We start from the raw sequence: 144,179 nt of genomic DNA on the forward strand, positions 1-144,179 counted from the left end.
CCATGGTCCCTGGTTTTAAATACTCCCCCACTATGGGAGACTCTTTCTTAACATTCACCCTGACAGTCCCCCGCAGAATCTTGTATATTTCATTAAGATCACTTCTCCTTCGTCTGACCTCCAATTTACTAAACAATTTAACATTAGATTTCTGGTGTTGTTTCATTTACCAGTAAATTAATGTCATACAGCATGGAAACATGCCCTGGCCCATTGAGTTCACGTCAACATCAACCACCCATTTACAATAATCCTATGTTAATAACATTTTGTTATTCTCCTCACATTCTCATCAACTTACCCCAGATTCCAACACGTACACATTAGGAGCAATTTACAGTGACCAATTAGCCTACCAACCCCCATGTCTTGGGATATGGGAAGAAAATGAAGCACCCCGAGGAAACTCACGCAGTCACAGGGAGAACGTGCAAACTCCACGCAGGACTGAACCTGGGTCTCTGGCGCTGTGAGGCAATGACTCTACAAGCTGTGCCACCATGACTCCATTTTTGTTTGGAATCCGTAAACAATTTAATTAAAGATGAATTGATAACTTCCCCTCCCAAAAACAGATAACATGAAAAACAACACAATGTAGCACAAATATTACAGAAATTTATTGCCAGTGAACAGTTCCATGATATGAAATCCAGGCTTTTCCACCCCCAGAGTTTAAAGACTGTTGGGTGAACTGATTGTGATGATATTTACTTCACTGGTGGTTATGTAGAGATTGAATCATTTTTGCTGCATGCCTCAATATCCAACAGCAGTTTTAGCAGCGGTGTTGCATTGTATGGAAACAGATTCCTTCCCTGCAATCGGCCAATGGCTTTCCTCAAATCAATCAAACAGCCCATGGATTTCTTGACCATGCCCTCCAAGGATGATTCCAATTCTGGATTATTTTCACAACGGTATGAATTTACACCTTTGATGCTCCCGATTGCTTCTGGTTTGTGTTGCGTTGTCTTGTCAGTCATTCCTGTGTTACTCATCTCAAAATCTCCCTCACTGCCTCCCAGGCTGGCAATATTGGGTTCCCCTTCATCACTGTCTGAGTTCTCGGAGGTGTCGTAATCCACTAGGCTTTGAGGCAGCCCGAGTAGCTGGGTCCTTCTACTGCTCATCACAAGGTCAGAGTTGCGGGTGGGCCTAGGCTTCTCTTTGGGTGGGGGAGGCTGTGGTATTTCAGGGCTTACAATTGCTTTTTTTGAATCTTCACTGAGAGTTTGATTGTCTCGCTCGACATCATCAGTGAAATGATGGTTGTTGCAAGCTTCATTAACTGGAGGTGGACGAAATGATTCGGCAGCAGCATCGAACTGAGCACAAATGCGACAGAAGGACTGCCAGTCCTTTCGAAGAAGCCTCAAATATTTCACCAAGTACTCCAGGAAGCAAGTTTCAGAGGAAATCAGGAAGTCCAGCAAGACCCGATGATCAAATGCTAAATTCTGTAAAAGCAGCAGGAAAATGCAATGGGGATTGAACCACTGTTCACAAGCTTCTTGAGAGGTTACTGCCTTTTCCTTAGGATGGCTGTCCAAAAATCTGGAGAGAGAAAAGCAAAGAGGATATAAAATCCTCCAAATAAAGCAATGTGGATTTCAAACTTACCAATCATATTTCAAAGTCCAAAGTTCATAATATGATAAAAGTCAGTGATTGGAATCCTGGTTTGGATAAAATAGCTCATAATACAGGTCCGAAGGGCCCCAGATCCCAGTTCCTGAATAGCTGATGAGAGGGGGTGGTGTTGCATTAATATAACCACCCGCATTAACTTAGAAATAAAAACAGAAAGCTGGAGATGCTCAGCAGGTCAGGCTGGCTGGTGGAAATTGCGAAGGATGACCTGTTGAATGTGGCCAGAGGGACGGAAGACAATGGCCAGGGGAACTCTGCCCTGTCCAGGAGGAGAGGGGGTGAGTGCAGAGGTACAGCATACTGATTAGATGCAGTCAACAGCTCTGGCAATACTGGGAGAGAGGGCAAGCAATGGTTCAGGAAGAGATCTCAAAGCATCTGTGTGGAAAGTCTTATCACTGGAACAAATATGAAGGAGACAGAGGACCTAAATACAGACATTTTAATTAATTAAATACAACACGGTTAGGTAGTGGTGTGCTGCAACTAGAGCATGTTGGAACCTGTGAAGCCTGGTGATCCCATTCAACAATTGTAGCAAGTGTCGGCATTTCAAGACAGTCAGCTCTGGGTCATGAAGCTGGAATCCAAAGTGCAGTTACAATGGAGTGCAAGGAAGACAGCCAGCCAGTCATTTTGATCCAAGAGTCAGTCACATTCCATTAAGTTAGATATTGGTAGAGGTCTAGTCAATGCTCAGGGACAGGAAGGTGCAGCTGTGAATTGGGCAGCTAAGGAGATCCCAGGTGAGTGCTAGCAGACGTTCATCCTTTGGTCTTGTCCAACAGGCACAAGGGTCTTGCTGACTGTGAAATGTAAGGGAAGGATCAAAAGGTTGGGATTCAATCAACCAACAACATAAACAGAAGTAGGAATGAAAGTTCAATGGACAGAATTTAAAAAAAATGCAAATTAAGGAGATCTGAAATAGAAACAGAAAATGCTGAGCTTTTCAATTTGGACCCTAGTTCAAACTCTCTAGAGTTTTTATTCCAGGGAGAGAGTTTGAACTAGGGTCTAAATTGAAACACACAGCTAATAATCTCTGCATTATCACCTGCACCGCTTGCAAATGAGCAAAGGGACAAACAGATTAGAACATTAAATGTGGATGGGAATGGTGAAGGGAGATATGGGATCTTGATTCATGAGCACTAATGTCAATTCTAGAGAGAGGGAGCTGTTCCATTACAAATGGATCCACTTAAACTGGGCTGCAAGGCCTGACAATTCATGTTGCTAGTGTTAAACTAGTGAAGAGGTGGTGAGAGGATTCAACAAAATACAAGTTCAAAAGCTGGAAGAGAAATTCCAAAATTTTGGTGCCAAGCAGTGATTTGGTAAAAGTAAAAATAGGTACGAAAGGGACAGAGTTTAACAAGCAATGTAAAAGCTGAAGCCACTGTATTTGAAGATGCAAAGTATTTGCAACAACATTTCTACAGAAAAAGTTCAGAATCATTTTGTATGAAGCCAAGAAAAGAAGAGCAGTAAAATACTGGGGAGTGGTTGTACTGTTGGGCGTGGTATAAATCAGCAAGTTGCACGTGCACATTTTAAGAGTCTAGGAAAACCAAGTTAGCAGTAATGGTGTGATGGATAAGTTCAGCAAATGCATTAAATACTTTTCCAGTTTAGTGTGCCAAGGAATCAATCAGGGAACACACTATTCTAGGTCTAATATTGTGCATTAAGGCAGGGTTAATTAATAACCGTGAATGAAATAAGCCTCTAGGGAACAATGACGAGAATTTCATTTTGAATATGTGGGTGATCTAATTGTCCAAAACTAGGGCGTTAAGGTCCAAACGCTGGTGGTGGGGAAATCACACATGGCTTACTGCTGCTCCTTTTCCTTAGGTTTTCAAATCAGTAGGAGAGAACTGTACAGATTGAGGAGCAAACTGGCTAACACAAGTTGGGCATCTGCATTAAGATACATAATGCAGACAGTGGTAAACAGTTACAAAAATAACATCTTTTGCAATATGATTGTCACTGACAAGGCCATCAATTTTTGCCCTTCCTAAGATGTCATTGGGAAGTTGGCTGTGAGCCATCTTCTTGATATTGAATGGAGAGTTCAAAGATTTAGATCAGGAAAAAATGAAAACCTGATGCTACATTTCCAGATCAGGATAATGTATGACTTGGAAGGGAACATGTGGATGGTGATGTTCCCATGAGCCTGTTGCCTTTGTCCTTCTTGGTGGTAGCCACAGGTTTGGGAAGTGCTGTCACAACAGCCTAGGGAAGTAGGAGCATTGCATTTGGTGGATAACACACCGAGAGCAGGGAATGAAAGTTTAAGGTGGTGGATGAGGTGCCAGTTAAATGGGATGCTTTGTCCTGGGTAGAGTTCTGATGGTCTCAGACATGATCTCAAGGGTCTCAGTTTCCGTTTCTCTTTCCACAGATACAACCTGACCTGTTGGGTATTTGGAGCATTTTCTGTTTTCTTGAATGATGTTGCACCTCATGTACCTGGACCAGTAGAGGGTATTCCATCACATTCCTGGTTTGTGCCTTGTGGATGCTGGAAAGGCTGTGGAATAGGATGGAGTGAAACTCTCACCACAGGACAGCCAGCATGTGACATACTCATGCAGCTCAGTATTTATGTGGCTGGTTCAGTTGAGCTGCTGGTCAATGGTAACTCCAAGGATATTGATGGTTGGGGGAGGATGGGGGCTGGAAATGCTCATGCCATAAAAAATTAAGGGCAGCTAGTTAGACACCTTCTTATTGCAGATGGTCATGTCTAGCATTTCGCGGCATCATGTTACTTGCAAATATCGGCCCAGAGCTGAATGTTGTCTAGGTCTTGCTGCATGCAGATGTGATCTGCTTCATACTCTGAGGAGCTACAAAGGGGATTGAACATTTTACTGGCTATCCCCACTTCTGACTTGTGATGGAAGGAAGGTCACTAATGAAGCAGTTGAAGATGGCTGGGTCTTGGACACTGCCCTGGGGATCTTCTGCAGACATGTCCTGGGGCTGCAATGAATAATATTTCACATTTTGATTTTCATCAAGGGGTAGCACAATGGTGCAGCGTTAATGCTGTTGGTTCACAGCATCAGAGATCTGGGCTAAATCCTGACCTTAAGTACTGGGTGGAGTATGTACGTGACCCCACATCCCAAGGGCATGCCGGTGGGAGCGTTAATTACCTATTTTAAATTGCCCGTATTTTAGGTAGGTGAAAGCTGAATTGGTGGTGGGGGAGGAGGGGGGAATTTGATGGGAGGCAAGAAGAAAATTGGATTAGTGTGGCTTCGATGTAGATGGGTGCTTGATGATTAGTGAAGACACAGTGGGCCAAAGAGCCTGTTTTGATGCTGAATGACTCCATAAATTCATAATAAGAAAAGTGATCTAACTGTGGCCGACAAGAAGTCGTAGATAATAGATTAAAGTAACAAGGATGAAATGTAGTCCAAAGAATTTGAAAGCCTGAGCATTGAGGTGATTTTAGAATTCAGCAAATCTTGATGTAGTAACCAATAAAAAAGAAAACAGAATCTGCGATGATTATGAATGGATAAACAGATTGTAACAACCTCTTAAAAGTATAAATGAAGATATTGGCAAATGAAGACAGACAGGTGAAATAGGTGAGATTCATGAAATGGAAGATACATTAAATGAATGCATTATATCTGTTTTCACAGTAGAGAACATGGACATGGTGGAGAGTCATCAATGAGAATGAAGAACTTAAGGAAATTAGAATTAGTAAGGAAATAGTCATGGAAAGATCAATGGAATAAAGAAGGCCAATAAATTCCATGGATATGTTGAACTACGTTTGAGGGTATTAAGAGAGTTGGTCCTGAAAACGGTGAATATATTGCTGTTGACCTTCTGGAGTTAACCGCAGCACATTAGAAGGCAGCAAATCTAATTCTTCTGTCTAAGTAAAGGGGCGGTGGAAACAGTAACCCAAAGGCCTGCTGGCATGATATTGATGTTAACAAAATGCTGGTCACTATTTTTAGGATGCAGTAACAGAACATTAGAAACATATAAATAGGATTGGGCATCAATGGATAAGACCTTACCAGGAAATAATAGCAGCCGCCCACTGAATTGCCAGAATAGCCTCCTCCTCTCCTGAGAAGGGTCTAGAAGTTCAGGACTCCAATACAAATGCGGAAGCCCTGAATTTGCCAGCTGAGCTTTGCCAGCAATTTCATGAATGTCCTCTGACTTAACTCCTGGAGTTTAGTGCTGGACCATGAACTTGCTGAATGCCTGCCCAGCTAGACTGGGGAACCTGCCCACCATTATGCAAGGAACAATGAACATTAATTTGAACAAGATGGAATGGTCATGATGAAGTTACAACACTCGCTACCCTGTCATCTTGGAGGCCTTCACCTCTTTGGATCAGGACGTTACTTCCAACCAAGTCAACAACACGGGATCTGCAAAAGACAGATGCTTTTTCTATACATTGGCATCAAGTGATAGGAGCAAGTCCTGGCCCAACACAAAAATGGAAATTATGCTATCAGCTTTTTATGAGGTTGTCTGTCAGTTCTGACAATGGTAAACCATTGAGGTCTGTATAGATTTTAATGCATATTTGATAAGGAGCCACACCAGAGGTTATTCTGCTATATTTGGGGTCATGGGATTGTGGATAATAAAACAGCATAGATTTAAGGTTGGTTGAACATTTGTGGATACCTTCAATAGACAAAAATTTAAAACCACATGTAACTATCCAAATATAAAAATAGTATTAAAATTTTAAATTATTCAGTATTTAAGAACCACTAAAAATATACACACACATTTAAAATGTCAAATGCAAATGAATTAAATCAAATAATAAGAAAAAAATAAGTCATTTTGCCAATGAGCAGGGTTTAAAAGTCATATCTGCTCTGATGTTCAGATTTTGCATACAGGTGCCTCCAAGATGAATTTTTCCTTAACGGTGGATTCTCTTCTGCCATAGTTGACACGGATGTCAACCTCTTGCACCTCTGCTCTCACCACCTCTCCTCGTAGATAGAGCAAGGACAGAGTTCTCCTGGTCCTTACCTTTCATCCCAACAGCCTCTGCTGTCAACAGATTATCCTTTGCGACTTCCACCACCAGATGCATTGTCCCCTCCCCTCCACTTCCAGCACTCCGAAGGGACCATTTCCTTTGTGACTCACTGGTCCACTCTTTCATCTCCTCCTACTACCCCCTTTTTCACACCACTTTCCTATGCAATGGCAGGAAATACAACTGCTCTTTTACCTCATCCCTTCCCACCATCCACGGACACAAACACTCCTTCCACATGAAGCACCGATTCACTTGTACTTCTTCCAATCTAGTGAATGGCACTGGTGCTTACCATGTGTTCTCCTCGGCACTGGAGAAACCGATTGCAGAATGAGTGACCACTTTACAGAGCACCTCTATTCAGCCTGTAGGGGTGATCCTTAGCTTCTAGTTGACTGTCACTTTAATTCTCCTGTCCACTCCCAATTGTAACAATGTGTCTGTGGCATCCTGCACTGTTCAAATGAGGCCCAACATAAACTTGGGGAACAACACCTTAACATGTTGCAGCCTTCAGGATTTGGTCTTGAATTCAGCAAGTTCAGATAACTTGCTTTTTCTATTTGCCTGTCTAAACTGACCAGTTCTATTATCGGGTTATCCATCTGTAACATTAACTCAGTTTTTCTCTCTTCACAAACATTGCCTCATCTGCTAGATACTGCCATCTGCATTTGATTTCAGCAACATTGCTGAACTACATTTCACAACTTTAACACGTTACTTTTATTTCTTTTCCCTCTCTCTATGTGACCCCATTAATCCATCAGCCATAGTGCTCAACAGCAGAATCACATCTGCAGCTCTGATGTCATCTCAGGGATATTCCCTTTGTACTATTTATCCCTCCTCAAAGTCAAAGTCGAGTTTATTGTCATATGCACAAGTACGCGTGTGCACAGGTGCAATGAAAAATTTACTTACGGCAGCATCACAGGCACATAGCATCATATCAGCAGCATTCACAAGAAAAACATAAATTAAACATAAATAAAACACAAAACACAATTAAAAACCAAAGTCCATTTTAGTGCAAAGTGATCAAAATGGTCGTTGTGTTGCTAAACTCAAACGATTAGGGTTGTGCCAGTTGGTTTGACAACCAAATGGTTCTCCACTGTCTCTCTAAAACTAATTTGTTTTCCCATTTTGAAAATCAAAGACTCCAGATGTTAGAAGTTTGAAACAAGAACAGAAAATGCTGGAAACACATCTGTGGAAAAACAATCAGAGTTAATGTTTCAGCTTGAAGTCCCTTCATCAGAACCAGGAAAGGCAGAAGACTAGTTGTTTTTATGTTGTGAAGAGAGTGACTGGTTCCCAAATGCTGGGAAGGCGAGAGGTAAAACAGACATTGCATGTCCTGTGGTTGCATGGGGAAGTGCTGTAAGAAGGGGATTTGTTGGTGAGGATGGAACAGCACATGAGGGAGTCACAAAGGGAACACTACATTCAAAATGCTGAAAAGGGAGGAGTGGGAAAGATGCTTTTCCCCCATCAGACACCACCTCTGTTCCCCTCCCAGTATTTTGAAAGGACTATTCCCTTCGTTCTTCCAGTCTGCTCTGCCGTACCCCACCAACGATTCCCCTCCTTATTGCACTTTCCCTTGCAACCTCTTCCCTTCCCTACCATCCAGGTTTTCTCTCTTTCCCACTTCTAACGAAGGGACTTTGACTTGAAACATTAACTGTTTCTCTTTCCACAGATGCTGTCTGACCTGCCTTTCTGAGTTTTTATTTCCGATTTCTTGCAACTGCAGTTTTTTTGATTTCCAATTTTTTCAGCAAGAGGTGTGCTGCAAAGACCAGTACTTGAACCTCATCTGCAATGGATATAGATTATATATTGCTAAAAGACAGAGTGTTTTGTCCAGGTTTTGTGACCAGACAAAAACCGCAATCAGTGAGGATAGGCAGCAATACCTCCGGCATGATTATTCTCAACACTGGTGTCCCACAAGGCTGCGTCCTCAGCCCCCTACTCTACTCCCTATACACTCATGACTGTGTGGCCAGATTCTGCTCTAACTCCATCTACAAGTTTGCAGATGATGCCACCATTGTAGGCTGTATCTCAAACAGCGATGAGTCAGAGTACAGGAAGGAGATAGAGAGCTTGGTGGAATGGTGTCATGACAACAACCTTTCCCTCAATGTCAACAAAAGAATTGGTCATTGACTTCAGGAAAGGGGGCGGTGTACATGCACCTGTCTACATCAACGGTGCTGAGGTTGAGAGGGTTGAGAACTTCAAGTTCCTGGGAGTGAATAGCACCAACACCCTGTCCTGGTCAAGTCACGTAGATGCCACGGCCAAGAAAGCTCACCAGTGCCTCTACTTCCTCAGGAGGCTAAAGAAATTCTGTTTGTCCCCTTTGACACTCACCAACTTTTATCGATGCACCATAGAAAGCATCCTATCTGGATGTATCACAGTTTGGTATGGCAACTGCTCTGCCCGGGACCGCAAGAAACTGCAGAGAGTTGTGGGCACAGCCCAGCACGTCACGGGCACCAGCCTCCCCTCCTTGGACTCTGTCTTTACCTCTCGCTATCTTGGTGAAGCAGCCAGCATAATCAAAGATGCCACCCACCCGGGTCATTCTCTCTCCTCTCCTCTTCCATCAGGTAGAAGATACAGGAGCTTGAGGGCACGTACCACCAGAGTTAAGGACAGCTTCTACTCCACTGTGATAAGACTATTGAACGGTTCCCTTATACGATGAGATGGAATATGACCCCACGATCTACCTTGTTGTGACCTTGCACCTTATTGTACTGTACTTTCTCTGTAGCTGTGACACTTTACTTTGTACTGTTATTGTTTTTACCTGTACTACCTCAATGCACTCTGTACTAACCCAATGTAACTGCACTGTGTAATGAATTCACCTGTACGATCAGTACGAAAGACAAGTTTTTCACTGTACCTCGGAACAAATGACAATAATAAACCAATACCAATAGGTGCAAAAACAAGCTGTGACTAGAGAAGAACTTAAAGAGTCTGCTCAGGGATAGCACGTTGTGAGTGGGTAAGAATGTGGCAGATAGAATATAACATGGGGAAATGTGAAGTTATTCACTGAGGCAGAAAAATAGAAAAACAACTATGTGATGTGAAACTGGACAATGTTAGCATTGCAAAGGGCCCCGAGTGCCCATGTGTGAAACTCGGAAAAGTGGATGGTGGTCTTATTAAAGCATACAAAACCTGGATGTGGACGGAGGTGGTGAATGCTGGAAGTATATTTTTTCTGGTTGAGGAGTCCAGAATTAGGAATCACATCCTTCGAATAAAAGGTCACGTCATTTAGGATTCAGATGAGAGAAACTTATTTTCTTAAAAAGCGGCTAATCTTTGGCATTCTCTCCTCCAGAGGCCGAAAGAGGCAGAAGATGCAAATAGCACCCAAAATGAAATTTCTTCATTGAGCCTGTGTTGATTTAACTGTCTAGTCTCTGAAACAATGCACAGAAATCTCTCTAGACAGACACTAAACAAAAGGAAACAATTCTAACGAGGAACCGGCACTAAAATGCAGCGGTTCTTCCTAGTAATGCTATAATTTATCCAAGTTTCTCTGCAGAAATTCCAATATCCAGTGTTGGCACAGGCTGAAGCCCACAGTGGCATCTTCAGCTATGCCATCAGTGCTGCCCCATAGAGATCAAACAGTGTAATTCAAATTTTTGCAGACTTCCCAGCTTTCAGGCATTTGATTTGATTTAGTCCTAGTACTGTCAATGCATTAGGTTGTTAAATATATGTGCATTTTATTTAGTGACATGATGTTTAAATTTTAAATAATTTTAAAACTCTTTAATAGTTTCTGGATGTTTTGAATGTCTGAACATCAAAGGCATCCACAAATATTCAATTTCAGCGATAACTTTCAAACTGGTAAATATCAGAAAGAGTCACGGCTTCAGTTAATGCCTCTCTGTATGTGCAGCCTGACACACTGGGAGAGGCCCCAGACTGCACTTGGTTACTGAAAACACCATCCAGGATTCCATTGGATTAAGCAGCATAATCCGAGGGTGCCTGTGATCTCAGAGCATAAGGAGATCTGGCTCAATACATTTTATAACTTTTTACATCAAGACTTTACCAATGAGGGAAATATTAAACCGATAAATGTGATGCAAACTCAAAAGTTAACACAAACTACAAAGGAGATACCAACCCATTGGAGTGTGTATAGATGGTTAGCAATGCATTGGCAACCTCTACTAGATCATCATCCTGCTCCAAGAAGATGAAGGAAATCCACGCACATGGATGAGACAGCTGCTGGAACTGTGCAGAGCTCTGGAGATGCCTCCTCAGAAACAGCATCAGTTGAGACACACAAGACTGGAGTTCATTCTTCAGGCAGCCTGGAAACATCAATGTACAGTTAGGACCATTCAAAGTTTGCTACATACATTACAGGAACCTTTAAAGTAAGTGCAGTACTTACTAGGCGATGAGTATAAATTACAGGATGAAGGTTGCGGCACGGTAGCGTAGCGGTTAGCGCGACGCTATTACAGCGCCAGCAATCGGGGTTCGATTCCCGTCACTGTCTGTAAGGAGTTTGTACGTTCTCCCGTGTCTGCATGGGTTTCCTCCGGGCGCTCCGGTTTCCTCCCACATTGCAAAGATGTACGGGTAGGTTAATTTGGGTTTGAAATGGGCAGCGTGGACTTGTTGGGCCAGAAGGGACTGTTACCACGCTGTAAATAAAATTTAATTTTAAAAAAAATTTTAAAAAGGTGGTCAGAAGTTCAAACAATCCTGAGGTGTATGAGATCTGATTTCAACACTTTTTATGCCTTGTACAGAAATATTATACACAAGTTGTAGTTACAACATACAAAGTTCACAAGGTTGATTCCTGGGATAAAGGTTTTATTTTATGAAGAAGCCTGAACAGGGTGGGATTATACTCATTGGAGTTTAGGACAATGAGAGGTGATCTTATTGAAATATAAAAGATTGTGAGGGGCAATGACAAAGTAGATATGAAGTGCATAGTTTCAGAATAAGGGGTTAACCATTTATAACTGAGATGACTTTGAGAGTCTGTACCTTAGAGACCTTTGAAGGCTGGGTCACTGAATATTGCCATGGCCAAAACAGACAGATTTTTGGACCTTCAGGAAATTAAGGAGAATCAGGTACCAAAGTAGAGGTCTATATCAGAACAGCTGTGATTTTATTGAATGGTGCAGCAGGTTTGAGGGGCCACATAGCCTACTCCTGCTCCTGTTTCTCATGTTCTTATAGAGATATCACCTGTTGCTCATGTTATGGACTAGGTTACTATTGGTGAATGTCCCTTTACTATAGAGCATAGTGTGTGTGTGTGTGTGTGTGTGTGTGTGTGTGTGTGTGTGTGTGTGTGTGTGTGTGTGTGTGTGTGTGTGTGTGTGGTGGTTACGACAACAGAAGATAAAGGATGTAATGACATTTTTGAAGGAGTCAGTCAGAGAGGGAGGGGAGAGGGAGGGGAGAGGGAGGGGAGAGGGAGGGGAGAGGGAGGGGAGAGGGAGGGGAGAGGGAGGGGAGAGGGAGGGGAGAGGGAGGGGAGAGGGAGGGGAGAGAGATACACCAGCCTGCTAGTCTCTATCGATGGATGAAAAACAGTAATTGTGTCTGTCACTACAATCCACGTATGGATTTTTGGAGTAATCCAGTGGAGTTCACTTTGTTGTTGACCTGTAGAAGGAAACAGGTATTTGTGTGGACGGCCACGTTTCAAGAGCCTTTCAGGGTGAGGCAGATGTGGTGGAGTAGTCACTGCTGAGTAGACACTGAGGTGTTGTATGGGTTCCATCGTGGAACATTTGGATTTTGTAATTACTCTCTATTTTCTCTCTACATTTTGTCTTCAGCGAATGGTGGTTTTGAAGAAGCCTTTGCTCACGTTTCACCTTATGGCTTGCTGAACTGAACTTTGAAAACTATTCCTGGACTTGGAGTTTGGGAGTTTGCCACACACACACTATGAGTTTAGTTTTTGGGGTTAATGTTTAAGATCTAACATTTTTACTTCTAACATTCTAACACTTTTCCTTTTATTTTTCTTATTATCATAAGTAGTTATTAATAAAGTAGTTTTAAACACTGATACATGACTCAGTGCGTTTCTTTTGTTGCTGGTTTGTAACACTCAGTAGTTAATCATTTGGCCTCTCTGGTTATTCTGCAACTTTCCATGGAATGTGGTTCCTTACCTTTCCTTCCAAAATAACTTCCCATAAACTTCCTTCATCCATGTTTGCCTTCCTTCATTGTTTGCTAATTCCATTCCCAATGCTTACATCAGATAAACTAAGAGAGAACAGTTGACCCTGCACTGGAGTACAGTATTTCCAAACTCATCAATCTAATCACAAACTCTTTCTTAAAATCTAATCAACTCCTTGCTCATTGTACTCAATCTCCTGCTGTGTCTATTAAAGTCACTTTCCTTTTTTTATTATTCCTTGGCTGAAAATATTATCCTCCTTCCACCTTTATGGGTTTGATCAAAATCAAGACTGAATGCATCATTTCTGGGCACGAACTCACCTAAAAATTTCTAAACCTCTTCAAATCTTCATTCTATCTCTGACCTCCCACAAATCTTCAGTGTTTTAAACCAAATTTAAATCAACTGATTTTTACTTCTGATTTATCTCATGGTTATTTCTACACTTTGTAAAGTCTGCAGTGTTTAATAAACTGAGCTGGCACAACAATATAGAAAAAAAAATACATTCTAGCCCAATGATGTTTTCAGTTCAGTAACTTAAGGATCACTATATTTTGAGGAGTTCCACAGACATAAAAATAGAAACTTTAATTAGATAGAATGATAATAAAAATTGAGTGAAGTTATATTTTTGAGGCAACAACAGTTCTTCACAAAAATTACTTGAGCTATTTAGACATTGGAACAGATGACCAAGAGCTTGGCTAAAAAGGACTACTGCATCATTAGCCCAATGGAAACTCAAGCAATTTTAAGTACCATGGGATGTGTTAGTTTGAGAGGTTCATGAAGGAAATTTCCAAAATTTAGGACAGAAGCAACTAAAAGTTAAAAGCATGTCTGTCAACTGTAGAGTGATTAAAACTGGAGAGGAGTAAAGGGCTAGAATTGGAGGAGCATGGAAATCATGGAGGATTGAAGTGCTGCTGCAGGAGGTTAGAGAGACAGGGAGGGGTGAGGCCACAGAAAGACTTGAAAACAATGACGATTTTAAAATACAGGTATTGCCACCAGAGTAGCCAGTTCAATAAGACAGATTTTAGGATGTTATTTTAAGCTATTAATTTTGATTTATTACAAAATATGTTTGCTGAGTGGCACTGCCAAGTCCAGGTTGATCAAATATAATTTCCCCCCACTGCAACTTTTTCAAGTAATCTTGAAGCCTTCGTATTATCTCTGAGTTACAATAATCCATTTTTCATTTATTCTGTGGCAATGCCCGATATCAACACTCAGTAGATAATATGAACAGTCCTTTCAGCTTAAAGTTTCCAAGTAATTTAAAGAATAAAAGGTTATTTATTACCTTTATCTTTCACTGCACCCATTGTATTCTTCAGATTAATTTCCATGGCTTTGATCAAAATAAGACTTACAGCCCTCAGCATCACCATGTCTGGACCAGGAATAGAACTTGCTATGTCAAGTATCTCACTGCCTCCAAAGAAACATGGCCTGGGACTCACAGGAATCCGTCTTAACCATCCAGACATCACAGCTTGCACCAACGTGTAAGCTACTCCCAGTAAGTCATTATGTATGTGCCTATCTTGCTGAGACACTGCATGGCAGGGACTGCTGGCATCATCAATTGCATGGCCAAGAATACATTTTTTGAGCAGCAAAATCAGCCTTTTCTTTATGAAATATTGAGCAGAGGAAGTGACAAAATCCAGTATTAGTGGGACGTGCAGGTATAACGTCCTTAAGCAAGACAGGTTTAGTTCCAGCTGGTTTCTAATCGCAACAAAAACTTCAAGAACTTGTACAACTGCAAGCTGGTTGTTTGTGGCAATGCTCTCAATATTGGGTCCTGTAAAATCTTCATCTGTTTGGCCGGCACCAGAGCACGAGGAAAAGGTGAAGAAATACAAGTTATGGAATGTCGAGTCCACCGGGATGAGGAATTTCTGTAAGGTACCTGAGAAAATGGAAACATTTCAGAGATTAGAGTGAACACCATACATCGTCACTGAGTACAGTCACCATGCACACGCAAGCAGTGGGAGTGAAGAGAGACATTGATATTATGATATAAATACGCACGTGGAAGTTGAATCATCCATGGAGAAGGGAATGGAACAACACCAAGGGAGATCGGGGTGGTGATTAAAGGGGATTTGAGTTTCTGACTTGTTACACAGACTTCTGGGAGCTCCAGGGTAAAAAGTTACTTCTCTGGGCTGCCAGTTTCTGTTTGGTTGCTGTTTCTTTGCAATACATACCCACAGTAAAGTAATAAAACTACTTGCACATACGGATCTTATTTTGCTAGAAGAATAACTTTAAGTTACAAAAAAAATGGAACTGCTGCAGTAAATTTAAAAACTAGTTGTTCTGGTCTTCAAGTCTGCATCTGACTTTAATCTTTCCACAATCTCTCTATTCTAACATTTTTATTACTTTGACAGTAGGCTTTTATTCATCTATTTTCTCTTCCAGAATCATAAGCCAGTACTTTTGCTGTCTTTGTTTTTGCTCCACAATACACAACCTCTGGATTGTTTTGTAACCACACTCTCTATGTGGTTGGTCCAGTTTAATTTCAGATTGACAGTAACCCCAGGATTTAGTTAAGGTAATGCCAAAGGGCCTGTTTTCTGTGCTGTAGAACTCTATGACACTAAAAACTGGAAGGTGGAAGATGGGCCAAAATTGTCTCAATTGAAATGTTGAGGGTTAAACAAGGAGATGCAAAATATTTATCCAATCATGTTGTGAGGGTAAAGGGAGCTTGAAAGAAAGTAACCTTCCCTCCTCAGTTGATAGGTGGAGTGGGGAGTAATGCAGTCAGCTGTAATTCCCTCTGACAAACACAGATTTTGATCTCATGGTGAGGGACTCACAGTCTGCAGGAGTACCCTCAGGTTCTCCTGATGGGCATAGACTTGAATACCAGCTGGTTACTGGGGAGGGGAGAGAGTTGGTGATTATCTCCTTCTAATGGGAGATAAGGGAAGCCGTAAATGGGTAAAATGCCGATCAGATTGGACGTGATAGGTTTCTTGGGAATTAATTATATTGATAGTAATAGATACTTAATGACTGGTCTTTAATTTTAGGACACATGGAGAAATTTTTAATATCACTGAGGGCATCATTTATTGCATTGATGGATTTATGTTCAAAAATAATTACTTTGACTTTGGTAGTACTGTATATCTATAGCGAGAATAATTTGTTCATTGTGACCCAGTGATTATGTACAGGCTGATCCATTATTCCTAAATGTTGAACCAGTACTGATCTCAAAAAAAATCAGTGAGGCAATTACTTTTATCATTATTACGCCAATCACACTGTTACCTACTGGCTTTACAAGCATTGAAGATACACCACCATCAAAAACCTTTCTATTGACAGAGCCTGACTAAGAAGTTTGCAATGCAATTTAACATGAATGTTGTGACCCAGCAAGCATTTTCTTAAACAAATAATAATGGATTCAATTTTTCAATTGTTAGTTTTGGTTCAGTTAATTTTGTTTACAATAAAGCTTCAGTAAGATGCTTTATCTTCTGTTATGCTTTGGTATCCTATGTAACAACTAAATTAAAATATCAATTTTGGGAGGGGCAGGGGAGGGCATGATTTGATACATCTATGCTTCGAGTCTACAAGTTACACAGTGAAACTATTCTTTGATTTGAAATCTGCTTGCCTTGATTATGAAGGAATTATACATGCAAGACCCCTGCCACTTAGTAGACATGGTGATAAAGGCCAGCAATTCAGCTTCTTTTCAGAAGGTAATGGACTTTGTCATTCATTCTGGTGCTTTATTCAAACATACACAGGAACTGCAGCAGGACTATTTTGCAATTCACCAGGAAATGGGTTTAGCATTGAAAATTATCCCAACAGTTACTATGCCTCATTGATTTTCTTTTATCAAGGCTGTGAGCTGCTTGGTTAAATACTGATTGGTTCACAAAATTTCTGCTAGGCAACAGAATTTCTGGAGTGATATCCCTCACAATGAACTTTGGCAAAAACTTTATTTTCATTCATTTAATCATGCATACCTTACATTTTGTGCCCCCATTTTCTCTCATATTTTATCCTATTTTGCTTTATCCATCCTAATACAACTGATAAGGGTGTCATAAAGAAATAGGAGGTCAATGTCAGACTATAGGTCAATGGTCTATAGTCAGACTTCCAATGGTGTATTCAGCATTCCAAAAGCTAAATGTAAATTCTGTACAATCCCCACTTATTGTGGCATACAGCTTTATTGGTGGAAATAAACTTTTTCCATGTGGACCTTCAGGGGTGGTGTTTGATTTATACTGGTCTGAAAAATTAGATATATTTGATGAAACATGTCAGATATGTGATGAAACTCTATCCACCAGCCTGGATATGTATAGTTCCAACTACACTTAGGCTCAACAGCAGAGGACACAGGTCTTCTTGGTGGTACCATATCCACTAGCTAAACATTCATTCCCTCTACCACTGTCACACAGTGCCTGCAGCGGGTGCTATCTAAAAAATGCACTGCAGTTACTCACCCAAGTAACTGCAACAGTACCTCCCAAACTTGTGAACTCTACCACCAAGAAAAATACAAGCAGTAAGTGTATGAGAAGGTTAATTCCTCAGCCCAGCAGGTTTCCCTACAAGACAAATACTATCCTAATTTGGAAACACGTCACTGTTCCCTCATCACTGCTGGGTCCTGGAACTCCCTCAGTAACAGCACTGTGGGAGAATCCTCACCAGAAGGACTACTGTGGTTCTTTGTGACTCACTATCACCTTCTCAAGGACATTTGTGGACGCTAATGACAGCAAAAAAAAATTATCATTAAAAACTGTGAACAATTAAATATAAAATATACATGATTTACTAGAAGTTAACTTTGGGTATTGCCACAAGGATTTACTAACCTGTCTTGTCCTGAGATTTTCCCTTTAAAATTTCTTTAACTATTTCTGTAATTGTTTGGACCCAATGAGCTGATTGTCGACTTCCAGGCTCTTTTGACAGAGTATCCAGGCAGCTGTTCATCCAACTATCAATGGATAGCTTCTAAAAACATTAAAAAATGAATCCTGTTGTTAATAGTTACCAGCTAAATATTAGCTGTTTAGGGAAAGAGTGTTGAATTATCAGGATGAAGTTGTTTGTACTTATCAACAAAATGTCTTTGTAGTGGATATTAGATGTTAATGTATATCCTCAGAAGGAGATAGAGAAGGAGAAGTGAAAAAAGGGAAGAGTCAGAGATGGATCACGTGAACATGAAAGCAAAGTGGAAATTAGCAGCAAAGCTGATGAAACTTTTGAGTTATGGACGAGAGCAGGAAGCAGCACAATATAGTTTATAGGAAAAAGAATGGAAAGGACCTGACTAAGAATGAAACAAGGTCGGTTCCATGTATCCCAGAAAGATAAAACACAAACCAGACCCACTGAGCATAGCTCCATTAGAAGTTTTGGCAACAATTGCTTGATCCCTGAACCTTAATCAAGGCAGGCTCTTAAAACTGGAGGTATGAAAGATGAAATGCACCAATAAACACCTACAATAATCTGCACCAGAATCCTTTTCAGAAAAGCCTACCATGCCCTCCATGATTGTTCCTTCAAAGCCATTTAACCGATCACTCAAAAACACACAGTATACGTTCACTGATTGCATAAAACACCATCTCGCGGCTCCCCATAAAGTAATGGGAACAAGACATCTACCCTGACAACCATTAGGGCAACATTCTAAGCAAATAATATGACTCAACAATTTAGTTATAACTTACAAGTTTTTCACTTGGAAAGAAAAAGGTTTATCGAAATCTGCCAAACCAACCCCCACCCTTCCTCTGCCCCAATTATTCCCTTATCTTGTGTAAACCTGATTTATTCTTCTGAGGGATGGCATAAATCAGCTCTTAGAAAGTCACAATTTAATTAAGGTCAGTCAGCCAATCATGAGGAGATAAAGTGTGTTGATGAAGCTAGAACATTTGACATGGTAAACATGGATTTTATTGAGGATTTTGATGAAGTTTTACAAGACAGACAGATTAAAAAAGCTCGAGTAACAATACCTCATCTTCCATCTGGGCACATTGTAGCTTTCTGGTCTCAGTTTTGAATTTTACAATGAGGACACAGAAGACAAAAGTTAGCAAGTGAGAGGATGGACAAAGCAACATAGATAAAGGAATATAGGAGTTGTGAACTGCAGAGCAAGAAGACGTGCAGGTCAGGAGATACAAGAGACTCCAGATGCTGGAATCTGAAGCAAAAAACCAGCTGTGGGAGGAACTCAGCAGGTCAAGCAGCATTGAATCTGACAACTATGATTTTGGCTCAGATTGTTTCTTTTCCTTTTTTTCCTTTTTTCTCTCTGGGACTAGAGGACATGTCCAGACTGACCTGACTGTCCTGATGCAGGGTTTCCACCTGAAACGTTGACAATTTCATTCCTCCCACAGATGCTGCTCGACCTGCTGAGTTCTTCCAGCACATTGTTTGTTGCTCCAGATTCCAGCATCTGGAGTCTCTGGTGTCTCCCGATCTGCACGTCTTCTTGCTCTGCACTTCACAACTCCTATATTCCTTTGTCTATGTTGTTTTGTCTATCCTCTCACTTGCTAACTCTTCTAACTTTCTAAGAGGATTGAAAACAGTCAGATGCACCCCAACACATACATATTCTGGTAAAAAGCTAAAATGCTTACCAAATATGTGGGATAGTTTGCTCAAGGTTTGGGAGATGGCTTTTGGACTTCTGACAGGAATGCCAGTAATGAGGGTCAGTATCACAACTAAGGGGTAGGTTGACAGCAACTGGCAAGGGGAGGGCAGTGGGTAGTGGTGAAGATTTGAGAGTAATTCGGGAATGATAATGTCAATAGTTCAAAAGGCTAATGAGTCTGCCATGGACTAGATGGGGCATAAACGTTGGACCTGTAAAGATTAGACCATTCAAGGCAGGATGATTCAGTCTCCTTGAAAATATTCGAGGGCCTAAGATCTACCCACCAAGGTGTCCTGGACCTGGGGTTATCAGTGGGAATCACCTACTCTGTGATGATATCATGGGCCGAGGAGATAGACTGTAGGAGGGGCAAGAGTGGTCACAAGGTGGCCACAGTACCATTAAATCGCAAGGAACTTGCTTTGTGTGCCACTGACCAGGACCCCCAGCAAGGGTCTACCACACCAGGCAAAGAAGACTTGAGGAGATAATGTGTAACAGCTGTGGCCTTGGAGGCAGTGTGGTATCGTGGGAAGAAGGCATGAGGGAACAGTGGCAGAATCTAAACTTCCCATCCATCTCTGTTCACATCCAGAATGTCAATGTGGTTGATAGCAAGGACAAAAAGTCCTGGTGACAGGAATGTATCAATGAACTGGTTAGGTGGGAAATGGAATTCAGTCTGGTGAAGAGTAACGTAGTGCATTTGAGGAAGGCATACAAGGCAGGGGAATAGATGGTTAATGGGGGATAATGAGAGATGTGGAAGAGAGGAATCTTGTCGCACATATCTGGAGATTCCTGGAGTTATCAGAGCAGGTCAATAGATTGGTTAAGAAGCCATTAAACCTACTTGGCTGAGGTATGGAATAAAAGAGCAAGGACGTTATGCTAATACTGTATAAAACATTAGTTAGACTGTAGCTAGAGTATCAAGTATATTTCTGATCACTGCAAATAGAAAAGTTGTGACAGCACCAGAGATGGTGCAAAAGAGATTTATAAAGATGGGGTTAGAAACTTTTGTTTATGAGGAGAAACCTCCTAGTCTATAGGTGTTTTCTTTGGAACAGAAGAGACCATGATTTAATTAAGTATTTAATGAAAGGTCTAGACAGAGTAAACAGCAATGACCTATTTCCCTTAGCTGAGTGACTAGAGAGCAAGATCTAAATTAATTGGAAGATGAGGACAAATTCTGTCAATAAGTGGTAGGGGTCTTGAATATTCTGCCTGAAAGGTTGAAGCAGAAACCCTGACTACATTTAAGAAATTTCTGGATGAGCATTTGATAAGCTGTAACTGCAGGGCTATGGACCAAGAGACAGGGTGTACATAGCCAACAGAGGCATGATGGGTTGAATGGCTTCTTTCTGTGCCATAAGTTTCTATGATTTAATGATTCTAAACATTTCTAACAAGAAAGTGTCACCTTACAGTATTCAGTTCTTGATATCTTTACCACAACAACCTGAAAATTAAATTTAAAGGACTCTACTTACAAAGAGAAAACTAAGTGTATCAAAGCTATGTTCATTTCATCTAGAGCACTATTACACAATTCTACCCAAGGCAACACATCAACCATGTCTCATGGTAAAATACTGCTGTCATTATAAACTCTGTTTATACTCACCGTGAGTATGATCTGAACCAGAATCAAAGATGCAACACATTTCATTGCCATATGTGACAACAAGTTATCCTGGCAGCCAAACAAGAGAGCCTAGGGAAAGAATACATCATGTATCACTCAGAATATTCAAAGAATGCAACAATTAATAAAAATCATTATGTAAATACTGTAGAATAATTCAGACCATTTCTACAATATTTTGGTGTGTTTTGATTATGCACTTAATTAATTTTCTATTGAATATTCAATCTCCAAGGGATAACTTTTCCCTTTCAATTTTCTCTAGTCTCCCTGATCCTCATCTGGACCCAATCTTCCTGCCAGGATTTAGAATGATAGTGGTAAATAAAATTAAAAAAAAAGGTTTTTAAATAGAGAAGTTGCCTCAGGCATATGATGGTGAAGAGAGGGGGACAGGAAGACAATGGTGTATCACCATGCAATGCCTTAGGTTGCAGATTAAAGTGTGAATGATGATGACTACCTTGAGATTTTGGCACAATGTTAAATCTGCTTGAGGTCCATTATTCACAATGAACAACAAGTGACCATGGAGGCTATCTCTAACTTCAACTTTCATTTCATGAGGAAAGAAAGCTGCTGGAGTCATCCCACAAGCTATCCATTTTCCATGTAGCATTCCATTAAGGAGTCAACTAAAGACCTATATCACTGTGTACATGGTGCATACACCTACAATATCACATTGTTTTTGGGCATAAGTACAGAACTGTTATTTCATTTCATTTGCCTGAATTCCAGACAGACTGGCGTTTCATTGTCTGCACATTTAAACAATGGCATACTTGGTTACAGTAACGAAGATGAAAATCAAAAATTTGTTCTGATATTCTGACAAAGGGTCTTCAACCTGAAACATTAGCTCTGTTTCTCTTTGCAGAGATGCAGCCTGTACTTCCTGAGTATTTCCAGCACCTTTTGTTTTCATTTTAGAGTAGTAAAGATTTTCCTTTAATAAGTTCTCTGGTATTAGTATGGACACACTGTGTGTTTTTGGTCCCACAGAGCTTTCTGTGTACAGTGATTTTTTCTATAATGATTTATTGAAAGATTTGGAGAGTTAACATGTTAAAACAGAATATGCTGAAAGCCACTTAAAAGAGAGAGAAGTATGAAAAAAGCAATAAGTTGACACAGAAGTTGTACAGAGTCCACACAAGCACATTACGTGCACAAGAAAACAAAAATGAATTGGATTCACAAAAAAAAGACAATAACTTATAAGAATTCTATTAAAAAAAACACATAGGAAGACAAACCACAAGATGAACCAAAGGGTCTACATCAGGGGTTAGTCTTGCCTTTTGGTTAGCAGCCCTCAAACCCTCTCCAAGGAAGACCTCATCTGGTGGGGATGTAAAGGAAAATGATTTTGGAATGAACCTTGGCTATACCCTTAAAATCACTGAGCAATAAAGACTAATTGGATTCTGGATTTTGGAAAATGTTATATTACAACTCAAAATGAATTGCACATTAAAGGTGTGGCAGTTTTGTAAACTGCCATAAAGTATGAAGCATGTTACCTCAAATATAAACAGAAAGGCATTAAGAAGAATCGTCAGGATGATTCCAGTTCATGCAATAAGTAATGGAAAAGTGCTTAAAGTCCTACTTTTCAATTCCAATGTACATTTGCAGGTTGTGTGATACCATGCTTAGAATGAGAGGAGTCAGTATAGAATTTATGAATCTTAAGCTAGTTAAAAATCAATGAAGTAGGAAAGTGATTATCAGCTCTCGGAACTGTGGTACTTGGATGGTGCAGAGTACAGTTGTTAACTCCCATTACTTCGAGTGACTTTCTCGTTATGGACAACTAGGTGGTGTTTTCTCAAAGAGCATTTTTAGTGGATGGTGGAGGAGAGGAAGGAAAGAGGGGATGAGGAATGTCACAGAGGGGACAAGAACACCATGGTTACAGGTGAGAAAAAATGAGGAAGAGGAAATAGTACAGGAGAAGAACAAAGAGGGAGAAAGGGTGAGAAGTGGGAAAGTTAGAGTAGAAAATGTAGAGTGAAGGGCTAGTGGCTGAAAAAAAAATTAAGGAATTACAGGACAGCAGAAAGGGTAAAGACAACCCTGGCATCCTCTTCAAGGAATAAAACTAGGCAGTACCAACTTTGGGGCTGTGTCAGTTTTTATACATTAAAGAGAATAAAATAAACTTCTCATATTGCTTTCAGGATTCCCAGTATACACTGCAGAAAATTAAGTGTTTCTGGCCTTTGTTGTTGTGTTGCATTATAACAGCTACAAACAACGTTATAATCATCCGAGATGATTTATTGAGAAATAAATGGTGTCCAGGACACTGGAAGACTTCTCTGTTCTTCACTGAAGTAATGTTATAGGATCTTTGATATCCACTCAAGAAAGCAGCTAATGGTTTAATGTCTTTAAAGTCTCATTTAAAAGACATAACATCTGACAGTGCAGATTTGAATTGATACATGAAAACTATCACATTTTTGTTGAAAGTAAATCTTGTTTCAATTACCAAATTCGATTTTTTAAAGAAAAAAAATGAGGTAATGGAGAAGGTTGATGAGGGGAATATAGAAGATGCTGCTTACATAGATTTTCAGAAGGTGCTTGATAAAGTCCCACTAAAACGTTAACAAAATTGAGGCTTGTGGAATTAATCATGGTGGGAATTGAGCTTTTAACTCTGAATGAAGGGCACTACCATTGAAACACAGCTGAGTCAAGGGATTACATGGGGCTTCTTTGCAAGTGTGTGAGAGTGCAAGTGTGTGTGAGAGTGAGAGTGTGTGTGAGAGAGTGGGACGTTTGTGAGGAGCTTATCCTGAGATGGAGACAGAGTGATCCAGAAAGGAAATGAAGTCTGTGGCTGTGTGGGAGACAGTGGGCAGACGTTTGATGGTGGACCATGGTCCAGAAGGAAGTATAAAGATGTGTCTGAGAGCTGACATTCAGCCTCTGAGATATAGGTCAGTTCGCCAGAGCACAACAGTGCCACCCTTGTCAGCAGGTTCGATGACAATGTCAGGATTGGTTCCTAGTGGGTGCAGTGCTGCAGATTCAGAAGGGAGTAGGCTAGAGTGAATTAGGGGCATGGAAGAATCAAGATGGTCAACTGACCACATCATATCTATTTACCACACTTCTGTTCTCACCCAAAATTGGATGACTGCTTTGCGGAACACCTGCATTCAGTCCACAGGAGTGACCCCGAGCTTTTGGTTACCTGCCACTTCAATTCACTATCCCACTCTGACCTCCTGCACTGTACAATAAGGCCCAATGTAATCTTGAGGAACAATACCTTATCTTTCATCTGGACTCATTATCAAACTCTCCAACTTTAGGCAACTAACTCTATTTGTACCAGAACTGGATATTTTTGTCTGACGTCACCTTGACACAGTTTTTCTCTATCAGCCTCAAGGTAAAGAACAAATACATTGAGTTCCAGTGGGTAAAATTCAGATAGCAGTGAGAAATTCACAGAGATGGAAAAATGATCTTGATGAAAAAAATAGGATCTTCGTGGAGTTGTGTGGTGGTGGGGGGAGGGTGCAATTGGGGGAAGACCTGTTTCTAAGCTGTAAAGAAAAAGCTATCAATATCTGGTTCTGATCAACACTCACCAATTTGGGTATATTTTCCGTATCTTCTAATAGTGGGAGATGAGAGATGTGGTGAGGATCTGGTTCCACATGTACATACTCAATAAGGACTGCAGATTGGGAGATTAATGGATTCATGGCCAAAATATGCATATGCTACATATCGTACTTTACATTTAGGGGTTCCAGATCTGAAGTATACCCCAATCTAAAGCCATTAGACCCACAAAACACTCAGAAACAATACATAGAAAACTGAAGTCAATATTTCAGATCATAAATTGTTCAAGCAATCATAAGATAATACTTGTACTTAAAAGTACTGTGTTCAGCTCTAGTTTCCATTCTACATGGAGGAAGTGCAAGGTTACAAGCAGAATCGAGATGATGCAGCTATCAGCAAAGAGTGAACAGCCTGCCATTCATTTCTGAAGGAAAAGTATCAAGGCGTGATTTACTATAAACCTTTAAGATCAAGGTGTTTTTTTAAGGTAGATGCAGAGATGTTGGGGAATTCAAAATTAGCAGCATTGAATATAAGAAAAGAACCTGTGAATCCAGTAATGAATTCAGGATAAACTAGACATTTTATTCAGAAGGGTTAGAACATCAAACAAGATGTGTTGAAGATTGAAAGAGCATTTATGGAGAAACCAAATAGTCACATGATAAAAGAGGATAATGCAAAGTGGTGTGTGGGACATAAACTGGTTGGACCAAAATCCTTGTCTTTGTCCTGTAAAGAAGAAGTGATCAATATTAAGCACCAGCCAACACTCACCAATTTAGGTATAATTTCCACATCTTCCAATAGTATCATTATAGTCTTCAAATATGTTTCTCTGACATCTTGTCTTGGTATCTCTGAATACAGCTTAGAATTCATCAGCTGAACCATATTCATTTGAAGTAACAAGATTTCATTCTGACCACTATTTGTTGATAAATGTTTATCTAGTTGCGTTTCATGACAGTCTATAGGCAATGAGCTTCCATGGAAATGATATACACGGTTACTATTCTTGGTTTCTAGAGAAAAGGTTGAATCTTTCTCAAACACATCAGGAGAAAGGAACACTGCTAGCTCATCGCTGCTTTTACTGGGCTTCACTCCAGCCAACAACTCACTGTAGATCTGACGAAGGCTTTCAAAGCATTTTTCCATCATACTGTGTCATTGGAGGTCTATCCACCAAATAGGATTCAAGCTGGAACTTGGAAGAGAGAAAATAAAGGTTATGTAACACCAAAATGGACAAGAGCGTTGATGTTGGTTGAGGTTAATTGCTTGGACTTGTTATTTCTGATCTACATTTGATAGCCTAGACATTGAAATAACATGTAAGTTTGTTATCAGCTGACAAATAGGAAGACAGTGGCAAACAAAATTCTTGCATAAAAAAGTCATTTTGAAATTCAGATTACTTATGTATTATTATCAGAAAAGTGGCAAACAAAATTTAACATTGTCAAATGCGTTACAAGTTATTCAAAGCACAAATGAGAAGAATTCAGTGTATAGAATTTAGTTGCCATAGGAAGATTTAGAATGGAATCGTAGAATGACAGTGGATTCAATTTTCAGTGTCTGTGCAATGTGGTGGGAGCGAGAACGTCAACACAGATAAAAAGCAAATTATATGGTACAAGTCTTCAGAGGCTATGATGAGGCACTAGTCAGACCATAACAACGTGATCAATTCTGGTCACTGAAAGCAGAGAAACAGATATGTACTTATAGAACAAGCGGTGTGGACCATCAAGACTGATTCCAACTGTAAAACAGAGGTAATAGGAGGAAAAGTATCAAAAACCACAATTTGGAAACCAGGCAATTGAAGAACCCACTGATATACATAAATATTAAATAGTATAAAGATAAATTTGCTCAAATTAAATTAAAAGGAGCTGAAGCAAAGGAGAGAAATTATTAAAAATTAAATACAAGACCGATGTTAAGGAACTTTACTTGAAGAGTTATAACTGTTTGGATAATTTGCCAGAGAATGTTTTAGATCTAAAGCGATACTGGTGAGGGAGGATCACAGAATCACACAGCACAGAGACAGATCCTTTCAGCCCACCATGCTGACCGTAATGCTTATCTATGCTAATCAAGGTCGCCAGCCTATCTACCAGTGCTGCCACTATCAGCAACCTATGGATTTGCACTCCAATTTCCCTCTGTACACCAAAACTCCTAAGGTCCTTGCCCTTTAATCTATATGTCTTATCAGAATTTGACTTTTCCAAAGTGCATTACCTCACACTTATCTGGATAAAATTTAATCTGCCACTGCTCTGCCGAACCTTCCACTGGATCTACGTCCCTCTGAGTCCTTCTTTAGACAACCTTCTTCGCTATCTACCACTCCACCAATTTCCATGTCATCTGTAAAGTTACTCATGAGACCACCTACATTCTCATCCAAGTCAATTATACATCATAGACTTTATGAGCAAGTGTGTGGAGGACTGTGTACCAAAGAGGACAATACGGGTGTTCCCAAACAAGAAACCATGGATGAACTGGGAGATCCACTCCCTACTGAAGGAGAGGACTGATGCACACAAATCTGGTGATCCTGATCTGTACAAGATATCGAGGTATGACCTACGGAAAGCTATCAGGGATGCCAAGAGGCAATACTGACACAAAATAGAGTCCCTGACCAGCCGTCAGTTATGGCAGGGCTTACGTGCCATAACAGGCTAGAAGACGAAGTCGGGCTGCATAGTTAACAACAGCACATCCCTTCCTGATGAACTTAACACATTCTATGCACGTTTTGAACACAAGGGAAGTGGATTGTCACCATCCACCCTGACAGCCTCCAATGCAGCTGAACCTGTGATCACAGTGGAGGACGTAATATCAGTCTTCCAGAGAGTGAACACGAGGAAAGCACCTGGCCCAGATGGTGCCCCTGGCTGTGTGCACAGATCTTCTGCTGATCATCTGGCAGAAGTATTTGCAGACATATTTAACCTCTCCCTGCTTCAATCTCAGGTTCCCACCTGTTTTAAGAAGACCACTATCATCCCAGTACTGAAGAAAAGCAAGGTAACATGCCTCAATGACTACCGACCAGTGGCTCTGACATCCACCATCATGAAGTGCTTTGAGAGGTTGGTCACGGCATGCATCAACTCCAGCCTCCCAGACAACCTCGACCCATTGCAATCCGCCTATCGCCGAAACAGGTCTACAGCGGATGCCATCTCCCTGGCCCTACACTCAGCTCTGGAGCATCTGGACAGTAAAGACACCTACGTTAGACTATTGTTTATTGACTACAGCTCTGCCTTCAATACAATAATCCCAGGCAAGCTTGTCACCAAACTCCAAGACCTAGGACTCAACACCTCCCTCTGTAAGTGGATCCTTGACTTTCTAACCAACAGACCTCAATCAGTGAGGATAGGCAGCAATATCTCCGGCACGATTATTCTCAACATTGGTGCCCTACAAGGCTGCGTCCTTAGCCCTCTACTCTACTCCCTATACACTCATGACTGTGTGGCCAGATTCTGCTCTAACTCCATCTACAAGTTTGCAGATGATACCACCGTTGTAGGCTGTATCTCAAACAGCGATGAGTCGGAGTACAGGAAGGAGATAGAGAGCTTGGTGGAATGGTGTCATGACAACAACCTTTCCCTCAATGTCAACGAAACAAAAGAGCTGGTCATTGACTTCAGGAAAGGGGGCGGTGTACATGCACCTGTCTACATCAATGGTGCTGAGGTCGAGAGGGTTGACAGCTTCAAGTTCCTGGGAGTGAACATCACCAACAACCTGTCCTGGTCAAGTTACGTAGATGCCACGGCTAAGAAAGTTTACCAGCACCTCTACTTCCTCAGGAGGCTAAAGAAGTTTGGTTTGTCCCCTTTGACTCTCACCAACTTTTACCAATGCACCATAAAAAGCATCTTATCTGGATGTATCACAGCTTGGTACGGCACTGCTCTGCCCAGGACTGCAAGAAACCGCACAGAGTTGTGGACACAGCCCAGCACATCACAGACACCAGCTTCCCCTCCTTGGACTCTGTCTTTACCTCTCGTTGTCTTGGTGTAGCAGCCAGCATAATCAAAGACCCCACCTACCCGGGACATTCTCTCTTCTCTCCTCTTCCATCGGGTGGAAGATACAGGAGCCTGAGGGCACGTACCACCAGGCTTAAGGACAGCTTCTACCCCACTGTGATAAGACTATTGAACGGTTCCCTTATACAATGAGATGGACTCTGACCTCACGATCTACCTTGTTGTGAACTTGCACCTTATTGCACTGCACTTTCTCTGTAGCTGTGACACCTTACTCTGTACTGTTATTATTTTTTACCTGTACTACATCAATGCACTCTGTACTAACTCAATGTAACTGCACTGTGTAATGAATTGAGCTGTATGATAGGTTTGCAAGACAAGTTTTTCACTGTACCTCGGTACAAGTGACAATAATAAACCAATACATATTACAAACAACAAAGGTCCCAGCACTGATCCCTGCGATTCACCACTCTTGCAGACTACCAGTCAGAAAAACACCCATCCACCACAAGTCTCTGCCTCCTATCACCAAGTCAATTTTGGATATAGTTTACAAACATGCCTCAGTTCCCTTGTGCCTTAACCTTTCTGGAATCCATGTAAACCACGTTTACTGTACTACCGTCATCAATTTTCTTAGTTACCTTCTCAAAAACTCAATCATATTTGAGAGAGATGATTTCCTCTGTACAAAATCACCTTGACTTCTCCTAATCAGTCCCTGCTTAACCAAGTGAACATAATTCCTGTTTCTCACAATCTTCTCCAACATCTTCCCCACCATTGACGTAAGGCTCAACAGCCTATAGTTTCCAGGCTTATCCCTATTGGTCTTTTTTTAAATAAGGGGACAACATTAGCTATCCTTCAATCTTCTGGTACCTCACCTGTGGCAAACAAAGATTCAAAAATCTCCATCAGAGCCCCAGAAATCTCCTCCCTTGCTTCCCTTAGTATCCCAGGATAGATCCCGACAAGCCTTGGGAACTTATTGATCCTGAAGTGTGGCAATATTTCGATCACTTCCTCCTTCCTGATACAGACATGCTCCAGAATATCAGTGTACCCCTTCTTTAACTCTCCAGTCTCCACACCCTTCTCCCTGGTGAATACTGGTAAGAAATATTTATTCAAGACTTTGCTCATATCCCCTGGCTCCACAAGTAGATTAGCCCTTTGGTCCCTGAGCAGACCCACTCTTTCCTTAACCATCCTCTTGCTTCTAATATAGAAGTTTTAGGATTCTCTTTAATCCTACTTGCCAAAGTCATTTCATGGTCCCTTTTCCCCACCTAATTTCTTTTTTTAAGTTCTCTCCCATATCCCCTATAAACCCCAGAGGACTCGTTTGATACCAATTTCCTATACCTGACATACCCTTCCTTCTTTTCCCTTATCAAACCTTCAATATCCTTTGTTAACCAAGATTCCCTAAACTTACCCATCTTTGCTTCTTACCTTTACATGCTGACTCTGAACTCTTACCACCTTGCTTTTAAATGCCTCCCACTTATTGGATGTTGTTTTCCCCTCAACAGCTGCTCCCAATTTACTCTTACCATGTCCTGTCTTACACTATTAAAATTTACCTTCCCCCAGTTTAGGGTCCTAACTCGAGGACCAACCTTATCATTTTCCATGACTACCTTAAAGCTTACCAACTATTGTCATTGTTCCCAAAGGGTTTCTGCACAGTCATTTCTAATTAGTTTCCCACCTTCAATCCCTAAGATAAGGTCTAATACATTCTTGTAGGACTCGCTACATAATTCTTCAAAATGTCCTCTTGGATGCATTTAACAAATTCCAGGATGCTGGTGGGCTGAAGAGCGGGCTTCAGCAGTCGTCTGTGCATTCAGATATAAAATATCAATGCAAGGTAAACACAGTTAATGATACATAGATGAGAGCTTGTAATGGGTAACAGCACACAGAGCCAGTGTCAAGATGACTCCCTGTTTTTCACTATCCCCCAATTATTCCTCACAATCCTGCCCCACGCTTGATAACCCCTAGATTACACATCAGCACATCAATGCTGCTCCTCAGGATAACAATCCTGAACACCAGACACTACCACATAACACTGCGCCCGGTCTGTGTGGGTGCACAGCTCAGCATTTCAGATGAACGTGGCACCATGAGGGGGAAAGGAAGCTGCTGTTGGAGAAGGTCCAGAGGATGGAGTGGGGAGGGAGAATATAAGGAATTGAAACAGTGGACCATTCAGCCCCTTGTGCTTGTTCCACATCAAGTAACATCATGGTTGATCTTTCTTGCCCTAAATTTACGTTGCTTGATTCCTTTAATATCCAAAGATCTATCAATCTCTGTCTTGAAGGTACTGTGTGACTGAGCCTCCAGAGCCCTCCAAAGATCCACCATCTTCTGGGTAAGAAAAGGAATTCCCATTATGTCAATCCTGAATAGCTGACCACTTATTTTGGGACCGTGATCCTGGTTCTGGACAACACTAATAAGGGAAATATCACCCCTGCATCTATTATGTCAAGCCTCATATGAATTCTGAACATTTCAAGAGATCACCTATAATTCTTTCAAAGTCGAGAGAGCACAGGACCAGTCTGTTAGATCTGATCATGTCAGGAATCGATCTGGTGAAGTTTTGTTCTACTCCTTTCACCGTAAGGATATACTTTCTCAGGTAGGGAATCCAGACCTGCACACATTATTCCAGATGCAATCTCACCAGGGATGCTACATAATTTCAGGCAGACATCTTTAGTGTTATACTCAAATTCCTAACACTTCTTGTACCTGCCTGATAACCCTCAGTGCTTCATGTACAAGGACACCAAGGTCCCTCTCAACATCGACATCTTTCAATCCCTCATTATTTAAAAAAAGGTCCATTTATTTTTTTCTACCAATTTTTGACCTCCCATTTTTCCACATTACATTCCACCTGCACACAAGAAAATAGAAGCAGGAGTAGGCCATCAGGCCCTTCAAGATTGCCCCACTATTGAATATGATCAAGGCTGATTTATTCTGGCCTCAGCTCCTCTTCTGTGCCATTTCTCCATACTCCTCTACTCCTCGATCTATCAAATATTTATCCATCTCCACTTTAAATACTTCTCATGATCCAGCTTCCATCACCCGCCGGAGCAGAGAATTCTAGAGATTCACCACCGTCTGCAAGAAGAAATTTCTCTCCATCCGGGACATGCCCTCTTCTCATTAATACCATCGGGGAGGTGGTACAGGAACCTGAAGACCTACACTCAACAATTCAGAAACAGCTTCTTCCCCTCTGCCATCAGATTTCTGAATGGTCCATGAACACTACTTCATTATTCCTTTTCTTTTGCACTATTTATTGTTGTAATTTATAGTAATTCTTACGTCTTTGCACTGTACTGCTGCTGCAAAGCAACAAATTTCACTGTCATGTGTCAGTGATAATAAATCTGATCCTGTGTATCGACCCCTTATCTATCGCATTGTTCAAGACTCTCCCACTAGTGAAAACATGCCAACATCTACCCTGTCAAGCCCCCTTAGAATCTTATATGTTTGAATAAGGTCACCCCTAATTCTTCTAAACTCCAAGGAATATAGACCTAAAATCTTTAGTGTCCCTTGGTAGGCCTCCAATGTTACCATATCTTTTTTTAGGTAAGACCAAAATTAATGCGGTATTCCGTGATACCTTTGCCTATTCATAGAGCTTATATCTCCGCTGAAGCTTCTCTGCGTACTTTTCAGAACTCATACTGCCACACAGCTTACTATCCAAAGCAAACTTGGACATATTACACTTGGTTATATTAGACAATATATTAATAATAGATTGTTTACAGCTGAGGCCTCGGCACCGATCTCTGTGGCACTGCACAATTCACAGCCTCCCAACCAAAGATTTCTTCCTATCTCCTCATTTCATGTCAGAATGTTATCTACAAATGTGTGCTCTAATTTTAGAGTCATACAAGATGGAAACAGGCCATTCAGCCCACCACTTCCATGCCAACCTGTCAGCACCCCCATGTACTAATCCCATCTTCCAAAACTTAGTGTGTAACCTTCTGTGCCAAGACAATTTAAATGCTTGCTTAGACACTTCATAAATGCTGTCAATGACTACATTTCTATCACTTTCTCTGACAGTGCATTCCAGGTATGTATTACTGTCTGGCTGAAATCAATCCCCCCACAGATTCCCTCTAAATCTCTTACCCCTTCCCCTAAATCTATGCCCTGCAGTTTTATTCACTTTTGATAAGGGGAGAAGTTTGCTGCAATAATTTTATTCAATAATCTTGTATGTGAAGCCAGATTGCGTAGGCACGGGGGAAAGGGAGGAGCCAGGGTCTGAGAATGGGGAGAAAGTGACACAAGATGGACAGGTGGGGAAAACAGGGATGGAAGAGAAGAGCCAATGATGCAGAAAGAGCAAAGAAATGTGGTTGAAGTGGCAGAGAAAGCCAAAGAAATATCCAAGTGGCAGTGGAATCCAGAAGCAATGGAAACACAGGATTGGTTGTTGAGCTTTGTGCACTGGTGTATAAATATTCAATAGGAAACCCATTGTCTAGGCCACTAAATCTTCAGTTCCATCCCCGGGTAAAAGTTCTATTGTGTTGTGCATGAGGTGAGACCTTAGGCCAACACTACGCTTATCCTCATAGAGTCACGTTGCCTCCTGTTGAACACTCTTCAGTCACTCCAATGTCCTGCAGGTCACAACTCTCAATATGAAGAGAGTTCCTCATGCTCATCTATTGCCCCTACCCCCTCCACTCTTCTCACCCCTTTCCCTACCTATGTCATCTTCTTTTTCCTTCCTTCTATCTTCCTTTTCTTCCCCATCGCCCACATTTATCCCCAACACACCACAACTTATCTTCTTTCTACTTCTCCCTCTCTAAAGAAATGCTGAAACCCTCTGCTCCAACCTCCCTTCATCCCTCTCCCCTCCCCATCATCCGTCCCCTCAATCCCCTCCCCATCATCCCTCCCCTCAACCCCCTCCACCCTCATCCCTCTCCACCCTCATCCCTCCCCTCAACCCCCTCCACCCTCATCCCTCCCCTCAACCCCCTCCCCCTCATCCCTCTCCCCTCAACCCCCTCCCTCCATCCCTCCCCCTTCCCCCTCATCCCTCCCTCCCCCCCTCATCCCTCCCCTTCATCCCTCCCTCCCTCCCCTCATCCCCTCCCCTCATCCCCTCCCCCTCCCTCGTCATCCCTCCCTCCCCCCTCATCCCTCCCACTGATCCCTCCCCCTCCCCTCTTATGCCTTCCTCCCCACTTCCCCCCTCCCCCTTCCTCCCCTCCCCCCTCCCTCCCCTCCCCCTCCCCCTTCCTCCCCCCTCCCTCCCCTCCCCCTTCCTCCCCCCTCCCTCCCCTCCCCCTTCCTCCCCTCCTCTCCCCTCCCCCTTCCTCCCCTCCCTCCCCTCCTCTCCCCTCCCCCTTCCTCCCCTCCCTCCCCTTCCTCCCCTCCCCCTTCCTCCCCTTCCTCCCCTTCCTCCCCTCCCCCTTCCTCCCCCCCCTCCCCCCCCTCCCCTCCCCTTCCTCCCTCCCCTCCCTCCTCCCTCCCTCCTCCCTCCCTCCTCCCCCCCCTCCCTCCCCCCCTCCCCTCCCTCCCCTCCCCCCTCCCCCCCTCCCCCCCTCCCCTCCCCCCCTCCCCCCCCTCCCTCCCTCCCTCCCCCCCCTCCCCTCCCCCTTCCTCCCCTCCCCTCCCCCTTCCTCCCCCCCCTCCCTCCCTCCCTCCCCCCCCTCCCCTCCCCCTTCCTCCCCTCCCCTCCCCCTTCCTCCCCTCCCTCCCTCCCCCTTCCTCCCCTCCCTCCCTCCCCTCCCCTCCCTCCCTCCCCTCCCCCTTCCTCCCCTCCCCTCCCCCTTCCTCCCCTCCCCCTTCCTCCCCTCCCCCTTCCTCCCCTCCCCCCCTCCCCCTTCCTCCCCTCCCCCCCTCCCCCTTCCCCCCTTCCCCCCCTCCCCCCCTTCCTCCCCTCCCCCCCTCCCCCTTCCCCCCTTCCCCCCCTCCCCCTTCCCCCCTTCCCCCTTCCCCCCTTCCCCCCTTCCCCCTTCCCCCCTTCCCCCCCTCCCCCCTTCCCCCCCTCCCCCTTCCCCCCTTCCCCCCCTCCCCCTTCCCCCCTTCCCCCTTCCCCCCTTCCCCCTTCCCCCCTTCCCCCTTCCCCCCTTTCCCCTTCCCCCTTCCCCCCTTTCCCCTTCCCCCTTCCCCCTTCCCCCCTTCCCCCCTTCCCCCTAAACCCCTCCCCCATCCTTCCCCCTCATCCCTCCCCCCATCCTTCCCCCCTCATCATCATCCTCCCCCTCCCCCTCCCCCTCCCCCTCCCCCTCCCTCTCCCCCTCCCCCTCCCTCTCCCCCTCCCTCTCCCCCTCCCTCTCCCCTCGAGCACGCGCACACTCACCCCGCAGCGCCAACGCCGCTGCCGCTGCTCTCCGTCACTGCGCAGGCGCGGGGCCGGGCGTCCCAGGCGGGGCCGGGCAGCCGGGGGGGAGGAGCTGCGCATGCGCGCACGTTGCGGCGCGGCTGCCGGTCCCGGGCCTGAAATGGCTCCGCAGCAACAAGTTCCCCAGGAAATTGCGTACAGCCCACTGGTCGCGTTCGGGGCCTGCTCCGTCCCCGGTCACACCGATCCGAGCAGGTAGGGCGCCTTGTGCGGCGAGACTCTCTTGTCAAGCGGTAGGGGTTGGTCAGCGAGGCCTGGGGGGGCGGTGGGAGTGGTGGCCGGCCGACCCCGGCGCCGAGGAGGCTCGGCGAGGATGCCTGGAGATGGTGCAATGTGGGGCAAGAGGGAGGCCGGCTGAGACTGGAGGAATGTAAGTGTGGGCGGTGGCGGGGGGTCCCAGCTGATCCGCCGCATCATGGTGAAGGCAGGGCGAGCCACACCTGGGGCGGCCCCGGACCTGGCCCTGGCCCTGTCCCCGTTCTCGGCCCTTCTCTAGGGGGCTACTGAGAGCTGCAGCTCCAACCATTGCTGCCAGACCCAGGCAGCCCACCCTCCACTTACTTGTTTCACTTGACAACTGAAGTTTTTTTTTAAATAAGCACCACGTTCCGCATTGGGGGTAAGGTTATCCTGTACCAGCTTGAACACAAATGTACCCAGCAGCTGCTAAATCTGATACAAGTAGTGGTCCCCACAGCAGGTCTGGGGTTTGAGCTGATGTTAACTTACCATTTCTCTCTTTGTAGATGCTGATCTATGCTTTTCTAGCATTTTCTGTTAACATTTTTAATAGCTTTGTTTGTGCATTCATTTCACTTGGACAAGTTAGTCTGCAGATTTTCAGCCAGAAGCTACTAAGTTAAAGCATTGTAATTAATAGTTGTTCTGATGCATTTTCTTACATTTATTTCAATGCCAGAATTGCATTGTGTGCAAAAACCCTGATTCTCCGTTGCTGCTTTACTCACTTTCATTGACCATCCTTAAATTTCTATGACCATGTACACACTATATTGTTATTTCTCTACTATCTTTGCTCTATTTTACCAGGATTTAACATTTATTAAGAACAAAGGGACAAGAATTGTCCATTCAGGCTCTTAAACAAAAAAAAACTGCAGATGCTGGAACCTTGGAATCAGGACTAAATGCTGGAAGTACACAGCAGATCAAACAGCATCTGTGGAGAGAGAAGCTGATTTAAATGTTTCAAATTGATTAAATGTTTCATTGGGTTATGATGAATGGTCAGACTTTTTCCTCCATAAGCCTGCTCTGTTATTCCATTGGATCATAACTAGTCTGCACCTCATTTCCATTTTCTTTTTAATTGCTATTAATCCACATGGAGGATAGTATGCTAGTACAGTGGTTAAATTACTGAATTAGCAGCCAGAGTTCTGAATTGTTGATCTTGAGTTGTAAGTTTGAATTCCACCTTGGCAGCTGGGAATTTAATTTTGAATAATCAGGTAAAGCAGTACATTTTTTTTTTAAAAAAAAGCTAGTATTAGAAACTATGGCCGGTGGAGTACACGGATCAATCTTGGATCTATACTGTAATGTGCATTAATGATTTAGATGTGAATGTAGGATGGCTAGTAAGTTTGAAAATTGGTGTATTGTTGATAGACAGGTGGTTCTGGTAAAATGGGAAGAGCCATGACATATGGAAGTTAATCCTGTTAAGTGGTGCGTCAGGCTAGGAATACACAGTGAATGGTATGGTTTTGGGATATTGAGCACATGAACCTCTGTACAAGTCCAAGGATCCCTGAAGGTGGCAGCACAGGTGGATAAGGTGGTGAAGAAGGCACATGGAATACTTGCCTTCATAGAATATAAGGGCAGGGAGGTTATGGTGCAACTTTATAAAACATTGGTTAGGTCACTGCAGGAGTACTGTGTGTAGTACTAATTGCTGCTGTGTGGGAAAGATGTAATTGCGCTTAAGCATGCACGTGAAGTTCGCAACAATGTTGCCTGTTATAGAGCTTTTCAGTTATTAGGACAGACAGGTTAGGCTGGGTTTGTTTTCCTTGGAGCAGAGGAAGTTGAATAGTGTCCTGATACAAGAATACAAAATTGAGGGGCCTAAATAGGGTAAGTAGTAAGAAACTTTTCCTCATAACAATGGTGTTTAAAATCAGAGTGCATAAGTTTAAGGTAAGGTGCCAGGGGTTTAGAGAGTTTTCTTCACTCGGAAAGTGGTTGAAATCTGGGATGTACTACCTGCATGGGTGGTGAAGGCAGAGACCCTCAACATGTAATATCTAGATAAGCTCTTGAATTGCCAAGGCATGGAAGGCTATGGACCAAGTGCTGGTGCATGGGATTAGTATAGATGGGTGCTTGATGGTTGGCACAGATATGGTGGGCAGAAGGGCCTGCTTAAATTTTTTATTTACAGTGTGGTAACAGGCCATTCTGGCCCAACGAGTCCACGCCGCCCATTTTAAACCCAAATTGACCTACCTGTACGTCTTTTAGAATGTGGGAGGAAACCGGAGCACCCGGAGGAAACCCACACAGACACGGGAGAACGTACAAACTCCTTACAGACAGCAACGGGAATTGAAACCCGATCGCTGGCGCTGTAATAGCGTTGCGCTAACCGCTATGCTACCGTGTCGCCCCTGCCCTGTGTGACTCTGTTGGGCCTATATATGACTCAATTTCTGCCAATGTAGTTGACTTAACTGCCTCCTCAGTTCCAGGGCAGTTTGAGATGGACAATGAATGCCAGCAAATCTATTGATGTGCATAAATAGTGAACAAATCAAAAAAAAGTTCTCAAGCTGTCCTTGCTTAACACAAATATATTGACCTTCAGCTTTGAAGCTGCAAATATCCAGAAAGCCACACTCTATTGAGAGGAAAAATTTCATATTTCCATTACCATATGAAAGTGTGATTTCTGATATTTCCTGTTAATTGGCCTAGCTTTAATTTGAAGACTATATCTCTTCATTCTGGATTATCCATCAGTGCAACTAATTTACTTGTCCTTTCAAATTCATCTAACATCTTAAACACCTCGGTCAGATCATCCCTTAACCTTTTATTCTAGAAAGAATACAAACCAAATGAATACAGCTATTTCTCATACACGCCGTCCCCAGGTTACAAACACCTGATTTATGGCCATCCCCACATATGACTGAGCTCCCATAATATTAAATTCAAAAGTAAATTCCCTGCTCTATCCATTTTTAGGAATTCTTTCTCTTTTGTGTTTTTGATGTCATTCATTACAATAATGTGGAGGTATAGTTACCAAGTAATGTTTGAGTGACTTGTTTTTGTATATTTTCTGATTCATGAACAAAATTGACTTGATGTCTGCGAAAACAACCCATACATAGGGACAGCATGTGTTTTAATACTTGGTCCCAGTGTTCATTTGCATTGCATTCATTTCAAGGTGTGAGCTTATTTTTAAATGCCTTTTTCTTTTTGATTTTTGTAATTGTTTGTTTTTTTAAGCAATTACATATTTGACCAGATAGTTTACATAACTGAAATTGCTAGAATATCAACAATAGCAGAACAGTAGGAAAAAATGGAATCATAGGTTGTTTATGTGGCTCTTTAGAGAAAAATCTTTGTTTCAGTTGCCAGTTCTTACCCTAAAACTTTTTCTTTCTGAAGTATTCTCATCATTTTAAGTTGTTAGTAAATATGGAAGGAAATGGATTAATTAAGGCATGCCAACTTGGATTTAAGGGCAGATTGTTGCCCAGTTTGATAGAATTGTTTGAGGTGGTAAAGAGTTGAAGGTAATGCATTTGATGTATACGTGGACTTCCAGAAAGGTGCTGCTTAATAGGCTTGTTAGGAAAGTTGAAGCATGTGGCATAAAAGGGATATTGATAGCATGATGTGAAATGATCTATGTAACAGACAGCAGAATGGTTGCTTTTTCTGGTTCAGAGGAAGGTGAATGGTGACATTTCCAGCCATCAGTGTTATGGCCATCTTTTAAGTTGTAAGAATGACTTGTGGAGGGCACCAGCTACAATTTCTAAATTTGCAGGTATTACAACTCAGCAGAGCTCAGAATCTGGAGGAAACAACAAACTACTGGAGGAACTCTGGGCCAAGGAGTCCTTGTGTAGGATCTTAACCCAAAATGTTAACCATTCCTCTGCCTCTGCAGATACTGCTTAACCCACCGAGTTCTCCACTGGTTTGTTTTTTCCTCCAGATTCCAGCATCTGTGGTCTTGTCTTCAGTAGCAATCATGTGAACTGATGAAAAAATGCAGCAGGATGTAGTGGAATAGCCAATTAAATTTAATGTGAGATGATACTTTTTGGTAGGAAGAGGAGAAGCAATATAGGATAGATGATACTGTTCTAAAATGGGTGCTAGAGCAGAGGGACCTGGGAGTATGTGTGCATAAATCAATAAAAGTGGCAGGGCTGGTTGAAAAAGCAGTTCAAATCCAGAATTTTGTGTATGCCTTTTTTATCAAGTGAGGCATAGAGTATAGAAACAGGAAAACCCTGCTGAACTTTTATAAAATGCTGGTCTGGCCTTGTACTCTGTTCACTTCATTAAAGGAAGCATGTGAAAGCATTAGGGAGGGTCTAGAAAAGATCTGCACAAGTGGTTCCTGGGATGAGGGACTACTGTTATGAGGATAGCTTAGAGCCTGGGACTGTTTTCTTTAGAGAAGGAAACGATGAGGAGAAATTTGATAAAAGCGCATCAAATGATGAAGGGTCTGTGCTGACTGGATAGAGGCAGGAAAATCCTTTAATGTAGCCTGTGGTTGGAATATGGAATGTACTGCTTGCAGATGTGGTGAAGACAAGTTCCATTGTAGTCTTCAAGAGGGAGTAGAGTAAATATATGGTGATGAAAAATTTGCAAGGCTCTGGAGCAGTGTCTGGAGAGTGGAATCAGCAAGTTACTCTGGTTGGGAACTGGCACACAATGGGCTGAATGGCCTCCTGTGCTGTAACCATTCTATGATTCTATACTTAGATTACCTTTTTAGATCATAACTTTTTAAATGAAGTTATCTCAATTCTGTTTTTTCAAAAACCTTCATGCTTTTAATTCCTTAACTGAGGAGAACAATCCTGACTTCCCGATGGTTCGGGTTGAAACCCTGCATGGAGTCTTGATGCAGGGTTTTGACACGAAACATTGACATTTCTTTTCTGCCCACAGATGCTGCTTGACCCACAGTTCTTCCAACAGATTTGTTGCTCTAGATTCCAGCATCTGCAGTCTCTTGTGTCTCAATCCTGACTTCTCTACTCTTTGAACAGAACTGAATTCTGGTGTCCATGGCACCAATAAGTTTTTCATGCACCCTTTCATGCCCGTGATATGAAGAAGATTTACCATGACTTCTTTGTTTTGTACTTTTCACCTCTTTATAAAGCCTAGTATCCCATATGGCTTTGTAAACAGCTTTGTCAACTTTGCCTACTGCTTTCAATGATATGTACACACAAAGCCTCAGGTCTATCTCTTCCTATACTTCCAAATTATTTAACTTATTCCTTAGTTTTTATTCTAATTGCTTGCACAATACAGTACTTTGCATTTCCCTGAAATCTATATATTTCGCCCTTGTCTTGAAGATTATTACTGTGCTCCTCAATGTTTACTTCACTCCAGAGTTCTGTCATCTGCAAAACTAGCCTGTATACACAAATCTCGACTGCCATTTTGGAGAAAAGAGCAGTGGTCACAATGCTGACATCTGGCGAACACTATCTGATATTGGCATCCAGTTGTGAAAAGAACAATTAACCACGTTTTTGGAATCTGTATACACAACATACCTTGCTGCATTTGTCAATCCTCTCCCATTCCCTGAAGTTTTATAAAAATAAACTCTGGGTGAAATTAGATTTTCTCTTTATAGATTTCAATGCCTAGAAATTCAATTATATGACACCTTTTTCATGTTATGCATCAAGATATTGGTTTATTTGTTTTCTAGAGGGAAATGAGTGTAATAATCTTGGGGTTTGAATCACTCTGGAAATTTGCCAGACTTTCAGGAGTGAATTGCTCCTGCACACGGATGTGGAAATTATTTTAGAACTTTTCAGGCTTTGTTTCAATGCATTGTTTCAGGAAATTTCCAGTGCAGTTCTAGACTGGGATGCATAGCAGGTAATTGAATTATTTACTATAAACAAAACGCTGGAGGAACTCCATGGGTCAGGCAGCATTTGTGGAGGCTAAGGGTATGTGTCACTGTTTTGGGTCAAGAGTCTGCATCAGGACGGGTCTCCTTTAAATGACTGACCAGTCCTGATGCAGGGTCTCGACCCGAAACATCAACATGCACCTTTTGCCTCTACAGGTGCTGCTTGACCTGCTGAGTGCTTCCAGGGTTTTTTTTTTGCTCCTGATTCCAGCATCTGCAATCTTTTGTCTTCAATTGAATTACTTGCCTTCATCTTTCTGGCTGCCCTCCCCTGACCCCAATAGGACAACTGCTAGGGGCTGAGGCACAACTGAAGTTTTCAGCAGTACGCTAGTGACCAAAATGGTTGTCAGCACTCCACTGCTGCTCTCATCTAGTCCTCCCTTTAGTAGGAATTTAAAATTAACTTTCAATTGAATTATTAGAATTTCAAATCTTGGCATGGGTTTTGAAATGTCTTTACAAAATTAGCACTTTAATATATTTTGAACCAATTTTATTAATCTCTGGGTAATTACCTGTAACAATTCTTTTCAGCCTCTTTCATTCTTAAGATGATTTCACATGTCCACTCGTTATTGCTTCCTACCCACTGGAAATATTTTTCCTTAATGTTATAATTTTGGGTCATAATTTTGTGCACCTTTATTGTATTTTCATTCTTTAATTTACTCCAAATCTAAAAATAATGGTATTGTGCAAAGTCTCAGCAGATCTCATCTGGATCCTCTCGTTGATAATTCAAATGTATGTGGGTGGGTAGGGGAGGGAGGACTGCTAGGAACTGTGGGAGATATTCCACTCCCCATTTTGTAGGTGGCTGCTCTTCCTGATTAAATTCACCTGGTTTTCCTTTGGCAGGAGGAAAATGGCATTTATTGAGGTACCACAACTTGTTTCCTCCCATAATTCGCACTGTTTTTGCTGCAGCCCTCATGCCCTGCCTACAACAATGCCCTGCCTGTCGTGGGAAAGTATCGGTAACCTTTCCTCTGAAGAAAACTCCCCAGTAGGATGTACATTTTTAAAATTATTAAGAAAGCTAATTTATGCTCATTTGGTACCTTGGTCATAATGCGCTAGAAAATGTTATGTCTTCATCTTGAGTAACTTATGAGGAAGCGGTAAATATTTTCTTATGAAGGATGAATAAGGGCCATGCTGAGTCTATTCTAGAACCTTCATAACTAATACCACTCAGTGCTATTTCCCAAAATTCATGTCTCTTTTGCTGTATTAAGTGGTTTCCTTTTATCTCTGTCCTAACTGTTCCATGTACTCCTGCATGAAGCTTTTCCCAGTTTCTCTCCTTGCTCTCTTGACAAATGTATCTACTTAGTTTTTGCTTTCAAATATTTCTGTAATTAGTATCTTGTTTTGTTTTCTGCAGTGTAATTATCCAATTTTAGATTGAATGCAAGTGTCTGACATTATAATAATCTATACCACTTTGGTCAGAAAAATTCTTCTTGTCCCTTAAAGGTAGGTAAACTTAAAAATCAGGTGCCGTTTGACAACATGTCACCGGGTTATTGTTGTTTTCAGCCAGGACAAAGTGGGGTGTGAGGATTGTTCTCAGGATCTTGAAGCAAAATTGGTATTGTTATCCTAATTGCTGGGTGGTCCTCCTGCTGGGAAGCACTTCACACAAAAGCAAAGTTATTGCAGGGACTGAAAACCAGAATTAAAAAGAAAATGTGCTGGAAATATTCGGGTCAAACAGCATTTTCTGTTTTTATTCTCACTGCATGCCAGGTGAGGGTATGCTTTGAGCTTGGGTATATTGCACGACTGTATAGCATGTGACACCTTGCTGTTTAGACTCCCATGATCTAGTGTTCAATAAGATAAATTAGGAAGAATCAGTGCAATTACCTTTGATTTAAAAATAGGCACTAAAAAATGTCATCAAGCAATAAAACCTTCATTAATTATAACTCCCTGCAGCCATACTTGATACACTCCCACTACAAACTGTCCATATATGTCATAGAAAAGGAAAAAAGTAAAATGTTTTTCTTTGCAGAAAAAATGGAGTTCCATTCCAATCAATCTTTATAGAGTCATTTCCTTGACAATGGAACTTCAGTTTTTAAGTTGATTTCTTGAATATACATCTGTATTTTGTCTGTTTTTCTAACTGGACATTATAATCACAGTTCCAACTCCCTGTCCATCCACCCCTCAATGTGCTTATACTTTTCCCACCACTGATTCTTATCTTGCATCTCTTCATGCCAAGTAACCACAGACCTAGCCCCTCTGGACACATTTACATTAGTGTGCATTGATCACTTGGTTTTGAGATCTTGTCAAATTCTAGATAACATAGCAGTGGCTATTGATTTACAAAAATAATAGTTTCTGGCAACAGCCAGCAGTGCAGGACTAAAACTCATCCCATCCAGATTTTTCATTTTGTCATAGCTCGCTGGTTTTTGCCAGACAGCCCATTTCAACACTATTGAAATGTAATGCAATAATCTGTCAGAACACTATCAAATACTTTTTCTGAAATCCAAGAAAACAAATGTTTAAGCCTATTTTGCTAGGTCTGTAACCATCAAATCCAACAAATTTGTTAACTGTGACCTGTGTGTCTCAAAACAGTGTAACTATCTGCAGTGCCTCAAGATTTATAATAATGTTTGCCATGTAGTGCCAGTTTTTAAAAAAATTAGAACATGGTATATAGGTCTGTAATTTGACATTTTGGCTTTGGTCTCTTGTAGTGTTTATGGTTTTCCAATGATCCATTCTGTGACTCTCATTCACTGAGTTCTGGAAAATTTGTGTTGTCCAGACCTAATACTGGTGGTTCTCATTTGGTCTGGTTGGAGGATATGCCTTTAGCTGACATTGTGCTCAGGAGTTACTATGTTCCAAACACAATCTTTTTGGAGTCAAAACTTTATTGGAGGTAGTGAGCCAGAATGTACTAAAATTCAATTTTAAAGTCTAATTTTTAAGTTTATACTCTTTTTTTTTCATTGGCTTGAGAATTTTAGTACGTTTGCTAAAGGATTTAAAAGTCAGAATTTTGAGTTGACAATAGAGGAATAAAACAGCATTCCCTCTTCCTCTCCACTCCCCAAAAAAAACTAGTGATTAGAGCTTGTAATTATATTGTAATAGGGTCATTTAAAAAAACAAGGGCATTTGAGAGATTTGCTGTTTATTTAAGGTGGGTATTTATGTGGGGGAATAGATGGCTGGATTTCTCTTTGTAAAACGTGTTGCAACAGATATTAAAGTTTGTAGATTGAAACGGAAATGCAATTTAAAATTGGTTTTTGGATTGAGTCCAATACTGGCAAGGCTGTATATTTTGCTCCTCCTGTGGTCTCCTTGAGTTGGTGTTGCCTGGCCTTCTCTTTGAACTACTACATTTATTTTTATCTTATTATCCCTCAGTGGTGTAGGTAGAGAATTCCAGGATATTAAGTTATTGACCTTAAACCTCTTCCAGCCCCACAACTGACTGGGTCTCCATAGTTTTCAAATTCTGCTCTGATGTGCATTACCATTTTCTGTTGTTCCACTGGACAGCTTCACATACAATTGCATAGCTTTAGGTTCCAGAAGATCCTTCCCACAGTTCTATGCCTTTTTTTTCCCTTCCTTTAGGTGATCTTTAATCCTGTCTCTTTTAGTATTCTAATGTTTTTTGTTATTGATCCTGTGAACTATCTTATGATATTTTTTACATTAAAAGGTGGTATACGTAATTTCAAGTTTGTGCTGTGTCTGCAGCCATACAGTTGACTGGATGTTAATTCATTGTGCTCCTGACTTGTGCTGTGTAGGTGATGGACAGTTTTTGAGTGGTCATAATGTGAGGTAGTATTTCCAGTATACTCAGTTTGCCCTGCTATGTAGCTACAGTGTTGATTTGATTCCTTTAGTTTAGCTGTGTAATGGTGATTCCAGAAGTTGTGTTACTCTGAATCATGCATTTGAAGACCAGGGCAGTGACTTAGTTGCAGGGAGCTAAAAATGTCTGATATTTAACAGGGATTACAAGTATGCAAAAAGGCTAATCCAAAACATTAGAAGTGCATTTTATGTTGTGTGTTATGTAGATCCTACTGGGCTCACCACCAGTCTTGGGCAGTGACTTCCAAAGATTTAATTCCTTCTGTGTGAAGAACTCTCTTCTCATCCCATATCTATTTTGTCAATCCCCATAAGAATTTTGTATGTTTGAATGAGATTGTCTCATTTCTCTAAACTTTGGTGTCTGCAGGCCTCAGCTGCTTAATTTCTCCTTGTACCACAAACCTGCCCTCCCAGCTATCAATCTGGCAAACCTTTGCATTCCTCTCTGGTACTGTATACAATTGGAGCAAGACCTTTCTTCTGATGTCAATTCCTCCTCCAATAAAGGCCAATGTACTACTTGGCTTCCTAAACCTGTTTATTACCTTTCAGTGATTTGTTAGTAATTCCTTAGTTAGGATAATGTTGTTTCAAAGGCTTCATATATTGTGAAACTGTCAGATGACTGATGAGGAATGAGAGCTATCCACTTCACACCTGGCCCTTCTCTGCATTTGGGGTTGGACAAACAAGCATGATGATTTTGCATTGTTTGTATCTACATCGTTGTGGAAGACACCAATGAGTTGCTGATCTGTTTCAATGTGTAGACCATTTGGAGGCACACTTCAGTGCAGAGATGAGCTCTAGCTTCGGTAACTTGCTGCATCTGCCATGGCTATATGCATGTATGTCCCTTGTTTGGGGCTGTGCAACAACTAGAATAGAAAGAGGCAATATTAATAGGCTATCATTTATATTGTGAGGGACAGTCAAATGGCCCTTGGTGTTATGGATCAACCAAACAAGAGTGAGGAGCGAGACGTGGTCCCAGCATGTTGAAATATTTCAGTGTCTGGGTTAGACTGAGAAGTAGTAAGTAACATTTGTGGGTCACATGCCAGGCAAAGACCATCTTTATTAAGTTGCAAGATGTGGATGTCACTGGCAAACCACACAAACGACGTGATAATGAAAGTATGTCGAATGCTCTGTACTTTACGACAAAGGTCTCATCTGATGCTGCAAAGTCTTTCTACCATCTCCAAGGCACATGTTAAGAGTGTATTAGAATATTTTTCAGTTGTAACTACAGTACTTAAGCTTGACATATCCAGGACAAGCAGCCCACTTGATTGGTACCTTGGATGCCAGCATGAACATTGCTGAGTTGTGGGTGCACTGTACCATCTACAAAACACACAGCAAAACTTGCTAATATTTCTGCAGCACCTGGTAGCAATTAAAGCACCACAGCCTACAAATTCACCTCTGTTTCTCGCATCATCCTGAGCTGAAAATGTATTTGTACTTCTCTCTGAAAACTCTGAAGCTTCTGCTCAACTGAACTACAGGAGTATCTTCATCCAGGCAATGCAGTAGCCTTCTCCAAAGCAGTTGATCATTAATTACTGACCTGCCATCAATATCCACATCCAATGAAAGAATAAAAATAAAGGAACACGCATGCCTCCATCCACCAGTTTCCGTCATCTCTCTCCTGTTAGTTTTCCCTCTGCTGATCATTCTGGCATCTACTTAACCATAATTGAAGATGGAACCCAGTACCAAAAACTTCAGTTGTTAGTTCATCATTCTTTGTTGTGCCTGGCTTCTTGCTTTTGCCTTTGTTTCTGTTTCTTTACAGTGCTTCCCCTTTGGCTGTAGCCAAACTGGATGGAAGGATACTCGCTTGCTGTGCAGAAAGCAGCAGATGGCTTTGAAGGATGATCTTGAGGTGGCCTGACCTCAAACCACATGGTATCATAATGAGCAACGACACATTAGAGTAACTAGCAATAGTAACAGCATTGCTGTCACTTGTTCTACTGCATCTTCCTTGGATGTTGCTCTAGCAACCCTAATAATTTGAAGATTAATCTGCTGGAATACCACGATAGCCTGTTTTGAAGACTGGTCTTTTGAATAGCAGTGAACTGAGCTTGCAAGACAGAGGTCTGTGCTGCAGCTTCAGTGATCTGATGTTGGCTGGATTATGTTTGTGTGCAGTGGAAGTTGAGACATTTGTTGTGCAATGGTTGCAGTACAGTTGGCCACCACTTCCATGCCGGAAAGAAGTTCCAGGCACTCAGTAAATCCACATAGAAAGATAGACCTTGACTTCTACCTTGCACTTTGACTTCTCACCCAAGCTTGCGGGCAGACCTGACAATACCCTGGCATCTGGTGGGAGGGCTGCCCCTTCCTGGATGCTTACCCATCATATCTGGTGACTCACCACTTGGAGCTCCCTCGTCCAAACTATCTTCAACACAACATGAAATGACTGGATTTGAGATGGTTACAGGCACAGAGCAAATGGCCACCTGTTCCATTCATTTTCTTATGATGGAATGAATATATGTGGTTTACCAGGTTATCATCTAATTGATATTGGTGTAATTGGGTTTGATATTTAACCAAAAATGCAGTACTGCACAGTGAAATCTTGTGGCTATACAGTGGGAAGAGAAAAAACTCATTGCCAGTAATCATAAAACACGAAATGGGGCCATTCAGCCTATTATAGCTGTGTTGGCAATAATAACCATTTAAACTAATCTCACTTCTCGGTTTTTGTTCCACATTTCTGTAGTTTAGGGCAAATTAAGTCTTTATCCAGGTGCTTTCAGGTGTTGTGCCTCAATCACTCTTCTCGGGGTATGTGTTCCAAACCTCCACTTTTTGGGTGAAAACATTTTTCTTTCACTTCCTGTAGTTTTCTAATGAACTTAAACCAATGTCTCCTTGTTATTGAACATGAAAGAATGAGCCCTCAATTTTTATACCAAAATTAAGGCTCCCCTACCTCATTTGTACCAAAGCAAACAACATCAGTTTAGCCAGTATCTGTTCAGTTGCTAAAAATTTGCAGTCCTGGTGATACCCTTGAATCTCCTTGGCACCTTCTCTGATGAAATAACAATTTCTGTAATGAAGTGTGACCTAATTAACATCCCAGCATAAACTCCCTTGTATATTCTGTGTCTTAATCAATAAAGGCAAATTGCCTATATGCCTTAACTAGTGTCTGCCTGCCCTACTACTTTTGGTGATCTGCTGAGGTGCACCTTTTTCCTCTTCTCAGTTTCCAGCCACTTATTTTGGATGCCTTTGCCTTGTTTGACCTCTCCTAATGCATTACCTTGCTGTTCTCTAGATTGAATTTATTTCCTACTCTTGTAGACACTTAACCAGTCCATTAGTACAACCAAGGAGATAGCAGACTGCAGATGCTGGAATGTGGAGCAAAATACAAACCTCTGGAAGAACTCATTGGGTCGATCAGCATCTGTGAAGGCAAAGGGATAGTAGACGGTTCGGGTCGAGACTCTGCATCAGGATTGAGAGTGCAGAGGGGAGATGACCAGTATAAAGGGGTGAGGCAGGGGCTGGCAGGCGATAGGTGGAACCAGGTGAGGAGGGAGATCTGCCCATGTGTGACTTCATCAAACGTTATACCAAAATCTGTGTAGTTCATATCAAATGTACTGTCTTTTTGATCCATCTTGCTACTCAAATTCAAAGTCTGACAAATCTTCTCCCTAACAAATCTTCCTTTGACCGTTTGATTAAACTGTGCCTTTCCAAGTAGTTTGTAGTGTCCCTCTTTCAATAAGTTTCTTCCCACCAATTTAGGGCTGGAATGGCCTGTATTTATTCAATATGATGCTTTCATTTTTTTAAAATAATGCTGCACTATCTGTTTCTCTCACTCTCTCTCACACCTGTACACAGAGGATTGAAATATGAGTGTTAAAATCTGCTATTTCTTCCCTTCTGGAATGCATTACCAGTCTGGGATACATTTTATCCAGGGCTAGCAATTTTATCCACTCCAATACATCATCTCTATCATCAGAACTCCAATGTCTGTGGCATTCCCTCTTGTCAAAGCAGAAAGTTATCTATTTGGAAATGGATCTTCCAGACTTGGATTGTTTGGCTCTTTTCCATTTTGTTTTTATGAAACATTGTTTTTCATTAAAAAAAATTAGGTTTTATCTGAAGATGTTCTTTTGTGCATCCCTGTTGGTTTGCTGATTTCCTGTTTAATTTAACCCTACAGTTTTTGCAGAATTAAACTTCTGTTTTCTTTTAGTATTTTTAAGCTTTTTGTTTCTTTTGGTTGAAATAACTTTTCTTCAGTCCAATTTTGCTAAATCATATCTCAACCTAATAGAATTACCCTTATAGCAAATGAAACATTTTATTTTTGTTCTATCTTGGTCCTTTTCCAAAACTATACAATATCAATCTAAATTTTGATCTCTGCCTCCAAAGTGGTTACCCATTCCTACTCTTTCGATTTGCCCGAGGCTACCCCTTCCCTGAAACCAAACACTGTGTTGACACCTCTCTTCCTGGTCTTGTATTGAATGAATTTTAAGTACTCCTACTGTCCCAATGAATGCTGTGTTGTCAAAATCCCCTAATTTTACTGCCCTATTGTGTTGGGACTTCTCAAAAAATTTGCCTACACATTTGCTGTTTATCTCGCTTTGCTTGTGTGGTGCCCTGCAGTACAACCCAGCAGTGTAATTGCTCCATTTTATTTGTTTCTCAGTTTTTGCATTGACCTTTTTGGCTTTTTGCCTCTCCTCACCACGGTTAGCATTTTGTTTAATTGATATTGTAACTCTCTTAGATCCCCCATCACTGCTGGAAACCATGTAACCAGAAATATTTAGCCATCACTTCCTGCCTTTAAGCCATGTTTCAGTATAGCTGTGATATAATACTTGGTGCGATATTTGTTTGTTGTATCCTGAAATTATATTCTTCTGTTGGTGCTCCTCAGTTTCTATATTTTATCTTCATTCTGTTAAACTGATCTGGAGTTGTAAATGTGGTGGCTAGTCTTGAAATGAGGTTTTTGTTGGACTGCCTGCAATTAGTTTTCTTTTTGAGAAGGGTATATGGGCACTGACTATCTTATGAAGTTTAAAATCCTCACTGTTTACATTTGCAAAGATTGGGGATGTATTAATTTGGTATCATTTTTTTGGATGGAGAAATTTGGTTTCTCTTTGAAGATTTTTATAGCACTCCAGAAGGTCTTTTTCTCCCCACATCTTGAGAATACCTGATTTGAATAAAATCCATTGCCCTGAAGCTGATTATTTAGAGAATTCTGGCATTGTTCTCTTTGTTGATGTACTTATCACCATTTTAGTTCAGTTGTAAATTATAGAGGATTTAATATTTGAAGGTTGTCATTACAATGAACTAATTTGTAAATTCTTGTTGAAGCTTGATGAAGGTTTACAACATTGACCTCATGCATCTATTGTGACAACGTGACTCACTAGCATGTTCCATCATCACTGTAGAAGAAATCCAGAACTGCAGCAAGAACTGCAAATCCAAAATGCTGTTGCAGCTGGCGATGTTCATACTGTGCGCAAGATGTTGGAGCAAGGCTATTCTCCTAATGGTCGAGATGCTAATGGATGGACACTACTCCATTTCTCTGCAGCTAGAGGCAAGGAAAGATGTGTTCGAGTGTTTTTAGAGCACGGAGGTAAGTGAAAAGGCAGCACATTAAGTCAAATTATTAATTTATTTGGAATTATCTTTTGGCAAAAATTGTGATTTTTGTTCTGAGGCAGTCCAATCATTTACATTAGGGGAAGTGTTGTGGGTTATGGAAGTAAGAGGATTTGAATTCTCTAAATACAGGGATTCCTCATTTTATGGATGTTCTATCAATGAATTATTGTTGTACCACCACTGACTCTTTGCAGAATTTGGATTCAATTTGTCCATTTTTTTTATATAACAATAGTGCACCATCCTCCACTGTACCAAAATACTCAATGCATTTCACCCAGCCTTTCTGATTTTGCAATTTTTTTAACAAATAACTTTCCAAGAATGTAGCCCTTGTAAGTTGGGCAATAACTACAGGATTTAGTACTAAGCTACAATTGTATCATTAGCCCATCTGGTGTTCCGTACACACCTCAAGCAAACAATTTGTTTTGGTGCCAATGCAAACATCTCTAGTCATGTCCAATTTTTTCCAGCTCTCTACAGTCTGCAGTTGATATGGTAGCAGAATACCTGCTTTAGTATGACACTATTTGAATTATGCACCTACAAGGATTTAGGATGGGGTGGGATAGTATGGCTGTTGAATTGCTGAACTAGCAACCAGAGTTCTAGTCACATGTTCAAATTCCATCACTGCAGCTGTGGAATTTAAATTCAAGTAACTATAAAGATGCATTTAAAAATAAGCTAGTCTCAGTAATAGTAAACAAAAAAATTACCAGAGTATTGTAAAACTATATCTGGTTCACTCACAAGACAGAAATATGCTGTCCTTGTCCAATATGTCTGTGTGATTCCAGACCTGCTGTTCAGTTCAGGGGCATTTAGGGATCGACACGTTTTGGTTTTGCCAGTGACGCTCATATCCTATTGAATGAATAAAATGTTGAGATGCAGTTTACAAAATGAGTGGATGAGAAACCCTGAAGGCTTTTTCCTCCCAGTTAAACTTCTCTGTATTTGGAATGGGAAGTAAATTTACTTTATCCTTCAAACATGTTTAGAAGTTGGGTCTCATGGTTGGTTTTGAGAAGCCATATGCTTAGTGTGGAAAGTAGATTTGGTTGTTATACAGACAGGCATAATCCTGCAAAATTCCTGTTGACTTCCTCCACTAAAATGACAATTCTCTAATGCCATTGTGTATCAGATTAGAACAAGAATTTATTAGATGCTTAGTTTTAATCTGTTTGTTATCATTCTTTGGATGGAGAAATTGTCTTTTCAGTTTAAGATCTGCTAATCCATGTATTCCTTAGGTTATTATTTTGCAAAGTAAGATGTCTTGATTGTGGAGACACCAAGAGACTGCAGATGCTGGAATCTGCAGTAGCACACAAAGCACTGGAGGAACTCAGCAGGTCAGGCAGCATCTGTGGAGTGAAATGGACAGTCAACATTTCAGGTCAAGGCCCTTCATCTGGACTGAAAGAAGGGATATAGGCAGTATAAAAAGGAGGGAAGGGGTGGACCAAAAATGTCAGGTGATAAGTGGATCCAGGTGAAGGGGGTGATAGGCAGATGAGGGAGAGTGGGAATGATGTTAGAAGCTGGGAGGTGGTGGGTGGAAGTGACAATGGGCTGAAGACGATGGAATCTGATAGGAGGGGATGGTGGAGCATGGAATAAAAAGAGGGAGGTGGGGAGGGGAACCAGTGGGAGGAGTGTGTGGGTGATGGGCAAATGGGGAGGGAGAAGAAAGGGATGGGGTGATGGGGCCAGGTAGATCAGGATGAGAGAAGTGAAATGGGAAAAGTGACATGGGAAGTGGTTACCAGAAGTTTGAGAACTGGATATTCATGCTGCCAGGTTGGAGACTCCCCAGGTGGAATATAGGGTGCTGTTCCACTAATTTGCATTTAGATTTGACAGTGGAGGAGGCCGAGGACAGGATATCTCCCTCCCTCCCCAGGCCCTCTACCCCGTAACTGCAAAATATGTAACGCTTGCTCCTACACCACCACTTTCACCACCATCCAGAGCCCCAAACAGATCTTCCAGGTGAAGTAGTCATGCACATGCAAATCCCGCAGTGTTGTTTCATTGCATCTGGTGCTCCTGTTTCGGCCTCCTCTATATTGGTGAGAACGGATGCAGATTTGGTGACTGCATTGCCAAACACCTTCACTGTGTCTGCCATGACAGCCAAGATCTCCTGGTAGCCAGCCATTTTAATTCCACTTCCCATTCCCACACCAACATATGTCCTTGGCCTCTTCCACTGGCAAGTTGAGGCTAAATGCAAATTAGTGGAACGGTGCCTTGTATTCTGCTTGGGCAGTCTCCAACCTGATGGTACGAATGTCGAATTCTCAAACTTCTGGTAACCGCTCCCCTTCTGTCCCTTTTCCCTTTTTCTCTCATCCTGATCCACCCGGCCCCCATCACCCCTATCCCTTTCCCCCTCCCCCACCCTCTCCATCTGCCCATCACCCACACACTCCTCCCACCGGTTCCCCTCCCCACCTCCCTCCCTTTATTCCATGCCCCACCTTCCCTTCCATCAGATTCCATCATTTTCAGCCCTATGTCATTTCCACCCATCACCTCCCAGCTTCTGACATCATTCCCACTCTCCTCCCTCCCTCATCTGCCTATCACCCCCCCCTCACCTGGATCTCCCTATCACCTGCCAGCTCTTACTCCATCCCTTCTCTCCACCTTTTTATACTGGCTGTCTCCCCTCTTTCCGTCCAGATGAAGGGTCCTGACCTGAAATATCGACTGTCCATTCCCTCCATAGATGCTGCCTGACCTGCTGAGTTCCTCCAGTGCTTTGTGTGTTGGTCTTGATTGTGGGTTTGTTCAGAAATGGATTGGCAGCTAGTATGTTTACATGTTTTGGTTGCACTTGCTGCTCTTTCCAGGAGATGTGATTAAAAGCTCTTGCTGATACACTGTCATTAAATATGACAAGCAGGCAAAGAGATCAAAGGCAAATTTGATACTTAAACACTGAGGTGGCCCCTGCTTTCTCACCACAGGTAGGGCATGCTGGCACACAGCTCTTGTAACTCAGTCCTCACTAGAAACAGACCAACATTGCTGTGATGAGAAAACCACCACTTGTTTTCAAGTGTGCTGCTTGTTTTCATACCTTGGTAAAGTGTCCTTAACGTCTGTTAGCTAACCATCTGCATTGCTCATAAGTCATTCCCTTATATTGTGATTATACTTGTATCTTCCTGCGCATCCTGTGCATGTGGTTTTGAGTTCTGGTGAATCAAGTATTTCCAGCAATACTTAGACTATGGTGTTAGAATGGCTCAGCATTACATCTACAATCCCTCTGCTCAAACCAGTTACTTCAACCCTTTAACTGTTTGACCATATTTTGGCAATGAAATAGTAGGTTTAATAGCTCCTCTCAATCTCTTTTTTGTAGAAAGTCTCCCTTGAGCTAATTCTGCTTCCTTGATCCTTTTTCAGAGATTCTCACTTTTGCCCAATATGCATTTGTTAGTATTGCTTCTAATTGTCATTTTGCTGCCTTGCCACCACTTGCAATTGAACTTTTGCAACGCAATCAATGCTCCATTCCAACACTTTCTTTCTTAGTGTCATCTGTGATTATTAACCTTGGTGGATGCTGGACTCCATTTTGCAGGAAATTTATTTAAGCACTGGATAAGTTGGAGGAGATCTACAGCGATATCATAATTCAGAGGTTGTGTTTATTGAGAAAGATTAAATAGGAGGGGAACTGTCTCAAAATGAGAGGACTGAGTCCAAAGCTGATGGAGGTCTCAATTTATCACTGGGGTTCCAAAGGGTGGTTGTGGAAACACCATTATCACTTGTAACCAACTTCATCTGCTGTTTGCCAAAATGTTCCAAATTTTTAATTTAAGGGGGTTGAATGTGGAGCATGAATAGACAATAGCAATCAACACTTCCAGGAATTGGGCAATAGATATTGCCCTGCCAGTAGTGCCAAAATTATGTAAATTAATTTTTAAAAAAATTTAAAAAAGAATTATGCAGAGTTGAGAAGGTGGGACTGCCACAATTCAGTGGTTAAAGCACATAGCATTGATATACTTGGGACCAATGAAATGTACGATGGAGAAAAGAGTTAAGGATTTATTGGGATGGGTAGGAATCAACGTACTAGAATGGCAATTGTACACTGCCATTGTACCTTGTACAATGTACTAGAATTTGTCATCTGCAAACTTGGAATTGTGTCCTGATTTTTTTTCATTGTACATTTCTACCCAATCTGAAAAACAACTTCTCAGTACTGTTCTGTTACTTTGCAATTTTCTATCCATGCTGCAATAGCCTTCAATCTTGAGGGCAAGGCTATTATGGAGCACATCATCAAATGCCTTTTTATAAGTCTATAAATACTATATTGACAGCACTTCCCTCATTGCGCATCCCCATTATTAATTAAAAAAAACTGACAAGATTTGCCTTTGGAGACAGTCATGATGGATTTGTTTTATCAATCCACACTTGTCTAAGTGATTGCTAATTTCTGCCTATTTATTACTATGATTTCATTCACACTGAAGTTAAGCTTACCAATCTTCCAGTCCTCTGGCACCATACCTGTTTTATGTTTAGGTTATGTCTATGCCCACTACAATTTCCTCCATTACTTTCCTCAGCAACCTAGGATGCATTTCTTTTGATTCTGGTGACTTATCTACTTTAAATGCAGCTGGCCTTTCAAGTACCTTTTCAGCCATGCCCTGTACCTGCATGAATAGATTTCCATTTTGTGCGGCTGGTCAATCCTATCTCTCATATTACAAACTTTTTTTATATTTGTATGCTCACAAAATATTTTTGGATTCCTTTTTTATATTATTGTAGAGGTACTTCAAGAAGTTTCATCATACTCTTCAGTGCTTGAAGAATTTTCCTAAATACACATACATTGTGTATATCCGAGCCTTATTAGACCTTGAGTATTGTCAGCTTGCACTAGTCAGTATTAAATTCCATCTGCCATTGCTCCACCCACCTTGCCAACTTGTATTTCGTACTGTAGCCCAAGACTATCCTCACTATCAACACCACTGCCAATTTTCTGCAAGCTTACTAATACCTCCTGCATTCACATCCAGATCATTGTGCATAACGAGCAGTAGGTGTCAGAGTGGTACACCACTGGTCAGACTTCCAGTCACAAAAGCAACACTCCATTACCCTCTGCCTCTAGTTACCAAGCCAATTTTTGATCCAATTTGCCAACTTGACATGGATCCATTAGCCTCTAACCCTTCTGAGTTGCTGTCCTTGACAAAGCCCTTACGGAAGTCTACATAGAAACATCAACCACACTGCCGTTGTCAAAACTTTGTCTCTTCAAAAAAAATTCAAATTGGTCAGACAGGATATTTCCCCCAACAACCTATGCTGATTATCTTTGATTAATCCCCACATTTCCAAGTATAGGTTAATCTTGCTCCTTTGAATTTATTTTCAATAACTTCTCTACCACTGAAGTTAGACTCCAGACCTGGCTTATCCCTGCTGCCTTTTTTTTTTGAATAAATATTTGTTCTCGTTGCTGGTAAAGATTTATAATTCTCTGTCAGAGCTCCAGTAATCTCTTCCTTTGTCTCTAGAGCAGGCTGGGATACATCTCATCAGGAAGACCACCATGAAATAGGAGCAGGAGTAAATCACTTGACCCCTCAAACCCACTCTACCATTCAATAAGATCATGACGCATCTGATGGCTAACAAAACTTCATTCCTCTCTAGTTGTAGTATCCCTTAACACCCTTGCTTATCAATAGTATGCAGCCCTTTGAAGATGAGTGTTCAGAAGACTTGTGACCCTCTGAGGGAGGAAAGCTTAGCTCATCTGACTTAAATGGGCAAGTCTTTGTCTTAGTTCAGTGGCACCTAGTTCTAGGTTGCCCCAGAAGAGGATGTGTGCACCTGTCAAGAGCCCTCAAGATTGTGTATGATTCACTAAGTATGTACCCTGGAAAGGTCCACTATGTATGCTTTTATCTTAATAAATTATATTAACAAATTAAATCTTAAATTATTTCAGAAACTTGTGATGTATTTTTAAGTGTTTACCTTTTCCTGACAAACATTTGAACTCTGGGATGTGGAGTATTTGTATTAAAACTGTTGGGAAACATTTTTTTGATTCATAAATTTTCATTAAACTGAACTTTTTCCTGGAATGTAATCCCTTCCTAAATTTAGGAATTTTTGTATGTTTTTTAACCCAATTGTGCATTGACTACACAATTTTTTAAAATGTCCTGTTTTCTGTAGCATATTAATGGGCTATCAAAATTTTTATTCCTTAAATTATGAAAAATAATTTAGAAAAATGTTGGTAGTGACAGCATGGTCTCCTTTTGTGATGTAACAACTGATTCTATAGAATTCAGAACACTTCAGCTTTAAAAGATCAGTTTTGTGCCTCACTGTGTTACATTTTCATTCCAGCCTTGCCTCAACCCAAATGTTCCAGAATCGGATGCATTTATGTATGTTAGAATAAATGATATGCCATTTATAGTATGGCTTCTAGGGCTCTTGCCTTTTGGGGAAATGAAGGTACCCAATTTGGTGTTGGGGCAGGGGTGAATATTTCATATGGTGCAAACTTGATGGACTGAATGTTGACTGCATGTGCAAACATGTTATGATTCTAGATCTAAAAGTTCTTTTTGTAAGATGTTCCTTTTTAAATTTTAAATCTATTTGACAATGTAGGCAACAATTGAGGGAAATGTGATCATGTTCTATTAGAACACTTATTTTTCTAGATAAGATATCTTTATTAGTCACGTACGTTGAAACACACAGTGAAATGCATATTTTTGTATAGTGTTCTGGGGGTAGCCTGCAAGTGTCACCATATTTCCAGTGCCAACGTAGCATGCCCACAACTTCCTAACCCATATGTCTTTTGGAATGTGGGAGGAAACCAGAGCACCTGGAGGAAACCCACACAGACACGGGGAGAACATACAGACTCCTTACAGTGGCCGGATTTGAACCCGGGTCGCTGGCGCTGTAAAGTGTTATGCTAACCGCTACACTACTGTGCCTGCCCTATGTATGTAGAGTATGTATTTGCATATTAATTTTCTATCATCCCATCAAAATTTGTTTTTCTGAAACCCTTTGTTGCTTAAACTGGTTGATTGCCATATCATCTCGAATCTAGGCTTTTCACTTCTTTGAAATTGTCAATGCCACTCCTGCTGAAAAGAACCATCTTTTGATACATTTCTCTTGCAAGGTTACGTGATGTATGGTTTCCGGACTCGTGCAGCAGATACCAGTTTGCATTCTATTGCTATGATTTTATTTCACCTATTACTTTATTGCAACAATAATTTAAATCCTAACATTATCTGTCATCTGACTAGCACAGACTTCAGTTGTCAAGTCTTGTTTTTGCAACCTCCAACCAAGCCAGTTGAATATTTTTTTCCATGTTAATCATGCACACGGTCATGTATATTATACCTGAACTTTTATATTATTGCTTATTACCAGTATGCAATCTGGAGCACAGTTGTGATCTTTAGCAGGTGTCCTTATGAACCCAGGGAACAAGTTGGGGGAAGGTATTGGGTGCAGGTAGCTGTTTCGTTTGCATTAGAAGTGATTGGATGCACCATGAATATTTTGTTGAAGAATGGAACTCTGTCCCCTCTGCACATTCTCCCATTTCCTATCACCATCTCCTCCACTAGTGGCAGCCATCAGCTTTTTATACCTACAACAACTGACAAATTGTTCCTGAGGATCCTTGACTATTGGTATTGGTTTATTATTGTCACTTGTACGGAGGTACAGTGAAAAGCTTGCCTTACAAACCGATCATACAGGTCAATTCATTACACAGTGCAGTTACATTGAGTTAGTATAAAGTGCATTGATGTAGTACAGGTAAAAACAGTAACAGTACAGAGTAAAGTGTCACAGCTACAGAGAGAGTGCAGTGCAACAAGGTGCAAGATCACAACAAGGTAGATCGTGAGGTCGTAGTCCATCTCATTGTATAAGGAAACAGTTCAATAGTCTTATCACAGTGGGGTAGAAGCTGTCCTTAAGCCTGGTGGTACGTGCCTTCAGGCTCCTGTATCTTCTACCCGATGGAAGAGGAGAGAAGAGAGAATGTCCGGGGTGGGTGGGGTCTTTGATTATGCTGGCTGCTACACCAAGACAACGAGAGGCAAAGACAGTCCAAGGAGGGGAGGCTGGTGTCCGTGATGCACTGGGCTGTGTCCACAACACTCTGCAGCTTCTTGCGGTCCTGGGCAGAACAGTTGCCATACCAAGCCATGATACATCCAAATAGGATGCTTTCTATGGTGCATCAGTAAAAGTTGGTGAGAGTCAAAGGGGACAAACCAAATTTCTTTAGCCTCCTGAGGAAGTAGAGGCGCTGGTGAGCTTTCTTGGCCGTGGCATCTACGTGATTTGACCAGGACAGGCTGTTGGTGATGTTCACTCCCAGGAGCTTGAAGCTCTCAACCCTCTCGACCTCAGCACCATTGATGTAGACAGGTGCATGTACACCGCCCCTTTCCTGAAGTCAATGACCAGCTCTTTTGTTGACATTGAGGGAAAGGTTGTTGTCATGACCTTCTACTAGAATTCCATCCCTGTTCTACAGTGTATTTGTATTTGTTTGTGTTTGATGACTTAAAGTAATCTTCTGACGGTTATCCATTCCTGAATTGCAGATTGTGTTGGGTGGGAGTTGTCCTTTGGGCTCTCACAACTTTCATTTTCTACACTTTGTCTCGGACCTACCAGGCCATTGTGAGCTTAACTTTTGTGGCTTTTATGAAGTTATTTATTGTTTATCTGTTTTGATTCTAATTGGGTATTACTAATTAATAATTTTGTCTTCCCTTAAAAAGAATTTCAATTTCTGCCCCAAAGAAAACAAGGAACCTAGCTTAATATTTTAAAAAATCTCAATAGAACTTAAAGCAGGCACATAAACTACTATTTGCCTGTTAAGATGCTAACAATTGTTTCAAAGCAATGATCAGTATTAAATGGTGATGTACAGTTCAAACAGTTATGTTCAAGATTTCTATGAATTACAACTAAGAAATTGCATATTGGCATAAACATTAACAAAATGTCTTTAACGAGAAACCAACTAAGAACAAAAAGGAGAGTGGAGTAGAAGAATGTTAGGTGTAGGGGGAGAAGATGCTCATGTGGAGCATAAATCCTAACAAGGGCTAGTTGTGTCCAGTGCCTTCTGTACTGTATATTTGTGATTCTCTGTAATATTTTTAACTGGAACCCTAGTATTTCTTGGGCAGCTTATTGAGGGCACCCTGATGGATTTGTAAGGAACGTTGTCCATGATAAACACCTACCTCTTGTACTGCTAGGTAAGTTTCTAGTTAGTGTGGCTGTCTGAACAAAAGGATAGTTGCCTACCTTGCAAGGTTTTTTAAATCTACTGCATAGCAATCTTGCATAAACATCTCTTTGGGGCTTGATGTACAGATCATGTGTCTTGAAACTAAATTGAGCAGCAGCTTTAATTTTGGGGGCAACTGCAAAGTTCTATTTTTACCCAGATATATCACGTTTGCTGACACTTCCAGATGAAATGTCACTGGTCGCAAAGTTGGACTGGGAACTTGATCTTTTTCCTTGCGTCAAGTGTACACCAGTCATGCATTGCATCTTTCTGTTGCCAATATAAATTGGGGCTCAAAAAACAGCATTGTGCAACAGTGTCAGTAGAACTAAGAGCATATTCACATACATTTATTGCTTTCCTTGCTACTTAAAGGGGCATTGCTGACTTCTGAAGACTTGACTGGGCAACTTCAGAACTTATTGCAGGCTGCTTGGAAGCTTTAAAGGCAGTAGTTAGTTGCTGAGATACTCATTTCAAAGGTTTCACTTGTGTCCCTGCTGGGAGCACTCAATTTCAGAGACATCAATTTGTCCATGTTTGGGCAGGAGGCAAAAGCATGCCCATCTACAAAGTTGTCCCAAAGAGTGTTCAGAGGAGCACTCTCCAATCAGTACATTAATGAACTCATTTTCCAAGCTGTCATGTGAGATGTGTGGCGTCTGTAAGGGTGAATGAAAATCAGTGTGACAGGAAGGGGCAGAAAATCATAAGCAGAAGTGTGCAGCAGAAATTAGAACTGGAATAAGTAACAAGTGTAAAAAGTCAAAGCTTTTAGGTTCCTTATCTGATTGCATGCAGTATTTGTTACAAAAACTAATTGCAGCAAAGGCAGAGAAGTTGCTTGGACTGATGGCCTGCATCCAAGAGTTTTAAAGGAAGTGGTTGCAGAGATAGTGGAGCCATTGAAGTTTTTTCAAAACTTCGCTGTATTCCAGGAGGATGCTGACAGATTGGAAAACAGTGAATGTGATTTTGCTCAAGAAGGAAGGAACAAAAAAATCAGGAAGCTATGGGCATCTGTTAAGAAGATCCAGGAGTCTGTAATGAAGAAAAGCTTAATCCAGTCAAACAAAGGAAGGAGAACCTGTAGATAGTGTATTTGGAATTCCAGATGAAGGCCACACAAAAGGATAGTGCACTGGAGAAGACATCGTGGTATTGGGGGAAGTGTGCTAATGTGAATGTAGTAAATAGAGGGGTTCCCCAAAGTTTAATCCTTGGCCCTCAATCATTTACAGTTGTTTGTGGAAGTGGGGGTGTGCGGAGTGATGTTTGCTGATGACACAGAAGCATGCTTGATGAGGATATTTGAATTCTGCAGCAGGATGTAGATGGGTTGAGTGAGTGGGCACATGGAGTTTACTGTGGGGAAAGTGTCAGGTCATGCAGTTCAGAAGGAGGAAAGCTAAAAGACAAACATTTATCTAAATGTGTGACATTGAATGATTGGGCAGACTTGATGGGCCAAGTGGCCTGCTCCTCTTTCCTTGTGTACTTTCATGTATCACTTTCTGCAGAAAGACCTAAAGTCATGTTCTTCTTGCTGGACTGTTGATATCAAGAACAGATTAACTTCCTCATGTTGGGTCTTGCTATTCATTGAGGTCATACAGATACTATTTACAAATCATTTAATTTATCTTGATTATAGCTGGCAGCTTTGCTAGAAATACTGCCTTCCAGTGAGTGTAGGCTGCTGTTCAAAAAAAACCTGCATCTTTTAAGCAGCAGGGAAGATTTCTACTCCCTGGAGTTCATAGAGTAACACAGCACAGAAATGTGCCTCTTAGCCCACTGTGGGTTTGCCCACCAAGTACCCATTTTGTTTCTGCATTCCTCTCAAACCACCTAACCCACCCCCATGGTGGTTCCACTTATTTACATAGTAGGGGCCATGGCCAATTGATTACCAGCTCCCATGTTTTTGGAATGTGAGTGGAAACTGGAGTGCCTGGGGGAAATAGGGAGCAGATTCAAATTCCACACAAGGCCCTGTAGATATGGAGAGCATGATTGGTTTACTCAGTGAGATTGTCTTTATCACACTGGGGCACCCTGCAATGCACGTTAAGTAGCTATGGCGACCTTATTGTGATAATTGTGTTCTGCACAATCTAAGTCAAAGTCTGCAGCTGGTGTCAGAGGAAGAGCAGCAAAGAGTTGCAAAGCCTGAAGGGTACCAGGTGCATGAGAGTTGGAAGGAAGGTTGGCAGGGTAATGCTCCTTGACATCCACAGCCTCATCTCTTAGTTGTATGGATGAGAGGAGCATTGTTAGTATTTAGGTGGTGTCAATTGCAATGCAAGCTACTCTGTGACAGAAAGATGCTTCTCTTCAGGAGTTGTGAAATCATAGCCTCCATACTCCAATCATTAACATCAACAGAATACACCAATAGTGAGATGGGAAGTTCTGCTGATACATTAAAAATCCCTTTCACCCGGTTTTGCAGATCCAAGAATGACGCATGATTGAAACCCTACTCCAATTACTGAAACTCGCTTCAAACAATCCTACAGCAACAATCAATCTGCTGGAGGAAACCAAAGGTCGAGCAGCATCTGTGGGTATGGGGGGGAATTGTCAACATTTTGGATTGAAACCCTGCATCAGGACATCAAGAATTCCTTTTGCTACCACAAGTGCTAGGTTGGACAAACTTGTATTGTTTTCTCTAGAGCAGTGGAGGCTGAGGGGAGATGTGATAGAGGTTTATAAGATTGAGAGACATAGAGTAGACAGCCAGTATCTTTGTCCCAGGGTTGAAGTGTAATACAAGGGGGCATGCATTTAAGGTGAAAGGGGGTAAGTTCAAAGGAAATGTGCGGGGCAGGTTTTTTGTAAACAGAGTGGTGGGTGCCTGGAATGTGCTGCCTGGGGTGGTGGTGGAGCCAAATACGATAGGGCCGTTCAAGAGGCTCTTAAATATGAGTATGGGGGAAATGGAAGGATATGGACATTGTAGGGAAAAGGGATTAGTTTAGTAGAGCATTTGATTACTGATTTAATTAGTTTGGCACAACATTGTGGGCTGGAGGGCCTGTTCCTGTGCTGTACTGTTCTATGCTGCTCAACCTGCTGAGTTTCTCTAGTAGATCATTTCTTGCTCCAGATTCCAGCAGATGCAGTCTCTTGTGACTCCCTCTATTTCCTAATTGTAGCACCCACTTTAAAGAATTTAAACTTCCACATAAGATGCACCTACTTGTCTAGACAGTGGTGTGCAGATTACTCTCGGTTAACTTTTGTGAATATGAACCCATTTGACCCAAGTGTGGACTCTACGAACTAAACTGAATGTTGCTACTGAATTTCAGTGAGTGTTGAATCTTACAGTAGAAAATAACACCTTGTTGCTCTTAACCATGTATTAAATGGCTATGTCCCTTCACATCCTTTGGCTCCTGATTAATGCTGCATAACTTTTGTGACATTTTTACTACGATTTGTTTCTACTTGTTAGCCTCTCACATGATCTAAAACTGTTGCATAGTATTTCTGACTGAATTTTTAGTTGTTATTTTGATGGTTTTATAACTCAACAGGTGGCAGTGTTAGCCAATGGAGAGGAGAATTGCTTTGAGATTCCTTTCTTTGGAAATTGAATAATTCTCAAATGGTGCTATTCTTGATATTTTTAATAATGTTTTTCATGGTCTGAAATGAATTGTCTATTTAAAACTGATCTGTATTTTGCATTGATAACTGCAACATCTGTGGTGTATTTGTAAACTTGAATTTCAAGTAATTTGGAGCATAATAAAGAATTTGCTTTTATCTCAGCTTTCTGATGTAGCAACTAGAGCTTCTACCTAAACCAACATTCTTTCAGGACAGCATTTTAAAAAAAAATTGTTTTAACTTACGTACTATGTCTGTCTAGACAGTAAACTAGTTTCACTTAATTGTAAGTTTCCAAGTCAGAAACTTGTGGACTGGAGTCTCGCTTAACAAATTGAATTTCTGCTGTAGGCTCATGCCTCGCTGTGTTACTGGAGAAATTTTGCACTTTCCGAAGAGACATAAAGACCATGTCCCATCTTTGCACTCAGAAGAGCACTAAATAAATTGACTGTACTTAAAGATTTTTAAGTCATGCCAATAATCTTCCCTATGCCAACACAAACAATTCATGGGATCTTGCTGTATGCAAAAATGGTTGTTGCATTATAGATCATTTGTTCTATGAGAAACATTTTGTGACATTTGACCAGTAAAGCATCTTGCAACTATGTGCCTTCATGAAGGAATTAAAAATTGTAAAAGTTCTCCTATTAAAACCTGTTTGCTAGTGTTGTCCTTGTCCATGTTCATCGATTATGGTCCCCTTCTTGTTGCCCTGAAAGCAATATGTAGAGTGGGAGGCAAATTATTGCACTCACCATCACAGGCAGCAGACACATTCTTCTGGAGGTAGTTGGTGAACTGTTGTTGGTACTTGGGATTTTGACCAAAAATCAACAAATTACCATTTTGAAATTGCAGCTTCTTAAATTTTCAGTCTCTAGGTTGAGCATCAATTTCATTAATACTAGGTTCCTGTATCTTTTTGTTCATGCATCAATGAAAATTTATAGACAAAGCACTTTTAAAAACTAGCATGATGAGTTCAGTTTATTACTGGTGTTGTTCCTTTATCAGTTAATCACATTAAAGAATGCTTTTGAAAAACACGATGAGGGAACTCAGCAGGCCAGGCAGCATCTGTGGTGAAAAGTAGGCGGTCAATGTTTCGGGTCAGGATTCTTCTTCAGGACTGAAGATAGGAAAAAGGGGAAGCCCAATATATAGGAGGGAAAAGCAGAGCAGTGATAGGTGGACAAAAAAGAGCAGGTGGGATGGGCACAGGGAGGTAATAGGTAGATGCAGGTAAGAGTGATAGGCAGGTGTGGGGGAGAGTAGATCCACTGGAGGATGGGTCAAAGGTAAGGAGAGAAAGAAAAAAGGCTAGGAAAGGGAAGAAGAGAGAAAGCATGGTGGGGGGCGGGGGGGGGGGATTTTTCCTTTCTCTCCTTACCTTTGACACATCATCCAGATATTCCAGTATACCACATCAAAATGATAACACTCTAAATTTAGTCACTGTTGCTAAGAAAGCAAACTTGTCAGCTGATTTGCACATCACAGGATTCCCCAGGCAGAATAAGATGAAAGTTAATTGAACTGTTTTAGTGTTATTGTTTATGAAGTAAGTATTGTAGCTAGGGCTGCACAGGGAACACTTCTGTACAATGCCTTAGGACTTCTTGCATCCCTTAATAGTCAGATTTAAATTTAACAAGATTATCTAGGATCTACACAAACAATTTTCAGCTTCACCAGTCTGTGCTGGTCTTTGTGCACCACTGAAATCTTTAATTATCCTTTCCTATCAGCAAAACTGCTGATTCCATCACATGACTAAATAACAATTGCACATATCTTATGGAAAAGCTATAAGTAATGTAGTGCTGCCTTGGTACTGTGGTGAATACTGCAAGTCTGAATTATAAACCTAGTTGCTGACGTGTAGCTTTGCTTTTGGAGTTCTATTAACCAAGAATGAAAGACTTGCATATATAGTGCCTTTCATGACCTCTCAATGCCCTACGGTACTTTGCATCTAATAAACTATTTCTCTAGCTGCTAATTTGTACACAATGAAATAATTAGCTAGGTCATTAAGAAGTAGGCTATTTCAGACCAAGATGAAAAGAAATTTCTTCATACAGGTGTTGAATCATTCAAAACAGAAATTGATAGAGTTTGGGATATGAAACAAATCAGGGGATATAGAGATTGTGCCATTTTCGTGCACTGCTGCTGGCGATGTTAATGAAGACTCAGAGGTAGCTGGCTCACTCCTGCTTTTCCTTCTGTCATCTGTTTTGGATTTTGGTTGAGAGATTTTCTCCAAGAAAAATCCCCATGTTCCTCTTCAACTGGAATCATGGATAATGGAGAGGCTGGACAGGTCTAAGTTCAACACCTCCAGCAGGGCTGCTCTGTCCCAGTATTACACAGAGATGTTAGTCTAGAGATTGAGCTTGAAACTGCTGTGGTAATTGAACTTGCATTGTTCTGGTTCAGGGACAGGAGTGTTACCACTGTTCAAAATATAAATCAATCCTGCCACCACATTTGTGTTTCAGTATCCCATGAAGTTGTTACAGTATTAGGTTAACTTGACCCTTCCAGATTAAAAAAAAAGGACTCATGCATTTGTCAAAGGCTGTGAAGTATGTTTCAAACTATTCCCCTGGATAAGTAAAACTCAGCTAAAGATTGATCAGCTGTCTGTCAAGGTGGCTGCAGAGGACAAAGAGACCACTATATTTCAATATATTCAGGGAAAATATCATTCATCTGGAATCATCTAAAACATCTGTTAACATTTTGGATGTTATACTTTTACAATACAATTAATTAAGATGTTATATATTAACATTGATTTAGTACTGCCTCTTTTAAATTGTTTTTAATCTTTTTCAGCTGATCCCACTGTTAAAGATTTAATTGGAGGCTTCACTGCTTTGCATTATGCAGCCATGCATGGCCGAGCACGGATTGCACGGTTGATGTTGGAATCCGAACACAGACCTGATATTATTAATGCTAAAAGCAATGACGGATGGACTCCTCTCCATGTGGCTGCCCATTATGGCAGGGACTCGTTTGTCAAACTTTTGCTGGAATTTAAAGCTGAAGTTGACCCACTCAGCGACAAAGGCACGACACCACTTCAGTTGGCCATTATCAGAGAACGTTCGAGCTGCGTGAAAATCCTTTTGGACCACAATGCCAACATTGATATTCAGAATGGTTTCCTGTTGCGATATGCAGTGATCAAAAGCAATCACTCGTACTGTCGAATGTTCCTTCAAAGAGGGGCAGACACAAATCTTGGGCGGTTGGAGGATGGACAAACCCCATTACATTTATCTGCGCTGAAAGATGATGTGCTTTGTGCAAGGATGTTACATAACTATGGTGCAGATTGTAATACGAGGAACTATGAGGGACAGACGCCACTGGCTGTCTCTGTTAGTCTATCTGGAACTAGCAGACCCTGCCTGGATTTCTTGCAGGAAGTTACAAGTAAGTCATTCTTATTTAAAATGATTTTGGTTTGAAAGAAAAATCAAAGGAAGCAGGCCTCCAGAAATTGCCGTGTGTACTTTTCTGTATGAAATTCAAACTCAATTGTATGACTAAATCAGAAAGAAAAGCAATTTGTTTTTTTTAATGCTGATTAGAAGTTAATTAGAAAAGCCTAAACAAGTTCTCAAATAATGGTGCAAACTATGACGAAGAAGAAAGATCTGCAAATGTAAAATGCTGTGCATCAGCTGATCAGTTAAACCTGCTATAAAGCGTATTATTAACCACCTGGAGGATAATTTCCTCCTCTGAATGACACTGCGGAATGTTTCACATCCCCTAGCAGTGCAGATGCTCCAATAGGTCAGCATATTCTACACATCTTACAGAAAGTCTATTCACTTGGAAGTGAGGGTCGGCCCTTCCACAAACTTAACATGGATACCTGCGTTGACCGAAACATGGCTCACCGGTGACACCACTTCGCTACTTACAGGAAATTCCTCTCTTCGGTTATACCTTACACTGCTTGTCTGCTCAAACAGATGTGGTGGAGTTAAATCCCAACTCCTGCAGTAAATCCTTCTTCTCAACACTTCACTTGTTTGACACCCTCATTTCTGCTCTTAAATTCTCTGGTGTACCAAGGTTGCATAGAATTTCCCCTCAAGATATTCTCAATCCCTTTGTCCCTTAGACTTAGCCACACAAGGCAACTTTTCCTGGTTATCTCAATCACTATCTCAATTCATCTTGCTGTATTTTATAATTTCATGGGCCTCAATATAAACTTCCCTACCGACATAATCAATGTATTACTTTGATTGAATCTATTTGGTATTTAAACACTTTTATTAAATCATTGCTTAGCCTCTGATTTCCAAGTTTACACATCCTGAGTTCATAATTCAGTCCTATAAATCCTATAATTTGTGTTACATTTATTCTGGCACTTAAAACTGCATGCAGAACACAGAGTATCATCTGAGGCACTGTACAGTGGCTTCCTCACTTGTGCATTACACTTGACATAAAGAGGTACATTAATTAGTTTCTATAGTTATTGCTGTTTGTTCTCTAGCTGTTATTCAACGCTTGGCTCTCCCTGAATATTTTTTCCTTCTGTAATTGTGATCTTGTATTTTCCCACATTGAACTCAACCTACAGCCTGTCATAGAGTGCACCTTTTGTCCTCTGCCAACCACTTCCCAAATAATTGTTCACCCACATCACAGGATTACAGTAGAACACTGATAATCTGCTGTCTGATTACAGTAAATCTCTGATAATCCGGCATCCATTTGTTTGGGAAATTCTAAGATTTGGCATCTGGCTTGTTCATTAGTCAGGATCGGAGTTGAGGACCCAGAGTGTGAGCAAGGTGTATGGTCAGAGCCAGAAGTCTGGAGTCTTTGTGTATTTTCCTTTTCCTTTAACCTCCCTGGGTTCACTGGCAGATTCATTACACTACTGTAATACATGTAAAAATGGTGTTTGGCTATTGATAGAAGTAACATCCAATTGTCTGGAAAATCTGTTAATTCAGCACCGTCAGAGTCCCAAGAATGCCGGATAAATGAAAATTTTTGGAAATCGCGATGAGTGAGCATCTAGCTCGCTGGGTTTTGTCTCCCGTAGTCCTTTTAAACTCACCGGGGCCCTGTTTCGCACTCCCTTTAGTGACCAAGGCCCTGTTTCACACTTCATTTAAACACACCAGGCTCCTTTTCCTGTGCTCACTTTAAACGTAGTGGGTTCACTGGAAAATTTATTGTAGTACTGTGTCGCATCTTGAAAAGTGAATGATTAATGTGTTGGGTATTAATTAGAATAATATCCATTGGTCTGAAAAATCTGCCAGTCCGATACCAAAGTCCCGAGGGTGCTGGATTATTGGAGGGTTATTGTACTCTAATTTGATGTGCTTTCAATTTTGCTTTTAATCTTTTGTGCTGTATGTTATTAAGTACCTTCTATCCATTGTGTTAGTGAAGACCTTGAAAGATTCGGATACATGTCGAAAGATTCAGATACATTCTATTCTTCACAAGTATTCTCTGACTATATTTTGTTGACCTAGTTCAAATGTTCTAATGTTCTCTCATTCTGTCCCTGATAGTTACTTCCCTGCAGCTGATGGCAAATTTATAGTTATCAGTTACCTCTCCAAGTTAAATAACTGCTATTTTTTAAATCCACAGGCACAGTTCCTGAAACTGGAAAATTGATTCATCATTTAATAGTGGCAATCTATTGTTTTTCCTATCATAATTGTTGCAAGAAAAAGTGTTACAGGAAATGCATTCTGTAAACCTTTTGGCCCTGTGCGCCGTTTCCATCACTCAGTATGTCTATCCTGGAATTCTCCACTTCTTAAACCTTGTATTCAATGAACCTACTTTCCTCATCACCACCACCTCCCCCCTCATTCTGCCCTACTGTTAGGCTCATTCTCTTTCAGCATCTCATCTTTGGAATAAGTTGCAACATACAGTCTCAGTCATGAGCACTAAAAAAAATTAGTTGGATTCATGGTTATGACTTTTTTTTCTGCGACTGGGATCTTGGCAGGTGTGAAGGTTTATTTTCATAACTTGAAGAAATTAGCTCTCTTAGCTGCTAGAATTTAGGACCGCACATGACTTTCTAATAGAACACCTGTGTTGGAGGCTAAAGGGAGCATCCTGATACATTCAGGGCAGCAACACATGGCTGCTTGTGGATCCAATGTGAAGGGGATTTTTAAATTTTATTTTTAAATGTGTAATTTGCATCTCATATTTCCAGCATTCAGCTTCTTCATTCTTCTGTAATTTTAGATAATTATTTGTCCACACCTCAACCCCTACTTTTTGTAATTCATCAATGCCTCTACCAGCTTCTTCCGTGTTGATCTATTATTTTGTTGTTACTTAATTTTCCTGCCTTTCAGCCTATCACAGACCTTTCTTTTTGTACCCTTGACATTTTGATCTTTCTCTGCATCTTAAAATTTGTTTTATCTCTAGTTTTATTCTGATGATAAATTAAATAAAACATTAACTTTATTTCCCTCTCTGCGGCTGTTGTCTGACCTGTTGAGCATTTCTAGCATTGTCTGTTGAATTTTAGATTTCCAGCAGGTTTTAACATAGAGCATGGAACAGTACAGCACAGGAACAGGCCCTTCAGCCCATGGTGTTGTGACGAACTAATTAAGCTAATGACACTTAATTAAACTAATCCCTTCTGCCTGCACATGGTCTATAGCCCTCCATTCTCTGCATATTCATGTGCCTATCTAAGAGTTTCTTAAACGCCTCTATTGTACCTGCCTCCACTGCTACCACACCTGGCAACGCATTCCAGGCACCTGCCACTCTGTGTAAATAAAAAACCTTGACCTGCACATTTCCTTTGAATGTAACCCCTCTCACCTTAAATCCATGTCCTCTCCTGGGAAAAAGATATCGGCTGTCTACTCTAACTATGCCTCTCATAACTTTATAAACTTCTATCAGGTCTCCTCTCAGCCACTGCCATTCCAGAAAAAACAAACCTAGTTTGTCCAACCTCTCCTTATAGCTCGTGCCCTCTAATCCAGACAATATCCTGCTAAACTATTGCACCCTCTCCAAAGCTTCCACTTCTTCCTATAATGAGCTGATCAGGATTGAATGCAATACTCCAGATGCAGCCTAACCAGAGTTTTATAAAACTGCAACATAACTTACTGGCTCAGTGGCTCGACTAATAAAGTAAAGCATACCATCCGCCTTCTGGTTGCGCTTGTACCTCTGCACTATTTTCCAGTAATACGTTGACAATAATAAACCAATTACCAATTACCTTAATTCCAGTTTTGTGCTTCATTTAATCTTTTCAGTTAAATGTTTGCCAATCATCTTTCATGTAACAGTTCTTAGTAATTCCTTCACTCCTCCTGAAGCCCTGCAATATAGAAGTTTAAAACTATTGAATGAGCAATCATGTATGTAGTGTTCTAGCTTTACAGATTAATGTTCAATAACCACATTGGAGGTAAATGTACAATGTTAGGGATAAGTTGGCTTTGATAACATCTTTTGTCACTTGTGTCAACAGCACAACAATAAGTGCATTGCAGTGTGGCCTTTAGTATCCCAAAGCACCTCAAGTCATTTTCTGGCAGAATGTGACATGAGCAGTTTAAGGAGATGTTAGGACAGATGAGAAAGCGTGGTCACATTGGTGAGCTTTGAAGAGAGACTTAAAGAAGGAAAGAGGGAAAAGGAAATAGGGAGAGAACTTCGGAACTTGGGACCAATTGTAGAGGGATGAAATCAGGACTTTGCAAGTGATCAAAATTCACTGTAATCTCAGAAGTTTTCAGGGATGAAGGAATCAGAGACAGATAAAAGGCCAGAGGAAAAAAATTATGTAAAAATTGAGATGTTATTGCATTGGGAACTAATGTAAATCAGTAAGGAGAGCAATAGGGGTGAAAAAGATAGTGTGTTTTAGCAAAAGAGCATCAGTTAAGAGTGAGCTCACAAAAAGGTTGGAAGTTTGGATATCATTGGAATATAAAAAAATTGGTGGCTAAAAAACATTGTAGAATATTTTAGTAACTTGTCATTGAGACAGGACTAAGGTGGAGGTTTGTGTCCTGGTGAGGATATGAACTCATAAATTCACAGCAGGGTCAAATAATCTGGGTTAACCTCAAAAGATGGCTGCATCAGGGATATGTCATGGGAATAGTTTCTGTTCATCAAATAATGGATTTCTGATAACAGGTGATGTTGAGGAGGATGTCATTTGCAGGAGAAACATATAGTGCTCAAGGGGTGTGGGGGGTGGGGTGGTGTTGGGGCGAGAGATGGAAAAAGACTATCAAAATAAATAAAACTTGAGAACTCATGAGAAAGTGTTGGCGTATCAGCAATCTGGTAGGATTAGGATTGATGGAGTAGTGGAGACGTTTCATGTACGGGATAGTTTGTAGAGAACAAATTAGAGAAGATGTAAATTTAGGGCTCTGTGAGGATGAATCCTTGGGGAGAAACACAGTTTGGTGGGTTGGTAAAAGGCAGAGAAATGGCAGGGGACGAATAGATGTGATGGCTAAATAGGACTTGATACAAGTTAGGATGTTGGAAATAATGTTTTGAAGACCTCAAGTGTATAGAGGGTACAAGGAGAGAGACTGGAATGTAAGAGAGTAGTCAAGTCTAGAGTTAGCAAAGGTGTGAATGAAGGTTTCAGCAGAAGATGCACTGAGAGAAGGCAGAGTTAGACAGTGATCCTTGCGGTGGCTGGTTAAGTAGTCCGAGTTTCATATTGGTCAGATCTGACATCAAGATTGTGAACAATCTGGGTCTGTTTTAGAAAGTTGCCAGGGCTGGGGCAGAATTGATAGCTAGGGAACAGTTCTTAAGTGCCTTACTTCTACTGCTTGCATCGCTGGCAAGTCCATCATTCATTACCCATCCTGAAATGTCCTTGAACTTGTTAAACTTCCCTTTGAAAAGGCTAATTAATTCGAGAATCAGCCAGTTGCTGTGGGTCAGACGTAGCCCAGACAAGGTAAGAGAAGCCAGTTCCTTCCCCTAAAGGAATTAAGTGAATCAGAAGAATTTTTACTATTGAGTAGCTTCATGGATTCTATTACTTATACTGTTGTTTTATTCCAGATAATTTAAACTTTGGATCTGTTGTTCAAGTCTCTGGATAGCATAACGTGGAGTCAGCGCTGAGCCAACAGCGCTCTCCACTGAAGCAACAGTCTGCTTGAGGTACTCAGTAGGCCGAGCAGCATTTCTTTCTTCCCACCGATGCTGCTCGAACCGCTGAGTACCGCCAGCAGATTCTTTGTCGCTCTAGATTTCTGCACTCTCTTGTGTCTCCATAGCACTCTCTATTGATGTTGGTTTCAAAACAAAACTTTGCTTTTAGTGATACTTGCAGAAAACACTGGGCAGATTCTTCCGTGAGGTCATATGCATTTGAACAAAAAGCAAACTGCTGGAGGACCTCAGCAGGTCCTGGAGAGGTCCTGCAGCATCTGGAGAGAAATGGACCATCGGCATTTTGGATTGAGAAGGGTCAAAATGTGCAAAGAGACTGTCCATTTCCCTCCACAGATGCTGTCTGACCCATTGAGTTCCTCCAGCAGTTTGTTTTTTTGCTCCAGATTCCAGCAGTCCCTTGTGTTTGCATTTTAACAACTTTCTTTCCTTATAGAAAAGAGCTTTGTGTGGAATAGTGAAAACTCACTCCTCCCACAAAATTAGAAAAAAAATGTTAAATCTTTTTAAAAACATCAACATTAACAAGACAAAAAAAATTCAGTACAACCTTAAAGTTAAAAGTTAAACAAAAAAGACCTTTGAAGAACCTTTAGATGCTTCCAGAAATCTGAATTAGCAAGCCACTACTGATTTTGTCCATTTCTTGGAAAGATCTTAGGAATATATTTAAATTAATAACCATCCCCCAAAGATTTTTCAAATTAACAAATTCTTATCTGAATCTCTCACAGCTGTTCACCTCAGTTAAAACAATGGGAGAATACCCCTTGCGGGACCTGGCACAGAATTCACTGGCAAGCTCGTAACGTAAGTGTTGGGGAATTACCCCAAGTTCTCGCTTCCTCGCTGAACTCTGAGTCCAGCGTCGGAGCGCATGCAGCTAGCTCAAGGGGTATCGCTAATAGCATTTTCCCGATTTCTGTATTCATATACATTTGTGCAGGAATCTTGAAGTTGCTGTCAGTGTTTTGTGGTAATGTTGGAGAATGTTACTTCACCATCATTACTCTGCAAAAATCTGGGCTGTTACCATGATGCTACCAGAGCCATGCTGGTAGGCTGAGTGCAAAATGGAGAACCTAAAACATTCTCAAAAAGCACGTTGTGCAACAAAGTTTGCTTCTGCTTTTTTTGATTTTGGCAGAAAGATTGTGACTAAGTTCTGCTTGGTTTTGAATGGAAGCATTTGGCTCAGGCTCTGCTTTGGTAGATTTTGCTTGTATTTCTTATTCATTGAGTTGTTATTGAATGTAAAATTGAGCATCTGAAAAATTAACTGCAGATGTGTCTGACTTTGGAAGTGATTCATGACAACCAGGAAAAATACACTGTTGTATTGTCTTTTGACGTTGATTTCATGGGTAGAGACAAGAATTTCTGTAAGCCTAACATCATGGAACATTACGGCACAGAAGAAAGGTATTCAGCTCATTGTGTGTGGGAGATTAAATCAAGTTGCTCTTTTCCCACTGCAGTACTTTTCCTTTATAAGTAAATGTCTTATTTCCTATTGAAGACTAGAGGTAAATCTGCTTCCATTCCCCCATAGAGCAGGGCAGTACAGAACAGAACTTGCAGTACAAGAAATAATCTCATCTTCAGATTCTTCTAGGTTGCTGCACTTCAAGTGCTCATTCAAATACTTACCCAGTTTGATGATGATTTCTGCTCCCATTGGTCTTTTAGGCAGTGATTTTTAGACTTTCACCAATCTTGTGGAAATCCTTCCCTCCTTTCTAATGCCCCTAACTGTGTTCCCCATCTTGAGGTCTAAATCACTGATACATTCCACTGAAAGGGGCGGGACCTGTCACTGAGCCTACAGAACCCCACTGCATGCAATTTTTCTTTAATTCCTCGTCTTCTATCACTGAACCACTTTTGAAGTCGGCTTGCCGCTTTCCCTTCAAATCCCAAGGATTTCCATTTTTATGATCAGCTGGTCAGACATGACCTTCCCTTAACACGTCCTTGCTGACTGCTCTTGAATGTTATGTAATAAAGTAGTGAAAAGTGGAATCGGATTGAAATTGACTTCTTTTCCTGATCGACTTACTGAACGTGTTAGAAACTGATTTGAATTTGATAGTGTTGATGTAGGATTGATTAATGTATATGAATCATGAGTATTAAGACAATCTGCTGTGTCATTGATTGTGGAACTGCATCTTGGTGTAAATTATTTTAAGGGTTTAAAAATTAATAACTTTGCTCCTTGAAATCTAAAGTGTAGTGTGATTCCATGTTGAACTAGTTGTAAAACATTATTGCATTGACTATTTTTCTACTAAAATATGCTCTTTCTGGCTTCAATCTACCACATTCAGTTCAGTGTATAGATATCTGGAGGGTTTCTGAGGCAGAACTCTGACCTGCACCCCCCAACCCACCACCAATCCCCTCTAAAACTTGAACATTCCAATTTGAAACTTACTCATTTTCCTTCCAAAGTATTGTCCAGTTGTATTTATCACATGTCTGTATTTACAACTGTTGTATCTCAGGATGCTGCTTTTACCACTTGAGGTTTGAAAGCTGTGCAGTTTTTTTAAAGGTTTCAAGTCAAAAGTGGTTAATATGCAAAATTGAAATGATTTGCTTCCAGAAAACAAAAGACCTATGTTAGTTTTTTAAAAGTGTTTCCAGAGGGCACATCATATTTTTTTGATAAAGCCTTTAAGAAAGCATTTTAGAAGTGGAGCAACAGAATAGGTTTTTTAAAGTCAAGACCTCAGTTATGAGGAGTTTTGATAGAATTATTGGGGAGGTCCATTGGCTGGAGAATTGGTAAACATAGAATATAAGGTATTTGGCAAAATATTCGGGGAGGGAGGATACTTTGTTATTTGGCAGGGAACTGTGATCTGGATTACACTGCCAGAAAGCTGAGAGTAAATTTAAGGAGATAATTGGATATTTACCAGAAAATGGGGACATTTACAAATTAGTGAGCAAAAAGCAGGGCAATGAGACTAAATTGGATAGCTCTTTCAAAGATACAGCACTGGCATAATGGAGTGTGACTTCCTTTCATGTTGTGTCATTCTAAGATCAGCGTCCATCTGACAGAAAGGTTCAGGAGACAAGGGGCTGCATGGAGGAAGGTTCTTCTAAATTATAGGGCAAATTTCAGAAGATTTGTTTAAAGTGTTCCATCAAAATTAGGTAGTGAACCATGCTCAGTATTTTTCTGTCAAGTTGAGACCACTGTATGCACTTAAACTAAATGAATTTGCCTTAAATGCTGTTGTAAATGTTAAGGAGACTCCCAAGTATCTGGTCTATATTTCAACAGAATGTTTGTTTCATTCCTGGCTTTTACTGTTGTGTGAATCATCCGTCATAATCTGAGATGCTAATACCATTTGATATCACTGAATTGCAAAGGTATCTGTAGCATAATTGAATTTATAACAATGTTATCAATAACCAGTGACAGATGTGTGCCTTTGCTTTCAGTTTAGATAAACAGAATGTTCATTTTATCAGTACATACAGGTTGATAACCTTTCCTTGTCTTTGTTACAATATTATAATATCCACAGTCCAGCCCATGACTCTTGCATTATTGTAAAAATAAAGGACTGTTGGTGTATCAGAACAGACCACTTCCCCGCAATCTTTTTAGAACAAAATTTTTAATCATACACTTGCTTGAAAATGCAGTATTTTGTAATGGTACCCTCTACACAGATATTTGAAGCATTAACATTTTCTGATTGTCTGATAGTTGGTCTTTGAACTTTGATGAATTGGCATCATCCCCTGCAATAGCTGCAAATAGTTTCCTTTCAAATACATGGTGCATCCTCTGATAATTTCCTGCTGAAGAATCTGTTTCAATATGGTTGTAGCTAATATAGGAGAATACAACTCATTAGTAAAAGTTTTCAATAACGTAGAGGTGTTACAGAGCCAATAGAAGGTAACATCACCATTCTGAAGACATTACTATCTACCTATTATGAAAGAATTCATCAAATTGTGCCACCCTTTCTAATATGCAGTTAAACTAATCAAAAGTACAAGTTGACATCTAATAACTAAATTTGCAATGGAAAATGGAGCTTTTAAACTCTGCAGACAAAATTAAATATTAAAATAAATTTAATAATCCAAAGGCTTTGTGTCTAATTATTTTGCTTTGGGAGATGGCAGTTAATCTAATGGTTTGAGATTGTTAAAGTATCTGCTAAATGAATGCATCATGGCAAATGTGGCTCAGCCAGCAAGCTTCAAGCTCACCATCAGCATCACAATGGCAAAAAAAGAAAATCCTAGATAGCAAACAATTTATCTCTATAAAATTTGATCAACAGGCCTTTACTAACTGAAGTTTTCTTGAATTGTGTCTTTTGTAAGCCTAGGAGATCTTGATATAAATCTGATATTACAGCTATGAAACATTAATGCTTCTCATATTTTCTTCCTCCTTTAGGACAGCCTAGAAATTTACAGGATCTGTGCCGAATTAAAATCCGACAATGTATAGGCTTGCAGAATTTGAAAGGACTGGAGTCACTCCCTCTTGCAAAAGTTATGAAAGACTATTTGAAGCACAAGTTTGATGACATCTGAATGTTAAAATTTGAAGTCTTGAGGGTTTGCAGTAGGCACGGCCTTGCCCCAAGTACATTCTATGCAATTCCCAATTTGATGAAATTTAAAATCAATGCGGGTGTCCGTACCTCTCTGAATTTAAGAATTTATTTGTCATAATAGGTCCACTCCAGGAGAATCTGTGTTCACTTCCAAACAAAAGTTCTGAACTAACATACTTAACTGTTTGATTTGGCAAAATTCAAAAAATTCATTATTTCCTCCCTTCCAATTTGACCTTTTTAGCAAATGCTCATTGTTTTAACATATTAATGATAAAAATTACTCAACTGGAACAAGTGACATTTGAATGATAGTGGTCATGAAATAAATTCTGTTTTGGAAAATATTTGGTGCACCTGTAAATTTGTATCAAGATTGACCTAAATCAAATTTGAAATCTGAAACAAAAGTGGAAGAAAGGTCGATCAACATCTACATAAATAATGTACACTTGACGCTTGTTCAGTAAAAGGGAAAATTGAGAGGGAAATCAACAAACTTGAGGAAATAGTGTATTGAATGAATGATGCATCAGATCATTTCAGTCATTCAAACAAAAATTTGAAAGGCTGCGTGAATAACTGAGGCAGTTGGGAAGCTTAAGGAAAAGTTATGGGAGGTATCACTTGACCAAGATAATCTTTTTCTTCATCCATTGATACTTTTCTCTTTGCCCTTCCTTCTACCCTCAACTCCACCTTTTGTATTTGCATGTTTATCCATGAATTTGTATTCTGCTCTTTAAAAAAAGAATTCAAGTTGTGGCAGTGTATGCTCTCCACAGATGCAGACTGCTACACGATTTCTCCTTCTGATGCCACCACAGGTTATTGTTTTTACATAAGATTCAAAAATTAAAGGTGCCATTGCAATTTGGACTTTTATTACAATACTTTCCATACCTTTTTTTTCCTTTTAGACTGATCCCAAAACTGCTTATGTTCTTCACTTCTCTGTGATAAAGTCTATGGTGCTTTAACAATGCTGGTCACATGCTGGAATACATTAGAATATTGGGGGATGGAGAAGAGATGACAAGTCAGTGTATCATAATCAGATTTTCATATAATAAATATGTCTTCACTCAGTGTTGTTCTGTCCTTGGTGCCCTCTCATCAATTTGTGCTTTTTACTAGCGTACCTGTTATCTTTGCCCTCAAGTTGTGATGCACTGGAATTGGCACTTTCACTTTTCTGTCAATGACAGGGACTCATTAGCTTGACCTACATTGTAGGCTTAGCTTGTCCATCAATTTCATATTGCTATGATATGACGTATGCATCTAGCTCATTCTTTTGGTTCTTCAAACATACAACCGCCTGGAGTTGTTTCAGCACCGAAGACAGAGGTGTCAGTGAATAGTACTTGTGTGTCTGCCCAGTCATATTTGTACCTACGAGAGTTGTTTCGGAACAAAAAAAATCCTAAAACTATACAGCTTTTTAATGCATGTTGTCTTCGATCTAAAATTAGATATTACCATATTTTTCATTTGAATCAAATTCTAAGCAGAACAAATAGGAGTGTTTTTCATTTAAATTCTGAACAGAGCCTGGCTCTCGGATTACTAATTAAATTAAGTTACAAACTGTTGAAAGGATTATAATTTGATATTTGATTGCCTATGATGAAACAGTTTGAAATGCAGAGCTTATGTCTAGTTTGACTGCAGTTTTATAGAGGGGGATAATGTCCTTCATAGAAACAAGAATCAAAACCAGGAGTAGTAATTTGAGATATGCCTGCATAATAGGGCATGGTTAGGATTGGTGCCCTGAAGGCTCAGCAGTAAATGGTAAGTGATTGGGAAACAGAATCTGATGAGAGGAATTGATGGCCCTGATCAATTCTCAGCCACTATTTCTCCTTCACCTCCACTCGCACTTACTGGAGCAGGAAAATTGGCTCCTGTAAATGCAGAGAGAAAATAAGACCATGAAATGATCTCCTCTCTGCCTACTAGGTCGAGGTCAAGCTTGATGTGAATAGAGTTCTGGAAATTCCTATTTGCTTCTGTCAGAATATTGAAGAAAATTATGCTAGTACGACAGCTGGTACTGAGAAAATGGCCCTCTGTTGTAGACTTGATGCATTGTTCTGACCTACTAGGAAACTGTTATTCAGCTGTGAAGTAAGGAGTTTAACCTAGTGATAAAGAACAGGGTGGTAAGGTCGCTGGTGCACCACTTCCCTCCTTTTCCTCTTTATCTGTTCTCATTGCCATCCCCCATCCGGAGTGAAGTAAATATTAAACAATAGAATCCTCCTGGTTTCCAGACTTGGTAGGATTGCTATGAATCAACTTTGTAGATTGCAAAGGCAAAGGTAAGAATATGCTTTAGCCACTGAGACATAAGAGACACTTTCTAGTTTCTGTTTGCAGGTTTTGTGGTTTGTGTCTGTATTTTGTAGCAGGTGGGAGGATATTTAAACTAGGAGCGTTCAAAGTTACTACCTACAGTTTGCTCCCTTCCTTGCTTAGGTGAAAATAGGACTGGAGGTAGTGGTTGCATGTTTGCACATCCCATACTGTAACATTCTTATCTACTAATGTAACTGAGTTTTAAAGACCCAATACTTGTCTTCACATCAGTGACAATGTTACGTGCTCCCCTATAGAAGTTAGTGACTTGGTATGATTCTGAATGTTGCCTTTGCAAAAAGCAACAAATAAAACTATTATTGAAATGACTGCATGTTGGAACACTGGCACTGATGATGTACAAAACACTGGTGTTTACTTTGCAAATATGAAATGCCTTATACATCTAATAATGGTCTGACACTGGAGTGGCTCTCTCCACAATGACATATCAATCAAAAGAAATAACTAGGAGTATGAGTCTTGGAGCCTCAGCATTCTAGAAATCATCATTTTTATTTTTCTCGTCTTTTTAAAGAAATAAATTTATAATTGAAGCTTGAGTTGTTTCTGGCTTTTTTTCAGGTAACACTGTATTTGATAGGAATACAAGTACTCAGGAGCATTTAACTGCATTTAATCCTCTAATGAGAAAGACTTGCAAGTGGTCTTGGTGGCTATCCTATATTTTGCCTTGCCCCTGCATTCAGTTGGCACTAAAACTTTTTTCTTCTGCCCATAGCAGCCTGTGCACTGGCTCATCCTAAATTTTATAATAATGGCCTCTGAAACTAGTGATGCACAGGACATTTAAGTGATCCTGAAAAGCATGTTGTAATAAAGATTTATTGTGCTATCGAGGTGTATTGGGGAACTACTGTCTTGAAAATTCAAATTATTTAGCTTTAATTGTAACAATCAAGAGGAGATTTAGTAAGAGGCCTTCAGAGTACAAAACAAGAACCGATTGGAGTTAAGCAGCTTTGATGAGTAAACTTTATTCTGCATCGTTTCTAGACTTGATGGGTTGGGATCCAATCCTTCAGTAAATACAGAAATGTATGAACAATTTTTTTTTGTGGAAAAATGCTATGATTCATGGGGTCATAAATTTTTTTAATGTGTTTTTTTGTACGTTTTCATCTTAACTTGAAATACCAAAGAAAAACTAAAATCTTCAAGAATTCATTGGATGAATTTTTTTGTACAGTTTTATAACTGGTAATGTACCAACGGAACTATTTAATGTTTGAAGAAATGGACCACTAATTTTTGTAAATGTTTTGTGTTCTAAATGTAAACAGATTAATACATTTTTAGAGTATTTAAATGCCACGATTCAATAAAATATTTAAGTGTTACTTATGTTATATTGTTTGTGTTCGGATACTTTGAATGTGACTTGAGATATCTGTTCAGGTTACATGTTACCCTGAACCTTTGGTGAATTAATCACCAAGGTAGATTGAGAAAGTTTTTTATTTTATTAATTGGTTTATATCTGTAAGAGTGTTTTCTTACATTTCAAAATGTATTTTCTTAGGAATCACACTCAAGCTCATTGGTCACAAATTGTCATCCAACCAAATGGAAACAAAAGTGTCCTTTGTTACTGGCTTTTATATATCTTCATTTCTTTTAAATGTTGGAACTAAAACCAGAAAACAAATCAGAGGTCCCAAGTGAGGATTATGGTTGGAGAAAATAATTTCTTCTTGAGTTTCACCAGCAAAGTTCAACGAGGCAAGGCAAGGCTGGGATAAATGGCAATTTCTGATTAACACAATATCTAGGTAGCACTCCCATTAATCTTACTGATGGTTCTGAAGTAGTAACCATGAAATAACATTGCATTAATCTGACAGTAAAATCCATTGATAATATCTGAATGGACAGCTGCTGCAAAATGTTAAGTCTTATAATTAGTGTTTAAAGCAGCACATCACCATGTTATCATGAAGCTTGTATAGCTTTAGTAGTGCAAAATATAAATTTTGCTGTGTTCTATGGTATATTTTGACTATTCTGTGCAGTGTATCCATTTTGTTAATAACATTACTATTATTATCCAGGATGTTTGCTGTCTGTGTCATTTATGAAGGTGATACCCACACCTCCAGGCTGCATTTTTTGGTAAGAAAATGGAAAATATCTTCAAATTCAAGATGAAATTAAGTTCTATTTAATCCACTAGCTCAAATATTCGGTAAATCAACCACAAAGCTTAAATCAAAGATTTCTGTAAATGCAGCTGATGATTTTTGTGCTGTTTCATGGAATAAGTAGTTTTGAAGATTCTGTGAAAAGGGTATGTGCACTCCATTTAATGTTGGGTATGGTTTTAATGATGAGCCAAATAAGTGTTATGGTAATGAGACAGCAGATGTGATATCTTTGGATTTCAATGCAGTTGGAATTTATCTGAAAAGATTGTTAATAAAAATAAAGGAAGGAAGAATCTGTGGAAATATCAATATATAAAGGAACGTAAAGGATTGTGATAGGAGGAGTCTCATGAGCCTTGAAGAATATTATCAGTGGGGCGTTCAGGCCTCTTACTTACGGTGTCCAGAAGCCAAGAGATATCAAGCCTTGCCCTTCTTACCTCTCGACTTGGCTATTCCAGTGCATTCCTGACAAAGCCCCTTTGTTTGACCCTCCTTAAATTTAAGATAAATCTCTTAAGGCCAACCTCATCCTCCCATTCACTCCTATGCTTGCTGATCTACATTGGATCCCAGTTATGCAGCTCCTCAGTTTTAATCAATCTATGGCTTCAGCCCTCCTGACCCCAGCCCTTAAATCCCCTGTTCCTCGTTTGCACCTCCAGTTCTGTTTTTCTTAAGCTCTACCTGGTTGCTGTGGCTTCAACTACCCAGGCTTCAAGTGCTGGAGTTCCATCCCCAAGTCTGCCTGATCCTCTACCTCCTGTTGTACCTTTAAGTCAATTTACTAAACTCACACCTTTAAGCAAGCTTTAGGTCTTCTGCGCTTGTATCACCCTATTGTGGTTTAATGTCAAATTTAGTTTCATAGGCACCTGTGAAGCATCTTTAAAGATGCTACATAGATACTTAAATATAACAATATAAAAATTGTAAACCATTTTTTTTCACTTTAGCAGTGTTGCAGTAGCCACACTTGTGGTTAGTTGGTGATCTCTACTGGGCAGTGCTGAATTAGAAAATAGCAAATTGACCAGCTGGATAGGAGGATGGAGAAAATCATTAAGTTCATTTTCATAATTGTGTAGAATTACCTTCAACTGAACAAATTTCATATTCCAAAGCTCCTTACCCTTTTTTTTCCCACAATTGCAATCCATTATGAAAGTTGGGTTCTAAGTATCAGTTTCCCAAGTGTTCCTTTTAATATTTAGGGAGGAAGGAATTTCCCAGCTGGTCAGAGGCTCACCTGAGCTAGTGAGAACTTTATTGACCACCATTAGAGCTTAAACAGTAACTGCAGCTGTGGGCATACAGTACTTGTATCTCCCTTTTTCTGAATGCAATGTTTGATATTAAAACAGTGCTGGAAATCCTCAGCAGGTCAGGCAGCATCAATGGAGGGGAACAGTTAACACTTCAGGTTAATGGCCTTTCAGATGTTGGGAAGAGCTCATGCTATGCTTTCACAGTGATCCACAGTGAAATGTTTAGATATTGATATTAATAGTACCTTGAGATATCATCCTGAATTTGTAGAAGGTGGTATGTAGATGCTAATCTTTCATTTCGTATGTTCCCTTGGGGGGAACATCTGCTTCCACTACTCTTTCAAGCTTTTCTGTCAGTCACTTAAAAAATATAAATACCGATCCTCCCCAGGTTATGACAGGGTTCCATTCCTGAGAACTTTTCGTAACACATTTGCAAGTTGGGAATGCGGCCGTGAGCCGACTTCCCACACAGCAGAAGATGCCCACAGCAGCCGGCAAATCCATCCTGCAGGTCTCCCAAACGCTGGTTCATGTGTATGGGCTGTATATGAGTCGGGAGTACGGGATGCATGTAAGTCGGGAACATCTTGATTAGAGAGTTGGCCATTTCTGGAGCACAGTTCTTCAGTACCACAGCTGGATCGTTGTCTGATCCTGTGGCCTTTATCCACCTTTCAGCTGTGTCTTGATATCACATTGAAGTGAATCGGGTTGGTTAAAGACTGGCTTCTATAATGTTGGAGACTTCAGGAAGAAGCCAAGGTGCATCATCCACTCAGTGCTTCTGGTTGAAGATGTTGGCAAATACTTCAGCTTGTCCTTTGGCATTCACATGGCTAAGGATGGGAATGTTGCAGCAGCTGCTGTTACTTAATTATCCACTACCATCCATGACTGGATGTAGCAGGACCATAGAGCTTTCACCTGCTCCGTTGGTTGTGGGATTGCAGATTGCTTTTGTAGACCCACATAGTTGCAGCTTTGCCAAGTTGGTACCTCACTTTGGGTATACATTGTGCTGTTCCTGGCATACCTAATTGGTTGGTTCCCCGATTTGATATGATTAGAGTGAGAGGGAGGCACTATATACAGTTACATATTGTGGTGTCTGCAACCCTGCAACACAATGTCCACAGACTGGAGACACAAGAGACTACAGATGCTATAATCTGGAGCAACAAACAATCTGCTGGAAGAGCTCAGCGGGTTTGCCTGCATCTATCGTTCACCTGCCACTTTCTCCCAACTCCGCCACTGTCTTCCAACTCCACCCCTGCTCCCCTCCTCTACCTGGTGCTACCTGCCTGTCATCTTACACCCCTTCCTCAGTCCACCAATCACCTCAGACTCCTTTCTCACCACTCCCCTTCTCCTCTCTATACTGGCCATCTCCCCTCTCCACTAACAGTCCTGATGCAGGGTTTCGACCTGAAACATCAACGATTCCTTTCCTCCCACAGATGCTGTTCAACCTGTTGAGTTCTTTCCATAAGCTGGAGACCACCTGGTGTCTCGCAGGCCTTCCTGACCAATGACCTGCACAGGTAGGTCCAATGCTCCCACAAGTGTACAAGGCTTCTGGGTCTCCTTGCATCCTAAGGCACTGAGCCTTTTGAAAATCAACTCTCAGTCAAAATATTTGACTCAGTTTATTATTATTGCCTCAATATATTTGTAGCCTATGACTCTGATTGTTAGCAGCCCCCAAACATCACTGCCAGACACCCAGCAGTCCACCTAATGGACAGTGCCTCCCAAGTAGATAGGCAACATGCTCCTGGTCCACTTCAGCAGAAGGTGGTAGATATATTCCCAGCATGTCTTCCCTCATCACAGAACAGCTTGCCACAGTGTCTCCATACATGTTCAAAGTCACTTTCTCAATCTGCATCAGAACAGAAAATGCTGGAAAAATCAGCAGGTAGGCATCAATTCTGCTGAAGGGGTTTGAACCTGAAAGCTTAACTCTGTTTCTTTTTCTTCAGGTGCTGCCTGACATGCTAAATATTTTTGGCATCTTCTGGTTTTATTTCAGGTTTCCAGTGTCTGCAGTTTTTTTTTTTATTCTCAGTCCACATGGTGGCCTTAACTGCACTGTTTTTAATGTTCCCTTCAGATTGATATCAGTACCAATTCCTCCACTTCATCCTCTGACTACTGTACATACAGTACCCCAGCTTGCCACTGAGGCAAATGGAGATTACCATCTATAATGGCCTTTACCAATTTTGAGCACCTGCACTCTTGTGGAAAGTGCTCTATCCTGTGTTAGCTGTAATACCAGGGCATCTTAACTGAGCATTGAGTGTGGGTGGCTTCCATAGCAACTGGCCCAGGTCTCCCTCCCTCCTACATCCCACCTCTCACCTCTCCTAGCCAGGAGACTCTCAGCCTTCTGGTGACCTGCTGGTTTCCTGCCAAACCATGCACCATTCTTGCGGCTTGGCCATGATGAAGAAGACCACATCACCGTTACTCTGAGGCTCGTTCCCTGCATCACCTCAGGACTATGCTCCAAGTAACACTGCCTCCCATTCTCAAGCTTCTTCTCCATACCACTGGTAGTGCTGCTCCTTCACTCATTAGGTTCTCCCTAATAATCCACTGCCAGAATTCTGTCAGCAGTTCCCAGCGACATTGGATTGAAGTGTCCCTTCATGGTCTATACTATCTCCTGCCACAGAAGCAGTTCCTGGTGCCAACAGACTCCCCAACATTTTGTGTGTCTCTGACAAGCTGCCAAGAGCAGTATTGCTTTTCTCTTTGCATGTCCTCGCATTCCTTTGTTCTGAGTCTCCTGCTGGGATCTCAGTGAAGAGGTGAACCATAAGTGCAACTCCACACATTTCTAAAATGGGACAAATGGCTGAGTCCGCTTGTACCTCTCAAACTCTCCAGTGTACCCGTCGTGTCCAGTGTCTGTCGCCCATCAAACTGGTCCTGGAGAAACCCATTCTCCGTTTTCTTCACAGTGGATCACTGTCCTGTTGTTCCCTCAAGCAGCGACATCACAAACTCAATGACAGCATAATGTTTATGGGTTCCTTTATGTTGTTGCTTGCACAAGGGAAGGAAGAGGGAGAGCTACAGGTATTTATTATATACACACTGCATCACCCTTTTCATATCTCCCTTTACCTCTAGTAAGCAATGCAGTAAAACTTTGTGTGTTAACAGTACCTGCCTCTGCTTTTAATATTGCAACACCTTTGCAACAAATTTTCTATCAGTCTTCTGACATTTTTAATATTCTCACAGCCCCTCATTCAACTACTTAAAAGGCTGCAGCTACCAACTCTCTCCCATCCTTTTATAATTTTGAGTATTTCTGTCCACTTGCCCTGTATTAGAACATAGAGCAGTACAGCACAGTACGGGCCCTTCAGCTCACAATGTTGTGCTGACCTATATAAACCTACTCCACAATCAAACCTTTCCTTCCCAAACAGCCCACAACCCTCCATTTTTCTTACATTCATGCGTCTATCTAAGAGTCTTTTAAATGTTCCTATTGTATCAGCCTCTACCACCACCTCCAGACACCCACCACTCTCTGAGTAAAAAAAACCCTACCTCTGACATCTCCCCTAAACTTTCCTCCACTCACCTTAAACAGATGTCCTCTGATATTGGACATTGCTGCCCTGGGAAAAAATTTCGGAGTTGTTTTCTGAATATTGAGAGAATGCATGACTTTTACATAGTAATTTCTTAACCAATGAAATGTTTTTAATTGATGTTTTTGAAGGAAAACCTAAGTTTTGTAATATTTCCATTTTCTAATTTAAAATCAGGTTTGTTTAACTTGCTATCAAATGTTGGTCAATATTACACTGTATGCTGGTGCCAGGAGTAACCAGTAGATGGCAGTGTCTACAGCCAAATGTAAAGAACATCAATCTCTCCAAAATTATCAGCAGCCACAGTTACACTTCACTATTCTGAGACCTGAATTTATTTTAGTTTTCGAAAGGAAGTCGTTCAAGTTATTCAGCCAACATTGTGGGGAAAAGTTTGTGATACTTATGTTCAATAAATACTGTCTGTAATCACTACTGTGGAGCAGCCCTTGGACCCAATGAATTTCACTGCCATTCCACAGTGAGCCAGTTCTGAATCACACCTAGACTCTAGCCTTAAACACTCACCCCAGGATCCCTGTCCCTGCTGTCAGATTTCCTCCATTTTGACCTCCTTGGATGCATGGATAGGAATGGTGTCGAGGGATATGGGCTGAACGCAGGAAAGTGGATCTAGCTTAGATGGGCATCTTGGTCAGCATGGATGAGTTGGGCCGAAAGGCCCATCTCCATGCTATCTCCATAGCTCTATGCCACTTAGGCCATAAGTTGATTTGGGGCACCCTGCGCTCAGGGATGCAAGTTTTTCTTTCTCAAGATAAAAAAGTAAATCTGTTTTCCTTCACGCTCTGACCCTGCTCCTCCTCCTCCCTCTTATTTTGATTCATATTTGATGTATTTAATGGCATTGAATAAGTAATAGTTACCTAGAATGTGTTTGTTATTGACTGAAGAGCCTGAGCTCACCAAGATGTTCATCAGTGATCTGCAGTCATCCTTGTTACCCTGGGCATCTGCTCTGAGGTAGGAATGGTGAGCCCGTGCCATGGATGGTGCTAACCAAGGTTGGATGCAGCTTAAACATTGTGTGCAAAGCTGCTTGGGCTGAGTGTCACCCACAAGTTTATTGGTCATCTTGTATTGTCTGTACAAACACCACTTTGTTCTCATCCCTTGGGGAAACAATGTGGCAGAGCAAGGTTTCAGCACATTGCCTCGAGTCAGAACATTTTCCTGGGTTTTGGTCATTACATTTGCAGGCCTGGGCTCATCATGGGATTCTCACCAACTTCCTCCTGGTGCTGGCATGGAATGTCAAGGTAGCCCGACAGCAGAGCCTGTGGTTCACCTCCTGCAGGGAAGGGGGCCACTTCATTTGGGGGAGGTGTCATGGGGCTGGAGATCTTTTTAATGGACTGACTAAGCTCAGACCTCAACAAGTGAGTTACTAAGGCCAGAAGGAACAGAGAAGCCCCATAATTGGGTCTCACTATCCAAAAAGGATGACTGGTCTTCCCACCACTTCCCCTCTGACAGACATGAAAGGAAATTGGGGAGATAGAATAACTTGCTTGGTCCCACTTTTCATTTCTGTGCACGAGTTGATGAACAAGCACAATCAGTTCATCTTGGCCTTGGAAAGGAAACTTGAGAGACTTGGATAAGAACTGATAGAAGTTTATAAGATCATGAGAGGCATAGATAAGGTAAACAGAATCTTTTTCCCAGGGTAGAAATGTCAAGTGCTAGAGGACATGGATTTAAGGTGAGAGGGGGAAAGTTTAAAGGAAATGTGTGGGGCAAGTTTTTTTACACAGAGTGGTGGCTGCCTGGAACGGGCTGCTGGGATGGTGGTGGAAGCAGATATGATAGTGGCATTTAATAGGCTGTTAGATAGACACATGAATAAGATCTTTCTTAGTCACATGTACATCAAAACACACAGTGAAATACATCTTTTTGTGTAGTGTTCTGGGGGCAGCCCGCAAGTGTCGCCACACTTCCGGTGCCAACATAGCATGCCCACAACTTCCTAACCTGTACGTCTTTGGAATGTGGGAGGAAACTGGAGCACCTGGAGGAAACCCACGCAGACACGGGGAGAACGTACAGACTCCTTACAGACAGTGGCCGGAATTGAACCCGGGTCACTGGCGCTGGAAAGTGTTACGCTAACCGCTACACTACTGTGCCTGCCAGAGAATGGAGGGATATGGACCATGTACAGATGGAAGAGATTTAGTTTCACGCAACATAGTGTTTGGTGCAGACATTGTGGGCCGAAGGGCCTGTTCCTGTGTTCTATGTAAAGTTGAGGATGGCTTGCACTCTGACTCCGTCCAACCTCTGTTCTCAAGAGTAGAGGAAACGTCAACAAGACAAAGAATTCTTCTGAGTTGCAAGTCTGCATATGATGTACCTGTTCCAAGGTGCGGTACCTAGCATCTCTCCAAATTTAATTTGCCACATGAAGCCCAAGTAAGCTACCGCTTGTTCTTCCTTAGTTCGCAGAATATGAGTGTTGCTGGCAATGCCAACATGTGATGTCACTTGTTAATTGCCCCTGACCTAGGAGGCAGGAAAGAGTCAACCTCATCAGTGGGTCTAGTGTCAACTATAGGCCAAGGCAGTGAAGATAATAGCAGGTTACCTACTGTAAATGAAATTAGTGAACCAGCTGTGCTCTTGCAACAATCCAATGGCTACACAAAAACCATTACTGACCTAGGATTCAAGATTTAATTGCTTGAATTTAAACCCCTTGGCTTCCATAGTGGAATTCAAACTTGTCTCTAGATCAGTGATCCAGGTCTCCTGGTGCTTTCCCCTAACTCACCCACAGTCCTACTGTACCAAAATGTTTGACTGCCTCACCTTGGTCCAGGTCTCCTTAACTTGAAGTCATCTGAGAACCTAACCACTTTCCATTTGGTTTCTTTGTTTGGAGGCTGACATGGACTCTGCATAAATTCCATTGGGATCTAGCTCTTTTATTTCCTAATCCTCAAAGCATGGGAAAAATAGGTTAGCGTATTTTACTTGTGTTTCTTTGGCCATTTCCTGTATCTGCCACTCCCAAACTCACTTGCCTCCCTCACTGTTTCCCACAGCTCTGCAAATCCTGTTTCCTACATTTCCTAGTTGATCCATTTTGCTTACTTTTAACCTAACATTCACTGATGAGTATGCTCACTGGACAAAGTTGTTAAAGGATATTCCATTATTCTTGACAGTTTTATCCTAGTATTTCCTTGTCTGGCGATCAGGTAAGATGAATTCTCTTTTTATTCCAAGGGATTTGTCTCATGGTCATATCTTGAAATTGTCTCATTACTTTCCAGCATGAAATGTGGTCTAGAACATTGATGGTTTGGTTGTATAGTCATATAGAGATACTGCATGGAAGCAGATCCTTTAGCCTACTGAGCCCATGCTCACCATCAAGCACCAAGATGGTGTAATTTTATTGGCCCTACATTCCCATTAACTGTCTAGACTCATCTGCACACTAGGAGCAATTTATAGTGACCAATTAACCCACCAACCTACAGGTATTTGGAACATAGGAACAAACTGGAGCACCCAGGGGAAACCTACAGAGTCACACGGAGAACGTGCAAACTCTGCACAGACAGCACTGGATGTCAGGATTGAACCTAGGCCATAGAAGCTTTGAAGCAGTGGCTCTACTAACTGCACCACTGTGCAGGTCAAGCTAGGAGACAGTTTAGCTCTTTAACATCAGTCATCTGAGATGGACCATGAAGCTGACATAAATGTTGGAAGCTTTAAGTCAAACAGAAAACTCTGGGCAAACCCAATGGAACTGTGACTCCCTGGAATACGTAAAGTGAGACAAATAGTTCATTCATGGATTTTTTAGTAATAAAATTTGTTGTAACTTCTCTCAGCTTTCCATGAAAACCTGTTTGCCAAACATTTAATCCATTAAGCTCTGGTCCTTGGCTAAAAACAAGCAGTCCTAATTCAGAGTACTCCTTGTGAGTCTTGTCCACTCCAGCACTTCAGTGTGTGAATTGGGGCAGGGCACATTACAACGTTATTAGACAGGAGCTGGGGGAGTTGATTGGGAGCGGCTGTTATTGGGCAAGTCCACGTATAACGTGGGAGTTGTTTAAAGACTAGCTGTTCAAAGCTCAGGACCAGCATGTTCCAGTAAGGAGGAAGGACAAGGATGGCAAGGTAATGGAACCTTTAATGACAAGAGAGGTTGTGAATTTAGTCAAATAGAAAAAGGAACAATACGTAAGGTTTGGGAAGGTAAAATCAGACCAGGCCCTTGAGGAATCTAAAGAAAGCAAGAGCGAACTCGAGCAGGGGATTAGAAAGGTCAAGGGGGCCATGAAATGTCCTTGACAGGTTGGATTAAAGAGAATCCCAAGGCATTTTATACTTATATTAAAAACAAGAGGAGAGGGAGCACCAGTCAAGGATATAGGAGGATGCTTGGAGTCAGAGGATATGGGCAAGGTACCAAACAAGTACTTTGCATTAGTATTCACTGAGGAGAAGGACATGGAGGAAAATGAGAGCAGTGTGGGCCATACTAATGTGCTAGGGCATTTTGAGATCAAGAAGGAGGTGGTGCTGTGTTTGTTGAAGAGCATTAAAGTTAACAAGTCCCCAGGGTCTGATGAGATATATCCCAGGTTATTGAACGAGGCAAGAGAGGAGATTGCTGAGGCCTCAACCAAGATCTTTGTATCCTCACGAGCAACAGGTGAAGTCCTGGAGGACTTGCTGAGTAGCCAATGATGTTCCTTTGTTCAAGAAAGGAAATAAGGATAATCCAAGAAATTATATTCAGGTGAGCCTCACATCAGAGGGACGCTATTGGAGAGGATTCTTAGGGATTGGATTTAGGTGTGTTTAGAAAAGCATAGCCTGATTAGGGACAGTCAGCATAGCTTTGTACAGGGCATGTCATGTCTTACAAACTTGATTGAGCTTTTTGAGGAGGTGATGAAGGTGATTGATGAGGGGAGGGCAGTGGATGTTGTCTACATGGACCTTAGTAAGATATTTGACAAAGTTCCTCATGGTAGACTGATCCAGAGGATAAATATGCATAGGATCCATGGCGACTTGATAGTTTGGATTCAGAATTGGCTTGCCGATAGAAGACAGGGTAGTGGCGGAAGGCTGTTATTCTGGCTGGAGGTCCATGACCAGTGGTGCTCTGCAGGGATCGGTGCTGGGACCTCTGTTGTTTGTGATGTATATAAATGACTTGGATGAAAATGTAGATGAGTGGGTTGGTCAGTTTGCAGATGACACCAAGATTGGTGGAGTTGGGGACGGTGAAGTGGGTCATCAAAGGATAGAGCGGGATATAGATCAGTTACAGTTATGGGCGGAGAAATGGCAAATGGAGTTTAACCTGAGCAAGTGTAATGTGTTGCGCTTTGGGAGGTCAAATGTAAGGGGAAAGTATACAGTTAATGGCAGGACCCTTAACACCATTGATTTACAGAGGGATCATGGGGTCCAAGTCCACAGTTCACTGAAAGTGGCCACAAAAGTAGATAGGGTGGTAAAGAAGGTGTATGACACGTTTGCCTTCATTGGTCAGGGCACTGAGTATCAGAGTAAGGAAGTCATGTTGCAGCTATGTAAACCTTTGGTTAGGCTGCACTTGGAGTATTGTGTGCAGTTCTGGTCTCCCCATTACAGGAAGAATGTGGAGGCTTTGGGAAGGGTGCAGAAGAGGCGTATCAGGATGCTGCCTGGATTAGAGAGCATGAGCTACAAGGAAACGTTGGACAAACTTGGGTTCTTTTCTCTGGAGCATCAGAGGCTGAGGGGAGACCTGATAGAAGTTTATAAAATGATGAGAGACATAGATAGGTTAGACAGTCAGAATCTTTTTCCCAGGGTAGAAATGTCAAATACCAGAGGACATGCATTTAAGGTGGGCGGGGGGGGGGGGCATTTAAGGGGATATGCAGGGCAAGTTCTTTTACACAGTGAATGTTAGGTGCCTAGGATGGACTGCCAGGGGTAGTGGTGGAAGCAGATATGATAGTGGCATTTAAAAGAGTTTTAGACGGGTGAATATGCAGGGAATGGAGGGATATGGATGATGTGCAGGCAGAAGAGATTTAATATAGTTTGGCATCGCGTTTGATGCAGACATCGTGTGCCGAAGGGCCTGTTCATGTGCTGTACTGTTCTATGTAACAGCATAAGAGATAGAAGTAAGAACATGCCATTCTCAAGGAAAACTAGGGATGGACAATACACTGTCCTTGCCAGAGATACCTATATCCTGAAGAGGAGTGCATTCACTCTGCCACTCGATACACATGTCTGATCGACTCCACTTTCCTACACCAACCCCATATTCCACAATGCCCTTCTACCTGTGTCTATCCTGAACACATGGCCGCTTATATTGAGAACATGACCTCTGGTTCTGGAAGCCATCGAAGCATCAACTCTACATCCCCCCCATTCAAAATCCAGAAGAGTTGATCTATTTCAATGAGATTTCCTCTCATTTTTCTGAACTCAAGAATACAGAGTGAATCTGCTTAATTTCACATGAGCTGTTCATCCCTAACCCTAGCTTATACCTGTTGTCCAGTCCTCGTTCTTCTGTACATTACCCCCAATAATGTGTGCTCTAATTTTGTTTAATAATCTCCTGTATGAAATCTCATCAAAGGCCTTTAGAAAGCAGATCAGTTGGTTCATCCTTGTTCTTCTTGCTGGATAAGTAAGGAATTGATAAGGGAGGGATGGCGGTAACCCACACCCCCTATGGTCCTTTCTCTCATACTGATCAACCCAGATTCTCTCACCGCTCTCTCCCCTCTGCCACATCTTCCAACCCCAGGCCCCTGTTGCCTCCCCCGCTGGTTCCACCCGCCCATTATTCCCCCCAACCCCCCCCCCCCATCTGCATTCAGATAAAGAACCAATTTTGTCTTTATATCATCTTGCCCTGTTCTGACTCTAATTGGAGGTTTACCCTTATGTTTGTTTGCACTGCCCCTTTCTGATAGAGTCTGTTTTTCATTACTCATTTTCATACCCTGCACTACCTTTCTTTAACTTCCTAAACAACCCCATCACCAGAACTCAGAACAACCTACCTCCCCAACCGCACAAAACAAGCACTGTTTCATTTAAACTCCTATGTACAGCCCTAGTTATTCAATTCACTTGGACACTGGTCCCAGCCTAATGAAGCCTGAATCAAAGGAACAGCTCCCCTTTCCCCCTGTACGTGTCACTGCCTCTTTCTCCCACACCTGTCTTTGAGCCACATGTTCAGCTGTCTGATCTTATTGACCTTATGACAACTTGCACATGGCTTAGGTGGTAATGCAGAGATGTACAACTTTGAAGTTCTGCTTTTTAATTTAGACCCTAGCTGTTCATTTTCCTTGTTTAGAACCTCCTTCCATGTCCTCTTTATGTCATTGATTCCCAATTGGACCACAACAACTGGATCTCTCCCCTCTTGCTCCAAGTTCCTTTGCAGGACCCAATGATATCCTGAATTGGTTCATTCATTCCCCAAGGGAAGTTAAATCTATCCCAGGCTTCAGAAAACGAAGAGGGTCAGTTGCTTGTTTGATTGTATCAGACTCTAGTCGCCACTGATTTTGCAAAGTAAAATCAGGCAGGGTGTTAAACAAGAGGCTAATCCAAGACCATCAGTTTCCCACCAGGAGAGCTGAATTAAAATACATCCTCAGCCTGAAAGTCCAAGTCTAATGCAAGCTCTTCACACCAGACAGTTAACTGTTCTTGCGATCTGCTGGTGAATCTACTGCACATTTCCAGCAATCTTCCCAGCAATCTTTTTTTATTACCCTCCATTAGGGAAACATTGCGTGTGAAAGCCCGGATTTTAATTCCGAGCGGAAGTCCTCTGGCAGGTTTTCCCAGCAGGCTGAGATTATAATTCCTTAGCCTCAGTACATCAGCCAGATCAGGTCCTCTTCTGAAGCCAGCGGAACTATCTGCTGCTTTGTAGGGTGGAGTGTGAGACCAGGTGGCAGGAGGCCGCTCCCAGGGAGAGGAGCCCTGACCCCCGTCTTTAAGGAATTCCTTGTTGAATCTCCCTATTCACGCTCACTGGCTGGAAAATCTGCTCTTGTTTTTGTGTGGCCAGCAAGTTTAAGCAGCTTATAGTGGTGTCCCTTTCCAGGCCATTTACATGGGGGAGAAAGGCTGCAGGAGGAATCTTTCTCCTTGTCTGCTTACTCATGTATGTTCTTCTAATTTCTAATCAGCTGCTCATCCAGTCTTCTCTTCAATCTGGATCCTGGAGACTTTTCGATTAATTAGAGATCTTCCATGTGGAACTTAGTCGAAAGTATTTCTGCAGGTTTAAATAAGTTGTAGGAAATCTTACTGGAAGAGGTTTCTCAGAGACAGTTCTCTCTACAAATCCCCTGCTGACTGTGTCTCATCAACTTATTGCCACATAAGTTCCCCTCCAACCTCTGCCCTGCACCGGTGTCACTGCATCATCTCCACTGATGTTTGGCTAATGGGCCTAATTGGACTTTCTGAAGAACTGGTAATGACTGTAGGCTGGAGGATACTCCATCCAATCTTTCAGCACAATAGGCGTGGGTTTAGTGCACTACTGCTGTTTGTAAATTAAAAACCTTTAGAAGTAAAAATTCAGATTGACTGTGGAAATTTACTGAAGGTTTCATCAATGAACCTACTTAGAAAGTTAATACATTGTAAATTCTTGAATTTAATTATGGTAAATGATCCATACTCTAATTAAATTGCATTCTTCAGAAACTAATATTGTCCAGGTGCACTGCTTGTAAGATTGGAGCTTAAGTTGAATATCCATTTTCCTACTTTATTGATTGTGCTTTCTGCAGTTTGACAGGGGTTAATTCCACCCAGTGCTAGGAATGTTGTTGCAATGGTTCAGGTTAAACTTTCTGATCCCAGTCTTATTAGAGTAAATCCCCCTCTTGCTGATTGGGATCTTTCAAATAAGTGGACATTTTACAGTGCTTAGTTGGGTCTGATCAGGTCACAAAGCACATCCTTGAGAACCCAAGTGAGAGTTGCTCAAGCACTGAAACAAGATGCAAAATAGCAGAGAATTCTGGATTCTGCATTTAACATTTGTACTTGGAATGAGAGAGGAAAAGGGAGGCTGAGATAAGGAACTTTGAATGAAAATAAATATGTGCAAGGTGATAATCTGAATCCAAAACAGTGTGTTATTATTCAAAGGTGCGTGTCTGACCATTTAAAAATACAGAAGCCAACAATTTTACCTGTGAGAAATTTATTATACAGAAGTGACATACTTTGCTCTTAGATATTGAAAGCTTCATACATTTTATTTAAAAGATCAAGAAAATCAATTTGGGTGATGGAATTTAAAGATATAGCACAAGTAAATTGGTTGAGTTACAGATAAGGACGTAATGAATTTAGGAAGTGGCCTAGTTTTACTGTGTTGTCTCTTGGGGTGCTCTAATAACTTTCACACTTCAATAACCAATGCTTGTACAGTGATTTAATAATTGAATACCACTTGTGCCAAAAGGGTATCAACTTGTAGTGTGAGTATTGTCAGGTGCCAAAATAGTGCAGGTGTTAGTTTGTGCAGAGCTAAGACCCACTGGAAGAACACAGAGTAGGCTATCTACAACAGCCATGCCATTTTGGAGCCCTTTATTTTGTTAGTGCTTTAACCAACAACTGACGAGAATGTAAAAACTCACCAACACAATTTAAGTGATCATTAACTGTTGATAAATTAGCTGTTCATTTTCATATCTATTGTTTGCTGTTTATTAGAGTTCAATAACTTCAATAAAGGCTGGTGTTCAAGATTTCTACACAAATTATTTCTCCCAAACATTCACCTCATTATGATGTGACTGAGAAAATGAGCAAAGGATAAGCTGCTAGAAGAGAGAGCTGCATACCATGCTGCTGACATCAAAGGGGATGTCACTGCTAAAATGTTGAGGGCAGCACAGTGGCACAGCTAGTAGAGCCGCTGTTTCTCAGCGCCAAAGTCCCTGGTTCAATCCTGAGCAGGAGCAGAAGAGGGAGAGGGAAGGTGAGGCAATGGAAACAGAAGAGGCAGAGGAAGAGAGGAGGCAATCTAGATCAACCCTTCTGAGTAGGTATTGTGAACATCTGACTGTGATACCAATAGGTTCATCCCCAGTAGTCGGTGTAGTAATGGTACCTCATCTTACCTTCCCTCTGTTGCTGACCCTAAGAACTTTCACTTGCCCATCAATGCAAAAATAAAACCCGATAAAATAAAAATTCCAAGCCAAATTTATAAAGTCGGTGACAGTCTTGCTATTCCCAGGACTGTCACTGACTGACAAATGTTCACCACCAGAGTGCAAGGGTGGCACGGTAGCGTAGCGGTTAGTGCGACGCTATTACAGCGCCAGCGATCGGGGTTCGATTCCCGCCGCTGTCTGTAAGGAATTTGTACGTTCTCCCGTGTCTGCGTGGGTTTCCTCCGGGTGCTCCGGTTTTCTCCCACATTCCAAAGACGTACGGGTAGGTTAATTTGGGGTTTAAAATGGGCGGCGCAGACTCGTTGGGCCAGAAGGGCCTGTTACCACGCTGTAAATTAAGAAAAAGTTCAATAAGAAAGCCAGGGTAATATTCTGGGCACTTTCCCTTTTTATTCTAATAATTTGTTACAATACCAAGATGCAGTGGGAAGCTTTTGCTTTGCGTGCCATCCAGACAGATCATGTCTTTTTACAGGTCATAAGAAGAAAACAGAATGCAGAATATGGTGTTGCAGTTACAGAGAAAGTGCAGTGCAGGTAAGCAAATAAAGTGCAAGGGCGACGACGAGGAAGATTGGGAGATAAAGAGTTCATCTTTTAGCATTTGAGAGGTCCATTCAAGAGTGTGATAACAGCGGGATAGAAGCTGCCCTTGAGCCTGGTGGTACGTGCTCTCAAGTGTTTGTATCTTTTGCTCGATGCAAGAAGAGAGAGTGACCAGGGTGAGAGGGGTCCTTGATTACGTTGGCTGCTTTCCCGAGGCAGTGGGAAGTGTAGACGGAGTCAATGGAGGGAAGGCTGGCTTGCATGATGGACTGGGCTACGTTCACAACTATCTGCAATTTCTTACATTATTGGGCAGAGCAGTTGCCATCCCAAGCTGTGATGCATCTGGAGATGATGCTTTCTATGGTGCATGTGTAAAGATTGGCAAGAGTCATCAGGGACATGCCGAATTTCCTCAGCCTCTGAGGATGTAGAGGTGCCGGAGTGCTTTCTTGGCTGTAGCATCCATGTGGCCGAAGCAGGAAAAATTGTTGTTGATATTTACACCTGGGAACTTAAGGCTCTCAACCATCTCCAACCCGGCACCATTGATACAGACAGGGGCGTGTTCTCCACCCCTATATGTTAAATTCAACACTAGATCTACCCAGATGTTGGTCGGGGAAGTCTCATTAAATAGCCCATTTACTGTGTATTGTTACATGGCATTTCATTATCTAATGCTTATTTTAATTTGCATGAGTGTTGTGTTGCAGTTTAACAGGATGTTTTTGGTAGCTGCTGATCCGTTCCTTTAGGTTGGAAAAATAAGATGATTGATGAACCCATGCAGGGTAGAGGTCTTCACTCTATCTGTGTTCCCTTGCATGATTCAAAGTGCCCCATCTATCAACGGAGTAGATGTACACTGAATACTCCATGGTTATTGTGCTGCTTCTATAATTCTTTCTTTAACTGTAGGGGGCAAGGTCACAGGATAAAAGCGTCAGTTTTTTTTTATTCAGAGTGTTCATAGCATCATACAGCACAGAAACAGACCACCTCGCCCATGCCCACCCCGATGCCTATCTACGTGAATCCCATTTGCCCGCATTAGGCCCGTATCCCTCTACCCCTTTCCTGTCCAAGTACCTGCCCAAGTGCCTTTTAAACGTTGTAATCGTATCTGTCTCCACCATCTCTTCTGGTAACGCATTCCAGATAACCACCACCCCCTGTGTAAAAAAAAAACTACCCCTCAGATCTCGTTTGAATTTCTCCCCTCTCACCTTAAATTTGTATCCTCTAATTCTAGACTCCCCTGCCCTGGGAAAAAAGATTCTGCCTATCTATTCAAATAAAGACTCTGACAATCTACCCCATCTATGCCCTTCATAATTTTATAAACTTCTATCAAGTTACGTCTCAGCCTACTATGTTCCAGTGAGAACAAACCCAGCCTATCTAATTTCTCATTATAACTATAGCCCTCCATAAGACCATAAGACATAGGAGCAGAATTAGGCCATTCAGTCCATCGAGTCTGCCCCACCATTCGATCATGACTGATTTATTTTTCCCTTTCAACTCCATTCTCCTGCCTTCTCCCTGTAACCTTTGATGCCCTTACTAATCAAAAACCTATCAACCTCTGCTTTAAATCTACCAAATGACTTGGCCTCCACAGCCATCTGTGGCAATAAATTCCACAGATTCACCACCCTCTGGCTGAAGAAATTCCTCCTCATCGCAGTTCTAAAGGGACGTCCTTTTATTCTGAGGCTGTGCCCTCTGGTCCTAGACCCTCCCAGTACTGGAAACATCTGTGGCGACCCACCTTCCACGCAGGCAAACTGGCTCCGAAAACGGCGCGCATGTCGGCAGAGAGGCCAGCCACAAAATGGCACTGGGCCGCCTTCTCCACCAGCGAGGGGAGCAAGCCCGCGTGCGGGAAGAGGTTCTGGTGGTGCACTTCTGACATCATCGCCGCCCGGAGAGGGCGGGAACTTAACTGTTTAAAAGCCAGCGCGGCAAGGTTCGCAATAAACCAGTCTCGAGTGCAACCTACCGACTGTGTGTCATTATTTCTAGCTCAGTGCGTAGCCCATCACTACATTGGTGACCCTGACGGTCCAAACAGGATTTGGACCGAAGATGATCGACTCTTCATCCGTTCATGCAGTTTCACTAAAACTGCCACCCTTCTGGACGCTGCGACCACACTTGTGGTTTGACCAAGCAGAGGCCCAGTTCCAGATTCAGCAGATATCTTCTGATTCCACGCGTTACTATTACGTGGTGAGCTCCCTTGACCAGGAGACAGCCGCCCAGGTTGAGGATTTCATACAGTCACCCCCGGAGGAAGGCAAATATGCAGCATTCAAAGCGCTGCTCATAAGGACCTTCGGCCTCTCACAGCGGGAGCGAGGTGCCTGCTTGCTGCACCTCGACGGTTTGGGAGACAGGCCGCTGTCAGCATTAATGAACAAGATGCTGGCCCTGGCTGATGGACACAAGCCCTGCCTCATGTTCGAGCAGGCGTTCCTAGAGCAACTGCCCGAGGACATACATCTGCTACTGGCTGACGCAGATTTCAGTGACCCCCAGAAGGTGGCGCCCCGGGTAGACGCGCTGTGGAAAGCCAAGAAGGAAAGCGGGGCATCTGTCGGACAGATTACCAAGCCACGTGCCCAACGGCAGGACAGACCAGGCCCAGCAACTGAGCGCACACAACCCAGAGGCAGGAGTGAGGAGGCCAATGCACAGTGGTGTTTCTACCACCAGTGGTGGGGCACAGAAGCCCGCCAGTGTTGCCCGCCCTGCGACTTCCTGGGAAATACCAAGGCCAGCCGCCGCTAATGGCTATGGCGGCTGGCCACCGGGACAGACTTTTGTACGTCTGGGACAAACAGTCGGGACGCCGCTTCTTGGTCGACACTGGAGTGGAAATCAGTGTCTTACCCCCGACGGGGTACGACACCCGCAACAGGGAGCCGGGATCCACCCTGAAGGCCGCAAACGGTAGCACGATATGAACCTACGGCATCCGCGCAGTGCAGTTGCATTTTGGCACCAGCCGATTCACATGGGACTTCACACTGGCCACCGTGGCCCAACCACTCCTGGGGGCGGACTTCTTGTGAGCTCACAGCCTACTGGTCGACTTGCACGGGAAAAGGCTGGTCCATGCCAAGATTTTCCAGACGTTCTCCTTGGGCAAAGCCAAGTTGCCGGCCCCACACCTGGACTCCATCACGCTGTCGGACAACGAATTCACCAGAATCCTAGCGGACTTCCCATCGGTTCTGGCACCGCAGTTCACGGCAGCCATCCCCAGACACGGAATACAGCACCGCATTCCGATCAAGGGACCACCACTCCACGCCCGCGCACGACGGCTTCCCCTGGACAAGCTCCGCCTGGCGAAGGAGGAGTTCAAGAGGATGGAGGAATTGGGCATCGTACGGAGGTCAGACAGCCCATGGGCCTCCCCCCTGCACATGGTGCCCAAAGCAGCTGGGGGCTGGAGACCATGTGGCGACTACCGTCAACTGAACGAGGCTGCAATCCCAGACTGCTACCCCGTGCTGCACATGCACAACTTTGCAGTAAACCTGCACGGAGCAAGCGTCTTTTCCAAAGTGGACCTTGTCCGGGGATACCATCAAATCCCGGTACACCCTGAAGACATCCCCAAGATGTCTACTGCCATTTCCTCCCCTCAGCAGCCCGTTCAGCCTGTTTGAGTTCCTCCGAATGCTGTTCAGCCTGAAGAATGCCGCACAGATGTTCCAGTGGCTAATGGATGTGGTGGGACGTGACCTGGACTTCGCGTTCATCTATTTGGATGACATCCTCATAGCCAGCAGAAATCCTCAGGAGCATCTGTCCCACCTCCGCCAGCTCTGCTCTCGCCTGAGTGATTTTGGCCTCACGATCAACCCGGCCAAATGCCAGTTCGGACTCAACACCATCGAGTTCCTGGGCCACAGGATTACCAAAGACGGGGCAACACCCTTGCCCGCCAAGGTAGACACAATCCACCACTTCGCCCGGCCCAACACAGTCAAAGGCTTGTGGGAGTTCGTTGGTGTGGTCAACTTCTACCGCCATTTCCTCCCCTCAGCAGCCCGTGTCATGCGCCCTTTGTTCACCCTGATGTTGGGTAAAGACAAGGACATTACTTGGGATGAAGAGGCCGCGGCTGCTTTCGTTCAAGCCAAGGAAGCCTTGGCAGACGCCGCGATGCTGGTGCACCCCAGAACGGACGTTCCAACCGCCCTCACAGTAGACGCATCAAACACGGCAGTCGGTGGGGTGCTGGAGCAACTCATCGAGGGGCGCTGGCAACCCCTGGCGTTCTTCAGCAGGCACCTGCAGCAACTCAGACTCAAGTACAGCATCTTCGACCGGGAGCTGTTGGCACCAAATCTGGCAATTCGACATTTCAGGTACTTCTTAGAGGGCAGGCCTTTCACTGCGTTCACGGACCACAAACTGTTGACCTCCGCATTCACGAAGGTGTCCGATCCCTGGTCAGCCCACCGGCAGCGACACCTGTCCTACATCTCCGAGTACATGACGGACATCCAGCATATCTCAGGAAAGGACAACGTCGTGGCGGACGCACTCTCCAGGCCAGCTATCCAGGCCCTGTCCCGGGGGTGGACTATGTAGCACTGGCGGAGGCGCAGCGGGCAGACGACGAGTTGCCCAGATACAGGACCGCAGTCTCGGGTTTGCAGCTGCAAGACTTCCTGGTAGGCCCAGGTGGGAGGACCCTCCTGTGCAATGTGGCTACCAGCCAACCTCACCCTATCGTCCCGGCAGCCCGGCGGCAGTGAGTTTTTGACTCCATACACGGCTTGGCGCACCCATCTATCAGGACAACCGTCCGGATGGTCTCCAGCAGGTTCATGTGGCATGGCCTTTGCAAATAGGTCAGCAAATGGGCCAAAACATGCGTGCAGTGTCAAGTGGCCAAGGTGCAGCGGCACACCAAAGCCCCGCCGCAGCAGTTCGAACCCACCCACCAGAGGTTCGACCACATTCATGTGGATATCGTGGGGCCCCTGCCAATGTCAAGGGGAGCTTGGTACCTCCTAACTGTGGTAGACCGGTTCACGAGATGGCCGGAGGCAGCCCCACTCACTGACACCACTGTCGATTCCTGCGCCCGAGCACTGATTGCAACCTGGGTAGCACGCTTCAGGGTACCGGCCCACATTACCTCCGACAGAGGCGCCCAGTTCACCTCCAGCCTGTGGTCGGCTGTGGCCAGCCTGTTGGGAGCACGGTTACACCACACAACTGCCTACCACCCACAGTCGAATTGACTAGTGGAACGTTTCCACCATCACTTGAAGTCGGCTCTCATGGCCCGCCTGAAAGGGCCTGACTAGGTGGACGAGCTTCCCTGGGTCCTGCTGGGAATCTGCACAGCACCCAAAGAGGATCTGCACACCTCGTCGGCCAAGCTGGTGTACGGCGCACCCCTGATCGTCCCAGGGGTGTTCATACCAGCCCCAAGGGGGCAAGAGGAAGAATCCGCGGCAGTCCTGGACAGACTACGCGAGAGGCTCGGCAACCTGGCCCCCGTACCGACTTCACGGCACGGACAGATCCCGACCTGCGTAACCAAAGACCTGCAGAACTGTAAGTTTGTATTTGTACGGAGGGGCGCACACCGGCCACCGCTACAGCGGCTGTACGAGGGGCCGTTCAAGGTGCTCAGGAACAACAGGTCCACGTTCGTTCTAAACATTGGGGGGAAAGAAGAGGTTTTCACGGTGGACCGGCTCAAACCGGCCCATGTGGACTTGGCACAGCCGGTTGAGGTTCAGGCCCCGCGGCACGGAGGCAGACCGCCCAAACAGCCACTCATCTAGTCTGTGGACTTCGGGGGGTGTATCGCCAGTTCTGGGGGTGGGGGGTGGGGTTTATGTGGTGACCCACCTTCCACGCAGGCGAACCGGCTCCGAAAACGGCACGCGCTTCGGCAGAGAGGCCAGCCACAAAATGGCGCTGGGCCTTCTTCTCCACCAGCGAGAGAAGAAAGCCCGTGCGCAGGAAGAGGTTCTGGTGGTGCACCTCTGACGTCATCGCCGCCCGGAGAGGGCGGGAACTTAACTGTTTAAAAGCCAGCGCGGCGAGGTTCGCAATAAACCAGTCTCAAGTGCAACCTACCGACTGCGTGTCATTATTTCTAGCTCAGTGCGTAGCCCATTGCTACACGTCCACTCTATCCAGGCCTTTCAATATTCGGTAGGTATCAATGAGATCCCCCTCATTCTTCTAAGCTCCAGCAAGTACAGGCCCAGAGCCATCAAACGCTCCTCATATGTACTGGTGAATCTCTTGCTACCACATCCTTCCCATAGTGTAGTAACCAGAACTGTATACAATACTCCAAATATGGTCTATATAGACCAAATCGGTGTACAATGCACAACTTACATTCACGCCTTGTGCCTAACCTTCTGGACTAGCCTATCATATGGGACCTTGTCAAAAGCCTCACTAAAGTCCATGTAAACCATGCTCTTCCTTCATTAATTTTCTTAATTACCTCCTCAAAAAAACTCATTCAAATTTGTGAGACATGATCTCCCCTGCACGAAAGCATGCTGACTCCTTCTTATCAGTCCATCCCTGTCTGTCCAAGTGAACATGAATCTTGGACCTCACAATTTTCTCCAATAACTTCCCTACCACTGATGTAAGACTCACTGGCCCGTCGTTTCCAGGCTTATCTCGACCACCTTTTTTGAATAAGGGGACAACATTAGCTCTCCTCCAGTCTTCTTGGTACCTCATCCATGGCCAAGGAAGATGCAAAAATCTCTGTCAGAGCCTCAGCAATCTCCCTCCTTGCTTCCCTTAGCACCCTGGGTAGATTCTGACAAGCCCTGGGGATTTATCCACCCTAATGTGCACCAATATCCCTAACACTTCCTCCTTCCTGATACAGACCTGCTCCAGAATATCAGCATGCCCCTCCCTTAATGCACCAGCCTCTACATCCTTCTCCCTGGTAAATACTGAGGAGAAGTATTTATTTAAGACCTTCCTCATAACCCCTGACTCCACATGTAGATTACCCCTTTAGTTCCAGAGGGGACCTACCCTTTCCTTAGCTATCCTGTTTCTTCTAATATGATTATAGAAGGTTTTAGGATTCTCTTTAATCCTATTTGCCAAGATCATTTCATGGCCCCTTTTTGCCCACGGAATTTCTTTCCCGTGTTCTCTCCCTTATTATTCTAAACCTCATTCGATACCAGTTGCCTACACATGGTATATGATTCCTTCCTTTCCTTGATCAAACCTGCAGTATCCTTTATCAACCAAAGTTCCCTAAACGTACTAGTTTTGCTTCTTATCCTTGCAGGGACGTTGACTCTGAACTCTAACTATCTCGCTTTTAAATGACTCCCGCTTATTGGATGTTGTTTTGCTCTCCAGCGCCTGCTCTCAATCTGCCGTTCTTCAGTCAGGTCCTGTCTTATACTATTGAAATCTGTCTTCCCCCACGTTAGAGCCCAACCTCGAGGACCAACCTTGACTTTTTCCATGACTACCTTGAAGCTTATTGAACTATGGTCACTGTTCCCAAAGGGTTCCTCTGCAGACACTTCCATCACTTGCCCATCCTCATTAACTAAGAAAAGGTCTCGTACAGCCACCTACCTAACAGGACAAGATGCTTCTAAAATCTCTGAATCTTTAGAATTCTTTATTCCCAGAAGGCAGTGGATGCTCAGTCACTTTTACTATTTTATGCTTAACTATTAATTATTAACTATTAAATGTTAGTATATAAAATATACTGTTTTATGCTTAACTATTTCTGGATGTAGAGGACAAGGGAGATGGGGATTGTTTGGGGCACGGAGTCAGTCTGATGTTGAATTTGAGGCTGGATGGACTCAAAGGGCTGCAAGAGCTATTGCAGCACCTTTTCCTTCTGTTCGTGGAACTACTTGTAAAACTCAGCTGCTGACGTGTTTACTTTTACTGATGGTGTTATCCATTGACTCACAGTACGGTTCTACAACTGGACATTCACAACCGAGAGAACACTTCCACTTGTTTTGCATTTCTTCAAAAATGCATCAAGCTCGCAGTTAACAGCAGTTTGTTACCTCTGTGACGTGCTCGCCTGTGCTCCTCAAGTCCATTATTTGTACTGTCTGCAGATTTCAGGGGTCGTGTTTCTGTACCCAGCCAAAATAACCTGTAAAGCCCAAGGACAAAGCTAACTATCACTGACCCAGGGGGTACTCCACTCCCAATCTTCTCCAGTCTGAGCAACAGACAATTACCCTAACTCCTTATTTCCAGCCCGTCAACCAACCTTCTGTCTTCAAATTGCACTAAACCAAGAGAACAGAGAAGAAGCTTTTATTTCTCTTCATAAAAGTTGTTCATCTGTGAAAATTTAAATCAAACCAGAAAGGCACAACTATTTCAGAATTGACAGAGAGGTGAAGCATTCCAGCAAATTATATTTGTGCTTTGAAATGGGATATTGGGCCTCTTAATATTTAAAAAGATGCAGTCATGCATGGAATTGAAGATCAAAAGTGCAGTAATACATTTCTAGAATGCAGTCTGCACTCTGAATTATGTACCTGAGACAAGCCACAATGGTAGAACATGCATTGCGTTGTAAATGCTTAGAATGCCATGTATTTTCTGTCATAACTGGAAAACAAAATTACAGAGAATCCTCCCATTTAGCCGGCAGTGAGTACAAATGGTCTCACTAATAACGGCTCTCAGTTTCTGGTTTATATAACCCAAGTCGCTGGCCAGATTTTTGTTGCAATGTTAATAGCAGTTTGAGGTTTCCCACATAAACAGACTTGCAATTACAGTGATGGGCATTTAGCAGTGGAGTCAGTCATCAGGTACTCTGCTTATTTCATGTAATTCATCTCTTGTCTCCTGGTTGATTCTCAGGCTTTTACCAGGTGATACCCATTCCACCCTATGTATCCTAAAGGTACATCAGAGATTTCATTGTCGTTTATATGACTAGAATATACGGCTTTACATTATTCATAATAAAAACAGAAAATGCTGGAAACACTCAGCAGGTCAGGCAGCATCTGTGGGAAGAGAAGCAGAGTTAACATTTCAAGTATGAGATCTTGAAGGACCTTTGGCCTGCATCATTATCTGTTTCTCTTCCCACAGATGCTGCCTGACTTGCTGAGTGTTTCCAGCATCTTCTGTTTTTATTTCAAGGTTTCCAGCATCTACAGTTTCTTTGATTTTCATTTACACTATTGCTGCCTTGTTTTTCGTCCACATTGGTTTTTGGTTATTAATGATCATTAGTAACTCCCCTTCCCTTAAATGATTTTGTCCTCTTGAGTTCACCTTTCTATAATCATAGAATCAGAGAATTGTTGCTTCATAGAGGAGGTTGTTTGGCCCTCGAGTGTATTTACCTCCTTCCAGAGCAATCCCATCAGTCCGATACTCCCACTCGTTCCCAGCAGCCCAACAAATTATTTTCTGTCGTGTCTATCCAATTCCCTTTTGAAAGCCCTGACTGACAGCTTCCATCATCCCTACAGGCAGTGAGTTCTGGATTGTAACATCTCTCTACACAGTGTATTTTAGGCCCCGTATGTCATTTGTCCATAACTTTGCAAAAGTATTCTCTGAACCAACAGCTAACAGGTTTCCCCTCCTATTTCCCTGCCTAAATCAGACATCATTTTGTACACCTCCATCAAATCTCCTTTCAACTTCTTTGCTGCAAGGAGAACAACCCCAGCTGTCTAACCTTGCAGCTCACATCACTGGTCCCTGGAACCATTCTGGTCAAGTTTTCCGGTATCCCCTCCAGGACCTTCACACCTACACCAAAGTACAGGGTGGAGGGTGTGCAGGACGGGGGGGTTTTGCAGTAAAGTTAGATCTGGGAGAGATTTCACTGCAAGATTGTGGTCAGGAGAAATTTGCAATCACGTTTGGAGCTGTGAAGAGTCTCAATGCAAGACTGGGGCTGGGAGTTTATATGGTAAGGGTGGGGAGTGAAGATTGTGACTCTGAAATGTATTAGGTCAAGTCCAAGATCACAAGAGCATACCAAGTAGAAGCAGGAGTGGGGCTTAATTGATCTCAATCCTGACCCATCAAAGTCCAGGCTCACCATCTTCACACCGTCCTACCCCCACACCTTGTTCTGGCCACCTACCACACAAACTGTCAACCCCAATCAACCTCTTTACACGAGCACACTTCATATCATGGGGAGACTGCGATATATTGCACTTGTGATGCCCCACATTTCATTGTTCCATCTGATGCATCCTCACCCACTCAACTTAGCCTGTCAAGATTCACTGGAAGCCTCTCTGCATCCTCCTCCCAGCCTGCACTGCATTCTGCTTTGTATCATCAGTAAACATGAATATAGTACACTTGGCGGGTAACATATTCCTGTTTACTGAATACGTTACACCAATAGTGATATAGATTGTGAAGAGCTTAAGGTCCCAGCACGGATCTGTGTGACAGCCACTGGTCACTGCTTCCCAAACAGAGGTGCAAGGCAAGATAGGTCCTAGCCAACATGGTTTTGTGAAGGGAAGATCCTGTCTGACCAACCTATTGGAGTTTTTTTGAAGAAATCACAGGTAGGGTGGATAAGGGAGAGGCGGTAGATGTTGTGTATTTAGACTTTCAAAAGGCCTTCGACAAGGTGCAGCATAAGAGACTGATTAACAAGATGAGAGGTCATGGAATTACAGGTAGGATAACAGAATGGGTGGAGCATTGGCTGGTTGGCAGGAAGCAAAGGATGGGAATAAAAGGATCCTGTTCTTGTTGGCTACCGGTTACTAGTGGTGTTCCGCAGGGGTCGGTGTTGGGGCCGCTTCCTTTTACCTTGTACATTAACGATTTGGATGATGAAGTAAATGGTTTTGTGGCTAAGTTTGCAGATGACACCAAGATAGACAGAGGAATAGAGAGTATTGAGGAGACAGGAAGGTTGCAGAGAAACCTAAATAGTTTAGGAGAATGGGCAAGGAAATGGCAGATGAGATTCAGTGTTGAGAAATGTGCAGTTGTACACTTTGGAAACAGAAATAAATGGGCAGATTATTATCTAGAAGGAGACAAAATTCAAAGTACAGAAGTACAAAGGGACTTGGGGGTACCTGTGCAGGATACCTTAAAGGTTAACCACCAGGTTGGATCGGTGGTAAAGAAAGCAAATGCTATGTTGGCATTCATTTCGAGAGGTATAGTGTATAAAAGTAAGGAAGTGTTGATGAGGCTCTACGGGGCACTAGTGAGGCCTCATTTGGAATACTGTGCACAGTTTTGGGCCCCATATCTTAGGAAGGGCATGCTGATGTTGGAGAGGGTTCAGAGATTTACGAGGATGATTCCCGGAATGAAAGTGCTTACATATGATGAGCGTTTGTTGGCTCTTGGACTGTACTCACTGGAGTGCAGAAGAGTGAGAGGAGACCTCATAGAAACATTTAAAATGTTGAAAGGACTGGACAGAGTAGATGTGGCCAAGCTGTTTCCCTTGGTGAGTGAGTCCAGGACCAGAGGGCACAATCTTAGAATTAGAGGGTACAGGTTTAAAACAGAGATGAGGAGAAATTTCTTTAGCCAGAGGGTGGTGAATTTGTGGAATTCCTTGCCATGTACAGCAGTGGAGGCCAGATCATTGGAGGCATTTAAGGAAGAGATAGATAGATATCTAATTAGTCAGGGTATCAAGAGATAGGGGGATAAGGCCGGAAATTGGGGTTAGAATAGTTTTTTTTGTCCCTCCCCCCCGCCCCAAATTTCTCATTACTTTTTCTTTTTTTCCTTTTCTTTGGAGCAGACTCGATGGGCCAAATGGCCTACTTCTGCTCCCTTGTCTTGTGATCTTGTGAAACCAATAATGACCCGTTTGTTCCAACTCTCTGTTTTCTGTCCATGGACCAATCTTCATTCCACACCTTACCTCCAATATCATGCACTCTAATTTTGTTTAATAATCTGTGTGTGGCACCTTTTTGAAGGTCTCCTGACAGTCCATGTACCCCACATCCACTGGGTCCCCCTCATATGTTCTGCTTGTTACAACCTCGGAAATGTTTTAACAGATTCATCAAATCTGCTTTCCCTTTCGTAGATCGACATTGCCTTTGTCCAATCCTATAATTTTTCCTATGTGCCCACTTATCTCTTCCTTAATAATTGTTTTTAGTGTTTTCTCTACTGCTGATCTCTGGATGAATAGTTTCCTGTATTCTCTTCTCCCCCTTGATTACATAGTGGAGTTACATTTACTAACTTCCAATAAGTGGGAACTGTTCTAGGGTGTGAAATTTTGAAGGTGACATCTCTACTGTCTTCATAGCCACCTCCGTTAAAACTCTCAACAGGAGGACATTGTCGAATTCGGTCGGAGAGAAGACTCAAAAGACCACTGTTCTTGTTCAATCTCTTTATTACTTGATCCAACGAGAGAGCACCAAGCCAGGCACCTATGTCCTGAACCGGGTGGTCTCTGAGATACTCTGAGATACATTGATCTGCATACATTCTTATACTTTTTCAGAGGTGCAAACAATTACCGTACAAGGAATGATCATGCATTAGTCAGGCAGCATGGCACTTATTTTCTACATTGTGATTGGTTACAAAGGAACTTACTTAAAAAAGCTACTATTTCTACAAAAGCTATAGTTCCTTAATCTTTTTGGACCATTTTGTTCCACCAATTATCTTTGTATACATAAGGTTTCTCATGGTGGGGTCAGGGTCAGTTTAGTGGAGCAAGAGTCAAGTGTGCAGACGTGCTGAGACAAGAACTGATTGTACTGTATAATCATATCTCAAGGCTGAAGAAAACTAGCTGAAGCAAGCAAAATCTCTGAAGCAAGCAAAATCTCTGAAGCAAGGCACTGCAAAGCGAAGCGCAGCTATTTCAAGCAGTCTATTACAGCCATAGTGATGTACCCTTAAATTCTCATTTCAGGGCTCACAATCTAACCTTTCATTATACCTTATACACATTCTCATTCCTTCCTTTTATCATATCATGATAATACTCCTCCGGTGGTAGTGGTCTCAAAAGTTCCTTTTGCACGGGTATTAATCCCTCGACCGAGTTCATCATTTGGTGCAGAATACACTTTAATATGGCTAGGCCAACAAATACACCCACGATGATTATTAAAGCATAAATTGCCAGATTAGCTAACCAACTGCTCCATCCTGATAACCCCCAGCTTCCCCACTCCCATCCAGGTTCCTTCCTCCATCTATTCCCTGCCTCCTTAATGTTGGAGATGTGCTTTTGGATGTGCTGGGACAGGTCAGTGATATTGGAAGAAACATCAGGTATAAAGGTGCAGCATTCCTTCCCTATCATGGTGCAAGTGGCCCCCTTCTCTGCCAGGATAAAGTCCAATGCCATCCTATTCTGCAATACTATCATCTCGGTTATCATGCTGTTTACCTGTAAGTGAGTGTCCCCTAAAGCGTCGGCTGTATTGTTAGCAAGCTCTTCCAGAGCCGCTGCTAATTTCTGAATCTCCACCCCTGCTCTGGCAGTACCGTATGGTGGGAACAGAGTCCAGAAAAATCAATCCATTTCTGTCAACTTTCGTCGCTGCCGCATCAACCAGTCTGGGTGTTCCTGGGGTGGTTTAAAATACGCAAATGAGGGGCAAGATAAGCAAGGTAACAGCACCCACTCCACCCTTTACATGAGGCAGGTGTATACATGAAACCCAAGTCCTCCCCTCTGGGATTTGATCTTTCCCCAGGTAACCAAGGATAGGCCTTGTTCCCGCACACCCAATGGGTACTGTTCACGGGGCGCAATCCTCCCGCACTTGTTCGGGTGCGGGTACTATTCCTCAACTGATAGGAGGCTCTTTTATTATAGTTACGGTAACAGGTGGCATCCACTGGGGAAGCAGGAGGGGTAACAACCAGCCCGGGTCCCAACAGGGTATAATTAAGTGGAAGAGGCCTAAGGTGCCAACCTTTATAACAGCAGGGATAACAGGCATTTCGGTCTAGGGACAGATAGCCCCCTGGTTTACAATTTTCTTCCTCTAGAGTTCCATCCCTTGCCATAAATCGGATGGATCTGGTCTCGTTCTGACTAAGGGGTATTATTGAAAGGGGAACCCCTGACTCCCCATGGTGAGGGATCCCTGCACATACCTAGCATCCTGTCTTGTTTTCTTGCCTAGCATAAACATGGCATAGTGATAAAAAGGAATTATGATTTTCCATCGCTGATTCTACTGCCCCGATATATCCTAACACCATAATAGTTCCAATTTCCAATCCTCCCATTCTTGTTTTTATCTTCCTCCTGATTTTAAACCTCCTTTTATCCTGCCTCTGCTCCCTCTACTCCTGACTCCTCTCCCTGAAACGAGAACATAGTTATTAGGGATTTTTCACTGGATTTGAAGTCGAATGTTCCATCCACCTCTTACAATCACTCAGATGTAACCACTTCTTGTTCCCCTTCACTTTGACGGCTGATGGTGTCTGTTACAGCACCTGGAGCGGTCCCTTCCAACGAGGTCCTAGCTTCGGTCTTTCCCAGTCACGGATTAGGACCCAGTCGCCTGGTCCAGGATCAGGCCAATCTCCCTTTGTATCTTTCTGATAAGCATCTTTCACCTGTGAATGGAGGGACTTAAGTGAAAGGATCAATTGCTCACTATAGTCCTGTAATTCCTGTACCATCATCTGTAAGTCCATAAAAGGGGGAGGGGGGTTGTCACAGTCCCAGGGGGTTCGGGCAGGTCATCCGTATACTATCTCGGCGGCAGTCAGTCTGGTACTACTCTGGGGAGTGACTGGCATATGGTATAATGCCAATGGGAGTACCTTTAACCAATTCTGTCCTGTCTCTGAAGTCAATTTAGTCAGTTTGTCCTTTAAAATTCCATTGGCTCTTTCTACGGCACCTGCCGCAGTAGGATGATGAGAGCAATGTAATTGTTGATCAATGCCTAGGGCTGTGCACAGCTTTTTATTAACTTTTCCAATAAAATGAGGTCCATTGTCCGACGATAGTTGCCGTGGTATCCCAAATCGGGGAATGATGTCTTTTAGTAAAATTTTCACTACCGTACTTGCTTTGTTGTTGACTGTCGGAAAAGCCTCAATCCATTTACTAAACATATCAAGGATGACTAAGCAGTACTTATAACAATGTACCCGTGATAATTCAATAAAGTCCATCTGTAATGTCTCAAATGGTCCCCCAGGGAGGGGATTCCTTCCTCCTTCACACTTAATTGACTTGCCTGGATTTACTTTTTGGCAAGTCACACACCTCATAGCTTTGTTTCTAGCTACCTCTTCCATATTTGGATTCCACCATGTTTTAAGCAAATCCATACACATTCCCACCTTACCGAGATGAGTATCAGTGTGGAGTTTATCAATAAGGAGGGGTAACAAAGCATCAGGTGCACATATCTGGCCCACCGGCATTGTCCAGACATGTGTCACTGGGTGCGGCCGGCAATTGCGCTGCCGCCACAATTGGATTTCAGAAGCAGGGGCGTCCCCCTGAAGTTTCAAGATGTTGGAGATGTCTGGACTTCGAGGAGTATCACGCAGTAATAAGGCGCATGTTTCTGTGCTAACCTCCCACCCATGTCCTGCTGCTGCAGCCTTTGCCGCTGCATCAGCTTTGGCATTACCTATGGAAATGGGAGTGTCATCATCCCTATGTGCGGCACACTTAATTACGGCCAACGCAGAGGGCAACTGAATTGCCTGCAGTAAATTCTCTATATAAGGTGCGTTGGAGATGGGTTGGCCTGTGGAGGTAAGAAAGCCCCTTTGTGCCCACAGAGCCCCGAAGTCGTGGGCCACCCCAAAAGCATAACGTGAATCAGTGTAAATATTTGCTCGTTCTCCCGCAGCGAGGATGCATGCTCGGGTAAGGGCGAAAAGTTCAGCTTTCTGAGCGAAACCAGCAGGTATCAGTTTCCCTGTTTCTAGGACCTCCGAAGTAGTAGTGATGGCATAACCAGCCTGCTTTTCCCCTATGTCCAAAACGGATGAGGAGCCATCCACAAAAAGGGCTTTGTCAGGGAGGGGTAGCTCCTGGTCAGTCAGGTCCTGTCTGGGGGACGTTAAGAAATAATTCACTTTGGGACAGGAGTGAGGGGCTTCGGGCAACTCGCCTGGTGGGCTGGTGACAAACGTTGCCGGGTTAACTGTGGAGCAAAAAGCAAAAGTCAAAAGGGGATTCTGAAGAAGAGCAATCTCGTAGCGGCTAAGTCTAGCCTGTGTGAGGTGCTGTGTATAGTTAGTAGTCAAGAGGGAGGCAATCATATGGGAAGTATGAACAGTAACGGGCTGTTGTAAGGTAATATTGGCAGCAGCTGTGACCATAGTGTAGACGGCAGGGATGGCTTGCGTACAAGGGGGGTAACCCTGTGCTACTGCATCAAGGTGGGTGGTAAAATAGGCAACCGGACGGTGTTTATCACCGTGCAACTGCTTAAGCACAGCTGTGGCACAGTCCTCTATAATAGCAATGTACAGCTGGAAAGGACGATCATAAAGGGGCCTCCCCAAAGTGGGAGCAGAAGAGAGCTGTTGTTTTAGTTCTTGAAAAGCTTGGAGCTGTTCAGATGTTAAACTAAATGTGGCCGGAGCCTTTGGAGAAGCAAGGGGACTTAGCAGACGGGTATAACATGCTGTGTTAGGGATCCACTGATGACAAAAATTAACCAAGCCCGGAAACTTTTGCATTCCCTTAGGAGTAGTGGGAGGTGGAGCTTGCACTATAGAGGTCGTTCTATCAGGCGTTAGCATCCTACCCTCAGCTCTAATCAGGACCCCAAGGAACTTGTCCTGGGACTGGCCCCGTTTGACCTTGGTTGGTTAGTGGGACAACATAGCCGTGTGAGTGGAGAGCATTCAATAAATAATTAGTATCGGTAAAATTGCTGTCCTGGGTGTCACTGGCCAGTAGCAGATCATCTATGTACTGTATGAGAGCGGAGTGCCCTGGAAAATGAATATCGCGCAGTTGGCCGCAGAGGGTCAGTGAAAATATAGTGGGGGAGTGGATGAATCCCTGGGGCAGGCGGGTCCAGGTATGCTGTCTATCCTCAAACGTGAAGGCAAAAAGGTACTGCGAGTTCTCGTGCAGAGGAATTGAAAAGAAGGCATGTTGTAAATCAATAATAGTGAACCATTTGGCCGATGCTGGAATTAAACTGAGAATCGTTGCAGGGTTAGGCACCACAGCATGAAGTGGAGCCACAATGGCGTTAATAGCCCGTAGATCCTGAACAAGGTGCCACTCAGGGCGTCCCGGCTTTGGGACTGCTAGAATCGGAGTATTACAAGGAGACTGACAGGGAATCAAAACGCCATGTTGGAGGAGCGATGCAAGAAGGGGACGTAGCCCCTGTACTGCCTCAGTCTTCAGAGGATATTGTTTGACTTGGGGAAGCTGTACATCGGGTCTTAAAAGGATTTCTACAGGTGCTGTTTTCTTGTCTGGGGCTCCATTCATAATCAAGTACATCTCCTGAGGTTTCCTTCCAGGGAGAATACACTTCGACAGTCTCTCCCTGTCCTTCTTGTCCTGCCCTGGGATTCGGTGCCCTATGCATGGGAAGTTGTAGCCTGCCAGGGGTCTTTGAGGGACCGTCATCATTTGGGTAGGACCTATTATACAATCTTTTACTCTCCTAACCTTTCATTATACCTTATACAAATTCTCAACATTACCAATAGCCTGTCCTGGTCAAATCACATAGATGCCACGGCCAAGAAAGCTCACCAGCGCCTCTACTTCCTCAGGAGGCTAAAGAAATTTGGCATGTCCCCTGTGACACTCACCAACTTTTATCGATGCACCACAGAAAGCATCCTATATGGATGAATCACGATTTGGTATGGCAACTGCTCTGCTAGGACCGCAAGAAACTGCAGAGAGTTGTGGACACAGCCCAGTGCGTCACGGAAATCAGCCTCCCCTCCATGGACTCTGTCTATACCTCTCGCTGCCTTGTTGAAGCAGCCAGCATAATCCCACCCACCCACCCACCCAGGTCATTCTCTCTTCTCTTCCATCAGGTAGAAGATACAGGAGCCTGAGGGCACATACCACCAGGCTTAAGGACAGCTTCTATCCCACTGTGATAAGACTATTGAACGGTTCCCTTGTACGATGAGATGGACTCTGACCTCACGATCTACCTTGTTGTGACATTGCACCTTATTGTCTACCTGCACTGCACTTTCTCTGTAGCTGTGACACTTTACTCTGTACTATTATTGTTTTTACCCATACTACCTCAATGGACTCTGTACTAATTCAATGTAACGGCACTGTGTAATGAATTGACCTGTACGATCAGTATGCAAGACAAGTTTTTCACTGTACTTTGGTACAAGTGACAATAACAAACCAATACCAATACCAATACATTAGCCCTGGTCACCTTCCAGTCCCATTAATTCCTCTGGTAACAGTTGGCTACCAATGCTAAATTCTTTGAGCTCCTTACTTACTCCAGACCCATCATTCTCCACCGTGTGTGCAAGGGTTTTTGTGTCCTCTTCAGCAAAGATACACAAAATATTTGTTTAATTTTTCTGTTATTTTCTTGTTCCCAATATAACTTCTCCTTCCTCACTCTGTAAAGGACCCACATTAACTTTTGCTAACCTTTTCCTTTTTACAAACTTCAGAAGGTCTTACAATCACTTTCAGTCTTGTGAGATTATTCTCGCATTGTACTTTCCATTCCCTCATCAATGCCTTGGTACTCCTTTGCTGAATTCTGAACTATTCCCAAACCTCAGGATTATTTTTTTGTTGTTGGCAATGTTATAATCCTTTGATCCACTACTATTTGTAACTTTTGACAGACACAGCTGGGCCACTTTTCCTGTTGTTTTTTTTGCCTTAAGGAAATATATATTACTGGTAAACCATTTATTAACTCTTTAAATGTTAGCTATTGCTATTTACTGTTCATACCTTCAAAGGCATTTTCTCAAACTACCAGCCAGCTTGTGCCTCATGCCTTCATGGTTTATTCAGATTTAAGACCTTGTTTCAGATTGAACTAAATCACTTAGTTTTTATACAAAATTCTATCATCTTTTGATTATCATTCCCTGGAGGGCCCTCATCTATTAGATCATAAATTAACCCTTTCTCATCATACGGTGCTAGATCTAAAAAATCTCTGCTGCATTGATGGTTCCTCCACAGACTGATTAGCAAACCTCTCTTATACACTCCATAAATTCCCCCTCCACAGCTTTACTGCTACTTTGGTTTGTCCACTGCAAATGTAGATTAAAGTTCTTCAGAATTATTGTGTTACCCTTGTTATATTTGCCTCTAATTTCAATATATTTTTAAAATATTTATTAGTCATGTGTACATCAAAACTCACAGTGAAATGCGTCTTTTTGTGTTAACAACCAACACGGTCTAAGAATGTGCTGGGGGCAGCCTCCAAGTGTCTCCACACTTGCGGCGCTAACATAGCATGCCCACAACTTCCTAACCCGTACGCCTTTTTGGAATCAGGGAGGAAACCGGAGCACCCGGAGGAAACCCACGCAGACATGGGGAGAACGTACAAACTCCTTACGGACAGCAGCGGAATCGATCCCAGGTCGCTGGCGCTGTAATAGTGTTACGCTAATCGCTACACTACCATGCTGCCCTTCCTGAGTTATGCCATGACTTACATTGCAACTCATGTTTGTTTGCCTATGTACTGCTCTTTCCAATGTTGTCTGCCCCTTGCTGTTTCTTATCTCCACCCAAATTAATCCTACTACTTGATTGTCTAAGATGCATCCTCTCTACTGCCTTTATCCCACCTTTATCCCACTCTATAATGTCAGAGCCACCCTACACTTATACCATTTTGCCCATCTTTCTGAAAGTTAAGGATCTGGAATGTTTAGTGTCTTGTCTTGGTCTCTATGCAACTGTGTTCAGGTAATGGCTATTAAATTATATCCATTCATCTCTCAAACCACTTCAACTAACATGTCTCTCACCTCAATTCCGCTGGCCAGTCTTTTGTCTATAAAGGCACCTGAAAATCCAGAAATGTGACATCCACTTCATTCCCTTTATCAAATTTCTATGTTACTTTAACATAAAACTCCATCAGATTAATCAAACGTGATTTTCCTTATCACAAATCCCTGGCGGTTTTCCTTTATTAACTCAAACTTCTGCCAGTGCCTTTTGACTTTCCATGATTATTATTTCGAAAAGTTTCCCCGCAATCGAGGTCAAATGGACCCATCTGCAGTGTTCTGGTATTTCTCTAACCTTGGTGGAAACAGAAGTATTACATTTGCTGGTATTTACGCTTTTGGAAACTTCACTGTATCTAAAAAGGACTGGAACACTATGCAATCTCACTCCACTTACCTCACCTCGGACACACCCAATATGGACTGGGTGACATTGACTTTAAGCACAGACAACCTTTCTAGTACATCCTTCTTAACCGTTTCACTCGATAGATGATTGCTACTGGAACGCAGAACATAACAAAATAGGAACAGGAGTACACTACCAGGCCCTTCAAGCCTCCTCTGTCATTCAATACCATCATGGCTGATTTACCTCAGGCTTCAGCTGCTGCTCTGGTACCCATAGTCTTCAATTCCCTGATCTATCAAAAGTTTATCTAGCTCCTTTTTAAATACTTATAATGATCTGGCCTCCACATCTCTCTGGGGCAGAGAATTCCAGAGATTCTCTACCTGCTGTGAGCAGAAATTCCTACACACAATGGTTTTAAATGACCGTCCCCTTATCTTGACACTATATCCCTTCATCCAAGACTCTCCCACTGGTGCAAATGTCTCAACATCTACCCTGTCATGTCCCCTCACGGTTCGATATGGTTCATTCTTCTAAACTCCAAAGAATGTTTCACCATTCCTGATAGGACAATCCTTTCATCCCAGGAATTAACATTGTGAATTGGAATGTCCACCACTGCTGCTGAGATCTAAGCTGCTTCCTAAAGACCAACACAAAGCATTTATTAAGTATTCCAAAATAAAAATGGAAAATGTCGGTGAAACTCAGCAGGTCAGGCAGCATCTGTGGAGAGAGAAATAGCCTTAATGTTTCATGTCAATGACCTTGACCTCTCGGCATTTCCTGTTTTTATTGCAGATTTTCAGCATCTACAGTTTTTTGCTTCTAGACTCCACCTTTGGCATTTCCTCAGGATTGAAGATGACTTGCTTCCATGTTGGTTTTGTAGGTTCTGAGGTGGCTGAAAAGCCCGGTGTGGGGCCAACAAGCTCTTCCGCAGGTGGGGGAGGGGGTTGCTGATGGGGGAGGTGTGTGGTTAGCTAATGAGGTGGTACGCTCCTTCCACTGCTAATGCAGGACTTCTGTGGGCTCCCAGTGCATGGCCTTGAGGTTCTCAATACCATCCCCAATGCTTTTCCACATTGAAGTCAGTGCAGTTGTTGCACTTCTTCAAGGAACCTTTGAACACATCCTCGAATCTTTTCCTCTGTTTTCCTGGTAACCTCCTGCCACAAAAGAGCTCAGAATAGAGTGTCCACTTCAGCAGCTCAGATAGACAGGAACCCTCTAACCAACCCTCGAGGAGCCATTCACCCTCGTGTCAAGTCTGCTCCTGAAACCAAGATGGTTTCATGCTAAACTATCACAAGAGTGGTGCCAGTTGTTTGTTTCACGGTGATTAACATCACTGCTGTGTGACCATCACTCTCTGTGTATCATTGCGCACATAGGCAACTCTACTACAAGTTTCTGAACTGTACAGTGCAGATTTGCCCTTCATTTTTTAGATAAAAGACCATCTTGTAGAGTGTAATAAAAGGAAAATCTAGCCTGCTCCCTTCCGGAGGTAATGGTAAACCGAGGCCACGTTTATCCTCACAGATAAATGTGAAACCTTCAGGGCATTGTTTCAAAGGGCACTTGATTATAGGAGGTTGCTGTTTGCAAATTGTTTGCCACATTTTCCACAGCAGTGACAACACTTCAAAAGTATTTCATTGGCAGCAAAGTATTTCACAGCCTAAGGTCACTTCTGACATTATATAAATACAAAACATTTATTTAATGGAGAAATGTACTTGGGTATATATATGTGTGAATGCACATGTGTGTGTGTTGGGGGAGCTACATACCATCATCCTGGGATCTTTCTGCAGTAGTTTTCAGCAGTAATGTTTCTGAAGGATGAGGAATTGTGACTTAATAATATGGGAAAAATCAAAAGAAGCAAAGTCTTTGCTGTATCCAAAGCCAAGATGATGCTCTGATAGTTGGCAGGAGGGTCCATAAGACCATAAGACAAAGGAGCAGAAGTCGGCCATTCGGCTCATCGAGTCTGCTCTGCCATTCTATCATGAGCTGATCTATTCTCCCATTTAACCCCACTCCCCTGCCTTCTCACCATAACCTTTGATGCCCTGGCTACTCAGATACCTATCAATCTCTGCCTTAAATACACCCAATGACTTTGCCTCCACAGCCACCTATGGCAACAAATTCCACAGATTCACCATTCTCTGGCTAAAGGAATTTCTCCGCATCTCTGTTCTGAATGGATGCCCTTCAATCCTGAAGTCGTGCCCTCTTGCACTAGACTCCCCTACCATGGGAAACAACTTTTGCCACTTCTACTCTGTCCAGGTCTTTTAACATTCGAAACGTTTCTATGAGGTTCTCCCCTCATTCTTCTGAACTCCAAGGAGTACAGCCCAAGAGCCATCAAACATTCCTCATAAGTTAACCCTCTCATTCCTGGAATCATTCTAGTGAATCTTCTCTGGGTCCCATCTCGAGCCCACCTTCGTACCATTCACCTTGCTGGGTGATTCACCTTATTGGAGACACAGTCAAACTTCCTGGCTCAGCTGATGATTTATGCCCCCACAAGACCTGAGCACAGTACTTGCAGAGTCCTTGGAACAGATAACTCTATCCTACATCTGCTGACTGAAGTATAGTGATCCTAGCTCTTGCTGGGGCAGGTGCTCAGGTTTAGTAGCTAAAAGCCCTGATGAGCAAGGTGTTGTCATCCAAGTCTGTGAAGTGTGGGATTGTCCTGTGGTCATGTAAATTGCTGTGTAATTACCAGAACATTAGTTACTCTGACATTTGGTGGGTACAGCCAAACATGCAGTGCTTGGTTTCATCATCTGAAATAAAAACAGAAACTGCTGACGGTACTCAGCAGGTCAGGCAGTATCTGTGGAGAGGGAAACCGAGTTAATTTTTCAGGTCAATGAACTGAGAAAATTTAACATAGAACATAGAACAGTACAGCACAGTACAGGCCTTTTGATAAGATAAGGTATCTTTGTTGGACACATATACATCGAAACACACAGTGAAACGCATCTTTTTACGTAGAGTGTTCTGGGGGCAGCCCGCAAGTGTCGCCACACTTCCGGCACCAACATAGCATGCCCACAACTTCCTAACCCGTACGTCTTTGGAATGTGGGAGGAAACTGGAAAAATCAGAGGAAACCCACGCAGACACGGGGAGAACGTACAAACTCCTTACAGACAGTGGCTGGAATTGAACACGGGTCGCTGGCGCTGTAAAGTGTTATGCTAACCGCTACACTACCATGCCTGCCCTATGACATTGTGCCAAAACTATATGAACACCTACTCCATGATCAACCTAACCCTTCCCTCCTGCACAGCCCATGACCCTCCATTTTTCTTACTTCCATGTGACTACCTAAGAGCCTTTTAAATGTCCCTATTGTATCAGCCTCTACAACCACCCCCGGTAGTGCGTTCCAGGCACCCACCACTCTCTGCGTAAAGAACCTACCTCTGACATCTCCTCTGAACATTCCTCCTCTGACCTTAAACAGACGTCCTCCGGTATTGGTTATTGCTGCCCTGGGGAAAAGGTGCTGGCCGTCTACCGTATCTATGCCGCTCATAATCTTATACACCTCTATCAATTCGCCTCTCATCCTGCGTTGCTCCAAAGAGAAAAGCTTTCGCTTGCTCAACCTTTCTTCATAAGACATGTTCTCTAATCCAGGCAGCATCCCGGTAAATCTCCTCTGCACCCTTTCTAAAGCTTCCGCATCCTTCTTATAATGAGGTGACCGGAACTGAACACAATGCTCTAAGTGTGGTCTAACCAGATTTTTATAGAGCTGCAGCATTACCTCGTGGCTCTTAAACTCAATCCCCCCACTAATGAAGGCCAGCACACCATACACCTTCTTAACCACCCTATCAACCTGCGCGGTAACTTTGAGGGATCTATGGACTTGAACACCAAGATCCCGCTGTTCCTGCACACTGCTGAGAATCCTGCCATTAACCTTGTACTCCGCCTCATGTTCATTCTTCCAAAGTGTATCCATAGAATTGTACAGCACAATATGGGCCCTTCAGCCCACCATGTTGTGCTGACCTTTAAACTACGCCGAAGACTACCTAACCCCTTCCTCCCACATATCCCCCTATTTTAAATTCCTCCATATGCTTACCTAACAATCTCTTGAACTTGACCAACGTATCTGCCTCCACCACTACCTCAGGCAGCGCATTCCATGCACCAACCACCCTCTGGGTGAAAAACCTTTCTCTGATATCTCCCTCGAACTTTCCACCCATTACTTTAAAGCCATGCCCTCTTGTATTGAACATTGGTGCCCTGGGAAAGAGGCACTGGCTGTCTACTCTATCTATTCCTCTTAATATTTTGTATACCTCTATCAAGTCTCCTCTCATCCTCCAAAGAGTAAAACCCTAGCTCCCTTAGTCTCTCCTCATAATGCATACTCTCTAAACCAGGCAGCATTCTGGTAAATCTCCTCTGTACCCTTTCCAATGCTTCCACATCCTTCCTATAATGAGGTGACCAGAACTGGACACAATACTCCAAGTGTGGTCTAACCAGAGTTTTGTAGAGCTGCATCATTACCTCGCAGCTCTTAAACTCGATCCCATGACTTATGAAGGCCGACATCCCATAAGCTTTCTTAACTACCCTATCCACCTGTGAGGCAACTTTCAGTGATCTGTGGATATGAACCCTCAGATCTCTCTGCTCCTCCACACTACCCAGAATCCTGCCATTAACCTTGTACTCCACCTTGGAGTTTGCCCTTCCAAAGTGTACCACCTCACACTTCTTAGAATTGAACTCCACCTGCCACTTCTCAGCCCAGCTCTGCATCCTATCAATATCCCTCTGCAAGCTTCAACAGTCCTCCACACTATCCACAACACCACCGATCTTTGTGTCGCCTGCAAACTTGCTAACCCACCCTTTTACCCCCTCATCCAAGTCATCAATAAATATCACGAAAAGTAGAGGTCCCAGAACCGATCCCTGTGGGACACCACTAGTCACAGCCCTCCAATCTGAATGCACTCCCTCCACCACAATCCTCTGCTTTCTACAGGCAAGCCAATTCTGAATCCACACAGCCAAGTGTCCCTGGATCCCATGCCCTCTGACCTTCTGAAGAAGCCTTCCATGTGGAACCTTGTCAAACGCCTTACTAAAATACAGGTAGACCACATCTACTACACTACCCTCATCAATCTACCTGGTCACCTCCTCAAAGAACCCTATCAGGCTGGTGAGACATGATCTTCCATTAACAAAGCCATGCTGGCTGTTCCTAATCAGTCCATGATTCTCTAATTGCTCATAGATCCTATCTCTTAGAATCCTTTCTAACAGCTTGCCCACCACAGAGGTAAGGCTCACTGGTCTGTAATTCCCTGGACTATCCCTACTACCTTTTTTGAATAAGGGGACAACATTTGCCACCCTCCAATCCTCTGGTACCATTCCTGTGGACAACGAGGACTCAAAGATCCAGCCAACGGTTCAGCAATCTCCTCCCTCGCCTCGCGGAGCAGCCTGGGGAATATTCCGTCAGGCCCCTGGGACTTATCTGTCCTAATATTTTCTAACAGCTCCAACACATCCTCCCTCTTGATATCTACATGCTCTAGAACATTAACCTTACCAACACTGTCCTCAGCATCATCAAGTCCCCTCTCCTTGGTGAATACTGAAGAGAAGTCTTCATTGAGAACCTCACCCACTTCCACAGCTTCCAGGCACATCTTCCCACCTTTGTCTCTAATCGGACCTACCTTTAGTCTCGTCATCCTTCTGCTCTTCACGTACTTGAAAAAAGCCTTGGGATTCTCCTTAACCCTACTCACCAAAACCTTTTCATGTCTCCTTCTTGCTCTCCTCAGCCCCTTCTTAAGTTCCCTCCTTGCTACGCTATATTCCTCATGAGCCCTATCTGATCTTTGCTGCTTACACCTTATGTATCACTTCATAGTTTTCCAGATTGAACTCCATCTGCCACTTTTCCACTCAACTCTGCATCCTGTCTGTATCCTGTTGTAACGTACAACAACCTTCTACACTATTCACAACCCCTCCAACCTTTGTGTCATCTGCAAACTTACTAACCCATCCACCCACTTCCTATCCAAGTCACTTATAAAAATCAAAAAGAGCAGGGGTCCCAGAACAGATCCCTGCAGAACACTACTAATCACTGACCTCCAGGCAGAATATTCTCCATCTACTACCACCCTCTGCCTTCTGTGGGTAAGCCAATTCTGTATCCATGCGGCCAAGTCTCCATAGATCCCATGCCTTGTGACTTTCTGGATGAGCCTACCATGGGGAACCTTGTCAAACGCCTTACTAAAGTCCATATACACCACATCCACCGCTCTCACTTCATCAATTTGTCCTGTCACCTTCTCGACAAACTCAGGCTCGTGAGGCACGACCTGCCCCTCACAAAGCCATGCTGACTATCCCTAATAAGACTATGCTTCTCCAAATCCTGTCCCTAAGAATTCTCTCCAATAGTTTGCCCACCATTGAAGTAAAACTCACTGGTCTATAATTCCCAGGATTATCCCGATTACCTTTCTTGAACAAGGGAACAACATTTGCCATCCTCCAATCCTCTGGGACCACTCCTGTGCCCAGGGAAGATGCAAAAATCATCATTAACACCCCAGCGATCTCTTCCCTTGCTTCCCGTAGTAACCTGGGGTATATCCCGTCCAGTCCTGGGGACTTATCTATTCTAATGTCTTTCAGAAGCTCCAACACTGCCTCTTTCTTAACCTCAGCATGATCCAGCATATTCGTCAAAGTCCCTCTCCCTAGTGAACACTGATGCAAAGTATTCATTAAAGACCTCTCCTACCTCCTCCGCCTCCAGGCATATGTTTCACCCTTTATCCCTGAGTGGTCCTACCCTCACTCTAGTCATCCTCTTGTTCCCCACGTCTTGGGGTTTTCCTTTATTCTGCTCACCAAGGCCTTCTCATGTCCCCTTCTAGCTCTCCTAAGTCCCTTCTTCAGTTCTTCCCTGGCTGCCTTGTAATTCTCAAGAGCCCAGCCTGATTTTTGCTTCCTAAAGCTTAAGTATGCTTCCTTCTTCCTCTGAACTAAATGTTTCACCTCTCCTGTCAACCATGGTTCCTTTACCCTGCCATATTTTCCCTGTCTCAGTGTAACAAACTTATCCAGAACCCCTTGAAGGTATCCCAAATCAGTCTTCACATTTCTGCTGTGCATTTCCCTGAGAACACCTGTTCCCAATTTTACGCTCCCAAGATCCTGCCCAATACTGTCATAATTAGCCCTCCCCCAATTAAAAACTTTCCCATATCATCTGCTCCTATCCCCGTCCATGGCTATGCTAAAGGTCAGGGAGTCGTGGTCACTATCTCCAAAATGCTAGCCCACCGAGAGTTCTTTCACCTGACCAGGTTCATTGCCTAGTACTGGATCCAGTATGTCCTCTCCTCTAGTCAGCCTGTCCACATACTGTGTCAGGAATCCTTCCTGGACACACTTAACAAATTCTGCCCCATCTAAACCTTTTGCGCTAAGGAGGTGCAAAGCAATATTAGGGAAGTTGAAGTCTCCCGTGACAGCAACCCTGTTATTTTTGCACCTTTCCAAAATCTACCTACTTATTTGCTCCTCAGTGTCCTGGTGGCTACTGGGGGGCCTACAGAATACTCCCAATAGAGTGATTGCTCCCTTCCTGTTTCTGACTTCCACCCACACTGACTCAGTAGACGATCCCTCCACGATGTCCTCCCTTTCTGCGGCGGTGATACTGTCCCTGATTAGCAATGCCACTCCACCCTCTTTTACCTCCCTTTTGAAACATCTAAACCCCAGAACATCAAGCAGCCAATCCTGCCCTTGCGACAGCCAAGTCTCTGTAATGGCCACAACATTGTAATTCCATGTACTGACCCATTCTCTGAGCTCATCACCTTTACTCTTAATACTTTTCGCGTTAAAGTAAAGACATTTCAACTCATCCAACTGACTGCGTTTATGCCCTATCCACTGCCTATCCTTCCTCACAGTCTCTCCTTTACACTAACTGCTCCACCATCTGACCTAATACTCTTGTTCCCATCCCCCTGCCAACCTAGTTTTAAACCCTCCCCAAAAGCTCTGGCAAACCTGCCCACAAGGACATTGGTCCCTCTCGAGTTCAGGTGTAACCCGTCCCTTTTGTACAGGACATACCTTCCCCAGAAGAGATCCCAGTGATCCACAAATCTGAAACCCTGCCCCCTGAACCAACTTTTCAGCCACTCATTCGTCTGCCATATCTTCCTATTCTTACCCTCACTGGTGCGTGGCACAGGCAGCAATCCAGAGATTGCCACCCTTGAGGTCCTGCTTTTTAGCTTCCTTCCTAACTCCCTATATTCCCTCTTCAGGACCTCATCCCTTTTCCTTTCTACGTCATTGGTATCAATGTGTGCCACGACTTCTGGCTACTCACCCTCCCCCTTTAGAATGCTGTGGACTCCATCCAAGACGTCTCTGACACTGGCACCTGGAGGGCAACATACCATCCGGGAGTCTCGTTCTCGTCCACAGAGTCTCCTATCTGTTCCCTAATCAATGAAACCCATATCACTACCACAGTCCTCTTCTCCCCGCTTCCTTTCTGTGCCACAGTCAGACTCAGTGCCAGAGACCTGGCCGCTATGGCTTTCCCCTAGTAGGTCATCCCCCCCCAACAGTATCCAAAATGATATATCTGTTATTGAGGGGAACGGCCACAGGGGTACCCTGCGCTGACTGCCTGTTCCCTTTCCCTCCCCTGACAGTCACCCAGCCACTTGCATCCTGCAACCTGGTTGTAACTGCCTCCCTGTAACTCCTGTCTATCATCTCCTCAGTTTCCTGAATGATCTGGAGTTCATCCAGCTCCAGCTCCAGCTCCAGCTCCAGTTCCCTAACACGGTCTGAAGGAGGCGTAGCCAGATGCACTTCTTGCAGGTGGAGTCATCAGGGACACTGGAGGTCTCCCTGACTTCCCACATCCCGCAAGAGGAGCAAACTACTGCCCTGCCGGCCAATCCCAGTGCTCTAAACTGCAACGAGAAAAAGGGACTTTACCTGAATCTCACCTTAGTCTCACTTACTCCACCTCCTCATGCCGAAGCCTCTTGAGCCAATCTGGATCCATCTGCCCTTCACCTCTCCCCTAATGGTTCCCATTATCACCAACCTTACCTAGCAGATTGCAGCACAGGTAGCCCTTTGTGTTCCTGCTTATCTCCCTCCAGCAGCTGTCTACAACCTTCACATTCCCCTTCCCTGACCTCGCTCCATCTGCCTCTCATTTTCTTTTCTCTTTTTTCTCTTTGTCTGCTTCCATCTATCATCCACCTTCCCCCCTCTCCCAGCTCCACCCACTCCCTGGTACAACCTGCCCGTCATCTTTCACCCCTCCTCAGTCCACCAATCACCTCGGGTTCCCGTCTCGCCCCTCCCCTTCTCCTCTTTATACTGGCCATCTTCCCTCTCCTGATGCAGGGCTTTGGCGCGAACTGTCAGCAATTCTTTTCCCCCCGCAGATGCTGCTCGACCAGCTGAGTTCCTGCAGCAGATTGTTGCTGCGGAGAATAATTCAAGACACTGACAGGAAGACACATTGGAGTGTAAATAATTTTTAGAAGGTCAGGGATGGAACAAAACACTCCCCCTTTTATTCTGTGTCTTCGAAGTGACCCTCACATGTCCTGCCTTGGTGCACCCCCAGGAAATAGTGTGTCAGACCCCCAGATATACATCAGGGAACAGTAACCTGTTGCTCACACTCAGCATAACAAGCTACTCATTTTTATGCAGCTACCAGGGATTCAAGCAGAAAGTCTTTGTCACCTTCTCAGGGCAATTTAAGGATGGGATTTAAATCCCAGCAATACCCATGTCCCCAAAATGAAGAAGCATTTGCATTGTTTCTCCAAGGAGTTTGCTGATGTCGTGATGAATTTATGACTGCAGATTAGGAAAAATGTTGTGGAAATGTTTACTTCAGATATCTATTTGTGTTAGTATGTATTTCTGGAAAGCCTTGAGGGTAATGTTGGCTCTGATATTTGAACAGTACTTAAGCCGCCTGTGTGTTAAAACATCAGTTCCAGAAAAGACTGATGTGGTAGAATACTCTGAATTTACAAATCTAATTCATAAACCTTTCATTGCAAGTTGAAATTTCCTATAAATGTCCTTAATGAGTTTGTGCTTCCTGGAATTCTCTGACTATTTCTACATCAGTTAAGGATCAACAGATTTCTGGTTTGTTCCACTTTTGTTTTCATTATGTCGGAGCTGTCTGGAAGGAGTTTCAGGGGAAAGTCCAGGCACCCCACTAATGATCTGGTCAATGGTGTGTAAAGTACCTGCATGGCAAACAAGGAAGTCAAGGTGAGGTGATTGGGAGGTTTGTTGTGGAATTCCCCCTGTGCTTTTACTATGATGTGTACAATAATGCGCTCCAGAGTATCATGTTACATTTAAATTGGATGGAAAAAGTTCATTAAAGAGGAGCCCCTGGTTTCCCTAATTTTACAAATGGTCAAACATACATTAATTTGGGTCAGTATGCCTTGCAGTTCTGCTACTCATTCCTTTTGTGGTGAACCCATGGACATCTGTTGGGTTCCTCTCTGACAGGATTTATTTGAAGAGGACAGAGAGCAAACTCTGAGAGATCGTCAGAGATGGACCGTCCCTTGCCCAGACACAGTTATCCACAATGATTGAGAGGGCTGTCTCTGCAGCTTCATCTTCAGTAGGGAGACAGTAACAGGTGAAGCCATGAGGTTGAAGAAGATTTTCATCCAACACTGCTGTTGATACGATAAAGATATCTGTAGTAGAGCACACCAGAAAGCAGCTGCTTTTGTTGTCCTATGCTGTGTTAAACAAGTTGCTGATATTTTATTCAGGAGAAAAAAACTCACTGCCGGAGGATCTCAGCAGGTCGGGCAGCATCTGTGGAGGGAAATGGATAGTCGATGTTTCGGATCGGGACCCTTCATATGGACTGAAAGGGTAGAGGGGAGATAGCCAGTATAAAGAGGTGAGGGGAAGAGGTGGAGCAAGAGCTGGCAAGTGATAGGTGGATCCAGGTGAGGAGGGATAATAGGCAGATGGAGGAGGGAGGAGTGGAGATAGCGACAGAGGCTGCCAGGTGATAGGTGGAGGCAACAGAGGGCTGCAGATGGGGGAATCTGATTAGAAAGGAAGGTGGAGCATGGAACCAAATAAGGGAGGTGGGGAGGGCAGATGGGAACAGTAAGGGGAGGGGACCCAGTGCGAGGAGTGTGTGGGTGATGGATAGATTTACGTGGAGAAGGGGAAAGAAACTGGATGATAGGAAACTGGGTGGGTGGGGGAGGAACTGGGTAGATCAGGGAGGGAAAAGAAAAGGGAGAGGGGGGAGCAGGTTACCTGAAGTTGGAGCATTCAATGTTCATGCCGTCGAGTCGTAGGCTACCCAGGTGGAATATGAGGTGCTGTTCCTCTCGTTTGCATTCAGTCTCACCCTGGCAGTGGAAGAGGCTGAGGACAGACAGGTTAGTGTGGGAATGGGGAGGAGGATTAAAATTGCTGGCAACCGGGAGCTCCAGACAGCCATTTCTGACAGTGTCAGACCCAACTTCGCATTTCTTTTCCTAACAACTACAAACCATGGGATGAAAGAGCTTCTAATTAGTTTGGAAATAAGAGAGCAGATTTGTAAGAGCTTCTATTGATATATAAAAAGGAAAAGATTAGCTAATGTGTTAAATTCATGTGGATCCCTTACAGACTGAAATAGGAGAAATTATATTGGGGAATAAGGAAATGGCAGATAGAGCAAATATTTTCTGTCTATCTTTGTGAAAGAATACATAGAAAAACTTACAGGAATAGTACAGAACTGCAGGTCCAAAGTGAAAGAGGAACACAAAGAAATTAGCATTAGTAAGAAAAATATTGCAGAAATCAATGGGATTAAAAGATAAAAAATCCCCAGTTCCTGATGACTCCCATACTAAGGCTGTGAAGGAGATAACTATGGGGGTAGTGGGTGCACTGGTTGTCATCTTCCAACATGGCAACACAGTAGTGTAGCGGTTAGCATGACACTATTACAGCGCCAGCGATCGGGGTTCGATTCCCGTCGCTGTCTGTAAGGAGTTTTTACGTTCTCCCGTGTCTGCGTGGGTTTCCTCCGGGTGCTCCGGTTTCCTCCCACATTCTAAAGACGTACGGGTAGGTTAATTTGGGGGTTTAAAATGGGCGGCGCGGACTTGTTGGGCTGGAAGGTCCTGTTACCACGCTGTAAATAAAATTTTAAAAAAAATTTCATAGTTTCTTGATTGGTCCCTACAGATCAGAAAGTAGCAAATGCAATTCTGCTACAAAAGAAAGGAGTGAGAGGGAAAACAAGGAACTTTAGACCAGTTAGCTTGAGGTTGGTATAATATTATTGGGTGAAATCAACGTGGATTAATGATTGGGTAATTATGTTTAACAAACCTTTTAGTTTTTGAGGTTGAGCAGAATAAATAAGGGTGAAATAGTTAACGTAATATATTTGGACTTTTAGAAGGCCTTTGAAAAGGTGCCACATGAAAGATTGTGAAACAGTTAGTATTGGGTCAATATTCTGATGTGGATTGCAGACTGGTTAATGGACAGAGAACAGGGAATGGGAATTGGATTTTGAGGCTGTAACAAGTGGGGTGACATAGGGTGCGGTGCTGGGCCCCAGCTGTTCAATCTATGTCAATGACTTGGGTTAGGGGACCAAGTGTAATATAACTAAGTTTACTGAAGACACAAAACTGAATGTGAGTAAAAAGCTGACTGGGGGATATACTGGGGCTTCAGGGGGATATAGAGTGACCAGATGATTGGGCACAGGGTGGTAGATGGAATATAATTTGGAAAACTGTGAGGTCATCCATCTTGGTAGAAAATAATGGAGAGACAGAGTATTTTTCAAATGGCAAGAAATTGAAAGGTGTTCATGTTTGGACCAACCTTGATATCCTTGTACCTTGAAAGTTAGCAAAGGAACAGGAAGCAATTAGGAAAGCAACAATATGTTGGGCTTTATTTCAAAAGGAACTGAGTGCAAGAGAGAGACATCTTGCTGCAGTTATGTGGGCCCCTGGTGAGATTTTGTGTGTGTGTGTGTGTGTGTGTGGATCTGGCCTCCCCACCCTGGAAAGGATATACTTGCAATAGAGGGAATACAGCAAGGATTCATCAATCGATTCCCCGGAGAGGTGGATTGTCTTATGAGAACAGATTACGCAGATGTGTCTGTACCCTCCTGAATTAGAAGAATGAGAGGTGATCAATGTGCATAAAATTCTTATGGGATTTGATGGGGCCAACACAGAGATCAAATGTCTTTTGAACATTGTAATTGTATCTGCCTCTCCCACTTCCTCTGGCAGCTCGTTCCAGATACCCACCACCTTCTGTGTGTAAAACTTACCCCCCAGATCCCCTTTACCTTACTCCCCTTCACCTTAAAACCTTTTCCTCTAGTTCTAGATTCCCTTTCCTGGGAGAAAGATTCTGACGATGTACCCTATCTATGCCCCTCAAAATTTTATAAACTTCTGTAAGGTCACCCTTCAACTTCCTAAGTTTGAAAACAAACCCAGCCTATCCAATCTCTGCTTATAACTACATCCCCCCATTGCAGGCAACATCCTGGTGAATCTCTTCTGCACTTTCTGTATTGCTGCCTGTGGTGTGGTGACTACTGTACACAATATTCCAAGTGCAGTCCAACCAATGTTTTATACAACTGCAACAAGATGTCCCTTTGTGCCATGGAAATAGTTCCCCAGTGAGGAAGGTAAGAAAAGTTGACTGCAATGTATTTCAGGCTGGTTCCACTGTCTGAGTTTGGGTGAAGACTCTTGTGTGTCAGTTGTAAATATTAGTAGTCTCACGTCAGTCCTGAATTAAACGCTTGGCAACTGTCAGCTAATGAGGTTCCTGTAGGTGCTACGAAGGGCACATTGGATGGGTTTCCTTGGGTTTCTGGAGAATTTATCTCAGACCTGCATCATTAGCTGTGGATGAACGATTTCAGAGACAGGTTCACACAAAGGGGACAGAATTTAAACTGGGTGCTAACAGGGAATGTTAGACAGCATGGGGATTTGATGCAGAATGGGAAGAGCTGCTATGTGTGTCTAATATTTACAGAGGTTCATAAAAGCTTCAGACAACATTTAAAAATTTCTCAAGTATTTAATGCAAGTTATGGAGTCATAGTGAATCCGAACAGAAACAGGTCCTTCGGCCCACCAAGTCCATACCAGCCATCAACCACCCATTAACACTGATCCTACATTAATCCCATTTTTTTATTCTCCCCACATTCCCTTCAACTCTATCAGACCCTACCACACACCTACACACTAGGGGCAATGTACAGGGGCCAATCAACATACCAACCCGCACATCTTTGGGATGTGGGGGGGAAACCGGAGTACTCAGAGGAAACCGGGAGAGTGTGCATACTCCACACAGGAAGCACCAGATGTCAGGACTGAACTCGTGCCACTGAACCTGTGAGACAGCACCTCGACTAGCTGCACCCCTGTGCTGTCCAAAGTTTTTTTTAAATGCTTACAGCAGTCTAAAACTAGAAGCAACAGACTCCAGCAGAGACTTGAGAGAGCGGGAAATATCCTAACCCATTGCTTGATAAATAGAAGCATGCCAGGACACCTCAGTCCCATTGAGTGCACATCTGGAGCATAAACTCACCGTGCTTGGTCATTGAGTATACTCAAGGCTGAGATCAGATGATCTTTGGAATCAGAGAGCAGGGACATTGTGCCACAATGTAGACTCGAGGTGTGGCATTAACAGCGATCTTACTGAGTGACAAAGAAGGCTCGAGGGCCATGAGTTCTTCTGCAACATTTCTTGAATTTCTCTCATATCTTGGATAACCACAAGTGCTGTCAGTTCAACGACTTTGAGCTCCAGGTTTCGGAGCATGAGGAGCAGCCACGAGGTGGAGTGTTATTGATTACAAGTCTCAGGAGGCTGTCATCTCACCTCTTACACAGGCACAGTCAGAGAGAGGGGGTGGTAGATCAGGAGGGTCGCTGGCAGTGGAGAAATCCTCATTCTCACTGACTGATATCCAGTTCTGATTTCTAGAGGAACTGTTAGATTCTCTGGGAAGTACAGTCAAAGCTAATTTCATGACTTAGGATAATTCAGCCAATAGGGACCAAGGTAGGAAGGCTGGCAAAGCTACCCTGAAAGGTGGGTAAGGAGATATGATTCTAAGCAGCTCCAGTGACCTGAGTTCAATCCTGACCTCCGATGCTGTGTGTATGGTGTTTGCTCATTCTCCCGGTGACTCTCCGGGTTTCCCTCTCGTGCTCGAGTTTCCTAACACATCCCAAAGATGTGCTGGAAGGTGATTTGGCTGCTGTAAATTGCCACCAGTGTGTGTAGATGAGTGGTAGAATCTGGGGGAGACTTGATAGGAATGTGGGGAGAATGAAATGGGTTTAGTGTAAGATTAGTCTAAATGGGTGCTTGATGGTCGGCACAGAGTCAATGGGCCGAAGGGCCTGTTTCCATGTTGTATGATTCTATAAACACTGAGAGGTGATTTCTCCCAGGTATCAAATCCAGGATTTCACTGAGCAGTTGCACAATATTAGGAAGAGGGAGGGTCAATTGTGAGTGAATGTTTGTTCCTGAAAGGTTCAGGCAGTATTTAAACATTTGTTAAATTCATTGCATTATTTACTGTGTTTTCTTTTGAAAAACATTCAATACATTGCTCCAAGTGGGTACCAATGGGAGAAGCAGAAGGAGGAAATTACTTGCCTTCATCGGTTGGGACGTGAGGTATAAAAGTCACAAAGCCATTTTGCAGCAGTATAAAACTTTGGTTAGGCCACATTTGGAGTATTGGTATTGGTTTATTATTGTCACTTGTACTGAGGTACAGTGAAAAACTTGTCTTGCATACCATTCATACAGATCAATTCATTACACAGTGCAGATACATTGAGTTAGTACAGAGTGCATTGAGGTAGTACAGGTAAAAACAATAATAGAGTACATAGTAGTGTAGCAGCTACAGCAAAGTGCATTGCAGGTAGACAATAAGGTGCAAGGTCACAACAAGGTAGATTGTGAGGTCAAGGGTCCATCTCATCGTATAAGGGAACTAGTCAATAGTCTTATCACAGTGGGATAGAAGGTGTCCTTGAGCCTGGTGGTATGTGCCCTCAGGCTCCTGTATCTTTTGCCTGATGGGAGAGGAGAGAAGAGAGAATGACCCGGTGGGTGGGGTCCTTGATTATGCTGGCTGCTTCGCCAAGGAAGCGAGAGGTATAGACAGAGTCCATGGAGGGGATGCTGGTTTCAATGATGTGCTGAGCTGTGTCCACAACTCTCTGCAGTTTCGTGCTGTCCTGGGCAGAGCAGTTGCCGTACCAAGCTGTGATGCATCCAGATAGGATGCTTTCTATGGTGCATCGATAAAAGTTGGTGAGTGTCAAAGGGTACATGCCAAATTTCTTTAGCCTCCTGAGGATGTGGAATTTTTGGAGAGGGTGCAGAAGAGGTTTACCAAGTTGTTGCTTGGATTAGAGAGTATTAGCTAAGGAGAATTTGGACAAACTTGGATTGTTTTCTCTGAAGCATTGGAGGCTAAGGGGAGACCTGATAGAAGTTTATAATATTATGAGAGGCATAGATAGGGTAAATAATCTTTTTGCTAGGGTAGAAATGTCAAATACTAGAACTTTAAACTGGCATCATGGTTGGCACAGACATTGTGGGCTGGAGGGCCTGTTCCTATGTTCTAACTTCTGCTGGTAGGTTGCAGGGAACGAATAAAAAGATTAGAACTGCATCTCAAAGATAGTAATCTCCGCATTACAGTACAAGGGTGACAGAAGATCTGGCTCAAGGAAGTCCAACTTCATGCAAAGTCTTGCAGACAGTACCCAAATCTCTTCACCAGGAAGCAATGCAGGGAGCACCCAGAGAAAAAGCCAGTGCCTTTTCCAAACTCTCCTTCAGGTAAGATCAAACATCATGAACTCTGAGGCACTCTCATTAGCACACACTTTCTTTTATTAAACCACCTATAGTTTTCTCGCTGATTAGCAGATCAGCTTCCCTCATCACCTCACCTGGGCTCCACTCAAACAAACATTTGTCACCGTTCACTTGCTGGTAACAACTGTTATTGCCTACACTGACCTTCCCCAGTCCATTCTTTGCAAATCAGTCCTCAAGGGCTGTTGACACTAAAGATTTCAGATTACAGTTTTGGGGGAAATTGTTTCAACTTATGGAAAATTCAGTTTATGGACTGTGCTCAGGAACAAACCTTTCTGTCACCCAGGGACTCCTTGTACAGGCTGCAGGAAGAGGGCAATAGGGAGAGCTTTAGATTTCCTGGGTAAGTGGGACCAGTATAATCTGGTGTCCATCATAATGTCCAATATCCTTGCAGGGAAGCTTGCTGGTGCACCTGGTGAAGAGTTTAACCTAGTTTGGGAATCTGAGGGCAGATTCATGAGAGACAGGGGCAAAGGTGGATGTGTGAGGTAAAGGATTAGTATGTGAGCTTTGAAAGTAGAGGATCAAAGGCTATAAAAATGAAGTTTGCGGTGTTTAATGGTATATACTCCAATGGAAGGAGCCTGGGATATAAAGATGATGAACCGAGAGACAAATAGACTTGTGGGAGCAAAGGCATTACTGAGACATAGCTTAGAGATAGGCTTCTAATTACAGGGATTTCAGTCAAGATAGTGGGGGAGGTAGGAAAGGAAAAAGAGTTGCAATGTTGGCTGAGGAGTTGTGAGAAGGATTTATATGCTTAGAGAGAGGAATAAATTCAGTCAAATTGGTTGAACTGAGGAACAAAAATGGTGCAGTCATATTGCTGGGAGTATTCTGTAGGCCCTAAAACAGATCCCTGTCAGAGGGCAGAGGGAGAAGGAGGGAGATTTCTGAGAAGTACAGAAACAATCAAGTGTTGCGAATTTCACCAATACATCTTCCCCTGACACAGAAACAGTGCATGTGATCAGTGTAGAGCAAGAGAAGGGATAGTTCTGGGATGAAAACAGGAAGTGCTGGAAATAGTCACCAGGCCAGGCAGCATACATAGATCACAAGATCACAAGATAAGGGAGCAGAAGCAGGCCATTCGGCCCATCGAGTCTGCTCCAAGGAAAAGGGAAAAAGAAATGGGGTGGGAAAAAAAGAAGAAAAAAAAACTATTCTAATCCCATTTGCCAGCCTTATCCCCATATCCCTTGATACCCTGACTATTTAGATATCTGTCTATCTCCTCCTTGAATACCCCCACTGATCTGGCCTCCACTGCTGTGCGTGGCAAGGAGTTCCACAATTTCACCACCCTCTGGGTAAAGAAACTTCTCCTCATCTCTGTCTTGAAACTGTACCCTCTAATTCTAAGATTGTGCCCTCTGGTCCTGGACACGCCCACCAAGGGAAACAGCCTAGCCACATCTACTCTATCCTTACCTGTCAACATTTTAAATGTCGCTACGAGGTCCCCTCTCATCCTTCTGTACTCCAGCGAGTACAGTCCAAGAGCCGACAAACGCTCATCATACTTAAGCCCTTTCATTCCTGGAATCATTCTCGTAAATCTCCTCTGAACCCTCTCCAACGTCAGCACATCCTTCCTAAGATGTGGGGCCCAAAACTGCGCACAGTATTCCAAATGAGGCCTCACTAGCGCCCCGTAGAGCCTCATCAACACTTCCTTACTTTTATACACTATACCTCTCGAGTCAGAGTCAATGTTACAGGTCAATGACCCTTTTCACTACGTGAAACGTGAGAGGATAAGTGTGTTTGAAGCTGCAGAGAGGGGGAGGGGTGGAGTGAACAGAGGGAATGTCTGCAATAGGGAGAGACCAAAGTTAATAGATAGATAGATATTTATTTATTAGTCGCATGTACATCAAAACACACAGTGAAATGCATCTTTTTGTGTTACTGAGAATATGCTGGGGCAGCCCGCAAGTGTTGCCACTCTTCCAGCGCCAACATATCATGCCCACAGCTCCTAACCTGTACGTCTTTGGAATGTAGGAGGAAACCGGAGCACCCAGAGGAAACTCACGCAGACACGGGGAGAACGTACAAACTCCTTACAGACAGCGGCAGAATCGAACCTGGGTCGCTGGCACTGTAATAGCGTTACGCTAACTGCTACACTATCGTGTCATCCATCATAATCGATGGACGAGGGCAGTTAGTGACTGAGAGAAAAAAGGAGAACTTGGTAGTTGCTGAAAATCTGAAACAATGGAGAATGTAGGAAATTCCCAGCAGATCAGGCAGCATCTGAGACAAAGTGAATTAAGGTGCATGACCTAATATCAGAACAAGCCTGTTCTGACACAAACAGAAAAGGCTGGTTACCTCAAATTGTTGAATTCAATATCGAGTCCCAAGGGCTGCAAAATGTCCAGGGGGCAGATGAGGTGCTATTCTTTGAGCCTGTGTTGAGCTTCATTGGAACAGTGCAGAAGGTGAAGACAGGGAGATCAGATTGTTTGGGAAGAGACATGCTAGAGAGACGGGTGTTGCATCCCCTACAGTTGTATGGGAAAGTGCCATGAGATTAGGGTGGTTGGCAGAGAACCAGGGAGTTGTAAAGGGAATGGTCCCTTTGGACTGCTGAAAGGGGAGGAAAGGAAAGATGTGTTAAGTGCTGGAATCCCATTGAAGGCGGTGGAAGAAGGTACAGAAGCCTGAAGTCCCACACCACCAGGTTCAGGAACAGCTGCTGTTCTACAGCAATCAGGTTCTTGAACCAACCTGCACAACCCTAACCCTATCTCTGCAATGGAACACTACGGACCTCTTGCACTACCATGGACTTGTCTCTGTGTCTTTTTTTTGTATTAATGTCTTGTTTTTGCACAGTCTTTCTTTTTCTCTCTTCACCGTCTTGTATAATTTATGTATAATTTATATTCTGTGTGTTGTCTGTACCCACGTGCCCGTGATGCTGCTGCAAGCAAGTTTTTCATTGTACCTGTACCTCACCATACTTGTGCACATGACAATGAACTCGACTTGACTTTCCTTGAACTTTGGAGGATGGTTTGTTGAACTTAGTTTTATTGGGCAGGTGGAAAGCGGTACCTGGGGGCGAGCATTTTGGAGGCAGCAATCAGAATTCTGCTACATTTGGTGTAATTGTGCCAAACTGTGGTGAGATCAATTGTATCAGACTGAATTCAGATTTAACAAAAGTGCACTGGATTCAGCTGTTTGCGGGTAAATCAGTATCAGAGCACTGAGTGATGCTGAAGGAGGAGAGAATGAAGGGGAGCCTTTCCTCAATCTAGATGGATAGTGTAAGATAAAGCAAGAAAGGAAACTTATGAATGGGCAGCAGAGTGCAGCTGCTGAGAGAGCTGCTGCCTCACAGTTCCAACATTCCCGACCTCTGGTGTTGCCTGTGTTGAGTTTGCATGTTTTCCCTGTGAGGTTTCCTCCCCCATCCCAAAATTAAATGTGGGTTTGGACAATTCATTGGACTCCACAGATGTTTCTGGTGAATGGATGAATGGTAGAACCTGGGGGGAGGATGGGGGAGGGTTGATGGGAGTGTAGGGAGGATAAAATAGGTCAGGATTAGCATAAAATGGGTAGTTGATGGTTGGTGTGGAATCAGTGGGCCGAAAAGCCCAATGCTGTGCTGTATCTCTCTGTGACTCGACGATTCTATCTTTAGAACTCGACACTACAGAAAACCTAGATGAAGATAGAAAGTGTTCTGGTGTGGACTGGATATGCTCCAGTCCCCTCCTCTGTGCTGTTCATGTCTGATCTGAATCCCGTACATCAATCAGTGAGAAATGCTCAAACATCACACCCCCTTGTCCTCAGGTGATTTTAACTTGCAGCTCTTCAGTAAGTTCCCTCGGTCTGTTGCCCGCCTGACACTGGCTGGATGTGGTACCTGGGCCGTGGGTGAAGTGGAGTTTGAGGGGACTTGACGGGAGTCTGCAGGAACACACCAGCTGAACTCAGGAAGTTGTGGAGAGGGGATTTCAAGAGTCTCCTGACAGGACAGAAGTGGATAGGGTGCAGGCTGGGCAAGGAGAAGTCTCACCTTCTTTGTGGGGCATGATGGAGGAACATTTTTTTTTGACCCACAAGGAGAATTAATAAACTTACCTATTAGGCCTCAGCACTTGTTGTCTTCACCAAGTGGGAAGGTTACAATGACTCTGGGCACCTCCGGAATTTAACACCTTTGTCCATGTGTGGGCCAAAGCTGTACTGAGTGGCCAAATGGTCCCATCCTAACATTAACTAAGTAGGTTGTAGTGCTTCATCGTACTATTGCTGTCATCGTTCTTTGCTAAGGATTGGGAATGGACTAAGAGGTGATAATTAGTCGGATTGGATTTGTCCTGTGGTTTTGTACACAGAACATTTGTGGGGAGTTTCCCACATGTTGGATTGGTTCCAGTGTTGTACTGGACAGCTCGGCCCCATAGCCTTTACTGTATCCACTACATTTTTTGATATCTAATGAATTTCATCAAATTAGCTTAATGCTCATATATCCTAATGCAGTAACAAAGGGGATTGCATTTTCTGCATTGAAAGTGAATGTGCATTCAACATATAGTATTGGACAAGTGTCAATAGATTTCTAAACCATTCTGGCCACAGTAGATTTATTGATAAGTAATGAACAAAATTTGCTAACAACCTGATGAAATGGGAGTGCCTTGTGAATAGTACTGGTACTATTATATAGAACAAAATTTTTGGAGTGGCCATTTTGAGAGGGGCTATTGTCTAGTCAAAGTGCTGCTGGCTGTCTAAGTTTGGGCTTTGGTGAATACCAGGCTTTGGTGAGGAGGGCAAGTAACACTAAGGTAGGGTGAGGGTAAGTTCTTATTCTTCTTTTGTCTCTTTAACTTCCCTCAAAGCTTTTTAGTCATGGTAGGTGAGCTCAGCCCCATGTCATGCTCCTCCTGTGCAATGGGGGAACTCAGGGAGGCTGCCAGTGTCCCTGATGACTAGGTGTGCAGAAAGTATGTCCAGCTGCAGCTCCTGACAGACCGCATGACGGCACTGGAGCTGTGCACGGATTCACTTTGGAGCATCTGTGATGCTGAGAATGTTGTGGGCAGCACGTTTAGTGAGGTGGTCACACCACAGTTTAAGGGCCTAAGGAAAGATAGGGGACGGGTGACCAACAGGCAGAGCAGTAGCAGGATGATAGTCCAGGAGTCCCCTGTGGTCATCTCCCTTCAAAACAGATATACTGCTTTGGATGCTGTTGGGGGAGATGGCTCATGAGGAGAAGGCATCAGTAGCAGGATCATGGCACCATGAGTGGCTCTGCTGCACAGCTGGGCAAGGAAAAGAGTGGCAGAGCTATAGCGGTAGGGAATTCCATGGTAAGGGGAATAGACGGGAACTTCTGTGGCCACAAATGGGACTCCCAGTTGGTGTATTGCCTCCCGGGTGCAAGGTCAGGGATGTCTCAGAGCAGCTGCAGGGCATTCTGGAAGGAGAGGGTGAACAGCCAGTTGTCGTGGTGCATGTAAGTACCAACAATATAGGAAAAAAACGGGATGAGATCCTACAAGCCGAATTTAGGGAGCTGGGAGATAGAGTAAAAAGTAGGACCTCAAAGGTAATAATCTCAGGATTACTACCTGTGCCACATGCTAGTCAGGGTAGGAATAGCAGCATAGTTAGGATGAATATGTGGCTTGGGCAGTGGTGCAGGAGGGAAGGTTTCAGATTCCTGGGGCATTGGAACTGGTTCTGGAGGTGGTGGGACCAGTACAAACTGGACGGTCTACACCTGGGCAGGACTAGGATCAATGTCCTAGGGGGATTATTTGCTAGTGCTGCTGGGGAGGGTCTAAACTAATATGGCAGGGGGATGGGAATCCACGCAGAAATACAGAGGGAAACAAAGCAGAGACCGGAGCAAAAGTTAGAAAAGAGAAAAGTAAGAGTGGAGTACAGAAAAGTCAAATGCAAAGGACACAAATGTTACTAGATGCTAAAGGACAATGAGTGTAAGAGCACTCATCATGTACGGACATTATCTGAATGTCCGTAGTATTCGAAACAAAATCAGTGAACTTGTAGCACAAATCAGTGCAAAGGGACATGATTTAGTGGCTATTACAGAAACATGGTTGCAGGGTGGAGATGATTGGGAATCAAATATCCAAGGGTATCAGGTAATATGGAAGGATAGGCAGGAAGGTAAGGGAGGCGGGGTAGCACTCTTCATTAAGAATGAGATCAGGACGATAGTGAGAGACAATATAAGAGCTAAGGAGCAGAATGCTGAGTCTACCTAGGTAGAGATTAGGAACAGTAAAGGGAAAAAATAATCACTGGTGGGAGTTGTCTATAGACCACTGAATAATAACATTACAGTGGCATAGGCGATAACTAAGAAATATTTGACGCATGTAAGAATGGAACAGCAGTTGTCATGGGGGACTTTAACTTGCACATAGATTGGGTGAGTCAAGTTGGTCGAGGGAGTCTTGAGGAGGACTTCATACTTCATAGAATGCATCCATGATAGCTTTCTTGAACAGCATGTTAGTGAACCTATAAGGGAAAATGCTATCTTAGATGTGGTCCTGTGCAGTGAGACAGGAAAAATTAACAACCTTGTAGTTAGGGATCCTTTTAGAAAGAGTGACCATAGTATGATTGAATTTCTCATACAAATGGAGGGTGTAATAGTTCAATCTAAAACCAGTGCATTACGCCTAAACAAGGGAGAGTACCACGGGTTGAAGGAGGAGTTAGCTAGCGTAGACTGAGAACACAGGTTATATGGTGGGACAGTTGAGGAACAGCGGAAGACTTTCAAAGAGATTTTTCACCCTGCTCAACAAAAGTATATTCCAGTTAAAAGCAAGGACAGTAAGGGTGGGGAGAGCCAGCCTTGGATAACTAAGGAAATAAAAGAAGGCATCAGACTAAAAGCTCATGCATACAAAGTCGCCAAGAGTAGTGAGAAACTGGAAGATTGAGCAACAAAGAACCACGAAGCAAACAACAAGGAAAGGGAAGATAGATTATGAAAATAAACTTGCACAAAATATAAGAACAGATAGTAAAAGATTTTATAATTATATAAAGTGGAAAGGGGTGGCTAAAGTGAACGTAGGTCCCTGGAGGATGAGGAGGGGGAATTAATATTGGGTAATGTGGAAATGGCTGAGGCTTTGAACAACTATTTTGTGTCAATCTTCATGGTGGAGGACACGTCTAACATGCCAAAGAAAGATGTTATGGATGCAATAGGAAGTGAGGACCTCGATACTATCGCTGTCACTAAAGAGGTAGTGATGAGCAAACTAGTGGGCCTAAAGGTAGACAAGTCCCCTGGTCCTGATGGGATGCATCCCAGGGTACTGAAAGAAATGGAGGAAGTTATAGTAGACACGTTTGTGATAATTTACCAAAATTCTCTGAGCTCTGGGCAGGTCCCGGCGGATTGGAAGACAGCGAATGTCATGCTACTGTTTAAAAAAGGGTGTAGGCAAAAGGCAGGTAACTATAGGCCAGTTAGCTTAATGTCTGCAGTTGGGAAAATACTTGAAGCTATCATTAAGGAAGAAATAGCGAGACATCTGGATAGAAGTGGTTCCATCAGGCAGACACAACATGGATTCAGGAAGGGCAGGTCCTGTTTGACAAACTTACTGGAGTTCTTTGAGGATATAATGAGTGCAGTGGATAGAGGGGAACAGGTGGATGTTGGATACTTGGATTTCCAGAAGGCGTTCGATCAGGTGCCGCATAAAAGACTTATCCATAAGATAAGGATGCAGGGAGTTTGGAGGTAATGTATTACCATGGATAGAGGATTGGTTAACCAATAGAAGGCAGAGAGTTGGGATAAATGGGTGTTTCTCTGGTTGGCAATCAGTGGTGAGCGGGGTGCTGCAGGGGTTGGTGCTGGGCCCACAACTGTTCACGGTATACATTAACGATTTGGAAGAGGAGACCGAGTGTATCATATCTAAGTTTTCTGGTGACACTAAATTGAGTGGAAAAGCAAATTGTGCAGAGGATGCACAGAGTCTGCAGCGAGATATAGATAGGTTAAGTGAGTGGGCAAGGGTCTGGCAGATGGAGCACAATGTTGGTAAATATGTGGTCATCCACTTTGGAAGGAAAAATAGAAGATCAGATTATTATTTAAATGGTGAAAGATTGCAGCATGCTGTTGTGCAGAGGGACTTGGGAGTGCTTGTGCATGAATCACAAAAGGTTGGTTTGCAGGTGCAACAGGTTATCAAGAAGGCAAATGGAACGTTGGCCTTCACTGCTAGAGGGAGTGTATTTAAGAGCAGGGAGGTTCTGCTGCAACTGTACAGGGTACTGGTGAGGCTGCACCTGGAGTACTGCGTGCAGTTCTGGTCTCCTTACTTGAGGAAAGATAAACTGGCTTTGGAGGCGGTGCAGGGGAGGTTCACCAGGTTGATTCCGGAGATGAGGGGGTTAGCCTATGAGGAGAGA

General features: G+C 42.9%; 2 protein-coding genes across 5 annotated transcripts; one reads left to right on the forward strand and one right to left on the reverse strand.

Annotated features, from left to right (window-relative positions):
- Window positions 1–572: 572 nt before the first annotated feature.
- On the reverse strand, window positions 573–35,453 carry lins1 (lines homolog 1). Of its 2 annotated transcripts, XM_052040554.1 has the most exons (7): window positions 35,390–35,453; window positions 25,718–26,150; window positions 21,323–21,412; window positions 17,870–18,011; window positions 14,281–14,895; window positions 10,917–11,109; window positions 573–1,557 (listed from the first exon to the last, which is right to left on the reverse strand). In XM_052040554.1, exons 2-7 carry the CDS (start codon window positions 26,102–26,104, stop codon window positions 726–728), a joined length of 2,259 nt encoding a protein of 752 aa, XP_051896514.1. In that variant the 5' UTR covers window positions 26,105–26,150; window positions 35,390–35,453; the 3' UTR covers window positions 573–725. The 2 variants fall into 2 exon arrangements, with proteins under 2 accessions (XP_051896514.1, XP_051896515.1); XM_052040555.1 differs by lacking the exon at window positions 25,718–26,150 and having other exon boundaries at window positions 35,390–35,394.
- A 26-nt stretch (window positions 35,454–35,479) lies between these two features.
- Window positions 35,480–81,839, forward strand: asb7 (ankyrin repeat and SOCS box containing 7). Of its 3 annotated transcripts, none has more exons than XM_052040628.1 (5): window positions 35,515–35,626; window positions 43,000–43,091; window positions 50,901–51,171; window positions 67,069–67,674; window positions 77,888–81,839. In XM_052040628.1, exons 3-5 carry the CDS (start codon window positions 50,961–50,963, stop codon window positions 78,025–78,027), a joined length of 957 nt encoding a protein of 318 aa, XP_051896588.1. In that variant the 5' UTR covers window positions 35,515–35,626; window positions 43,000–43,091; window positions 50,901–50,960; the 3' UTR covers window positions 78,028–81,839. The 3 variants fall into 3 exon arrangements, with proteins under 3 accessions (XP_051896590.1, XP_051896588.1, XP_051896589.1); XM_052040629.1 differs by lacking the exon at window positions 43,000–43,091 and adding an exon at window positions 48,834–49,063 and having other exon boundaries at window positions 35,526–35,626; XM_052040630.1 differs by lacking the exon at window positions 43,000–43,091 and having other exon boundaries at window positions 35,480–35,626.
- Window positions 81,840–144,179: the final 62,340 nt, after the last annotated feature.

This window comes from Pristis pectinata, chromosome 28 (assembly GCF_009764475.1).
Source record: "Pristis pectinata isolate sPriPec2 chromosome 28, sPriPec2.1.pri, whole genome shotgun sequence".
Classification (NCBI taxonomy): domain Eukaryota; kingdom Metazoa; phylum Chordata; class Chondrichthyes; order Rhinopristiformes; family Pristidae; genus Pristis; species Pristis pectinata.

Coding starts and splice junctions, on each gene's coding strand:
- lins1 (XM_052040554.1), bottom strand. CDS start 26,104: ATGATGGAAAAATGCTTTGAAAGCCTTCGTCAGATCTACAGTGAGTTG. Junction 21,413..25,717: donor TGGAAATTATACCTAAATTG/GTGAGTGTTGGC, acceptor TTCTTTCCCTAG/GCTCTCTTGTTTGGCTGCCA. Junction 11,110..14,280: donor GGGTGCAGTGAAAGATAAAG/GTAATAAATAAC, acceptor TGATGTTTCCAG/GCTGCCTGAAGAATGAACTC.
- asb7 (XM_052040630.1), top strand. CDS start 50,961: ATGTTCCATCATCACTGTAGAAGAAATCCAGAACTGCAGCAAGAACTG. Junction 51,172..67,068: donor AGTGTTTTTAGAGCACGGAG/GTAAGTGAAAAG, acceptor AATCTTTTTCAG/CTGATCCCACTGTTAAAGAT. Junction 67,675..77,887: donor TTTCTTGCAGGAAGTTACAA/GTAAGTCATTCT, acceptor TTCCTCCTTTAG/GACAGCCTAGAAATTTACAG.